Source organism: Anomaloglossus baeobatrachus, chromosome 2, assembly GCF_048569485.1.
Source record: "Anomaloglossus baeobatrachus isolate aAnoBae1 chromosome 2, aAnoBae1.hap1, whole genome shotgun sequence".
In the NCBI taxonomy this organism is placed as follows: domain Eukaryota; kingdom Metazoa; phylum Chordata; class Amphibia; order Anura; family Aromobatidae; genus Anomaloglossus; species Anomaloglossus baeobatrachus.
This window is the reverse complement of record NC_134354.1, coordinates 193,517,791-193,628,430: the sequence shown is the minus strand read 5'-3', so window position 1 is coordinate 193,628,430 and position 110,640 is coordinate 193,517,791. Positions and strand designations below refer to the sequence as shown.

Sequence of the window (110,640 nt, the reverse complement as noted above, 5' to 3'; positions counted from 1 at the left end):
CCCTTTTTGTATTGAATTACTGAAATAAATTAACTTTTTGATGATATTCTAATTTATTGAGATGCACTTGTAGAATATATAAAAGATAATTTTTGCCAAATGAGGCAGGGTATGGCTAATTTAACCTTTATCCCACCTGTATGCCCATATTAATTACTAAAAAAAAGGGTGATAGATTCCCTTTAAAGGGAACCTGTCAGCAGACATTTTGCTTTAAACCTAAAAGTTTCCCCCTCTGCAGCTCCTGGGCTGCATTCTATCAAGGTTCCTATAGTTTTTGTGCCCCCTTTTAGACCAAATTAAATACTTTATAAAGTTGTACCTTTTGGTATGCAAATCTTCTAAATTATCCATGGGGCCAGGCTGTCTGGTGTCCGTTACTGTCCCTACTGCCGATTTACGCCGTCCCGCAAGCGCCGTGCGACTGTACCGGGACTGTGCACTGTGTGCACAGTGTGACCGCTGGTGACGTGTTGCGCATGCACGAGATTATGGGTGGCGCTGTGATTATCATCAGCAAGTGCCCGCCCATAATCTCGTGCCCGCCCTTTCCGGTCTGCCTCCAGCGTTCTGCGCAAGCACTGGCCAGATGACCCGACGTCACCTCTTGTAACCGGTGGTGTCCTGCTCCGCTCCTCCCATCTATTTCCCGCTCCAGGGCAAGATGGGAAAGAGGTGACGTCGGGTCATATGGCCAGGGCTTGCGCAGAACGCTGGAGGCAGAGGGGAAAGCGCGGGCATGAGATTATGGGCGGGCACTTGCTGATGACAATCACAGCGCCACCAATAAACTCGTGCCTGCGCAACACGTCACCAGCGGTCACACTGTGCACGCAGTGCACAGTCCCGATACAGTCGCACGGCGCATGCGCGGGACCACGGGCGCACTGGGCGGCGTCCTGAAGTATGAAATGGAGCGTTGGGGGACGGCAAAAAATAGGCAGGAGGGACAGTAACGGACACCAGACAGCCTGCCCCCATGGATAATTTAGAAGATTTGCATACCAAAAGGTACAACTTTATAAAGTATTTAATTTGGTCTAAAAGGGGGCACAAAAACTATAGGAACCTTGCTAGCAAAATTTCTGCTGACAGGTTTCCTATAAGAGTCCACTAGCACAGGCATTGCAGCAAGCTGCAGAGCTACAGCCTTAGGCCATGTTCACATGATTAGTATTTGGACAGTATTTTACATCAGTATTTGGAAGCTAAAACAAGGAGTGAAACAATCAGAGGACAAGATGGCGGCTGTTACTGATGAGATGCTATGCAGATAGAAGAGGGAGGGGGCGGAGCTCTGTCTACAGCTCCTCCCCCCTCCCGTCATGATAGAATCTCCTCAGCACCAACTGCCATCTCCTATCTCAGTAATGGGAAAGTCTTCACTGAATACAGATTTTACCTCAAAATGAAGAATTTTGATAATGACTGATCCATTCTGGCAGAGAAAGTAGCAGATTTCTTTGATAAGATATTTTACAGAGTGGCTTATTTTCATGTGCACTATAGATTTATGAAATAAAAATGAAAATAAGGTTGCACTTTAAGGATAACCTTTCATATTTTAACAAGACCAAGGGCTATATTATTAACCCTTTCACGACCTTTTTATTTTTATATTTTTAGGCCAATAAACGACCAATGACGCATCAGAATGTCATGACTATCTCAGGTTCCTGAGTTGTACCACTGCTATCGCTGCCGGATCACAGACTGATCTTACAGCTGGGACCCGGCACTCACTGCCAGGAGCGGTGCCCGTGCTGTTTCCGGCAGATTAACCCCCTAAATGCTGCAATCAATCTGATCACAGCATTCAGGAGGCTGGAGAGGAATAGCTTATCAGGTCCCTGTAAAGCGATAACAGGGACCTAATTGCTGCCATGGCAACCTTGAGTCATCACCATGATGACCCCGGGTCACCCAGCTACAGCTCACCTCACAGACCATACTGTATGCATGGTGTGTGAGAGACGAAATGTGAGAGCTGCTGTAGCTCTGACACTTAGAACCCACTGTAGTGAAAAAGCACTGCAGTGCATTATATGAGTGATCAGATCACTGAAACTTAGTGTCCCATAAAGGACTAAGTAAGAAAAATACAAAATAAAGTAAAAAAAAAAATGCTAAAAGTATTAAAAAAAAAAATAGGGAAAATTAAAAAAAGTAAATATTCCAACAAATATGTATATTTATGTAAAAAAAAATTAAACAAAAACTAGATATATTTGTTACTGCAGCGTCTGTAACAACCCGAGCTATAAAACTGTCATGCTAGTTAACCCCTTCAGTGAACACGGTAAAAAAAATATATAAAAATCGTTGCAAAAACTCTTTTTCATCATATAGCTGACAAAAAGTGGAATAAAATGTGATCAAAAGATCATATAGAAATAGAAATGGTACTGCTGAAAATGTCATCTTGTTCCGCAAACGCAGGCCGTCATAGAGCTCCATCAGCAGAAAAATTAAAAAGTTATAGCTCTCAGAACACATCAATGCAAAAACAGTTTTTTTCCTATAAAATATTTTTTATGGTGTAAGAGTGGCAAAAAATAAATAAAAGATATAAATGTGGTATCTTTGTAATCATACTGACCTGAAGAATAAAACTGTCTTATCACTTTTATGGCATGGTGAATGGCGTAAAAAAAACCGGCCGTATGGCACATTTTATAAAAATATTTTAGTGTAGGACTGCCTCAAATGAGATTTGCCGTGACGTGGCGAGGCAGCTCAAGAAATTGCAATTTTTTGCCAAAAATCTCAAAATTTTTATAATAAATACAGTTTGGGATGTTTAGTGCTGAAGTGCACATTTAGTGCTGGCTTTTTGTTTTTTCTTCATTGAATTGGTCGGTGGTTGACCTCCACCTTGCTATGCACCCCAATTTGGGATGTATTCCATCTGTCTAGATTTTGGCGGTTGGTGACTGTTCACATTAAGTCATCAGGCCTTGTCCACAGGCTATTTACTTCATGCAGCATTTGCTTGGACCTGTCCCGTCCACAGCCATGACTCAGTCATGGGTACGGGATTGAAATAGACCAGGTGAGTGCTGCTAAGAGCAGTTTTACTATTCATATGTGAGGCCGTATGGCACATTTTATAAAAATATTTTAGTGTAGGACTGCCTCAAATGAGATTTGCCGTGACGTGGCGAGGCAGCTCAAGACATTGCAATTTTTTGCCAAAAATCTCAAAATTTTTATAATTAATACAGTTTGGGGTGTTTAGTGCTGAAGTGCACATTTAGTGCTGGCTTTTTGTTTTTTCTTCATTGAATTGGTCGGTGGTTGACCTCCACCTTGCTATGCACCCCAATTTGGGATGTATTCCATCTGTCTAGATTTTGGCGGTTGGTGACTGTTCACATTAAGTCATCAGGCCTTGTCCACAGGCTATTTACTTCATGCAGCATTTGCTTGGACCTGTCCCGTCCACAGCCATGACTCAGTCATGGGTACGGGATTGAAATAGACCAGGTGAGTGCTGCTAAGAGCAGTTCTACTATTCATATGTGAGGCCGTATGGCACATTTTATAAAAATATTTTAGTGTAGGACTGCCTCAAATGAGATTTGCCGTGACGTGGCGAGGCAGCTCAAGAAATTGCAATTTTTTGCCAAAAATCTCAAACTTTTTATAATAAATACAGTTTGGGATGTTTAGTGCTGAAGTGCACATTTAGTGCTGGCTTTTTGTTTTTTCTTTATATATTTGTTACTGCAGCGTCTGTAACAACCCGAGCTATAAAACTGTCATGCTAGTTAACCCCTTCAGTGAACATGGTAAAAAAAATATATAAAAATCGTTGCAAAAACTGTCTTTTTCATCATATAGCTGACAAAAAGTGGAATAAAATGTGATCAAAAGATCATATAGAAATAGAAATGGTACTGCTGAAAATGTCATCTTGTTCCGCAAACGCAGGCCGTCATAGAGCTCCATCAGCAGAAAAATTAAAATTTATAGCTCTCAGAACACATCAATGCAAAAACAGTTTTTTTCCTATAAAATATTTTTTATGGTGTAAGAGTGGCAAAAAATAAATAAAAGATATAAATGTGGTATCGTTGTAATCATACTGACCTGAAGAATAAAACTGTCATCACTTTTATGGCATGGTGAATGGCGTAAAAAAAAACAAAACAAAAAAATATTCCTGAGTTGCTGTTTCTTTTTGATTCTGCCTAACAAAAAGCAGAATAGAAATCAATGAAAAATTATTATGTGGCCAAAAATGATACCAATAACAACTCCAACTTATCCCTCAAAAAACAAGCCCTCACATGACAAAATTCGGTGATGCAAAACCCCTTTATTTTGTAAAAAGCTTTTTTTGTGTGATAGTCGCTAAATCTAAAAAATTACATAAATATGGTATCGCTGTGATCGTACTGACCCGAGGGATAAAGCCGCTGAAGCACCTGTATTGCATGGTGAACGGCTTAAAAAATAAATAAATAAAGCCAATTCTTTAAGCTTTATTGACTTGTTCATTCTGTCTCTAACAGATCGCGGTACTGCAGCTCCTATTTATCCTGCGCGCTAAGCCGAGCGCTTGCATCGGGATTATGTGTAAAGCCTGCTTTACATGTTGCAATTTCGCATACGATTTCGTATGCTATTTGCAACGCCCCCATCGTATGTGTGGCACGTTCAATTTGTTGAACGTGCCGCACATACAAGTAACCCCCCATCACACGTACTTACCCGTCCATACGACCTCGATGTGGACGGCGAACGTCCACTCCTGGAGTGGGAGGGACGTTCGGCGTCACATCGACGTCACACGGCAGCCGGCCAATAGAAGCTGAGGGGCGGAGCTGAACGGGATGTAAACATCCCGCCCACCTCCTTCCTTCCGCATTGTGGGCCAGGAGCCGCGGGAGGCAGGTAAGATCTGTTCATCGTTCCCGGGGTGTCACACACTGCAATGTGTGCTACCCCGGGTACGATGAACAATCTGAAGTGCAATTCTAGAGACAGGTACGATGTGTATGCAATGAACGTTTTAACGTTCAATCGCAATTGCACGTACCTGTCACACAATGCAATGTACCTTACAATGCCGGATGTGCGTCACTTACGACGTGACCCCGCCGACACATTGTAAGATACATTGCAGCGTGTAAAGCGGGCTTTAGGGTGCATGCCCACAATCAGGGATAGCAGAATCTTGGACGAAACGTGTTTTCGCTGCTTACAACATACTGCATTGTGCAGTACAAGCACAGTTTATGGATTTATAGAAATCTTCTGCCTCTGTGCTTCTTTTCTCCGTAGTGTAAACTGACATGCGGTACAGCTTCCCTAGATGCAGTATGACAACTTATGCTACAGAGACGCGAGTGTCCACATATGAGAAAATAGAAAGTCCACAACGCCTCAAACCCTGATAGTGGGCACATGCAGCTGCGGTATTCTGCGGAGAACACTTGCGTCTCTGCAGGAAAACACATACTGCTTTCAGGACACAGGGTGTGCGGATCATGGGAACGTACCCTAAATCTCTGATAAAGGTGATTCAGACAAAATTCCCAACAGGAGAAAGAAGGTGGTGAATGAGAATTTGAGAGACACACAATTTAGACTTATGCATAGGGCGATCTATGGTTTCAACTTTGTAAATGCAAGATGTCCGGAAAAATTAATGAACTGCCCAAAGTGTGACGCAGAAAAGTCGGATTTATATCACGGAATCTGGGAGTGTGAGAAGATCATAGGGTTCTGGGAGCAAATACAGGGCGTGGTGAGGAAGACATGGAGTAGGAATATAGAGTTGGATCCGATGATATGGATATTTCACTATTTGCAAGAGGGAAGAGGGAAGAGAGGAGGACAAATTACCATCTCTTTTCCATGAGATAGCAATGACTAGCAAAATAGTAATCCTCCAAAAATGGTTACAAAAGGAGGCACCTTCAAGGGAGGAGTTGATTAAACAATTAAAAAAATCGTTATTGTTGGAAAAAATGGTGTTTGAGAAGAGCAAAGAAAGGATGATGGCAAAATATTTTTTGATAAATGGAGAAAATTTATAAGTAAGATGCGTTCAAAGGAAGAAATCACACAAATAATGACCATTTTCAGGTCAACTGAATGGTATCTGAAGGAAGATATAGCAGAGTCCCTTGGCAGGTTGAAAATATAATGAGAAGGGTTTCAGGTTGTGTCGCATGTAGGGGGAGTTAGCGTTTATAGGAGCAGTTTGTTTAAAGTTAGAGGGAGTGTAGTAGAAGTGTGGCCAAGATAGAGCAATTAAATGGTCTGTCTAATTAAAGGGGGTTTACGATTTAACCGATTAGGAGAGCCAACTATTTAGTATTTAATGTGAAAGGGAAGTTACAGAATATTGAATGTTGTTGTCCCGTCCCTTCTTTTCTTCATTCTGTACCCCTTTATAATCATTATCAGAAAATCAATAAAAACTGGTTTAAAAAAAAAAAAATTCCCAACAGAAAATTCACTGTAATGAGGGAGTCTTTTTGACCTCACGTCTGGCCTGTGGTCCGCCGGTGTCCATCTTTTTATGCCTATTTTTAGGCGTGCACAAAAGCGCGGTCATCAACAGTTTTGTTCACCTTTGAAATAACTCACACCGCTGAACAGAGGCCAAACAAAGTCTGGAGTAAGGGGTACTTTACATACTGTGACATCGCTAACGATTTATCGTCGTGGTCACATAGTTTGTGACGCACATCCGGCGTCGTTAGCGACATCGCAGTGTGTGACACGTATGAGCGACTTTCAACGATCGCAAAAGTGGTCAAAATCGTTGGTGTTGGAGAGGTCGTCCAAACACCAAATATCGTTGTCTGGTGAGTAGCGATGTTGTTCGTCGTTCCTGCGGCATCACACATCGCTATGTGTGACACCGCAGGAGCGACGAACATCTCCTTACACCCGTCCACCGGCAATGAGGAAGGAAGGAGGTGGGCGGCATGTTCCGGCCGCTCATCTCCGCCCCTCCTCTGCTATTGGACGGCTGCCGTGTGACGTCGCTGTGACGCCGCACAAACCGCCCCCTTAGAAAGGAGGCGGTTCACATGCGCTAGGCAGGTAAGTACGTGTGACGGGTGTTAGCGATATTGTGCGACACGGGCAGCGACGCACAACTGACGGGGGCGGGTACGCTCGCTAGAGATATCGGTACCGGTATCGCAGCGTGTAAAGTACCCCTAACTCTGCTGCCTCATTAGTCAATGTATCTGTAGCGGGTTTTACCTCAATCACGTATTTCGGGGATGTAGATGGAAACCAGATGTAAGCGCTCAGAATACAGCACTAGATAAATGTGAACTGATCCAAAATATAATAATAATAATAAGTTTTATTTCTATAGCGCCAACATATTCCGCAGCGCTTTACAATTAAGAGGGGACATGTACAGACAATAATGTTCTGTACCAAAAAAAACAAATAGCATTCAACTCAACCCACAAAAACACAAGTCCCCACTTACGTCCGTCATCAGTTAACAGAAATATTACGGGCTTCCACATTACTGGTAGCTCAATGGCTATCAAAAAATGCTATGGCTCCCTCCTTCAAAAAAAAAGAAATCCAGCAAAATCTGCGCTCCCAAATCCAAATGCGCCCCGCTCTTCTGAGCCCCACAATGTGCTTAGACCACAGTTAGCATCCACATATCTGGCATTGTTGTAGTGAGAAGAGCTGGTTTAAATGTATGGGGTGCAGGTTTACAGACGCAAGAGCTGGGCACAATGTACGGTCACTAAAATGTACTGGGCACAACAAGGCTTTATTTGCAATTTTTAATTCGGCAACATTCATTGTGTTTGTGTGACGTCTGTTCGGGACCACAGACTCAGGATGGCTGTCACGGACAGACTAGAGGCGAACCGCCCACTCAGCAGGATTACGAGGGCCCTAAAATTCTTTAACCCCTGTACAGGGATTTGGAATTACTACAGGGCCCGGGAGGTCTCTGCCTATGCAAGGCTGCAATCCAGAAAAGAGTAGTTGCCAGGCAGGGTCAAAACCAGGAGATACAAAGAGACAAAATCCGCAGACAGGAGAGTGGTCAGGTAATCATGCTAAGGTCAAACCGGAGATGGCAGCAAAGTACAAAACACGGTAGGCAGGAGAGTTTTTAGGTAATCAGGCAGAGGTCAAATTGGGGATGTCAGCGAAGTACAAAAACGTCAGGCAGGAGAGTGGTCAGAGAATAGGCACAAGTTAAAACAGGGGAATCAATAGTACAAAAGCAAGATGTGAACCAGGCAGCAGCAGTTAACTACACGACTATATCTGGCAGCTACCATCAAACTGGAGAAGGAATAAGAAGGGTGTGGTACCTTCACAATGGCCATAGCTGAAAGGTGGTGACTTGAGCAGGAAGGCATACACCACCACAGTTAGTCAGTAGTACTGCAGGATCTAGTAAAACACAGCTTAGTGGATGGGTGGAGGCTGAACCCACCAGAGCCACTGACTCCTCACCCATCAACAGAACTGCTCATGGTGGGAATACGGCTGCATCTGGTGATTGAAGCAGAAGCCGCAAGAGTGGACTCTGGTGGAGATGTCACAGTTTAACACCATGGATGTTTTCCATAGACTAAATCATCACTACACCCATAGATGAATTCCTAGAGGGGTGTAATTTCCAAAATTTTGTCACTTAAGGGGGTTTATGCTGTTCTGGCACTTAAGGGCTCTACAAATGGAGTCTGCGAACTATTCTTGGAAAATCTGTGCTGCAAAAATCAAATGGTGCTCCTTCTCTCCTGAGCCCTGTGTTTCAGGCAAACAGTACTGTGCAGTCACATGTGGGGTATTGCCACATTCAGGAAAAATTGTGTAACAAATTATGTGGTCTTTTTTTTACCTCTTTCCGTTGTGGAAATTAGATATCTGGGGTTAAAACAACATTTTAGCGGTAAAAATGTAATTATTTTTTGATCATCGTCCAATAATATAAAATTTTGTGACACACCTGTAGTGTCAATATGCTCACTGCACCCTTGGATGAATTCATTGAGGGGTGCAGTTTGTAGAATGGGGGTCACTTGTGGGGGGTTTCTGCTTTTCTGGCACCTGAGGAGCACTGCCATTTTGACGTGGAACCTCCACACTATTCCAACTGAATCTGCACTCCAGTATGGTGTTCCTTTCATTCTTGACTTTGTACTGTGCCTCAAAAGTAGTTTTGACCACATATCGGGTAGTGGCGTACTTAGGAGAAATTGCACAACAAATTGTATGGTTCATTATCTCCCATTACCCTAGTGAATTTTAAAATTTGGCTTTAAGACAACATTCTTGAGGTTAAAAATGTATGTTTTCATTTTCACAGCCCAACGTTCTAAAATTCTCTGAAACCCCCAGAGGCTCCAGGTGCTCTCCAACCAGCTAGATAAATTCCTTGCGGGGTCTAGCTTCCAAAATGGGGTTACTTGTGTTGGAGTTTTACTGTTTAGGCATCTCAGGGGGTCTCCAATCGCAACATGGCGTCTACTAATGATTCCAGCTAATTTTGCTTTCAAAAATTCAAATGGCACTCCTTCCCTTCTGAGCCCTGCCCCCATCGCTATGTGGGACACCGCAGGAGCAAAGAACATCTCCTTACCTCCGTCCACTGGCAATGAGGAAGAAAGGAGGTGGGCGGCATGTTACGGCAGCTCCTCTGCTATTAGTCGGCTGCCGTGTGACGTCGCTGTGACGCCGCACGACCCGCCCCCTTAGAAAGGAAGCGGATCGGCGGCCAGAGCAATGTCGCTGACCAGGTATGTGCGTGTGACGCTGCCGTAGCGATAATGTTCGCTACGGCAGCGATCACACAATATCGCACATACGACGGGGTCGGGTGCTATCGCGCTCGACATCGCTAGCCGATGCTAGCGATGTGGCATCGTGTAAAGCCCGCTTTAGACGTTCATCAAAGAGATCTCGGCAATGATTTGGTCAAAATCCTCTTTTTTTTCAGGCTCTAGAAGTTGTATGTTGTATCTAAAGCCCCCGTCACATTTAACGACTTACCAGCAATCCCGAAAACGATGAGATCTGATAGGGATCGCTGGTAAGTCACAGGGAGGTCGCTGGTGAGATGTCACACAGTAAGGGGTAAAGCCATGTAAAGCCTAGAAGCACCGATACATGATCGCAAAAGCATCGAAAATCGGTGATCTGTCTAGAGTCGGTCATTTCCATAATTTCGCTGCAGCGACAGGTACGATGTTGTTCCTCCTGCGGCAGAACACATCGCTGTGTATGAAGCCGCAGGAGCGAGGAACATCTCTTTACCTGCATCCTGCCTGCAATGCGGAAGGAAGAAGGTGAGCAGGATGTTTACGTCTCACTCATCTCCGCCTACCGTGTAATGGTGCTGTGATGCCGCATGACCCGCTCCCTTAGGAAGGATGCGGGTCGCCGGCCAGAGCCACGTTGCAGGGCAGGTAAATGCGTGTAAAGCTGCCGTATTGATAATGTTCGCTACGACAGCTATCACAAGATATCGCATCTGCGACGGGGGCAGGGACTATCGCGCTCGGCATCGCTACAATCGGCTAGTGATGTCGCAGCGTGCAAAGTACCCCTTAGACCTTACCAACTTTTGCAGTAACGATGAGCGACCTGTATAACGATGAGCGACCTGTATATGATGTCATTGTTAGATGTCGAACACAGCGATGTGTCCTGCCCAGCAGGACATCACCTTTAAAGAAAATGGTCCAGACCATTCGGCAACGACTAGCGATCTCACAGCAGGGGCCTGATCACTGGTAGGTGTCACACATAACGAAATCGCTGACAAGATCATTACTGCGTCACAGAAACTGTGACTCAGCAACGATCTCGTTAGCGATGAGTGAGCTGGACTGCAGAGTGAAGGCAAAAGGGCCAACAAGTGCTAAGCATCTCTGGAAACTCCTTCAAGACTATTGGAAAACCATTTCCGGTTACTAAAACCATTTCCGGTTACTACCTCTTGAAGCTCATCAAGAGAATGCCAAGAGTGTGCAAATCAGTAATCAAAGCAAAAGGTGGCTACTTTGAAGAACCTAGAATATAAGACATATTTTCAGTTGTTTCACACTTTTTTGTTAAGTATTTCATTCCACATGTGTTGATTTATAGTTTTGATGCCTTCAATGTGAATCTACAATTTTCAGAGTCATGAAAATAAAGAAAACTCTTTGAATGAGAAGGTGTGTCCAAACTTTTGGTCTGTACTGTATGTAAACATAAAATATTATTAATTGCACTAATTAGATAAATGTCCACTAAAAGCTCAAATTTAAAAACAGTCTATTTGCAATGATGCAATGAGTGTTTTTACTGCAATGCAATTAATATGCTCAATGCTTGTATATATCTTAATGTACTCTGAGTGATGTTTTTTGTTTCCATGCTACTGGAATACAGTCTCAACAATTTGTACTCCTAGAAGTATTTCTTTTTGCAAGGATGTGCTGATACCAACATGTGCTCAACTTCATTATTTCTTGAGTATTTGCTTTAGTTTTTTTGTATTTTGTTCATACAGGGGTGTGGCTACCTCTTTTTGGGCTGTGCATCTTGTCTATATATCTTTCAAGTGGCAAGAGTGAACCAGTCAGGTCTGGGTCCCGGTCTATCTCTTGTCTATTTTGAGATCTCCTGTCACATAGTAAGGTGAACTACAAGGGTTAGGGTCCATCCTAATTGGGTACACCATGTCGCGGTGGAACGGCTTTTACGCTTTTTTGATTAAAGTAGTGTCAACTAAGTACCCTATGTTATTTAACCTCATAACGACGGCCGTACGACTTAAAGCGGCGGCAAAACAGGGTACTTATTCTGTTCCGCCGCTTTAAAGCGGCGGCCCGAAAAAACCCTTCAGCGCCCCCCAGCGACCGAAAATCTCGGGGGTTTCAGCTACCGGGGGTAGCTGAGATGCTCCAGATTATGAATCGGGGTGTTTTTTCTGGACCCCGATAATGCGATCGCCGGTATACACCGTATACCGCCGACAACATTAAAAAAAAATAAATGGCTGGTAAAATTAATTTATTTCTCATCTGACGTGATCAAACATATCAGATGAGAAATAAATATGAGCTCTTAGTGCCCCCAAGGCCCCCGGTACCGGAGAAATCCATCCAACCCCCCCCCCCGGAAAATCCAAGATGGCGCCGACGCGCGCTGAAAACTGCCGCCGCCGCCGTCTCTGCATTCATTTCCCTCCGATCTGAAATGATCAAACATTTCAGATCGGAGGGAAATGTCCTCCCCCTGAGCCCCCTCCGGGGGACCAGAGAGAGGGATCTGGAGAACCGGAGTTCTCACCACCATTCCCAGTCTCTCTCCCACCCGATCTGGGATCCCCCATTCCCCCAATCCCCTCCCCTGTACCTCAATAAAAAAAAATCACCGATCCCCCGGTCCCCCGCATCCCTCCGCGGCCCCCCTTCTTCTCTTCTCCGGGAAAATGGCGGGCGCATGCGCAGTGTGCTTGGCATAATCTGCCTCCTGCACCCGGCAATGAAAAAAAAAAAATCTGATTGGCTGTTTAGATTTGAATACTGTGATAGATCCTATCACAGTAGTCAAATTGCCAATATTTGATAAATATGGCAGCATTTAGGTCTGCCTTTCTCCTCTCTCCCTTGTAGTTGATCTGGGAGAGAAGAAAGAGAGACTACGTGCTGCCATATAGAGAGAAAAAGTTATCAATCTACTAAAATCATCATCAATTCCCAATTTTTCTGATCACCCCCCTGTGATCATCCCCCCCTCCATCATCCCGTCATCCCTCGCTGCGTCATTCCCCTAAATATTTTTTTTATAATCTTTATAAAAAAATTTAGGGTTTATATATATATAAAAAAAAAAAATACTAGTGTTAGGTTTAGGTTTATTTTTTGTTAGCCAGGGATAAAACCAAAAACCATGGCCCGCAGAATGTTTATGGCAGAGCAAGCGTACTCACTGCTTGCCTCCGGCAGTTCTGGGTTAGAGACCGAATCGGCCTCAGAAAGAGAGTTTTCGGATAGCGGTGACGATTCGGCTTCCTCCACGGGGTCCCACACCCCGCCAGTCGCCACTGCTGAAGCGTCAGGGGCAGGACCTAGTTCTGCGGTCCCCCATGCTCTCTGGTACCCCGACCCGTCCTTTACCCCACAAATTCCCCGTTTCATAGGAGACCCTGGCATCAAAATAAATGTCACCAATTTTGCCCCACTGGATTTTTTCCAAATTTTTGTTACCCAACAAGTACTTGAGCTCATCACCCACCACACCAACTTATACGCCCGCCAATATATTGCCCAAAAGCCAACATCTGTCCATTCCCGGTCCTGGATCCCCACAAGTGTCCCGGAAATCAAAAATTTTTTAGGCATTACCCTCAACATGGGAATAGTGAAAAACCCAGTATCCGCTCCTACTGGGCAACCAAATCTGTCCACACCACCCCTGTATTTGCAGCCATAATGTCCCGAACCCGATACGAGACCCTATTGAGATTCCTCCATTTTAGTGATAATTCCCAAGTCCCCCCAAGAACTGACCCCAATTATGACCGCCTTAATAAATTGAAACCCCTAATATCCCTCCTGAAAGAGTCCTTCCTAACTTCCTACAGCCCAGAGGAGAATGTTTCGGTTGACGAGTCCCTAATAAGTTACAAGGGCCGTCTCTCATTCCGTCAGTTTATTCCCTCCAAAAGAGCCAAGTATGGCATAAAATTATATAAAGTGTGCAAAAGCACCAGCGGGTACACATGTAACTTTATTATTTATGAGCGTAGGGACCGCCAAATAAGCCCACCCAACTGTCCCCAGACAATTGGCATCCCAGGAAAAATTGTCTGTGAGCTAATGTCTCCATTTCTTGGTAAAGGTTACCATGTGTACACCAACAATTACTACACCAGTATCCCCCTATACCAATCCCTCCATGCTGCAAATACAGGGGCCTGTGGGACAATAAGGAAAAACCGTGTTGGTTTGCCAGCACAGTTAGTGTCCAGACGTCTAGAGAGGGGGGCATCATTCGCACTGGCAAGTGACAAACTGCTTGCCGTAAAGTGGAATGACCGCAAGGACGTCTACATGCTCACCACCCTGCATGAGCACACCACTGTGTCGGTCAGAGAGAGGGGCGCCACCAGGGACAAACAAAAACCCTTCTGTGTGACACAATACAGTAGGTTTATGGGTGGCGTGGACCTGTCTGACCAGGTACTTCAACCATACCTGGTAAAGCGGAAAATGAGGGCCTGGTACAAAAAGGTAGCAATCTACCGGATACAGATTGCTACCTACAACAGTTTTGTACTGTATAAAAAAATCACAAGGGGCCCTCACATTTCTGCAATACCAGGAAAAAATTATTGAGTACATGTTTGACTCAGCGGCACCAGAGGCAGCCTTCGAGTCAGAGAATGCCCGGAGACTAACAGAACGGCATTTTATGCATCTTGTGCCTCCTACTCCCACCCAAAACCATCCTTAAAAAAGGTGCCGGGTATGTCGCAAGCAGGGTAAGAGAAGCGACTCTAGATATTACTGTCCCATGTGCGCTTCCCAGCCAGGACTTTGTGTTACCCCCTGCTTCGAGATCTACCACACATCTCATAATTATTAGACGTCATACACTATTCCCAAATTGTGTGGTAGGGATTTTTTTTCACAACGTTTATATTTTCTCTGTGTTGAGCCCCTGTGTTACTTGTCAAATAAAATTGACTATTTTCATCAGTAAAACACATTTTACCCCATTTCACAAATAATTCCAGGACTTGATCACTCACATACCGAAGTGTTATGCACACAAATTCTCGTCATATGCCCACGTCTGCGTACTCCAGAATGTGGACCCCGCAAATGTTCTTGAAGCATCTGATCATCTGACAAATAATTCCAAGATTTGATCACTCACAAAGTGTTAGCACCAGTCATCTTAGTCTGACTGCTATTACAACTATGTCTTGGTGATACGGGCATGATCATTTTATTGGAGGATCTGAAGCTGTTCTGTAATTTTACACCGTGGGCTTTACTGCATGGTTCTTGCTGAACCTCCTATACTGGACAATACTTTTATAACCCTGTAGGGGACTGGTTGTTTTGTGCATGTAGCGGTTCCGACCTTGGCAGGTAGGAGCCTGTTATGGTGTACCACGTCGGCTGGCACAATTGTCCCTCATATAGGGATTGATGGTCCTAAACAGACGTTGTACGACCAGTCTCTGAAAAATTAACGTGTCCTTCTAGCCCTCCTGGTGTTCCTTCATCTCTGGAACAAGCACAAGTCTGCCATATAGTTGGCGGTATTTTCCTCCACATTTTGCCCTTCACTCCAAGATAAAATGTACAAAAAAATCCATTTATGTGGGTTTTCAGTTGTTCTAAAAACACATAGGCTCTGCAAATCTAATAATCCAAAATTTGAAAAGTGCACCTTCCCTTCCAAGTCCTGCAGTTTGCCCAAACAGCCAAACAGAAGTTTTTGACTACATGTTGGGTATCGCTGCACTCGTACGAAAGTGGGTAACAAACTGAGGGGTCCACTTTTTGGTGTTACCTCTTGTAAAAGTGGAAAATCTTGTGCTAAAGCATCACTTTTGTGAAAAAGAAGAACATTTTCAATATGACAACCTATTGTTATAAAATTCTGTGAAGTACCTGTGGGTTCAAAATGCACACTATACCCCTAGATAAAATCCTTGAGGGGTATAGATTCCAGAATGGGGTCAGTTGTGGGGGGGCTCCACTGTTAAGCCACCTCAGGGGGTCTCCAAACGCAACATGGCGTTCGTTAATGATTCCTGCCAATTTTGCAGTCAAATGGCGCTAGTTTCATTCCGAGCCATGCCGTGCACCTAGACAGTTGATTTCCACCACATATGATGTATCGGCAAACTCAGGAGAAATTGCACAATACATTTTATGCTGATTTTTTCCTGTTACCCTTGTGAAAAAAAAGCTACCTGGTTGTTGAAATAACAATTTTGTGGTAAAATTTTATTTTTTTATTTTCATGGCTCAACGTTATAAAATTCTGTGAAGCACCTGGGGGTTCAGGGTACTCAACAAACATCTAAATAAATTCCTTGAGGGGTCTAGTTTCCAAAATGGGGTCAGTTGTGAGGGGTTTCTGCTGTTTACGTACCTTAGCGGACCTGTAAATGCAACGTGTGGCCCGCAATCTATTTCAGCCAAATTTGCTTTCCAAAATTCAAATATTGTTCCTTCTGTTCCAAGCCCTCCCATTTGTCCAAACAGAGGTTTCTTACCACATGTGGGGTACCACCGCGCTCATAACGAAGTGGGTAACAAACATTGGGGTCCAATTTTGGGAATTACCTCTTGAAAAAGTGAGAAAATTAATGCTAAAGCAACATTTTGGAGAAAAAAATGAAAATTTTCAATATGACAACATAATGTTATCAAAATCTGTGAAGTACCTGTGGGTCCAAAATGCTCACTATACCACTAGATAGAAGCCTTGAGGGGTCTAGTTTCCAGAATGGCATCACTTGTGAGGGGTTTCTGCTGTTTAGGTACCTTAGCGGACCTGTAAATGCAACATGTGGCCCGCAATCTATTCCAGCCAAATTTGCTTTCCAAAATTCAAATATTGCTCCTTCTGTTCCAAGCCCTCCCATTTGTCCAAACAGAGGTTTCTTACCACATGTGGGGTATCACCACGCTCATAAGAAAGTGGGTAACAAGTTTTGGGGTCCATTTTGTTGTGTTATTTCTTATAAAAGTGATTACATTTGGGGTAGAGCAACATTTTTAGGTAAAATTTTATTTTTTGCTTTTTTAATTCCATATTGCTTTAGTTCCTGTGAAGCACCTAAATGGTTAATAAACTTCTTCAATGTGGTTTTGAGTACCTTGAGGGGTGCAGTTTTTAGAATGGGGTCACTTTTGGGTATTTTCTGTCACCTCGGCCTCTCAAAATCACTTCAAATGTGATGTGGTCCCTAAAAAAAAGGTTTTGAAAATTTTGATGTAAAAATGAGAAATTGCTGATGAACTTTGAACTCTTCTAACTTCCTAACAAAACATTTAGTTTTTTCCAAAATTGTGCTGATGTAAACTAGACATGTGGGAAATGTTATTTATTAAGTATTTTGTGTCACAGAATTCTCTGGTTTAACGGTAAAAAAATTCAAAAGTTGAAAATTTCAAATTTTTCAAACATTTTGCCAAAATTCATTTTTTTTCACAAATAAACGCAAAAAATATTGTCCTAAATTTGGTACTAACATGAAGTCCAATATGTGACGAAAAAACAATCTCAGAATCACTGGGATCCGTTGAAGCGTTCCAGAGTTATAACCTCATGAAGGGACACTGGTCAAAATTGCAAAATTTGGTCTGGTCATTAAGGTGAAAATTAGCTCCGTCACTAAGGGGTTAAATGTACTATTAATATTTATTTACTACTTATTACTATTTATTATTATTTATTTACTTATTGCAGAGTGTTTTCTCATTTTGTTTTTATCCTAGGTTTAGATCAACTTTGTTTGTTGCAATGGAATGCTCACAATAAGGATATGTTTACATACAGCAGAGTTTTTGGAATATTTATGTAGCTGTCCTGTCTATTGAAAATTAGTATTTTAGAAATTTAAAAAAACAAATTCATACATGTGAATCAGATTTTCAATGGCAGCAATTTCTAGAATAAGTATGCTAAAGTTAGTTAAAGTAGCAACTGCCTACTGAACCCAGGCAGGCAAGCATTTTATTAGTAATAACTCTTTTTTTATCATTATCATGTCTTGAAATTGAGATACAGAATAGTTCACAGTCTATATTCATTCTCAAACTGGCTCACCTTTTTGTGTGAGTTTCAATTCTGAGGTTTTTTTCTCTGTTATCCATCTAAGCTTGGGAGGATGAATTTGTCTCAGCATGATCGTCTTCATGGGAGATGGTTCAGCAGCATTTGCGTGACATGGGTTCTAAGTATAAATGTGCGGCTGACTGTAGACGTGTGCCAGGACCGGAACTGTATGTGAGTGATCTGGTGTGGTTGTCTACTAAAATTATTAAGCTTAAGATACCTTCTTTGAGGTTAGGACCTCGGTTAATTGGTCCACGCAAAATTTCAGTGGTCAATAATCCTGTTGCTTTCTGTGTGGAAATACCTACATCTTTCAAGATCCATAAGATCTCTGATGAAAAAAATATGTGGGTTCAAGAACCGCTCTTCCCTTACTTCCACCTCTGGTTTAGTTAATTGGTCTTTACAATTCCAGGTGTCCAAGATTGTTGATTCTCGTTTTGTTCACCGTTTATTGCAGTATTTGGTTCATTGGCTAGGTTATGGTCTTGAGGAGAAGACTTGTGTACTAGCCTCAAATATCCATGGTGAGCGCCTGGGTATGACCTTTCATCATACTCATCCGGAGACACCGGATTCTGGGAGTCTGTCATGATGGCATCGGGTTATGTTCAGACCAAAAATTCTGACCCCTGCTTGATAACTCCTCTGGTGTCTGTGATCTAGACAGGCAGACTCAGACATCGACCTGCTGAGTGCAAATTCAGACTCAGGCTAGAAAGAAGTTAATCTTTTGTAGTTTGCTTGTTAGTTTCCTTTGATCACCTGCTGTGGGGGAGTCAATCACATCTGTTCCCCTCCAACATATGCTGTCTGGATCCTTCTATCTATGCGAGCTATAGTTTATATCTTAGTTGGTCTGTGGAGGTGTTCTTGTTTTTTTCTGGAGTCTCACTTTGTTTATTCCTATATTTGTGCTGTGTGTCAAAGTTTTGCTTTTCCTTGTCTGTTTTTACCATCTCACTCATGCCACATCCCTCCCTGGAGGGGGGTATTACAGTAGTATTTATCAGGGGTATAGAAAACCACAGGAATCCGGCATCTCCACCATTAGGAGTAATCTGGAGGAGAGGAATAGTCTAGGTTCACCTAATGTAAGTGACAGCATAGGAGCCCCCTTTCCCTTGCTATCCCAAAGTAACATTGTGACACTTTTGAGCAATTTGGAGATTGGCGCAATAACGTGGTCAGATCATGTGCCAATGACTCTCACCCTAGATCATACAACAACATGCATAAGGGTCTGCCATTGGAGACTTAATGAATCCCTCCTCAAGAGAGCACCGTACAGAGACGAACTGGAAGTGGGGCTGATAGAATATTTTGAGAATAATGAGGGGTCAGTATCTCATTTTTCCACTGTTTAGGAAGCCCATAAGGCTGTCTTTAGAGGACAATGTATAGCCTTAAGCTCCTGTATTAAAAAGGATAGACTACACCAGACGGAACAGCTCCTCCGGAAACTCAAAGGCTTGGAGAACAAGATGGCCCTTAGCCCATCAGTACGTATTCTCAGGGATATAGTAAAAATCCGTGCCCAATTGAAAGACTTAGCTGTCACCACAACAGAAAAAATACTACTCTATAGTAAACATAAATACTATGATAAAGGAAATAAGTCCCACTCACTTCTAGCACGCCAGCTTAGAGAAGATAGGGGGAACTCATCCGTCTATGCCTTGAGAGATGCAGGGGGACTGTTTTATATGATCCCACTAAAATTGCAAAGATTTTTCAGGACTACCTGTCAAAGTTGTATTCCTTGCCTAACACTCTTCCTGCAGATGCAGAGAGATAGAGGGAACTAATTCATTCTTTTCTTGAGCAATGTAGGCTGCCTACCCTTACTAAGAATGCTGCAAATACACTGAATAAAGAAATCACGTACGAAGAGATAGGAGAGGTACTTAAATTACTTTCCAATGGGAAATCGCCAGCTCCAGATGGTCTGATATATTTGTACTATAAGACGTATGCGGGCCGACTTACCCCCTACTTAGTTAAATTATTTAATGGATTTGTCATGGGTTCCCCTATACCTACAAGTATGTTACACTCATATATCACGCTTATCCCCAAACCAGGAAAGAATGCTATGGATTGTGTCAATTACAGATCCATAGCGTTACTGAATGCCAATTTAAATTTTTTTACTAAATTGTTAGCTCTACGCCTTTTGGCCCTGCTCCCTCACCTTATTCATAAGGATCAGGTGGGATTGTCCAGGGTAGACAGGGAGGGGACAATACTAGGAAGATAATTGACTTAGTGGAAGTTGTTAATAAGACTGAGAGAGAGGCACTTCTTCTCAGTTTAGATGCGGAGAAGGCCTTTGACTGACTGGGGTGGCCATTCATGTTTGAAACGTTAGATCACTTTGGAATTTCAGGTGCATTTATTGCTGCCCTGAAAAGTCTGTATTCGTGCCCCTCAGCTTCGGTCAAACTTCCTTATGCCACATCTCAACCCTTTCAGATACATAATGGCACACGTCAGGGGTGCCCTTTGTCTCCCCTTCTCTTTGTTATGTGCATCGAGCCGCTGGCAGCAGCTATTCGCTCCGACAATAATATACATGGGGTAATGGTGAGAGACAAAGAGTTTAAGTTATCACTATTTGGAGATGATGTCCTGCTGATACTGACACAGCCACATATCACCCTTCTGAACTTACATACCTTACTAATACATTTTGGAAGTCTCTCGGGATATAAGCTCAATCAGAGCAAAACGGAGGCTTTGTCCCTTAACATTCTGCAGTGACCACCTTACGAGAAAACTATAATTACAAGTGGAAAAATACATCCTTGACATACTTGGGAATACAATTAACATTTAATTATAAACTCCTATACCAGCATAACCTAGCTTATTTACTGAGCTTAAAAGACTCCTACTCACTTGGAATAAACTTCCATTGTCTCTATTTGGACGAATCTCCACTGTCAAAATGTCAGTTCTGCTGAAGCTACTTTACTTATTTGAGACCCTCCCGGTGTGTGTGCCATACAAAGAGTTACGTAACATACAGTCCCTTATACTACAATTCACCTGGGCCCATAAGAGGCATAGAATTAAGAAAACGACTTTGCTTGACAGCAGACTGAGGGGAGGACTAGGGGTCCCTGATATAACTAAATACTACTGGGCAACTCATTTGTGTCACATCCCTGCGTGTTCCAATCGTTGTGCCTTCTCTAGATGGATGGAAATAGAGAAGTTATGGTTGGCTCCATTACATCCCAACTCCTACCTCTGGGTCACCTCATCTAGCAAGCCTGACTCACATACTCTAGGCCCCATAGCTTTCACCAAGAGGATCTGGGACTGCTGCATTAAAACGTTTTCACTTAGCTCTGAACATTCCCCTCTGACTTCATTTCTTTTTAGCCCCAGGATGCCAGATGGTATGCAGGGTACCATGACCAAAGTGTGGTTTGGCAAGAAGCTTTTTTGCTATGCTGACATAGTGGACTCGCACTCCAAAGTTCTTCTCCCCTTTGCTACTATATCCACTAGATTTAATCTCCCTGCCAACTCCCAATATCGGTACCTACAAGTTAGACACCTGATGCACTCCCTTTTATCCTCCCTAGAAGTTTCTACCTCTACACTTTTTGAAAGATTATGCAGAGCTGGGGTTTCTACTAAGGGCCTTATCTCAGATTTATATCGTATTCTAGTTACCCCCTATCCAGATGAACGGCCTAATCATGCATATATGGGTAAATGGGAGGATTTCCTGGGTGAGACCATTCTCTTATGTGTGTGCAGACGGATTTGGGATGGTGCCTCAAAAACATCCACGTGCTATGTATACAAGGATAATCAGTATAAACTACTTATGTATTGGTACCACACCCAATCGTTATTACACAAACTAAAGGCCCAGTCACACACAACGACTTACCAGCGATCCCGAAAACTATGCGACCTGATAGGGATCGCAGGTAAGTCGCTGGGAAGTCGCAGGTGAGATGTCACACAGTCAGATCTTACCAGCGATGCAGGAACAATACAGGTCGCAGTAGCGACCTGTATAAAGATCTCAGCAGTCACTGTGACTCTGTCACACAGTGTCAAACACAGCGATGAGTCTTGCCCAGCAGGACATCGCCTTTGAAGAAAATGGTCTGGACCATTCTGCAATGACTAGAGATCTCACAGCAGGGGCCTGATCGCTGGTAGATGTCACACATAACAAGATCGCTAACAGGATCGCTACTGCGTCACGGAAACCGTGACTCAGCTGCGATCTCGCTAGCGATCTCGTTATGTGTGATGGTACCTTAAATCCGGCTATACCTGATAACTGTTGGAGGTGTGGAGTTGCAGGGGGGGACATCCCACACCTATTCCGGGTATGTCCAGTGATTTTGGAAGTCGGTACAATCCCTTATTTATAAAGTAACTGATCTCCAGATACCCCTTGGACCCTAAGTTTTACCTATTAAATATTCCACCTGTTCAGTTGGGCAGGAAAGTTAAACGGTTACTGCTACACATAACCACAGCAGCCAGGTGTTTAATTGCTCATAGCTGGAGGTCAACTCATCCACCCTCACTCAACGACTTCCATTCTTGGATCCAAGAAGTGAGGATAATAGAGTATCTATCAGCAATGTCAAATAACATGATAGATCACTTTGAGAGTATTTGGTCCCTTTGGGATACTTACTGGGCTAATAGAGAATAGTGGATCTGTATGGTCTCTATGGAAATCCTATATACTCACCTGCACTCTCTTTACCTCCTTTCCCCTTGTCTTGTCTAGTATCGTAATGTTTGCCTTGTTATAGTCCTTATCTTTCTTACAATAATAGATAATAAGATGTGTATCCTGATACATGGTCTTCTGCTAATTGCTCACATGCTAGTGGAGCATATCCATGTTATTTTTTTTCTGTATGCTTTGAAAAATGTAATAAAAATTCAGTTATTAAAACATTGTGATACTTTCTCTTAAACCAATTGAGAGGTTTTTGGCTGTGTGTTTGGGATCGTTGTCTTGCTGAAATGTCCACACACATTTCATCTTCATTATGCTGGTAGATGGCAGCAGATTTTTATAGAGAATTCTCTGTACATTTGGCCATTCATCCTTCCTTCAATTATATGAAGTTGCTGAAAAAATAGCCCTACAATATTTTGTTCCCACCTCCAAACTTCACTATTGGTACAGTGTTTATGGTATCTAAATAGTTTTTTGGTCTCATCTGACCAGACTATATTCTCGCAGTATTTTACCAGCTTGTCTAAATTGTGTTGAGAAAACTTTAAATGCGCTTGAATATGCTTTTTGTTGTGTATTGCATTGTGAGCATGCATACAGGCCATGAGTGTTACTTATTTTCCTTGATACATTGTACCTGCTGATTCCAGATCTTTCTGTAGGTCTTCACAGATGTTCCTTGGCTTTTGAACAACTATTCTGATAATTCTTTTCACTCCTGTTTCTGAAGTCTTGTGGAGAGCATTTAGTCATGACTGGTTTATGGTAATGTTCTTCCTACTTCTGAATTATGGACCCAACAGTGCTCACTTGAATCTTCAGTAGTTTATAAATTCTTCTGAAACTAAATATATCAGTATGTTTTGCAACAATAAGGCTGTAAAGGTCTAGAGACAGCTCATTGACTTTCCAAATCATAACTTTTTTTGTGTGGCACCTTGGTAGTGAGACAGCTTTTTATAGGCCATTAGTTGAACCGCTGATATAATTTTTCACTAAGTGGCATGATTGCTTTCTAATTACTGATAGATTTCAACTGGTATCATGAGTTTACATGGCTTTTTGCACCTCTCTTTTGTTAAATACTTTTTTCCCTGTGTCATTTCTCATTATTACCCATAACTTAATTTATGGACATCTGTGGTACTGGATGGGTTGTTTACTGACATCTGGTGAAAAATTCTTATCAATTGCACTTGTAGCAAAGTCAAATAGTACTGGGATAAATCCTAGTACTGCAGGGCTTGATTTCATACACCTGGCTAAGGCTGGGTTCACACATAGCGACAGCGACAACGACGTCGCTGTTACGTCACCATTTTCTGTGACGTAACAGCGACCTTGTAAGTCGCTGTTATGATCGCTGCTTAGCTGTCAAACACAGCGACGCAGCAGCGATCATAACGTCGCTACATGTGCAGAGAGCAGGGAGCTGCGCACACTGCTTAGCGCTGGCTCCTTGCTCTCCTAGCTACAGTACACATCGGGTTAATTAACCCGATGTGTACTGCAGCTACATGTGCAGAGAGCAGGGAGCCGCGCACACTGCTTAGCGCTGGCTCCTTGCTCTCCTAGCTACAGTACACATCGGATAAATTAACCCGATGTGTACTGCAGCTACATGTGCAGAGAGCAGGGAGCCATGCACACTGCTTAGCGCTGGCTCCTTGCTCTCCTAGCTACAGTACACATCGGGTTAATTAACCCGATGTGTACTGCAGCTACATGTGCAGAGAGCAGGGAGCCGGCACTGGCAGCGAGAGTGGCGGAGGCTGGTAACGAAGGTAAATATCGAGTAACCAGGGAAAGGGCTTCCCTTGGTTACCCAATGTTTATCTTGGTTACAGCTTACCGCAGCTGCCAGACGCCGGCTCCTGCTCCCTGCTCGCTTCATTTCGTCGCTCTCTCGCTGTCACACACAGCAATGTGTGCGTCACAGCGGGAGAGCACCTTTGAAGAAAATGAACCAGGGCTGTGTGTAACGAGCAGCGATCTCACAGCAGGGGCCAGATCGCTGCTCAGTGTCACACACAGCGAGATCACTAATGAGGTCACTGTTGCGTCACCAAAACCGTGACGTGGCAGCGATTTCGGTAGCGATCTCGCTATGTGTGAAGCACCCCTAACTTTGACCAAGGTCAAGGGTTTGTGTTCACCTGAGTTTGCTATGGATTGAGCAGAGTGCAGTGTATGCAAACTACAGAAAGACCAGACTGTGAGAGCTGTGCACAGAGTTGAACACATTTGTTGGTGCTGGAAGCTGCAATAACACTGGCTGAAGGAGAGACCGATATATTTGCTAATGTTATTATTATTACACCTACTACATATTGGGATAGGATCTAGGAGATGGGAATAACCCTTTAAATTTATTTAGAAAATTAACCAACACATTTTATTGTATAGCCTAAAATGCCAGTCGTTGTCATCTGCAGTGTGCAAAAGATTTTTCTTTAACGGACTACAAAATATCTTTAGGGCCACTATGGTAAAACCCTTAGAAATCGGTATTCATATAGTAGCTCAGAAAGCTTAGTCAGCAACCAATGAATGTTAATTTGCTGTTAGCTGATAAATTGTAAAACGGCGCACCTTCCCCTTTTAACAAAACAAACTTTACTTAATCTTTGTAACCTTTAAAAAATTACATTTTTGCAAAATGTTTGCTTTTCAGAATATTGTTATAATGATAGGTTAATTAGGTTTGAAAGGAAGAAGTATTTACACATAAAGGCTGAACGATGGTAATTTTCATTTTAAGTATTTTAAACATTGTGTAATAATAAAGCTTTACAAAGAATAACTATATACTGACACCTGTCATCTCTCCTTACATTTCCGTTTTAGTAAATACAGATATTTCCTTTTTGTACTTTGACATTTGTGGTTTTTTTGGTTTCGTTTTTTATTTTTTAAATCGATAACTAAATTGTCAACTGGGTTTTACCATTCACTTTGCCTTTATAAGGCGTATTGTTTTTAAACAGTAAACCCAATGACATGATCAATCCTAATTGGACAATGTCACGATGTATGGTGGCGAATACCAGAGGACTCTACTAATGTAAACTTCCAAGGCCAAATAATTTAGTAAAACAAATATGTGAAATAAGCTGACAGAGGGCCATAAAATAGTTCTTCAATGTGTGCATACATAGATAGCAGTTGTGTGCAGCATGTTTTATCACAAATGGCCACGATTTGGTAACACACTTTTTGGGAGCAAAGCAAGTACTGGTCGGGTACGTAGAAATAATTTGTGTCATTCTTACTTGCCATCCTGACAAAAAGCTTATGCCGAATGTGTGGCAAATTGAGGTAAACCATTTGAAGTTTCCTAGTCTAATTACGCGGACCTGTTTCCACCATAAGATCAGTTTATGAATGTAAAATGATTGATTACATTACTGCAGAAATTTGTACAGAAAATATTTTGGCTCTCTTGGTTTGGTGCAATAATTTGAGTCGATCCTGTCTTGTACGCAGTCAGTATACTCTGTGTTACATTTATCACATTTGCAGCTGAGAGCTACTGGGTAGGTATACAGAGGATTTACATGGACAGGGCAGCCAGGAACAGAGACAGTCTTGTGGATATAGTCGTGGTAGGTGCAGACATTCTGGTTTGATATGGTCTTTAGTTGTCTTCCTTTCACATTTGGGTTCTGTGAAAACAAAAAAAGATTGTTCTTTGGAAAGACACATTTAGCAAATATTTTCTAAGTTATGCTGAATCCCCATAAATCAACTATGGCTTACAGCTGGTTACTGAAGGGGTCAAAACTAGAGGTGAGCGGACCTGGGGATGTTCAGGTTCTGCTGGTCTAGGTGAATTTTTTTAAAGTTTAGTTTTGGACTCGGACTTGACCTAAACTTCATTTGAAATCACTAAATGGGCAGTTTGGGTCTCCACTCACATGCAGCCAGCCATAAACAGTTTACTTCCTGGGTGGACTGGATTTTTTCCTTTTTATTTTGGGTGCACACAACATCTGATCACGCTGTTGTTACCCCCAGTGCAAGCCAATGAATTCACTGCAAGCAGCTTGCACTGGCCGAGCACCAAGTGGTTTGTACACGTAAAGCACCCAAACCCTGAACCCACACTTTTTTTCTTGGAAGAGTCTGAGTTCATACCGAACACCAAACACAACTTCAGGTTCGCTCATCTCTAGTCACAACATGATTTCCTCTTTACGTTCCAAATATTATTGATAAAATATGCACTATACATTTGCTATCAGTTTAAAAAGTACATAAGCTTTCTCTAATAGGTGACATATTTTCAGCCTTTTTGTTTTATGTGAGATTATGTTTGAAGCTTCCCTTTAGAATTTTTCCAAGCCATGTAGTCAGGTATAACAGTGTCCTGTGCAAACCTCCATACATTGGCCAGAAAAGTAAGTTTAATTTTTTTATCCCCATACATCTCTGACCTAATTTCTCACTACCTCCTCACACATTATCCTACCCTGTTCTCACAAGACCACTTTCTTCTTGCCTGATTATCATTTTTTTCACAACCATCTCCCAAGAATTCTCCCATGCTTTCCCCATACTTTTGGAACTTTTGATCCCAACTAGTCAGACATTATCCCAACTTTGAAACCTTCAAACGCATTTTAAAAAAACCCCATATCTTCAGGGAAGCCTACAGCTACCAATAACTATCTTTAAAATCCTGACAGAGAGTGCATTAAAAGTGTTGTCCATTACTAGTACAACCCTTCTGATTCCATTTGTTTCCCCCAGTTACAATAAAAGACCCTGTTCTCATCTCCTATTCTGGTGCTGTTCCAGCGCTGTCAGTAATTGCAGTTCAGGGCTCACGTGACATTGTGATGTCACGGGAGCCCCAAGTCTAATCACTGCCAACTTTCACCCCGCCTTTGCACCAAATGCGCAATCAATGGGAAGTGAGCGGTAGCCGCAGAGTCACTTCCTGTTCATTAACTCATTTAGTCTGAAGGCGGGGAGACTGAAGCCGGCGGTGATTGGATGTGGGGCTCGCGTGACATTACAATAACATTTAAGCCCTGAACCACAATTACTGAGAGCGCTGGAATGGCGCCAGAATGGGAAATGAGTACAAGGTCTTTTATTTTAACTGAGGAAAGCTAGTGGAGTCAGAAGGCGTTGTCCTAGTAGTGAACAACCGCTTTAAATAAAGCATGCCTTTTTTGCTAAGTATAGAAATTTTAACATTTTTAAACCCCTTCACCCAGAAACCTGTTTTCCCCTTCCTGATCAGGACAATTTTTTATATTCTGACCAGTGTCACTTTATATGGTAATAACTCTGGAGCGCTTCAACATTACCAAGTGATTTTGACAACATTTTTTCAAGATACATTATACTTTATGGTAATAGTGAATCTAGGTTGATATGATTTGCAAATATTTATGAAAATATCTAAAATTTAACAAAAAATGCTCAATCTTTGAACTTTTAATTTTTATACCCTTAAAACAAAGTCATAAATCACTAAATAATTAATAAATAACATTCACCACATGCTTTATGTCAGCATCATTTCTGAAACATATTTTTTAAAGAAGTTAGAAGGGTTACAATTGTAAAAGTAATTTTTTCTGTAAAAATTTACAAATCCTATTTTTTTTATGGACCACTTCACTTCTGAAGTGACTATAAGGGACCTATAAGACAAAACAATCACTGATCTCGGGGAGACCAGCCAGAGAAAACACTGCCGGCAGCCAGCGAGGGTGCTCAAGACAGTGAAATCCTAGGTACATTGCCCCCTGGGAAATATGCAAATCAAAAAAGTCCGTGGAGCCTCTGTTAGGAGTCTCAAAACAGAAACCAACCAGATATCCCTCCGGGAGGAACCCAGCCAAGGGGTGGCTCTTTTTAGGAGACCACCATAACCACCATATTAAGTGGCCCTTTTAGTCAATATCCAACTTTTTGACAAGTTTAAAGATATGACAAGGGAAATACCAAGACCAGGTATCCATCCACAGACAGCTGTTTTGGGGTATTGCCCCTCATCAGTGTGGAGTAGGATTCTGGTCAGATGGGAGCAATGCCTAGTAGACCAACAAATCAAAACAATCACTGATCTCGGGGAGACCAGCCAGAGAAAACACTGCCGGCAGCCAGCGAGGGCGCTCAAGACAGTGAAATCCTAGGTACCTTGCCCCCTGGGAAATATGCAAATCAAAAAAGTCCGTGGAGCCTCTGTTAGGAATCTCAACACAGAAACCAGCCAGATATCCCTCCGGGAAGGACCCAGTCGAGGGGTGGCTCTTTTTAGGAGACCACCATAACCACCATATTAAGTGGCCCTTTTAGTCAATATCCAACTTTTTGACAAGTTTAAAGATATGACAATTTAAAGATATGACAAGGGAAATACCAAGGCCAGGTATCCATCCACAGACAGCTGTTGACAGACAGACAGCTTCTATTGGCCGGCGGCTGTTTGACGTCACTGTGACGCCGAACGTCCCTCCCCCTTCAGGAAGAGGATGTTCGCCGCCCACAGCGAGGTCACTCAGCAGGTAAGTCCGTGTGACGGGGGTTTCACGACTTTATGCGACACGGGCAGCGATTTGCAGCAATGTTGCAATGTACCTAGGATTTCACTGTCTTGAGCGCCCTTGCTGGCTGCCGGCAGTGTTTTCTCTGGCTGGTCTCCCCGAGATCAGTGATTGTTTTGTCTTGTTGGTCTACTAGGCATTGCTCCCACCTGGCCAGAATCCTACTCCACACTGATGAGGGGCAATACCCCGAAACAGCTGTCTGTGGATGGATACCTGGCCTTGGTATTTCCCTTGTCATATCTTTAAACTTGTCAAAAAGTTGGATATTGACTAAAAGGGCCACCTAATATGGTGGTTATGGTGGTCTCCTAAAAAGAGCCACCCCTTGGCTGGGTCCTTCCCAGAGGGATATCTGACTGGTTTCTGTGTTGAGACTCCTAACAGAGGCTCCACGGACTTTTTTGATTTATAAGGGTCCTATGTCTCAGAAAACCCCCACACAAAGCCCATTGTAAAATGGCACGCTATTCAAAAGTGCATTTAGGAAGCACGTTAAGCTTTTCAAGAAGCAAAATGGAAGGAAATAATGAAAAATTATCTTTTTTCACTAAACTTGTTGTTTTAGCCACCAATTTTACATATTCACAAGGATAACAGGAAAAAATGTACCATACAATTTGTTGTGCAATTTCTCCTGAGTACACCAATGTGGGGGAGAACTACTGTTTGGGCACATGGAAATGCTTGGAAGGGAAGAAGTGCTATTTAACTATATGAGCGCAGATTTAGTCAGAATAGACTTTGGATGCAATGTTGAATTTGAAGAGCCCCAAAGGTGGCAAAACAACAGAAACCCCCACAAGTGACCTCATTTTGGAAACTGCATAACTCAAGGAATTTATCTATGTGTGTGTTTCGCATTTTGAACCCACAGGCGCTTCACAAAATTTTAAAATATTATTTTGTGAAAATGAATAATTGTTTTTCTCCTAAAAATGTTGCTTGAGCTCCACATTTTTAATTTTCACCGAGACACCAGTGAAAATTGGACTACCCAATTTTTTGTGCAATTTTTACTGAGTATGCCAACATCACATATGTGATGTAAAACAACTGCTGTTCAAGCACACAGTAGAGCCCCAAAAGAGAGGAGTTCTATTTTAGAAAGCAGCCTTAGTATGGTTCCACGCACTATGCCACATTGGTAGAGCCCTTTTACTGCTAAAAGAGCAGTGACCCTTCACAAATTACCTTATATTCGAAACTCCACTTCTCAAGGAATTCATCTAGGGGTGTGTTTAGCATGTTGAACCCACAGGTACTTCACGTAATTGTATAACATTGGGACGTGAAAATAAAAAGTTACATTTTGTCCATGAAAATGTTGCTGTTTTATCACAAATTTATAATTTTCACAAGGAATAATAGGAGGAAATGGATTCCATCATTTATAAAGCAATTTCTCCAGAATGCAACAATACCCAATATGTAGTTGAAATTACTATTTGTGTACACAGCAGGGTTCAGAATGGAATAATTGCTTTTTGGCTACTGGAGTACAAATTTGGCAGTAATACAGTAGTTTGTCATACCTCCCAACTTGCTCCCCTTCTTCCGAGAGCAGTAACTTTTTTATTTTTTCTGGCAATCTTGAAGTAAAAGGGCTGATTTTTTGCAAGACAATTGCACTTTTAAATAAAGCCATGAGTTTTACTATATAGTTTACTGGAAAACGATAAAAAAATTCCAACAATTGCAAAAAAGTGCGATTGCACAATTGTTTTTGGGATATTTTAGTCACAGTGTTCCCTCTATGATAAAACTGATGTGTTGCTGTGATGTCTCAGGTCGGTACGAGTTTGTAGACATCAAACATGTATAGGTTTACTTTTATCTAAAGGGTTAAAAAAAGTTCACAATCTTGCCCCAAAAAAGTGGCTCACTTTTTGCACCATTTTCCAAAACCCGTGGCGCTCTCATTTTTCAGGATCTGGGGTTCAGTGACAGCTTGTTTTTTGTGTTTCGAGCTGATGTTTTTAATGGTACCATTTTTTTGTGCAGATGCTACATTTTGATCGCTTGTTATTGCATTTTGCACAAAATATGCGGTGACTAATAACCATAATTTTGGCTTTTGAAATTTTTTGCTGCTACACCGTTTACCGATCAGATTAATTGATTTTATATTTTGATACTTCTGGAATTTTTGAATGCAGCAATACCAAATATGTGTATATTTTTTAATTTTTTTTAACCCTTTAATTTTCAATGGGGCGAATGGTGGGTGATTTGAACTTTAGGTTTTTTATTTTTTTTAAAAAATTTTAAAACTTTTTTTAACTTTTTTTTATTTTACTTATCCTCCTAGGGAGCTATAAGGATCAGCAGACTGACCTATTGTTCATTTCTGAAGATCACAGTAGCAGAGCTCTGATCTGCTGAAATGCTGCTCTCCTATTACAGAAGGCACTCTGCTGGCAGTAAGAGAAAGCGAGTCATGATAGCTACAGGAGTCATCACATGACCCTGTGCTACCATGGCAATCATCGGCTCCACGTGATCACGTCACGTGACATCCAATGGTGGCGGGTGAGTGCGCGTTTACTGCGGCAGGCATTTACATCATGCTGTGACATTTTGACAGCATGATCTAAGGGGTTAACAAATGCCAGTGGATCGCGGATCCACCCATGCCTGCGAGGCACACATGTCAGCTGTTGAAACCAGCAGCCAGCGGTGATTCCCCAGACATAAACCATAACGTACCCAGTATGTCATGTGTCATGAAGAGGTTAATAGAGAAAAATGATCAATTGCACCATTTTTTTTCGCCATTTACTGATCCCCATAGATAATCTGATCACTGTGTTGTTTGTGTCTTTATGATTACAGGGACACCAAATATTTCCATGTTAATTGCTGATTTGTGATGTTTATTATGTTATAAAACAAAAAAGTGCAATAAATATTGCATTGTTTTATTTTATTTTTTTTTTTAGGAATTTTATTACAAGGGAAAAAAAATCTCTTTTCCTCTCCCTCTAGATTACAGGACACAAAGATGATGCACCGTACAATGGATCTCTATGTCATGTGTAATCTACTGTTTAGGAAGAGGCTGCAATGCAGTTTCATCTATACAAAATCTTTCCTCTACTATCATCAGTGCTTATGGCTCGACAGCCAGGACTGCTGAACAAATGTTTTAAAGTTGCTAGTTTGATTCCAGTGGTGGCTGAAAATAAAGACTTTTTTCTATATATTTGTTTTCCTCATTTCTTTATAGTAGTTTTATAGGAACAAAAGAATCTGACTTCTTCCTTCAGCTACATAGAGATACAGTATATATATCTATTTATATCTCTATGTAGCTGAATAATCTGCTTTCTCAGCCCGCAATACAGGTTAACATTACCAAATCCTTTGCCTCTCAGTACAGGTAGTGGCTCAATGCTGCCTATGGACAAAGAGCTCACAAACTCCCGAGTTCTAATCCTGTACTGGAAACCAGAGCAGATGAGCATTTAATTTATGCACTGAACTGAGTTAATTTATTCACTGCACTGAGAGGAGGAGCCAGGACAAGAGCAATGAACAGCAAGACTGCAGGAGGGAGCCTTCAAAAAAAATCTATCTGCTTTTAGCACTTACTATTTATTGGCTATTTTTTTCTCTTGAATGTAACTAAGGGAGATATTTAGTTATCATTTGCACAACTGACTAAAAATATGAATTCCTTTTTCTTTCTAAACTGGAATATTGCTATTAAGATATTTAGACTAATTTTCCAGAATCAGAAACAGGAATTGTCTTAATTTTTTTCACACCATTTTATACTGTTAACTAGTGAGAAGGAGAACCCACACAAGCAAAATTAGAAAATATATTAAATATTTATTACAATAAAGTCCCCTGACGAAGCATACCAACGCGCAACATGTGTTGGGACGCCGGTCCCCACGTGCTTACCCCGTTGTATACGGTGATCTGGCTTGGTGAGTAGCGCTGCCTGTATTGTGCTACACATGGAAGTCCTCTTACTCCATGCGAGTTTTTGATTTTCTTCTGATGCAGCTCCTCTTGTTGGCCTGGGCAAATGCCTATTGTCTTTTATGGATCACTTTGGAGTGAAAAATTCTTTTTCTCCATTCTCTGTGACATGTGGGGTTCTTTCCCCTTCAGCACTTTCCCCTCCGGTTCTACTTTACCTTATATGTATTCATAGTTGTACCCTACAGCACTTTATTGTAATAAATATTTAATATATTGTCTAATTTTCCTTGTGTGGGTTCTCCTTTCATGAAGCAAATCTAAAGACTTTATCCGCTCTTGTTTATATGATCTACGAGTTGTTGCTTGTGTAGTTACGCGATCTACCTATGGTCCTTGTGTGTTTCAACTAGTGAGAAGGCAACTTTATTCTTTGCAAGATTATTCTTGCTCACTGTCAATGCGGGTGCCCAGAGAAAAAATTGTACTGCAGATATAACTCTGGCACTCCAAAAAAAGAGGGAAAAATATACTGTGCGTTTCAGAAATAATTTTTATTCAATGACTCAAAGAAAATTAGACATCCAACTTTTCAGCTTTCAGCCTTTTTCAAGATAAGTCTAGCGGGCCGGCTGAATCATGGGATGTGAGCACAAAATTCAGAAGCTTGGTGAGTCAATATACTTGAGTGGTAAAGAAAATGTGGAAATAAGTGCGCACCCCATGAACGCTACAATGCCTTTCAGGACGTGACGGAGGAAAGACAGGCCGTGCTGCGCCGCTGTGTATGTCATTGAATAAAAATTTTTTCTGGAACGCACAGTATATTTTTCCCTCTTTTTTTGGAGTGCCAGAGTTACAGTCATATGAAAAAGTTTGGGCACCCCTATTAATGTTAACCTTTTTTCTTTATAACAAGTTGAGATTTTTCAACAGCTATTTCAGTTTCATATATCTAATAACTGATGGACTGAGTAATATTTCTGGATTGAAATGAGGTTTATTGTACTAACAGAAAATGTGCAATCCGCATTTAAACAAAATTTGACTGGTGCAAAAGTATGGGCACCTCAACATAAAAGTGACATTAATATTTTGTAGATCCTCCTTTTGCAAAAATAACAGCCTCTAGTCGCTTCCTGTAGCTTTTAATGAGTTCCTGGATCCTGGATGAAGGTATATTTGACCATTCCTGTTTACAAAACAATTCCAGTTCAGTTAAGTTTGATGGTCGCCGAGCATGGACAGCACGCTTCAAATCATCCCACAGATGTTCAATGATATTCAGGTCTGGGGACTGGGATGGCCATTCCAGAACATTGTAATTGTTCTTCTGCATGAATGCCTGAGTAGATTTGGAGCAGTGTTTTGGATCATTGTCTTGCTGAAATATCCATCCCCTGCGTAACTTCAACTTCGTCACTGATTCTTGTACATTATTGTCAAGAATCTGCTGATACTGAGTTCAATCCATGCGACCCTCAACTTTAACAAGATTCCCGGTGCCGGCATTGGCCACACAGCCCCAAAGCATGATGGAACCTCCATCAAATTTTACTGTGGGTAGCAAGTGCTTTTCTTGGAATGCCGTGTTTTTTTGCCTCCATGCATAACGCCTTTTTGTATGACCAAGCAACTCAATTTTTGTTTAATTAGTCCACAGGACCTTCTTCCAAAATTTAACTGGCTTGTCCAAATGTGCTTTTGCATACCTCAGGCGACTCTGTTTGTGGCATGCTTGCAGAAACGGCTTCTTTCACATCACTCTCCCATACAGCTTCTCCTTGGGCAACGTGCGCTGTATTGTTGACCGATGCACATTGACACCATCTGCAGCAAGATGAAGCTGCAGGTCTTTGGAGGTGGTCTGTGGATTGTCCTTGACTGTTCTCACCATTCTTCTTCTCTGCCTTTCTGATATTTTTCTTGGCCTGCCACTTCTGGGCTTAACAAGAACTGTACCTGTGTTCTTCCATTTCCTTACTATGTTCCTCACAGTGGAAACTGACAGTTTAAATCTCTGAGACAACTTTTTGTAGCCTTCCCCTGAACAACTATGTTAAATAATCTTTGTTTTTAGATTATTTGAGAGTTGTTTTGAGGTGTCCATGATGCCACTCTTCATAGGAGATTCAAATAGGAGAACAACTTGCAAGTGGCCACCTTAAATACCTTTTCTCATGATTGGATACACCTGCCTATGAAGTTCAAAGCTCAATGAGATTACAAAACCAATTTAGTGCTTTAGTAAGTCAGTAAAAAGTAGTTAGGAGTGTTCAAATCAAGAAATTGATAAGGGTGCCCATACTTTTGCACCGGTCAAATTTTGTTTAAATGTGGATTGCACATTTTCTGTTAGTACAATAAACCTCATTTCAATCCAGAAATATTACTCAGTCCATGAGTTATTAGATATATGAAACTGAAATAGCTGTTGCAAAAACCCAAATTGTTATAAAGAAAAAAGCTTAACATTAATAGACGTGACCAAACTTTTTCATATGACTGTATACTATATCTGAAACTTTATTGTTTGCATCAGCACAGTGACACCAGTATTTTAAAGTATTTTCATAATTTGTAATGGAATCCAGCTCACCCACGTCTGACCTCACCGCACCTCAGACACGGATCCGGCCCTGCCCCGGCCGCAGCAATGAGAAATGAAGGAAAGCGATCCAGCTGAGATCGCTTTCCTTCATTTCTCATTTTCATAATTTGCCAGCTAAAACTCTGATTTACAGAAAAAGTATTTATTGTATTGCCATAATCTGAGAGCTATTACTCTGATAAACGAGTTCTGTAGTTGGCTCGTTTTCTGTGGGATGAGTTCAAGTTTTTATTTGTATCACTTTGGACTACATAAGGTTTTTTGTGCAATTTTTGTTTTTTTGAGCAATTTTTGTTTTTTTCAATTTTTGAGTGGCAGTGAACAAAACCCAGAAATTCATAAATAGTTTTTTCCTTTTTTTCCCATGCCATTTACAGTTATTCTTCAGGTAAGTACGTTCTCAGTGATACCACATTTGTATAGATTTTTTTTAAATGTTTTGCTTTTGTTGCACACAGAAAATAGAATTTTTGTATTTACAATAAAATCTTGTAGCCTTCATCGCAGGACACAGGAGACTGTCACGAGGAGGCTGACACTAAGAATTACAACTAAGAAAAAGAATCCGCTTCTCGGCAGCCGGCTACACCGGACTACTGACAACCAAGCTATTCAGAGAAAAGCAGTAGGAGAAGCAGAAAACACAATTCTTTATGAATACACTCTCATCCAATGGGGCAAAATGAACAAAGGGGTGGGTGCTGTGTCCCCCAATGAAGGCTATGAGAAAGAGATTTTATGGTAAGTACAAAAATACTCTTTTCTCGCTTCATTTGGGGATACAGAAGACCATCCCAAAGCAGTCCTAGGGTGGGAAATAAGTATAAATTTGTATGAATTTGTAAGAAGTTAAAAATATGTAAGGCATTCCTTCAGGAAGAAACCCGAGTGACTGCAGCACCTTACAGCCTAGACTCTCATCTTCCAAGACAATAGTATGAACCCTGTAAAACTTTAAAAGGATGTGAACAGAAGACCATGTGGCCGCTTTACAAATTTTAAAGGCCTAAGCTTGATGGTGAAGGGCCCAGGTAGCCCCCACTGCCCAAGTGGAGTGAAGTTTCACCCCCGGAAGGGGCACACTGTTCTTGGCTTCATAAGCTTCCAGGATGGCAGAATGAATGCAGCGGTCAATTCGCCTTGGAAACCGAAAGGAAATTGTCACCTTCAGGTAGTTATGCATTGCTCTGACCAGATCCAAAGAGTCTTTCAGTGATGGGTTGCATCACATTGGTTTGCCTCCCACCCTAAAATGCATAGTTTCCGCCTCCCGCGGCGTGTGTTCCACTCTTGGCTTTGTCCTGCCAGACTGCGCCTCTACTGGTCCCATGCAGGAGTGCATAGCTTTACACCACAGCGGCATGTATTTCAGCCTCGGACTACAATTCATTATTAATACATGTGGCTTATCATCCTATCAATATTACCTTTTTCAACACATAATTGTGTTCCAGTTTGGAACACATTGACTATTTCCTTTTTCAAGCCAATCCTCTCAAAATTGAACTTCGTATCACTTGATTGTGTTACAGTTTGAAACACATACATAATTTCCTTCGTCCAGACAATCCTTTCTCCCTAAGCACTGCTGCATCGCATCTTATTTATATAGTTGTTGCCTATTGGATGAGAAACCCTTCATAATGTTACTCTTTACCCCAATCGCTTCTTGAAAAAGCTTTTGAGCAAAACATGCGTCGGAGTCCTGAGGTCTTGACCTATGTGTTGTTTTTCTCTGCATGGAATGTTCTCCACTTGACATATGTAGTGTATATTTTTATTGATATAATCATTTGGTTAATTTTTTCATATTACTGTTTGAATATATGTTATACTTACCCGTTATATCTCCTTTATTATATATTTCTTATGCAGTTAATACAAAATCAATATAGGTACTTATACTCCTTTCTGACATGTTTTTTTGGAGCTTTCATCTGTGTACTTTTCCCCACCTATTTTAATATTTATATTTAATATATATTTTTGATGGTATATCAATAAAACTATATTTAATTGTGAGCCCCGATGGGAACAGTGTTTCTGATGTACGTAAAGCACGGTGGAATTAATGGCGCTATCTATATCAGTCAATTATTATTATATTAAAATATTATTTAACTGTGGTTATTCACATTTTTATGTTATAGATCAGATCCAAACAGCGTAAGGATTTATCTGCAGCATTGGAAAGGAGAAGGATTGAACAAAGAAACCACCTTGGGAAGAACTTAAGGCACCAGATGTAACACCACCTTGTCCATGTGAAGGACAATAAAAGGATAGTGGCAGGACAGGGCTGCTAGCTCAGATACTCACCTGATTGAAGTGACATCAATGAGCTATTCCACTTTCTTGGAGAGCTACAGTGGGTAAATGCTATGGATTAGTTGAAAATCAGAATGTTGCAAAGTGCTGAGAACGACATTAAAATCCCAGGGATCCAAAGGAGGCCGGTAAAGAGGAATAGAGGGGACCACCCCCTGAAAAAAAGTCTTAACGTCCATTCTGGAACCCAGTTGTTCTGAAAGAGAATTTATAGGCCCGATACTTGGCCCTTGAGAGAGCTGAGGGACAAATTGGACTCAAGGCCCAAATGCAAGAAATGAAGAAGAAAGGGAAAAGCAAAAACCATCAGCGGGAGATCATTGGATTCAGTGGAAGAAGGCCTTCTAGGTATGATGGTAGATGCATGAGCCTTGATCATGGTCTGTACAACATCGTCAAAGAAACCTGAAGCTCTTAGGGCAGCAGCTTTAACAGCCATACCATTAAATTGAGTAACCGAGAATTTGGATTGAAGAGGGGATCTTGAGATAGAAGGTCTGTGTTGTCCAGGAGTCTCCACAGAATGTCTAGTAGAAGGTTGACTATTTCTAAGTACCATGATCTTCCCCTCTCTCTCCAGCAGATCAGGACATCAGACAGTGAAGGAGGCAGCAGGAAGACACCGGAGTCGGGAAAGGTCAGCAATTTTGTCTGAAGTCTTAAGTCCAGGCGAGGATGATGGTGGTTGTAGTCTATGGGTGCAGAGGCATAGGAATAATTCAGACGACACAGGGGCTGCGTTTAACTTGTGCTTTACTCACTGGTTTTGAGTTGTTGCCACCCAGTTTGTGCTGGTCTTTACCAATCCGGCAATCCCTTTATTCCAGTGCCGGTGTAGTGAACTGGTGAGTTTTACTTCCATGCACCCTGTAGTAGTCGGTGGGTCCCTGTGGCTTGGAGCGTTTTTGGGGTCCCCTTTTGTAGTCTCCATCTTGGCCCCTATGGCAGGCAGCTTGAACCTCTCTTGGGTCTGACCTCTGTCACCGTTCCCAAGTTCCCTCTCTGCTGCTGTGCCCCAGACACTAACGTCGGTGAGGTCCTTGATGGTCCCCTCACCGTGCAGATTGTTATCAGGCGAGCCTAAAGCGTCCTCCTGAACTAGGGTTCTGTATCCCGAAAGTGCTCGGTCCAGTAAGTACTTCACCGTACTGTCCCTGGCAACCGTACTCCTTTTTACTCAGTAGGTCACTGCACACTTTCCTGTCAGCACGTCAACTTCTGGCTGACTTGGTGTCTGGTTACTTTCTTAACTAACAAGATGTTCGTCGTCCGTTCACTTCACTGAAAAGCCCCTCCTCTTCCCAGGTTTCTGACTAGTGGATTGGATGCGTCCCAACCTATAGGTGACCACCTGTCAAGTCCATCTCTAGCCTATCACCCAGTCTGAGGGCAAAGGGTGTGGTTTGTGTGTGTGTTGTGGTGTTTTACCAGCACTGGTCTTCCAGGAATCCGGGGTTAGATGTAATACCCTGTGGCACCTGATGGTCAGGGGTGCTACACTACCTGTCCTCATAACACAGAAGGTAGTTGGACTAAGAGGAAGAGGAAAGGTAGGAGTACAGTGTCTGAAAAGCCTGAAAGATGAGGCAGCAGCTTCTAGTGTAATCCTATATTGACCACTGACCTCTGCCCTGTGTTTGCTGTGCTGGGATAGGGCAAGTGGTGATGGCTCCTGATGCAGAAGAAGTAAGCATATGTAATAATGAAATTTATAATGTAATAGTGTCATGTATAGTATATACAGTGCCTACAAGTAGTCTTCAACCCCCTGCAGATTTAGCAGGTTTGATAAGATGCAAATAAGTTAGAGCCTGCAAACTTCAAACAAGAGCAGGATTTATTAACAGATGCATAAATCTTACAAACCAACAAGTTATGTTGCTCAGTTAAATTTTAATAAATTTTCAACATAAAAGTGTGGGTCAATTATTATTCAACCCCTAGGTTTAATATTTTGTGGAATAACCCTTGTTTGCAATTACAGCTAATAATCGTCTTTTATAAGACCGGCCGGCACAGGTCTCTGGAGTTATCTTGGCCCACTCCTCCATGCAGATCTTCTCCAAGTTATCTAGGTTCTTTGGGTGTCTCATGTGGACTTTAATCTTGAGCTCCTTCCACAAGTTTTCAATTGGGTTAAGGTCAGGAGACTGACTAGACCACTGCAACACCTTGATTTTTTCCCTCTTGAACCAGGCCTTGGTTTTCTTGGCTGTGTGCTTTGGGTCGTTGTCTTGTTGGAAGATGAAATGACGACCCATCTTAAGATCCTTGATGGAGGAGCGGAGGTTCTTGGCCAAAATCTCCAGGTAGGCCGTGCTATCCATCTTCCCATGGATGCGGACCAGATGGCCAGGCCCCTTGGCTGAGAAACAGCCCCACAGCATGATGCTGCCACCACCATGCTTGACTGTAGGGATGGTATTCTTGGGGTCGTATGCAGTGCCATCCAGTCTCCAAACTTCACGTGTGTGGTTGGCACCAAAGATCTCGATCTTGGTCTCATCAGACCAGAGAACCTTGAACCAGTCTGTCTCAGAGTTCTCCAAGTGATCATGAGCAAACTGTAGACGAGCCTTGACATGACGCTTTGAAAGTAAAGGTACCTTACGGGCTCGTCTGGAACGGAGACCATTGCGGTGGAGTACGTTACTTATGGTATTGACTGAAACCAATGTCCCCACTGCCATGAGATCTTCCCGGAGCTCCTTCCTTGTTGTCCTTGGGTTAGCCTTGACTCTTCGGACAAGCCTGGCCTCGGCACGGATGGAAACTTTCAAAGGCTGTCCAGGCCGTGGAAGGCTAACAGTAGTTCCATAAGCCTTCCACTTCCGGATGATGCTCCCAACAGTGGAGACAGGTAGGCCCAACTCCTTGGAAAGGGTTTTGTACCCCTTGCCAGCCTTGTGACCCTTCACGATCTTGTCTCTGATGGCCTTGGAATGCTCCTTTGTCTTTCCCATGTTGACCAAGTATGAGTGCTGTTCACAAGTTTGGGGAGGGTCTTAATTAGTCAGAAAAGGCTGGAAAAAGAGATAATTAATCCAAACATGTGAAGCTCATTGTTCTTTGTGCCTGAAATACTTCTTAATACTTTAGGGGAACCAAACAGAATTCTTGTGGTTTGAGGGGTTGAATAATAAATGACCCTCTGAATAAACTTTTCACAATTTAAAAAAAAAATAAAAAAAGAAATAACATTATTTTTTGCTGCAGTGCATTTCACACTTCCAGGCTGATCTACAGTCCAAATGTCACAATGCCAAGTTAATTCCGAATGTGTAAACCAGCTAAATCTGCAGGGGGTTGAATACTACTTGTAGGCACTGTATAATAGAGTGTATAGTGTATGTTCTCCTGTATGTCAATGAGCAAATGTGATCTTTGTTTATGTAAGGCACGCTGCAGTGTTTTCTGCACACCAACTGCAACCAAAACTGCACCTTGTCACAGAAAACCTGGAAATGTAAAAAAAACACTTGTAATGATTTTACTTTTTTTTTTTTTGCCGCAATTTTACCACGATTTTGACGAGATTTTGTTAATGCGTTTTTTAAAGGAGAAATAAAATATTATAGGATAGGATAATTGATAGCCAGAATAGATAGATAGAAAGAAAGAAAGAAAGAACAAACATATTGAATAGATAATAAGGAAGAACAGATAGAAAGAAATAACAGAATAGCTTGATAGAAGGATAACTAGCTTGGCCAGCTGTTTTTTAATTTTTTGGGTGGTAAAAAAACGACGTAGGGGCTCCACTATTTTTCATATCCAGCACAGGAACAGCAGCAGCTGCAGCCTGCAACTCTCAGCTGTCTACTGTACCTTGGCTGGTTATGAAATATATAGGGGATCCCACGCTTTTGTTAAAAAAATGTATTTATTTTTTTAAAAAAATGATGTGGGTTCCCCCCCATTTTTCTAAAAGCAGCCAAGATACAACAGACAACTAGGGGCTCATATTATTAGGGTGGGAAGGGCCATCGTTATTTGGCCCTTTCCAGCTTAACAATAGCAACCCACAACCGCCCCAGAAGTGGCGTACCCATAAGATGCGCCAATTGTGACGCTGGACCCAGCTCCTCCTGTTGCCCTGGTGTGGTGGCAGTCGGGATAATAGGAGTTAATGGCAGCCCACAGCTGCCACTGAGTCCTAGATTAGTGATGGCAGTCGTCTATGATATCCCGCCCCATCAGTAAAAGTAAATAAACACAAACCCTCCAACAACTATTTACAATACAATACAAAAAGCACCCTCTTTCACCACTTTATTAACCCCCAAACCCCCCTGCAGGTCCAAAGTAATCCACACGAGGTCCCACAGCGTTTCAGCTCTGCTACATCCCTGTCCTGTCACAGCGACCGTCATAGAGCATGACTGTCAGCTGTGAGTGCAGACAGAGTTGCGTGATCAGAATGAACTCGGGTGAACCCCTGACGTCACAGCTGCTGGCCCCGCAGTACAGCGTGTGTCATGGCAGTGATTTCATGGGTTCACCGATTCAGGCTGCAACTGAAGTTAGCCACGCGATCAGTGGTGACGTCACTGAGGTGAATCCTCCACCTGCTGCTAACTTCAGTCGCAGACTGATTTGCGGTCACAAGTGGAGGACTCCAGCTGTGACCACAAATCAACAGAGTGATGTCTCATCTGATCGCACGGCTCACTTCAGTCATGTGGGTGATTTTCTGTCATGGGTGGAGGACTCTGCTGTGAACGTGGCTAACCTGAATGACGTCACCACTGACTGCACGGCTCACTTCAGTTGCTGTGTGGAGCTCACAGCGAGCAGTCATTTTCTATGGTACTCGCTGTGAGAGTCAGATGTAACAGTGCTGGAAACGTTGTGGACCCTCATTTGAATTACGTCGGACGTGCAGGGGTGTTATTGGGGTTAATAATGTAGTGAAAGAGGGTGCTTTTTTGTCTTTTATTTCAGATAAAGGATTTTTGGGGTGTTTGTATTTATTTACTTTCACTTACAGATTAGTAATCAGGGGTGTCTCATAGACGCTTGCCATGACTAATCTAGGAGTTAGTGGCAGCTGTGTCCTTATTACCCTGATTGCCACCGCACCAGGGCAACTGGGAAGAGCTGGGTAAAGTGCCAGGACTATCCCACCTAATGGATACAGCAATTCCGGGCAGCTGCTGGTTGATATTTTTAGGCTGGGGAGAGCCTAATAACCATAGGCCTCCCCAGTCTGAGAATACCAGCCTCCAGCTATGGGGCTTTATCTTGGCTGGGTATCAAGATTGGTGGAACCGCACGTTGGTTTTTTAAAATTATTTATTTATTTTACTGTACGATATAGACCCACCCACCAGTGTGGGGCGGGTCTGACTACAACCAATCACAGATGCTGGTGGTCTGAAGAAGCAGTGAATATGTATGAGCCTAATGAGGGGCTCCGGAAGAAGAATGAGAGGCAGCGGGGGCAGTGTGACAGCCGCTCCGGTGATCGGTGAGTATGAAGCACTTGGAGAGAGACAGAGACAGAGAGAGACAGAGACTGAAGTTATCCTGGAACAATGTGGGTGGCCTGCGTTTTTTTGTGACAAAAATGCAAGTAAAACACATGCAAAATGCACAAATTTTGTAGCATGCATTTATCCTTGTGTTTTTCATCCCTTCATTAATTTCAATGGGTGACAAAATGTGACAAAAATGCAAATGAACATGCTGCTTCGTTTTATGTTATGGTGCTGGATTCTACCATTTTTACCTATTGTAGTATACAGTGTATATATAGCGTACAGTGTGTGTTACCACCTTTATAAATTAGTGTATATGGCTATCATGCCTATCATTATTGTACATGCAGATCTGTACTCACAATTGTCCCTGCCTGGCAGATTCCCATATAGATCGCTCCTGATAATCCCCTACATATATCCGGCATAATGTAATATGTAAGCCCCCTGAGTACCCGGGGTCCTGTCCAGGAATGAGCTGTGGTCCTGCAATGTTTCGGGGTGCAGGTATACGTGATGTTATCAGTGCAGAGTGAACTTAGACCGGCCATGTCTGCAGATGGGCGCTAATATCGATCCAACAAATCCGCAATATATTTACTATGTGGGCACATAGCCTTTAATATTTTTTTTTGAGACAAATGATGCTGTAAGTATAGTGTTTTTTATGGTTTTTTTTTATATATAAATAAATAAATAATGAAGGTATCTAGTTCACAGATAACTTTTTTCTGCATTTTCCTGAGGTTTTTTGGTCAACAAATGCATTATTTTACATCAATAGCAACATAAAAGATTTCCAAAATCATGTTTTATTTACACAATATTTTTTTTCTTGTTATTTTTTAGCTAATTTGCGTTCTTTTTAAAACTGCAGTAAATCAATTCTTTCAGCATTTTTGCTGCGTTTTTTTGCCCATTGAAATGAATGAAAAAAAAAACGTGTAAACATTTACTGATGGCATGGGCGTGATTAAGTAGCTTTTCATTTACATACTGTATTTATTTTGATGGTCATTATATAATGGACCTAATATTCTGTGCAGTGGTGTCCATGGTTATTTCACCATATATAGGTTGACATATTTAATGTTCCGGTGAGCACTCCCTTATAGTGGCGCTGCAGTAATGGGTTGGCATACCCTTCCACAAATCTTTAGAAAATACTGCCACTCACAATATTCTGCTTCATTTCAGTAATTTATTTTCAATTTTTCATTTTAGTTCCATATGTCAGATATGACGCGTTTCGGTTTGTAACTGTTAGCCTTTCTCAAATGAGAAGTCAATCACCCCCAAAATGCTCATTAAACTATTTATACAGGGGACTTATCACCCATAATAATCATAGTAGCATAATACACTATAGTGGGGCAGAGAAAAAGAAAATTACTTTTAAAATATAAATCAGGGGGTTTTGGTGCACATTTGGCTTGGCCAAGAGATCACTACCCTTACTCACATTCCAAAGAGCAGGAGAGAGCGGAGAATAAATTTTACATGTGCAGCTCCTGACTTCATTTGATGGCCAAACCCAATAGACATGTATAAGGGTTCACCAAAATCTCTTCATTTGCATTTGAATTAAAATAATTTTCTCAGTAAAATGTATTGTGCTAGTATGGTTTCTACAAGAGATAAATCCCTTTACTTTAAGTTCCTAACACTGTATAGCTAGCTTAATATGCACCTTCGGGGGTGACAGGTTTCCTTTTTAAGTAGTGGTGTCACCGTTCTTTGGAAAATAGAAATTTTGGCATGGGGGGTAATATGGTATGTGCCTGGTGGGGTCTGTGTGCCAGTGCTGAGATTTAGTCCCAGTTCGGCCCTGAAATGAAGACTTTGTGGCTTTTACACCAACCCTGCAACATCAAATTCAGTAAGACTGCTCCCAAACGAAGTAGGATGGCATCCGTTGTCACGATGTGTCAGTAAATAGGGAGGATGAGCAATTGAGAAAAATGAGGGGCAACTCCCGCCACCATAACAGAGACTGTCTGACCAAGGGGGAAAAGACAAACCAGAAAATTGAGGGAGAGGACTGAATTGTAGCAGCGGGGAAGTAATATCAACTGCAATGGTTTGATGTGGAACTGGGCAAACAGTATTGCTTCAATGGCCACCACCATCTTGCCTAGGAAGCTCATGCAGAATTGGAGAGGAAGAGGAGAAGCACAGGGCCTGGATGCTGGTCTGTGGGGCTGACATCTTGTCTGCTGCAAGAAGAATCTTCGCTTAGACTAGGTTTCTAAGGAAGATGAAAAATTCTCATAGTAGGAGGGAGCTTTCACCAGAATGTGATCCAGTTCAGGGATAATCACTGCCCCCTTGACCCATAGTAGAGCTATGACTGCAACCATAACCTTTATGAAAACCCTGAGAGCCATGACCAATGCGAAGGGGTGGGCCACAAATTGAAAGCATGAATGATTTAGAGCAAAACAAAAAAAACTTTTGATGCGCAGTACAAGTAGGAATATGGAGATACGCATCCTGAATGTCCACTGAGGAAAGAAGTACTTAAGGTTCCATGAAGGCAACAATTGAGCAAAGAAAACTCCATCTTTTTTTTTTTTGGGGGGGGGCACAAAAAGGTATGAATAAAAAACTTTGAACCATTCTTGGGAAGGAACTGGAATAATGATGCCTGACTTGAGAAGAGAGGGAGTGGCCTGGTAAAAAAACGGCTGCCAAGAAGGGTTTCCTCAGGGGACAAGATATTTTTTTCTCCACCTTGAGACCATTTTTTTTCTATCTACATACCAGAGGAGATAAATTCTCTGACCCAGGTATCATTTATCATAGCGAGCCACACATGCTGGAAAAGGAGAAAGCGGCCACCAAACCAAAGAGGAATCCCGGGTGGTGGTGGCCTGTAATGCAGAGGAGAAACTGTTGCTTCTGGTGTACGATGAGTTGAAGGACTGAGTGTGTGGACACCAGGAAGGAGTATATTGAGGGACAGCTAACCTTTCTTGGCAAGTAATCTGTAACTGGTGAAGTTGTAGAAAGGAAGGAAACTGATGAGGCTCTCGATTGGATGAATCATGAGGGGTTATCTTCTCTGGAAGCAAGATCATTTTCTCACCTGTCACATCCGAAAAGAGAAACAAAATCTCCATATGTCTATGAGTGTGAAAACATTTTTCAGGTTGGGCACACTCCTTGTCCAATAGTTCACTGATGTTAAATTGCTTAGAAAACAATTAGTGGAAAGTCTAAGCCTCCTGAAAGTCTGCAGGGGGTTAGGGTCCACTTCTGTAACATTGCGGGTTTGGTTGACAGTGCAAATCAGATTGTCGATCATATTTCTCATCCAAGAAGCCTGGGTGGAATCCAGGTCTAAAACTGAATCAGAATGGTGATCCGATACCTGAGATGACCGAGCCTCTAGAGAGGGAGAGCACAATGGTGAGTGCAGCCTCAGGCTTGTTGAGGAAGACAGAAACCAGGATGAAGAGCTCACTCTGGGATATGCGGACTGTTGATGAGCTCTGCCATGCTGGTGTAGAATAGTAGTTGCGTCTGACTCACTCTGGATTGTAGTCAGGGTACCCAGAGTTTAGATGGCAGTTGATAGCTGCTTTATGATAGTGACCAGGGTCGAGGATACCTTACCCAAATCTGTAAAAAACCGAGAGAGGTTAATGGCCCAGACTTGGGTACATACTCTCATCACAGGCAGCGCAGGTCGCCAAGAGTTGGCCCAATCGGAATAATTCGCATACAGAATACCCAAGCAAAGTACATAACCAGGGAGGACTGGCATGTATGTCTTTCTATGGGTGAAGTCAAGCTTAAAAGGAGAGAAAAAAAGGAAAAGCATAATGAAAAGCAGGAAGGGGTTAATGGTTACCAGGAGAGAGGAGAAAGTAACCTTATGTTGGGTCCCATAGTAGGCAGTCTGCCAAAGCTGGAGACCTGTGCTGTAGGGCAAAGGAACTGTGGAGGAGGAATCGTAGTTACAGGAGGTGAGAAAATTACATTAAAAGCTGCAGGAGCTGCTGAGGTGTTTACATAACTGTGCAAGGGGAAATAGATCTGCCTGGGAAGGCAAAGAACACTGCAGGGGGAGAAAATTACCCTCATAAACATCTAATTGGCTGAGGAATGGTGGTGTAGTCTCCTGGCTCCACTAGACCACAACTGAAGCTGGGCACTAAAATTGAGACCCGACCTCAGAAGCCGCGAAAAAGGCCAAGGACAGCAGAGGAGGATGGAGGAGGCCTCAGAAAGGAGAAGAGAGGCAGAGAAAGATGGAAGAAAAGATTGAAAATAATAAGACAGGAGAAAAACGTCGTTGATAGGGACGGGGGAATTCACTTGCCTGTCATGAAGGATGAAAGCTGGATACTTTGCAGGTATGATGTTCGGCTTGGAAATCTTGAGATGATCCAAGTCTTTGGTTTGATCATTGGCTCAGTCTTTGTACCATGCTTGCACCTGCTGTGGGGGGCAAGGTGGGCAGGAGAAGAGAGGCATAGAACCATCCGCACCATCCACATCACTACATAATTCTGATTGTGTTAGTAGTAAAAAAGTCCTGCCATCCCGGATGAGAGAGGATACAGACTGACCCATTTGCAGACTGTGTTCTCTGTCCTCTGGTCAGGAAATCAGAGTCTCCCAACCCGCTCTGTTACTCTTTCTGTGGAAATAAGAGAAGAAGATTAATGAAAATAAAAAAACACCAAAGAATAAAAATAAATACTTTATTTGTATGAAACTAGCACGGAGCTAAAGACCTGTGTCCTGCCTCCTAGTGACACTAAGCTAAACTGAATAGCTTGATTGTCAGTAATCGGGTGTGACCTGCTGGGGAGGAGCTCCCTTTTTTTTGGTTGTAATTCTAAGTGTCAGCCTCCTGCTGGGGGCAACAACATACACCAGTAGTCTCCTGTGTCCCCAGTGATGTGATTGAGAAATCAATTTTTTACAAACAATATAAAATATAATTTTTGGGATTTTTTTTTGTCTTGCTGGTCTACTAGGCATTGCTCGTACCTGGCCAGAATCCTACTCCACACTGATGAGGGGCAATACCCCGAAACAGCTGTTTGTGGATGGATACCTGGCCTTGGTATTTCCCTTGTCATATCTTTAAACTCATCAAGAGCTGGATATTGACTAAAAGGGCCACTTAATATGGTGGTAATGGTGGTCTCCTAAAAAGAGCCACTACTTGGCTAGGTCCTTCCTGGAGGGATATCTGGCTATTTTCCATGCGGAGACTCCTAACAGAGGCTTCATAGACCCTTTTGATTTGCATACTTCCCAGGGGGCAATGTCCCTAGGATTTCACTATGTTGAGCGCCTTTGCTAGCTGCCGGCAGGGTTTTTCTCTGGCTGGTCTCCCTGAGATCAGTGATTGTTTTGTCTTGCGGGATATGTGCTTAGGAGCTATCTCAGTGAAGAAGGAGAGAGTGCCAGAACATCATGGGACTTTTAGTACCATGGCTACTATAGAGAGTGCTTCACAGAACTTCTATATCTATGACCGGCAAGACTGGAAGGTGGCGAGAGACAGAGGCGACTAGTGTAGATGGTGAGACAAAGGACACATGGCAGCTGGGGGGGAGCTTAACCGCTTCCACAATGCCAACGCAGTCGAGGTGCAGAACCCTCAGTTGGGGACACCTTTATGGACTCTAACAAATCTGCAGGGGTTGGTGATTTCATGTCCCATCGCCCACTACCCACTTTCCTAGAGCACAGTGACATATAGGATCTGGGGTCGGGTTTACAGCCTGGCCACATGGCAAGGACCTGTGTCACCTGCATAAAGGACGGGACATTTAACATGGATAGCGGAGTCCACAAGTTGCTTCAGGCCATGGGGAGCCGCGAGTCAACGCAAGGAGGAAGGTCTCACACATTTCCACAGACATCGGTGATTGCCTCGGATTCACCCGGGACCGGCTGGAGTTCATCCATGGCGGCGGAAAACGGCACCTCCGGGGACCTTTAAGAGCTGTGAGTAAAAAGAACTTTGAACCGCAACCCTGGTGTCGTCCTTGTTATTGCCGGCGCCGCTACCCCGCGCTTTGGCGCAGTCAGCCGTCCCCATTGTCCTCATCCTCCGTGGGAAACAGGACTATCTGGGCTGTGTCAACATCAGCCCCGAAGGAAAGCAACATCTCGCAGCGGTGGCCGATTCCTGGCCGCGCACCACAGGTGGTCCCCATTCCCATCCAACACCGCTCCTGGGAGAGGAAAAGTTGCAGGAAGGGTCTGCGGCGGAGGAGGCCGGAACCCCCGTCGCCACTGCAACCGGTGACACGTTTCCCAGGGACCCTTCACCCTCCTTCCATCCCCCTTTACACCGGACACTCATTCGTTTCTCCTTTACATGTAGCCAACAGGGCCACGGAGCCGGGTCAGGCCAGTCACAGCAAGCCCACAAAACCACTGGCCCAATTACGAGTAACCCCTGAGGCCCCGTGGGGCTCTCTCTCTATATATATATATATATATATATATATATATATATATTAATGAACAATATAGCCGCCCTTCTTTTCAAAAACAGACATAAGCTTTCCATCCGTGGAGTCTATCAGTTTCTTGATCTGCTGTTAATCAACTAAGCACACCCTCCCAATGTTTAGAAACGTGGACCGTTTTCCTTAGCCGTAAATCTACAATTTAAGAAGAGCCTCCAATATCTCAGTTGAGGTTAGGTCAGATGAGGAAGGGGCAATGTAATCATTCTTTCATCTTTCAACTTTTTTCCTATTTGTCATCTGTATGGAGTCTATGTGCAATCTGATTTTTTAGAGCAGCTTTAAAACAATTTACAACTCCATTTACAGTTTCCTATGTAACAAAATTGCAATGTATCTCTAAATATCGGATGCATATTATGGCATCTTTTTTTTGCACTCATAGAATTATGTCTTATCTGATTTTTGTAGGAAATCGAGCATAGTGTGATTTTTTCACACACGGTTTATGTCAGTGAAAAAAATGTGTCCTTTGCACTGCCCCATTAAATAACATTGGTACAAGTGCTGTTGTTTTTATTTTTTTTTGGTGGATAACACTCAGACAAAAATATAGTCGTGTGATCCTGACCTTATATAGAGGTTTAAAGCAACATTTGCTCCATCCAGACAATGTCTGTTTCAGGGAAGACCTTGTATATTTCAGCAAGACAATACTAAATCACATACAGCATCCATCACAACAGCATAACTTTGCAGAAGAAAAGTTTGGGTGATGAACTGGCTGCCTGTAGTCCAGACCTTTCGCCAATAAACACTTTTGGTGCTTTATGAAACAAAAAAAATCCAGCAATGCACACCCAGGACTTGTTGACCAACTAGAATTCTATATCAGACATCTTTTTTTTCAGAAGTCACAACTTTTTTTTAAATTATGCTTGCATAATATATCAAACATCATATGATTATAAGGAACTTTTGTAGATTGTTTTCAATGTCAATCTCAGCTTTACATATAATGTGACAATGAAAGCACATACCATTGTCTTGCAGTATCCAGAGCATATGGTGGTGTTGATGGCAATGCAATAGGCACATTCTTCCTTCTCCACATACATGATATATTCAGTCAGCATACACAGAGAGAAAGCATGCCCAAAGGCAATGCAAAAGAAAAGAGATGCCATGAAAATGGCCGCCATCCTATAAAAAGACATCAACACATTTTAAATTTAGGAATAAATCAGTTTCTCTATAAACTATAGAATCTAAAGTACCATTGTTTTTAAAGCATCATTTTGTCTTTCTTTTCCCTGTCCCTCCTCTTTCCCCTCCACAGTCCATTGAGTTTAATGAACAGAAACTGTCATGGTATGAGTGATAATATGTTTTTTATTAGGGACTAGCTGTACTACCCGGCTTTGCCCGGGTTAATAACTGTTGTTAACAAAATAGAATGTATTAACAAAAATTTATTCTGCACACAAAAACTACAAAACAAGTAGATAGAAATGTAATTATTAAAAGGCAAAAACTAAGCTAATAGAAGTATTTCGCAACATATATTTCAACACCACAGATATTCCACACAGATTTAACTAAATTGGCCAAGTAATGTGCTCTCTCTGTCTCTTTCCAGGTCTGTCTCTTTCCAGGTCTGTCTCTTTCCAGGTCTGTCTCTTTCCCTGTCTGCCTCTTTCCCCGTCTGTCTCTTTCCCTCTCTGTCTCTTTCTCCATCTGCCTGTCTCTGTCTGTCTCTTTTTTTGTCTGTCTCTATCTCTCTGTTTCTTTCCCCATCTGTCTCTTTCTACGTCTGTCTCTTTCCCAGGTCTGTCTTTTTCCCCGTCTGTCTCCCCGTCTCTTTGTCTGTGTCTTTTCCTGTCTGTCTCTTTCCCTGTTTGCCTGTCTCTGTCTGTCTCTTTCCTTGTCTGTCTCTATTTCTCTGTCTCTTTCCCCGTCTGTCTCTATCAAGGTCTGTGTCTTTCCCCATCTATCTTTGTCTGTCTCTCTGGTTGTCTCCTCCTTTCCTGTCTGCCTGTCTCTGTCCCTGTCTGCATGTCTGTCTGTCTCTTTCCCCATCTGTCTCTTTCCCCATCTGTCCCTTTCCAGATCTGTCTCTTTCCAGGTCTGTCTCTTTCCAGGTCTGTCTCTATCCAGGTCTGTCTCTTTCCAGGTCTGTCTCTGTCTGTCTCTTTCCCCATCTGTCCCTTTCCAGATCTGTCTCTTTCCAGGTCTGTCTCTTTCCAGGTCTGTCTCTTTCCAGGTCTGTCTCTGTCTGTCTCTTTCCCCGTCTGTCTCTGTCTGTCTGTTTCACCGTCTGTCTCTGTCTGTCTCTTTCACCGTTTGTCTCTGTCTGTCTCTTTCCCTGTCTGTCTCTATCGCTCTGTCTCTTTCCCTGTCTGTCTCTCTGTCTGTCTCTGTCTGTCTGTCTCTCTGTCTGTCTCTGTCTGTCTCTCTCTATCCGTCTCCTCACTGACATCTTATTACCTTACATATAAGCTTTTTATACCATGAATGTCTTTTGTTCCTATAGCAACCAATCACAGCTCCTACTAATAACCTGTAGTTCCAGGCTCCATTTACTTTAATGGAGCCATGTTTTTTGGAGAGTAACTGTAAAGCGCGGGGTTACATTTTCCTGTCAAAACATAGTCTACAACGTTCCCTGGGTCACATGAGGTGTCTGTGCAAAATGTCGTGATTGTAAATGCGACGGTGCGGATACACTTTTCGTTTCACTTTTTCCCCATTATGTAGATAGGGCCAAAATTGATTGGTAAATTGGAACGCGCGGGGTTAAAATTTCGCCTCACAATATAGCCTATGACGCTCTCGGGGTCCAGACGTGTGAGTATGCAAAATTTTGTGGCTGTAGCTGCGATGGTGCAGATGCCAATCCCGGACATACACACATACATACAGTGCCTACAAGTAGTATTCAACCCCCTGCAGATTTAGCAGGTTTACACATTCGGAATTAACTTAGCATTGTGACATTTGGACTGTAGATCAGCCTGGAAGTGTGAAATGCACTGCAGCAAAAAAGAATGTTATTTCTTTTTTTTATTTTTTTTTTAAATTGTGAAACGTTTATTCAGAGGGTCATTTATTATTCAACCCCTCAAACCACAAGAATTCTGTTTGGTTCCTCTAAAGTATTAAGAAGTATTTCAGGCACAAAGAACAATGAGCTTCACATGTTTGGATTAATTATCTCTTTTTCCAGCCTTTTCTGACTAATTAAGACCCTCCCCAAACTTGTGAACAGCACTCATACTTGGTCAACATGGGAAAGACAAAGGAGCATTCCAAGGCCATCAGAGACAAGATAGTGGAGGGTCACAAGGCTGGCAAGGGGTAAAAACCCTTTCCAAGGAGTTGGGCCTACCTGTCTCCACTGTTGGGAGCATCATCCGGAAGTGAAAGGCTTATGGAACTACTGTTAGCCTTCCACGGCCTGGACAGCCTTTGAAAGTTTCCACCCGTGCCGAGGCCAGGCTTGTCCGAAGAGTCAAGGCTCACCCAAGGACAACAAGGAAGGAGCTCCGGGAAGATCTCATGGCAGTGGGGACATTGGTTTCAGTTAATACCATAAGTAACGTACTCCACCGCAATGGTCTCCGTTCCAGACGAGCCCGTAAGGTACCTTTACTTTCAAAGCGTCATGTCAAGGCTTGTCTACAGTTTGCTCATGATCACTTGGAGGACTCTGAGACAGACTGGTTCAAGGTTCTCTGGTCTGATGAGACCAAGATTGAGATCTTTGGTGCCAACCACACGCGTGACGTTTGGAGACTGGATGGCACTGCATACGACCCCAAGAATACCATCCCTACAGTCAAGCATGGTGATGGCAGCATCATGCTGTGGGGCTGTTTCTCAGCCAAGGGGCCTGGCCATCTGGCCCGCATCCATGGGAAGATGGATAGCACGGCCTACCTGGAGATTTTGGCCAAGAATCTCCACTCCTCCATCAAGGATCTTAAGATGGGTCGTCATTTCATCTTCCAACAAGACAACGACCCAAAGCACACAGCCAAGAAAACCAAGGCCTTGTTCAAGAGGGAAAAAATCAAGGTGTTGCAGTGGCCTAGTCAGTCTCCTGACCTTAACCCAATTGAAAACTTGTGGAAGGAGTTCAAGATTAAAGTCCACATGAGATACCCAAAGAACCTAGATAACTTGGAGAAGATCTGCATGGAGGAGTGGGCCAAGATAACTCCAGAGACCTGTGCCGGCCTGATCAGGTCTTATAAAAGACGATTATTAGCTGTAATTGCAAACAAGGGTTATTCCACAAAATATTAAACCTAGGGGTTGAATAATAATTGACCCACACTTTTATGTTGAAAATTTATTAAAATATAACTGAGCAACATAACTTGTTGGTTTGTAAGATTTATGCATCTGTTAATAAATCCTGCACTTGTTTGAAGTTTGCAGGCTCTAACTTATTTGCATCTTATCAAACCTGCTAAATCTGCAGGGGGTTGAATACTACTTGTAGGCACTGTACATACATACACACATTCAGCTTTATATATTAGACTACCGGTAGCCGTAGTACCCGGGCGTTGCCCGGGATAATAACTGTCTCTCTGTCTCTCTCCTAGTCTCTGTCTGTGTGTCGCTGTCTGTCTGTCTGTCTCGCTGTCTGTCTCTTTCCTTGTCTGTCTGTTTCTATCTCTCTGTCTGTATTTGCATCAGTCTATCTGTCTCAATCTCTGTATCTGTCTGTCTCTTTGCCCATCTGTCTCTTTGTCCGTCTGTCTCTTTGCCCATCTGTCTCTTTCCCGCTCTGTCTCTTTCCTGCTCTGCCTCTTTCCCGCTCTGTCTCTTTCCCGCTCTGTCTCTTTGCCCATCTCTGTCCCTTTGCCCGTCTCTGTCTGTCTCTTTGCCCGTCTCTTTCTGTCTCTTTGCCCGTCTCTTTCAGTCTCTTTGCCCGTCTCTTCCTGTCTCTTTGCCCGTCTCTTTCTGTCTCGCTCTATCTGTCTCCCCACCGACATCTTTTTACCTCACACATAAGCTTCGTATGCTAACAGTTTATTTTGTTCCTATAGCAACCACTGACAGTTGCTATTTATAGTCTGCAGCTCCCAGCTCCATTCAGTTTAATGGCCGCAGGATTTTTGTAGAGTAACTGGAAAGCCCGGGGTTAAATTTTCCCGCCCAAACATAGTCTATGACGTTCCCTGAGTCACATGGAGTGTCTGTGCAAAATTTCGTGATTGTACATGCAACGGTACGAATTCCTTTAGCGGACATATACACACACACACACACACACACACTGAGCTTTATATATTAGATTTCATTGATTCTACCAGTGGATTGACAGTGAATAATCAGTCTTGAAAGCGAAAGACTTTTTTTGTAATAAAATATATTATAATTTTTTTTAAAATCTTTTCTTGTACTACTGACTCTATAAATCTTGCAAATAAGGAGAACAAAAAAGATAAGGCACAATAAATAATATTCAAAATTTTATTAGTATAGAAAAATACACAATATAAAACAGTCAATCAATCAAGAGGATTAGATGGTAAGGTTACAGATGGTGTGGACACACTGGAGAAATAAAATTAGAGACACAGTAGAGATATGAAATACACCCCCGCCACAACACATTTTCATTTTTTATATATGTAGCATGGATCAATATAAAGTAATCTTGTGTAAGTACAAAAGATCCATGCAAAAAAAGTAGTATGCTCGCCCCGAGATATAGAAGATGGATTAAATCAAGGGCAACTGGCTCAAAACAATTGTATAAAATAATATGATATTTCCCCATGGTGGGCAATGAGGGTAATTATAACTATAAATACACCTATTGGGCACACAGGATCAAAATGTAATATATAGCACAGATGTGTGAATATCTGTAAACAGGGAATACCCAAAGGGAAATGTCAGTTGTAAGGCGATTGCCGTAATAAAACAATATGTACGTCTTGCACGTAACAATAAAGGGTTGATTGAATATTTTATATTGTGTATTTTTCTATACTAATAAAATTTGTACTATTTTGAATATTATTTATTGTGCCTTATCTTCTTTGTTCTCCTTGTTTGCAACATGTTCCCATGAAGTTGGCACTATCCTGGGGGACACTATGTAGTTAATCCTTCGGTGTATTTATGATTTAGCCATGTATTTCTTGTTTATAATATGACTCTATAAATTTGTCATGTCTGATTGCAAAATATGTTACAGTTATCCAAGTTTGTAATCAAAATGCTGAAGTTTTGAAAAATTCTATATTTTTTTTATAATAATCATGGCCGATAAACACAAAAACACTTTTTGCATAAATACACTCAGTTTGGTTTGACTTCTCTTCAGAGAGTGTGGTCATACTACAGTTTTTTTTGCATTAAAATACATTAATACATTGATGCTTTGCAGAAAAAAACCCAATAAGGTGGAACTTGATCTTAACTTTGTTCTTACGGGGAGGTATACTGGGTGTTCCAAGTGCTGGATGTTAACACTAGTCATCATGGGGGATGTAGTCATCAGAAAATGGATACATCCACTCATGAAGTGTAGGGTCACAACAAACTATCATGCCTTGGGGACACACAATAAAAGCAGATAAATGACAGAAAATGTCAGACTGATGAAATAACATATTTAAGAACATTTAAGGATTGAAATAAAGATTTTTTTTGAGCAACAGAAAGGTATTGGTAAAATGCTTTAAAATACCAGGAAATCTGTCAAGGCATAACTGGAAAATATGAGGGTTCTTTAAATTGAAATTCTGTATCTGAGACCAAATTAACACTTGCCTATTGAATCAGTTATTTGTATAGTAAACTAAAAATATTAGTGGAAGGTTATTGAAGGTTGCTTCTGTACAAATGCATTATCAGACAATAAAATGACAGAAGGAAATTGCATGTGTTTTATTCTTTTAAAGAAAGTTTATAAAATATATTAGTTTTCTTTCTTTTTATTTACATCACTTTTTTTCAGCTATTGTTTTCAAAGATTTTTTTAGATATGTTGACTAGAGTTGAGCGAGTACCTAACTATTCGTACTTGCTGTACTCATAATTAGTATTATTATTATTATTTATTATTATAGCGCCATTTATTCCATGGCGCTTTACAAGTGAAAGAGGGTATACGTACAACAATCATTAACAGTACAAAACAGACTGGTATAGGAGGAGAGAGGACCCTGCCCACGAGGGCTCACAGTCTACAAGGAATGGGTGATGGTACAATAGGTGAGGACAGAGCTGGTTGCGCAGTGGTGTACTGGACTGAGGGTTATTGTAGGTTGTAGGCTTGTTGGAAGAGATGGGTCTTGAGGTTCCTCTTGAAGCTTTCCACGGTAGGGGAGAGTCTGATATGCTGAGGTACAGCGTTCCAGAGTATGGGGGAGGCACGGGAGAAATCTTGTACGCGATTGTGGGAAGAGGAGATATTACTTGCGTATTCGTTCCGAATAATATGTGCAATGCAAGTCAATGAGGAATACTTGCAATCTAACAAGTAAACTGAATTCCACACTATTCGCTACTCACTCGAAATTCGAGGGGTTGCTGATAAGTCTTTGGCTTTAACCAGAAAGAAACAAGATTGGATGATGAAACTTTACATTTAGTCCACATACTCTCCACTGATGTCAATGTACCGCCCCTATGCCAGCGGCCGAGCCGCTCGGATCCGGAGCCACGGTAGTTCGAGGGGTCTCCGGACCTGGGGGTTCGCGCGGACACTCGAATTCAAAAGAGGGGGGGATAGGTATGTACAGGGGATGTGTAAGTTCGTGACACTACCCACGGTGCGTGGTAATGTAAGTGACCACCGCTGCTGTTGGGGAGCCCGGTGGCGATGGTGTAGCAGCAGAATGTTTAACTGCTCCATGGTGATGTGGCTGGGTCTGGTCTGGCCGGTGTCTGGGTGACCGCTGCCGTGACTGGAATGAGGGTTGTGGTCTGGATCTCTGCAGCTGGAGCTTCTTGTAGGTGCGCTGAAGGTTCCGCTGCCTGAGTTAGTGTGGGTAGCTTGATGTAAAAAGTCAGCTCGGGCACTCAAATAAGTGAAAAAACGAGAGTGTTGATGCTTATCAATGCCAATTTTTATTCATGCAAAGGTTTGTGCTATGACGTTTCGGCCATACAATTTTGGCCTTTATCAAATAAATGTACACAAGAAACGTATATGAGGTTAGACTGGTGAAACTAAGTTCACATATGTTGCTCAGTGGTACCTTAGTGATCAACCTTTGCTATTATCTATGTGATATGTCTCTTGGAGACCCAAATGTTCACTAGCAAGCTGTGGTATATGGTCCGCTATAACGCTTAATCACCGTCTTTTAACCTCTCAAGGTGCTCATATTGGTGTTGTTGCTGCACTATGGGACCAAGTTCCACTGTGTGTGTTGAAATTTAGTCCTTGGTATACTTTTAGGGATCCTTTAGGGAATATCTCCTTGTGTATCTGGATAGGTCAGATGCAGTGGTGGTTCAGTGGAATTACACTGTCAGTAATCCTGTAGGTCCTGTATCTACAGCCCCCCTGTGAGGATCTGAGTACGCAATTGCAGTGGTGATTCCGTGGGGAAGAAAGCTGCGTGATACAGATACACAAGGAGATATTCCCTAAAGGATCCCTAAAAGTATACCAAGGACTAAATTTCAACACACACAGTGGAACTTGGTCCCATAGTGCAGCAACAACACCAATATGAGCACCTTGAGAGGTTAAAAGACGGTGATTAAGCGTTATAGCGGACCATATACCACAGCTTGCTAGTGAACATTTGGGTCTCCAAGAGACATATCACATAGATAATAGCAAAGGTTGATCACTAAGGTACCACTGAGCAACATATGTGAACTTAGTTTCACCAGTCTAACCTCATATACGTTTCTTGTGTACATTTATTTGATAAAGGCCAAAATTGTATGGCCGAAACGTCATAGCACAAACCTTTGCATGAATAAAAATTGGCATTGATAAGCATCAACACTCTCGTTTTTTCACTTATTTGAGTGCCCGAGCTGACTTTTTACATCATTGACTTTTTCTCGGCGGCACCTAACTTATTTATTGTGAGCCAGATTCTATGCTATATATTAGTGTGGGTAGCTTGACATCCGCCGAGGATGGGGTAGTTGATGGTGGAGCTCTCACCGTGAGCGGGGACGGTCCGGATCCCTCAGCCGCTGTGGCCGGATTTGAGCAATCAATAGGGACTGGGTAACCGCTTACCCTCTCTTCACGTGGGATTTCAATCTCACGGGCTCGCACCGCCACCGCCAGGCTCCTCATCTCTTCCCTCCAGTGATTCAGAATGAACAGGAACTGCGTCCACATTCTCCTGCACAGATGTCATGGTCCCAGGGACAGCACGTTCTGGGGACCAGTCTCGCTCCTCCATCTTGCCACTGCGTCTTCTAGGAAGGTTGTCGCAGAGTCCTGGTGCCCCTGCTCCACTTCTGCTAGTAACACATTCTGGCCCGCCCTCTCGGTCTTTTCGCAGCACTCTCTCGCCAACCGTGGCCCTCTGGGAACTTCCGGTTCCGGCCTCACAAGGAAGACGAAGGGCGGGGCTTAGGCTTCGGGCACTTTCTCGATGAAGACAGCGTTTTGGCGCGAAAAGATGGCGGACAATGGTGGAATTGGCAGGAAAAGGACTCTGAACCTGCAGTCTTTGGCTTTGAAGGCACATGTCACCCAGGTAAGTGGGTCCTGCTCATATCCTGTTCATGACACCAGGATTTTCGAGGTGTACTGCCCCCGTGCCAGTGGCTGAGACGCTCGGATCCGGAGCCGCGGTGGCTCGAGGGGTCTCCGGACCCAGGGGTTCGTGCGGACACTCAAATTCAAAAGAGGGGGGATAGGTATGTACAGGGGATATGTACGTTTGTGACGCCACTCATGGTGCGTGGTATTGTAGGAGACCACCGCTGCTGTTGGGGAGCCCAGAGGCTATGGTGTAGCAGTAGTATGTTTAACCTCTCCGTGGGTAGGGGGTTTGTGCCCCGGGGCCCGTTGGGTGATGACTGGGGTGCCATTGGGTAGAGGAAAAGGGGCTTTTCAGTGTACTCACTCAGTCCAAGAATAACAACTCCGACAGCTTGTAAACCAGAATTCTGAGCACCGCTGCAGCATGGAGGGAGCGTGTGTGGATCCGTGCCCTTGGTGTTGCTGTTAGCCTGAGGCCTTTTCCGTGGCACCTTCTCACTAGTTGGACTCTCAAGCTTGAAACTTTTTGGGTCCCACTCACCCATATGGATAATGAAGTGAGCTTGCTCTCATGGTTCACGCGTAGAATTTGTTTGGACTGTAATTTGGGAAGTCATATCCCATCAGTGCGCTAGTACCCCGATTTTGGAGCGGGTTGGGGATGAATCTTGAAGTCTTCACCCCCGTCGTGTAAATTACAGGGACGCTTGAAGCTACTTCCTGACCTAGGGTCCACGTACCCTGTCGTGCCCTGGCCCCTACCCGGTGATGGCTCAATGTCGCCGCTGCCCTCCTCGGCAGTCCGTGCCCCTTGATGCAATCCCCTGCAACCGGGGTTCCAGCTCCTACCAGGCCCAGACCAACGTCTGCCACCTAGTAAACTTCAGGAGCCTTGCTCCAGACCGGTGACCTCTCCCTCTGGGAGAGTCACCTTCCACTTCCTAGTCCTTTCACTCCTGTTTCTTCTTTTTTCTTGTCATTTTCTCACTTTTCCCTACCAACCCCCATGTGGGCGGCCCTATTCCCTTCAGGCCCCCCAATGGTGTGTCTGGTGGGTTCGGTGCAAAGTGTTCCTAGGATTTTGACTGGCTAAGCTGTTAGCAACACCAATGGACCAGGATCCGTAACCAAGGAGGAGTGGATACTGTGCAGAAGGGCACAATACCCTGTGATGACCTGATAGGCCAGCGCATCACATCAACCCACTTCTTACATCGGCATTCCCAGTTCTGTAAGCCTAGCAAAAAGAAGGATTTCGGTTGTGCCTCAAACCAGGCATCCGTAGCAGCCATGGCATCAGAAATGGTGTGAAATGTGGTACCCTTGAGGTGTTTCTTCAGGTTTGGAAACAGATGATAGTTGGAAGGAGCTAGATCTGGTGAATAAGATGGGTGGTCAACCAGTTGGAAGCCCAGCTCTGCCAGTTTTGCCATGGTTGCTTGTGCAGTGTGAGCGGAGGCTTCGTCTTGCAGGAACAAGATTCCTTTGGACAGCTTGCTGTGCCTTTTGGCCTTCAGAGCTGCATTCAATTGGTCCAAAAGTTCAATATAATAACTTGCATTGATGGTGGAACCTTTTTGAAGGTAGTCCACTAGCAGCACGCCCTCCTTATCCTAGAACACAGATGCCATCACCTTAATGGCTGATTTTCACAACCTGAACTTTTTTGGAAGAGGAGAACCACTGTGTCTCCACTCTTTTGATTGCTCTTTGTTTTTAGAGTCATACAAATAAATCCAGGTCTCATCCATAGTGACCAGTCGATCCACGAAGTTCTTATCAGTCGAGAAACGCTGACAAATCGATCGGGAAATTTTCACTCGCATGCTTCTCTGATCTGTTGTCAAACATTTGGGGACCCACTTTGCAGATAGCTTCCTCATGTCCAAATGTTCATAGATAATGACACAAACACGTTCACGGGAAATCCCCATGATGTTTGCTATTGCTTTAGCTAAAATTCATTGATTCTCCAGTATGAGGTTGTGCACAGCATCGACAATCTCCGAAACAACAACCACTCTCGGTTGTCCAGGATGTTCCTCATCATTCATGTTAAAATGGCCCGTTTTCAATTTGGCAACCCAGTTCTTAACTGTGGAATATGAAGGGCACTGATCCCCCAATGTCTGCGACACATCACCATGAATATCCTTTGCGGACTTTCCTTGCAGAAACAAGAATTTTTTCACTCCTCTGCTCTCGGTTGCTGTGAATATCGCATTAGACTGCACCAGTTTTTTTTCTGCATGCGTAGAACACTGTTGCCATAAGCAACAAACACAAAATTTAGAAAAGATATATTAGACACATTAGGCTTTCATGTGATGTAACATTCTTTACCATGGAATCAAAATGAGATCACAAAGCTAAAGACGTATAAGCAGGCCCTGGTATAATTTAATTTTGAAGATACTGTCTTCCATGGGGGAACAAAAGTCTGACATAGTGTAGAAATTGGGGAAAAAGTGTAGAATGTGCTCTGGGAGTGATCAGCTATAGGTGACTGTGTATTATTTACTGCAGAGTGTAGTCATAACAGAAGTGATTTCGGTCAGCACCAGATGAAAAGCAAGGATGAAATGAAGAATTTCATCTAGAGACGTCTCTGGTATTGAACATACACACGCACACGCGCACACACACACACACACACACACACACTATACAAAGCTCCTGTGTATAATGTCACTATTTATTCATGATCTTTATTGAAGTGTTCGGTTAAATGTGATCTGGTCATGGGGTGTTGGTATTTGACTCTTGTATGTTGTTGCATTTCGTCACCGTGTGGTGGTAATATGTGATCCTGTCACGGCATGATAGTATTTCTTTCTTGTATGTGGTATTATTTGGTCACTGTTGTCTGCTCACAGTGTGGCGGTATTTTTCCCTTGTATGTTGTTGTATTTGGTCACTGTGGTGGTATTACGTTGTCTGGTCACGGTATGGTGGTATTTCTTTCTCATATGTGGTATTATTTGGTCACTGTTGTCTGGTCACGGTGGGGTAGTATTTCTCCCTTGTATGTTGTTGTATTTTGTCACTGTGGTGGTAATACCTGGTCTGGTCACGGTGTGGTGGTATTTCTCCCTTATATGTGGTATTATTTGTTCACCATGTTATATGGTCATAGTGTTGCAGTATTTCTCCCTTGTATGTGGTATTATCCAGTCACTATGTGGTCTGGTCACAGTGTGGTGGTATTTCTCCCTTGTATGTGGTATTATTGGTCTCGGCATAGTGGATTGTGTTGTGTATGGAGGTAACTTTTTCTTTCTGATATCAATATGGGGAAGATTCTTTATTTCCAATAGAGATTAAATGCTTGAATGTTTAACCCCTCCATGTCCTGTGATTATTACACTGCAGCAAATATGCACTTACAGAGGTTCTCTGCTGAAAACAAGTAATCACCTTTTCTAAAGCTATGTGTGCATGTTGCATATTTGGTCAGTATTTAACATTTGTAGCCAAAAACAGGAGTGGCAAAATCAGAGGAAAAGTATAATAGAAACACGGGCACCACTTCTGCATTTTTTACCCGCTCCTGGTTTAGCCTTACAAATACTGACAAGTAACAAACAGTAACAGTAACAACTGTCAGTAACAAACTGACCAAATACTGAAAGTGTGAACATGACCTAAGGATAAGTGATAACGTATTCATCAGTGAGAGTCCGATTGCTGAGACCTGTAGTGATTGGCAAAATGTACAACTTTTATCCCCATTACACCGGGCTGATGTACGACTTGACCCCTGATCCATTCATTCCCTCAGTGGCTGCAAGCGCTGTTCTTGGCTTTTTCTGACCACCCCCTAAGGATGAATGGAGCTGCGGTCACACATACCACCTGTTACATTGGGGATAAAAGTGTCCTGTCAGGGATAAAAGTTCCTCATTCTTCCGATCAGTGCGGTTTCCATAAGTTATCACCTACCTAACTGTGGATCGGTGATAATTTTTTTTCATCAAAGAACCCCTTTACTACAAACTACTGTAATTGTACATCCCAGTTATGGTGCGCACAGTAGATGTGCCGGAGCCGCCTATGTTTTACAGTCGATGTGCCACTATAATGGGGATAATGGCTAATAATTATTTGCATATAGCTGTAGGGTGGGCCCCTGGAGTCAATTCCCCTGGTGGGCCCCAAACACCCCAGTCTGACCCTGTTTGCACTCAAAATCTCATGATACATGGCTCCATTCATGTACACAGATCAGTCATCCTGGTCCCTTTGCAGAGAAGCAGCCCCAAAGCATCATATTGCCACTCCCATGCTTCACAGTAGGTATGGTGTTCTTTGGATGCAACTCAGCATTCTGTGTTTCTACGATATAGTTCTACTTTTGTTTCATCAGACCATATGACATTCTCCCAATAGTCTTCTGGATAATCCAAATGCTCTCTAGAAAACTTCACATGGGCCCGGACATGCACTAGCTTACGCAGGGGAACATGTCTGACACAGCAGGGTCTGAGTCCCTGGCGGTGTAGTGTGTTACTGATGGTAGCCTTTGTTACAGTGGTCAAAGCTCTATGCAGGTCATTCACTATGTCCCCCGTGTGGTTCTGGGATTTTTGCTCACGTTTTTGTGATCATTTTGACCACACGGGGTTAGATCTTGCGTGGAGCCCCAGATCGAGGGAGATCATCAGTGGTCTTGTATGTCTTCCATTTTTTTTTATTATTGCTCCCACAGTCGATTTCATCACACCAAGCTGCTTGTCTATTGCAGATTCAGTCTTCCCAGCCTGGTGCAGGGCTACAATTTTGTTTCTGGTGATCTTCAACAGCTCTTTGGTCTTCATCATAGTGGAGTTTGAAGTGTGACTGTTTCAGGTTGTGGACAGGTGTCTTTTATACTGATAAGAAGTTCAAACAGGTGCCATTACTACATGTAATGAGTGGAAGATAGAGGAGCCTTAAAAGAAGAAGTTACAGGTATGTGAGAGCAGGAAATCTTGCATGTTTTTAGATGACTAAATACTTATTTTCCACCATAATTTGCAAAAAAAATCTTGCGAAATCAGACAAGGTGATTTTCTCTATTTGTTTTCTCATTTTGTTTTTCATAGTTGTGGTCTACCTATGATATCAATTACAGGCCTCTCTCATCTTTTTAAGTGGGAAAACTTGCACAATTGGTGGCTGATTAAATACTTTTTTCCCCTCTGAATGTTTAGGTCCCTTAACACTAGAACTACTGGACTTGTGACACCTATATAGAAATACATGGTGCAAAGTAGTCAAAATGACTACCTCAGTAGTTCTAGTGTTAAACCTATATGCGGGTTGGCATTCATGGTCAAGTTCAGGGCTAAAGAGAACAAGCATCAGGATTTTCATATATAACCTAAAACCAGTGCCATACTGGCACTATCAGGCTGATTCTCTACATACCTTTAGTGGTCAGCTCAGATGTTTAAGTTTTGAAATCCAAAAAAGTAAAGTTTATAAAATCAGCAGCTTCTTGAGTCACAGCAGGTGAGGATCAGATAATATCTGGGGGAATTCATAATTATCCCCTCCCCCTGTTAGAATTAGCATAAGTATTATACAATTGATTTACTTTGACTTGCAGGACTTGTGGTGAGGTCATACCCATGTGACTAGAAAAGGCAGGGCCTCAACCAACAAAACTGATACCAGGAAGCAGCATTTTTCTTTTGGCTGAGGCCCCACCCCTTCTGGTCACATGGTTATGACTTCACCACAGGTCCTGCAAGTCAAAGTGAATTGTTTGTATAATACTTATGCTAATTCTAACAGGGGGAGGGGATATCTATGAATTCTCTCCCAGATATTATCTAATCCTCAGCTGCTGTCACTCAAGAAGGTGATGATTTTATAAACTTTGCTTTCTTGGATTTCAAAATCTATATATCCAAGCTGACAGCTAAAGGTATGTAGAGAATCAGCCTGATAGTGCCAGAATAGTACTGGCTTTAGGTTATGTACGAAAATCCTGGTGATCGGTTCCCTTTAAGTTCGGCTGCCGAACCTGATTTTTTTTTTCAGTTCATCTTGGTTCAGCAATCCCGAACATCCACGAGTTCATTCATCACTAGTCACGATTTTGCCTCTGGAAAATATCTATGGAGTCAAATGCAGTGAATGTTGGAGATTTAAAAATTGCAAATAATGCCCATTGCATTGATTGTTCTATACATTGTGTCCAGCTCGAGTTGGCGACACAAACCCCATAAATTAAGCAGGCTTTCCTAACTACAACAATGCCAAACATGTGGACGCTAACTGTGGTGTAGACACATTATGGTGCTCAGAAGGGAGGGGGACATTTGGATTTGGGAGTGCAGATTTCACTGGATTTTTTGTGGGGGGGAGCCATAGAGCTTTTTCAGAGACTTTGTGCTACCAGTAATGTGAAACCCTGCTATATTTAAGTTAACAAATGATGGAGCTAAGTTGGGACCTGTTTTTTGTTGGTTGAGTTGAATGCTATTTTGTGGCAAGTTTGGGTACAAAACATTTTGGATCAATTCACATTTATCCTGTGCTCTATACTGAGCACGTACATTAGGATTTCCATTTACATCTCTGAAATACGTGATTCAGGTGAAATCACCAACGGATTCATTCACCATAATAACTCAGACTCCTTTGCACCTTTGTTCAGTGATGTCCTTCTTTTTAAAGGTGCACAAAACTGTTGCTGACCGCAATTTTGTGTACGTCTAACACAACGTGTAAAAAGTGGACACAGCCAGACCTCAGTCCAAACTGGAATTCAAATTGACTCCATCATAAAACTAAGGCAAATCTGCAGATAAAAAACGCAGCAAAACATACCAAAAAGCCTTGTGTGAACATACACTTATATTGTTTTTTCATGTGTTGCCACGTTTACACAATAAAAATTATTTTATAGAAAAAATTGTTGTTTTTACATTTCATGTGTTCTTGCAGCTATAGCTTTATAATATTTTTGCTGACGGAGCTGTGTTGTATCTTTTTTTTGTTAGACAAGATGATGTTTTCAGCTATGCCATTTTTATTTACATATGACTTTTTGATCATGTTTTATTCCACATTTTTTTCAGCTCTATCATCAAAAGACATAATTTTTGCTACACTTTTACTTATTATTTTTACTGAATAGGTAACTAGTAGTGATGAGCGAGTACTAAAAAGCTCGGGTGCTCGAGGCTCGGGACGAGCATCCCAAGATACTCGTGTACTCGGCCCGAGCACCGAGCCCAATGTTATCCTATGGGAGACCCGAGTATTTTTGTGAAATGACCCCCGGCAGCATGTAGAAACCCTAAAAATGTCACAAAAGTCTCAGAAGAGTGCTCAAATGACATGGCAACAGCATGGGGAAGACCCCTTGAAGCATTTTTCACTCAAAAGTCACAGCTGTGAACAATTTTGTCCGCGTTTTACGCCATTATTACGGACTCACCAGAAAACCTTCAAAAATGACACCAAAATGAATTTTCATGGCGGAAATGTTAAGGGCACATACCCAATAGTGAGATAGAGCTAATGTATGTTACTTTTTGAGATTAATACATGAAAGATTTTACGTAAAACATTGTGTGGCACTCCGATGTCCCTGAGAAGAGACGTACATAAAGGCCTCTGAGTCTAATGTGCCCATTTTGAGGAAGTGAGTCTTTGTAGTATTTTCCTTTGCCAGGGCAGTCCAAAATTGTGAGGTTCACCAATGCCCCTGCATACAGACGTGCATGAGGGCCTGTAAACCTGAAGTGCCCATTGTAAGGAAGTGGGTCTATTGTAGTATAGCCCTTAGGCAGGGCAGCCAAAAATTGGGAGGCTCCACGTTGTCCCTGGATAAAGACGTGCATGATGGCCTGTAAACCTGAAGTGCCCATTGTAAGGAAGTGGGTCTATTGTAGTACAGCCCTTTGGCAGGGCAGCCAAAAATTGGGAGGCTCCACATTGTCCCTGGATAGAGATGTGCATGAGGGCCTGTAAACCTGAAGTGCCCATTGTAAGGAAGTGGGTCTATTGTAGTATAGCCCTTTGGCAGGGCAGCCAAAAATTGGGAGGCTCCACATTGTCCCTGGATAGAGACGTGCATGAGGGCCTGTAAACCTGAAGTGCCTATTGTAAGGAAGTGGGTCTATTGTAGTATAGCCCTTTGGCAGGGCAGCCAAAAATTGGGAGGCTCCACGTTGTCCCTGGATAGAGACCTGTTAGGTTCTTAGTGCCTCCATGCTTGCATTTAAAAACCGCACGTGTGTGCCTGTTGGTTGCAGCTTTCCGCTGCACTTGTGTGCGTTTTGCAAAAACTTGGATATAACGCACAAGTCTAGTGAATACACATCAGCACAGCATTGCAAAATGCGCAAGGGCGTTGTCAACGAACAAGGAAGTGGACGTGATGGTGGTGCAGGCAGAGACCGAGGTCATGTGCAAGCTCTAATTTCGCCACAACAAAGGGCCACATCTACTCGCTCGCACGTCCTGTCCCAAATTCTTGGGGACCGCAGCAGTACACCGCTCTTGAACCAAGACCAGTGTCAACAGGTTGTTAGTTGGATAGCGGATAATGCTTCCAGTCAGATTGGCACCACCACAAACACTCTGTCTTCCACACGGTCAAGTGTCAGTAGCCGTGATACTGCACCGCACATTTCAGAACCTGATCCTCCTTCCTACCACCAGGCCGAGTACACGTCCACGGACATTACTGATCCCACACTTGGACACTCGGAAGAGCTGTTCGTTCACGTTTCCATTCACACATTCTGGCCTCTCGCCAGCTCCTGTTGAAGTGGGCCATGACGAGATTGTATGTACAGATGCCCAAATATTTGAGCAGCCACGTTCTCACGAAGTTGGCAACGTGTCTCAACAAGGGGTGGACGATGATGAGACACAATTGTCAGGAAGTCAGGAGGAGCAGGGTGCGGAAGAGGAAGACGATGTGGTGGATGATCCAGTAACTGACCCAACCTGGCAGGAGGATATGCAGAGCGAGGACAGCAGTGCACAGGGGGAGGGAGGCGTAGCATCCCAACAGGCAGTAAGAAGCAGGGTGGTGGCCCCAGGCAGACGTCAGGCAACTGTTCCCCGGAACAACACGACACAAGGTGCCTGTACAAATGTTAGGTCTTCCCGAGTCTGGCAGTTTTTTAAGTTGGCTCCAGATGATTCTAAAAAGGCCATTTGCAACACCTGCCGTGCCAGCATCAGCAGAGGTACCAAAACTAGCAGCCTGACCACCACCAGCATGATCAGGCACATGTCAGCCAAGCACCCGACTTTGTGGGATGTACAACAGAGTCGAGAAGCAGTGCTTGCTGATGTCACTGCTACGTCTTCGCTTGTTGTGCATGCGAGCCAATCCCCTGTCCATGCTGCCCGCGAACAAGCCTCCTCCGGCCCTGCACCTGCAGTTGCCCACGCAGAAATAACCCCATCATCAAGCACGTCCTTGTCCCAGCGCAGCGTTCAGTTATCCATTCAGCAAACCTTTGAACGCAGGCGCAAGTACACTGCCAACGCCCCACATGCCACAGTTCTAAATGCTAACATTTCGCGACTGCTTGCGCTGGAAATGTTGCCTTTTAGGCTGGTTGAGACAGAAGCATTCCGCGACCTGATGGTGGCAGCTGTCCCACGTTACTCAGTCCCCAGCCACCACTATTTCTCCCGGTGTGCCGTCCCCGCATTGCATAACCACGTGTCACAAAACATCACACGTGCCCTGAACAACGCTGTTTCAGCCAAAGTCCACCTAACCACAGACACTTGGACAAGTGCATGTGGGCAAGGCCGCTACCTCTCGTTGACGTCACACTGGGTTAATATTGTGGAAGCTGGGACCCAGTCTGAGCGAGGGACGGAACACGTCCTTCACACACCAAGTTTTGCAGGCCCTACCTCAGTCAGGGTTTCACCCACACTCTACAGCTCCGGAATGTCATGCTCCTCAGCCTCCTCCTCCTGCGCATCCTCATCCACTTTACCCTCCACACCAGTCCCAAGCTGGAAGTGTCGCGGGCGGAGGAGGGGACGCTGCGCTCTCCCACTGCTCGGGTCCGGCTGCCGCTGCTCTACGGCTGCTGCTGCTCGGTGGCTCGAGCGATGGCCGGATCCCGGGGACTCGAGCGGCGCTCATCGCCCGTGAGTGAAAAGGGGTCGTTTGGGTTTTGGGGATATTGTCCGTGACGCCACCCACGGTTGTGGTGATTGTGTGGACACCACCGCTGCTCTGGACGGGGATCCCGGGAGCCTGTGACAGGGAGCAGCTTTGTTGTTATTTCTCCCCTCCGTGGGTAGGGGGGTTGGTTGTCCCGGGGCCCGGTGATGGGGTAGAGATGGATGACAGGCGGGTTGCGGGGCCTGATGAGGTGCAGGGTCGCAGGGGCAGCGCTGTGCCGCACGGCACGGAGGTACTCACTCAGCCCAATGATGATGACACAGTTCACGGTAAAACAAGTGGCTGGATGGACGGGTCACTCGGACGGCTGCGGTTGTTCCTCCCTGCAGGTTAGTGATGACTGTCTCTCCCTGCACCTAAGTTCAGTGTTGGTAGTGATGGTTTCCCACCGGTAACCCGCTCCCCGACCTGGATATGGGCCGGAGGAGCCCCTTTTGCCCACAGGCGCTGGCCCTGGGAGACGGTTGCCCTTGGCGGTGGCGGTGTCTCCCCTTCACGGTTGGATGGTTGCCTTCTATCGGGACTTGGCTGTTTGGAAACCCTGAGGTCCCCTTCACTAACGGATTTGGCAAATTCACGGCGACACCAAGCCTTGCCGGGATCCGAAAGGCCCCTGCCAATGGTGCTGGCTTCTCTTTGTATACCGGTCCGGTACGGCCGGGTCACCACCCGTCCACGGTCCTTACGGCAGACTCCAATCGGCCTCCACTGCAGACGGTCACCACATCCTGCCAACCTTGCTGTCCTGTCCGGGCCACACACCCGGACCAACTTCAGGCTCTTTGCTGTCACTTTTCTCCTCTCTACTACTTTCCTCCTTCCACTTCCTTAGCTTAACTCTCACGGCCTGTGTTTTCCCTCCTCCTTGGTGGGTGGAGACCAACCGCCTGGCTCCACCCCCTGGTGTGGACAACAGCCCCTGGGGAAGGCAACAAGGATTTTGTGTTTTGACTATGATATGCCTGCAGGGAGTGTGGGGTGTGTAAGTGTTGTGCTCTGTGGCCCCTGGCTTGTCCAGGGCGACACAGAAGCACTGCAGCACTGCCTCGGCGAAGCGGCAACAGGCTGTGCTGAAGCTAATCTGCATAGGTGACAAACCCCACAATGCAGAAGAGGTGTGGACAGCTCTGAAACAGCAGGCAGATCACTGGCTCACACCTCTGAACCTAAAGCCAGGAAAGGTTGTGTGTGACAATGGCCGGAACCTGGTGGCGGCTTTGAGGCGAGGCCAGCTGACACATGTTCCATGCGTGGCCCATGTGCTCAACCTCGTGGTTCAGCGGTTTCTAAAGTCATAGCCAGAGCTGTCTGATCTGCTGGTAAACGTTCGCCGCCTGTCTGCACATTTTCGAAAGTCACCTACTGCTTCAGCCGGCCTTGCCGGCTTTCAGCGCCATTTGCATCTTCCGGCTCACAGACTGGTGTGTGATGTCCCCACGCGTTGGAATTCAACTCTGCACATGTTGGTCAGGATATGTGAGCAGAAGAGGGCAGTTGTTGAGTACCTGCATCACCTAAGCCGTCGGGAAATGGGTCAAACTTCACACATAACACCTGAGGAGTGGAGATGGATGTCCGACCTATGTACCATCCGCCAAAACTTTGAGGACTCCACCAAGATGGTGAGCGGCGATGACGACATTATTAGCGTCACCATACCGCTTCTCTGCCTTCTAAAATGGTCTCTGCTCAAAAAACAACCATGATGCATTGCAGGCGGAGCGCGATGAGTTTGAGCAAGAAACAGTAGTGGGTGTGGGTGATAACACACAGCCCAGCCCCGTCTCATCACAACGTGCAGTGGAGGACTATGACGAGGAGGAGGATGAAGACATGGAGCAACTCTCTGGCCAAATTGAGGATATGACATGCAGTCATATCCTCGGTTCAGCGTGGCTGGCCAGAGGACAGGGTAGATGATGAGGAGGAGGAGGAGGAGGAGGAGGACAGCATGTTCAGTCATCGTGTTGGTCAGGATACTGAAGTGATGGCTGTTAAGAGTCTGGCACACATGGCTGACTTTATGGTAAGCTCCCTGTCTCGTGACCCTCGCGTTAAGAACATCTTGGCCGACAATCATTACTGGTTGGTAACACTGTTAGACCCACGCTAAAAGGAGAACTTTATGTCTCTTATTCCCGAGGCGGAGAGGTCAGGCAAAATGCAGCAGTTCCAGAAGGCCATAGTCACGGAAGTAGGCAAAGCATTCCCCTCACAAAACGCAAGCGGCATAGGTCAGGAATCAGTGGACAACCAAGGCGTACAGCCGAGAGGGGCACAAGTCCAATCCGCCAGAGGTAGGGGAACAGTCTTTAAGATGTGGGACAGTTTTCTCAGCCCCTCACATACCACAGCCCCTGAGGTGCGGGGTAGTGCCACAAGAAATCCTAAGTTTGCCCAGATGCTCAAGGAGTACCTTGCAGATCAAACAACTGTACTCTGACATTCCTCTGTGCCTTACAATTAATGGGTATCCAAGCTGGACACGTGGCATGAATTGGCTCTCTACGCCTTGGAAGTCCTGGCATGCCCTGCCGCTAGCGTTTTGTCAGAGCGTGTTTTTAGTGCCGCAGGTGGAATCATTACAGATAAACGCACCCGCCTGTCAACTGTAAATGCTGACAGGCTGACTCTGATCAAGATGAACAAGGGTTGGATTGGGCCAGACTTCACCACACCACCAGCAAATGACAGCGGAATTTAAAGTTTGTAACGGGAATTTGCCATGTACCTCCACTCACCCATGGTAACACACTTCTGGACTTTAGCTAATCGCTGGACTGCTCCTCCTCCTCATGCGCCATCATGATGACCGTTACAATAGTTAGGCCGTTGTTTCAGGTATACCCCCAGTGGTAAATTTTTTCGCCCATTCTTTCAGAATGGGCATTACAACGACAGGAGACCCGCTCCTTTGCAATGGGAACAATGTTTTGAGGCCCTCATGCACATCTCTATCCAGGGACAATATGGAGCCTGACGCTGCCACCGACAGGCACAAACGTGCGTTTTTTAAATGCAAGCACGGACGCAATAAGAACCTAACAGGTTTTTAGGAGCGACAATTACTGAGAAGTCTGACACTAGCAGACACTGCTGACTGACGTGTATTATACACTACACTTGTGCGTTATATAATAGTTTGTGAAAAACGCACATAAGTGCACCTGTACGCTGCCACCGACAGGCACACACGTGCGGTTTTTAAATGCAAGCACGGACGCAATAAGAACCTAACAGGTTTTTAGGAGCGACAATTACTGAGAAGTCTGACACTAGCAGACACTGCTGACTGACGTGTATTATACACTACACTTGTGCGTTATATAATAGTTTGTGAAAAACGCACACAAGTGCACCTGTACGCTGCCACCGACTGCCACACACGTGCGGTTTTTAAATGCAAGCACGGACGCAATAAGAACCTAACAGGTTTTTAGGAGCGACAATTACTGAGAAGTCTGACACTATCAGACACTGCTGACTGACGTGTATTATTCACTAGACTTGTGCGTTATATAATAGTTTGTGCAAAACGTGCACCTGTACGCTGCCACCGACAGGCACACACGTGCGGTTTGTAAATACAAGCACGGACGCAATAAGAACCTAACAGGTTTTTAGGAGCGACAATTACTGAGAAGTCTGACACTATCAGACACTGCTGACTGACGTGTATTATTCACTAGACTTGTGCGTTATATAATAGTTTGTGCAAAACGTGCACCTGTACGCTGCCACCGACAGGCACAATTACTGAGAAGTCTGACACTATCTGGACTGTTTTAGACTGTGTACACCAGCCCCAGATATGATGAAGGCTGGTATACGGTCACCACTAGGAATGGTGTTATACCCTGCCTGCCTGCCTGCCTGCCTGCCTGTATACTGCTACAATAGTCCTGACAAGGACTCTTCTGGTCACTAGCCTGTATTCCGACCTGGCTATACCCTGCCTGTATATAGCAACAATAGTCCTGAGAAGGACTCTGCTACTGTACTCCGACCTGGCTATACCCTGCCTGCCTGTATACAACTAGAATAGTCCTGAGAAGGACTCTGCTACTGTACTCCGACCTGGCTATTCCCTGCCTGCCTGTATACAACTTATTGTATGTCCTGAGAAGGACTTCTGGTCACACTGTTTGCAGCCCTGCTCCGGAACTAACTATAAAGGGCCGCAAACCTTTCCCTGAAGCAGCAACACTCTCCCTGCACTGACTGTCTGGATGGCTGTGAGCAGAGCACAGCGCGCCCGCCGGTATAAAGGCTCGGTCACGCTGTGCGGGCCGGCCAATCACTGCAATTCCACAACTAACAGGGCTGTGGCATTGCAGTGGTCTGCCAGCCAATCCCTGCATGAGGGCTGGCTCTCAAAAGAGCGCCAACATGCAGGGATGAAGACCACGAGTACAGCACGAGTATCGCGAGATTACTCGGTCCCCGCCGAGTAGCCCGAGTACAGTGATACTCGTGCGAGTACCGAGTAGTAACAAGCATGCTCGCTCATCACTAGTAACTAGTGTGACAGTTCTACAGATCAGGTTATTCTGCACATGGCGGTGCCACATATGTGATCTTTTTTATTTATTTTCTTTATATATAATAAACCTATTTACTGGTATACATTTTCCATTTTTGTTTCTTTATTTACTGATTTTTTTTATAGAATTTAAATAAATCCATTAACCATTTATTTAGTCCCTATATGGGACATAAACGTTTGCTCTAATTCCTGGTATAATATATTGCAATGCTATAACCTGGAGATTTTCACAATCTTCGACGACTGACATGGTGGCATCAGGTTTTGTTCAGATTACAGATGCTGACACTCCACCTGAGAAATTCTCTGGTGTCTGGGATCAGACTCAGGCGTCAACTTGCTGTGTGCTGATTCATAGTCAGGCTTGTAAAAGGTAATCTCTGCTAATCTGCTTGTTAGTCTTCTTTGATCACATGGGGAAGCCAATAAAATCTGCTCTCCTATTTATGCTGGCTGAATCCTTTCACCAATGCCAGCTTTAGTTTATTTTAGTGGGTCTGGTGAGGTATGGTGTTCCAGACTATCTGGTGGAATGGAAGAAGTGCTTATTGTTTTGTGCAGTTGTGGAGTTTACCCTTGTTGTCTTTTGTGGATATCTTCCTGCTCTTATTTTCCTCCTGAATCTCGTATTTTCCAATACTATGTGTATGTGTGCAGTGTGTCAGAGTTTTAGTGTTCCCTCTGTATTTACAGGTGCATCTGAATAGAGTAGAATATCATCAAAAAGTTAATTTATTTTAATAATTCAATACAAAAAGAGAAACACATATATTATATAGAGTCATAACAAACAGAGTGATCTATTTTAAATGTTTATTTCTGTTAATGTTGATGATTATGGCTTACAGACAATGAAAACCCAAAAGTCATTATTCCAGAAAATCAGAATATTATATAAGACCAACTGAAAAAATGACTTTAAACTCAGAAATGTTGGCGCCTACTGAAACGTATGTACAGTAAATGCACTCAATACTTGGTTGGGGCTACTTTTGCATGAACTACAGCATCAATGCAGCGTAGCATGGAGGCAGTCAGCCTGTGGCACTGCTGAGGTGTTATGGAAACCCAGGTTGCTTTGATAGCAGCCTTCAGCTCAAGTGCATTATTAGGTCTGATGTCTCTCATTTTTCTCTTGACAATATGCCACAGATTCTCTATGGGGTTTAGGTCAGGTGAGTTTGTTGGCCAATCAAGCACAGTGATACTGTGGTGATTAAATCAGTGTGGACAGGTGCCAAGTCCTGCTGGAAAATTAAATTTCCATCTCCAAAAAGCTTGCCGGCAGAGGTGTGCATGAAGTTCTCTGAAATTTCCTGGTAGACAGCTACGCTGACTTTGGTCTTAATAAAACACAGTGGACCTACAACAGCAGATGACATTGCTCCCCAAGCCATCTTTGAATGTGGAAAATTCACACTAGATCTCAAGCAGCTTGGATTGTGGCCTTCCCGTTCTTCCTCCAAACTCTGGGACCTTGATTTCCAAATGAAATGCAAAATTTACACCTTGGACCACTGAGCAATAGTCCAGTTCTTTTTCACCTTGGCCCAGGTAAGATGCTTCTGGCGTTGAATAATAGTAGGACACAAGGAATGTGACAGTTGTAGCCCATGTTCTAGATATATCTGTGTGTGATGTTGTCACGCTCTCCGGCTCCCCTGCCATGCTCCCCGGCTCCTCTGCCATGCTCCCCGGCTCCCCTGCCTTGCTTACCGGCTCCCCTGCCACGCTTCCCCGCTCTCAGGTCACGCTCCGCCGCTCCCGTGCCAGGCTTCCCGGTCCCCCGCTCCACAGCCTTCGTGCCCCATCGCCTGCGGTCCCCAGGCAGCCCGGTCCCCGCTCCCGGCGCCCATCGGCAGCGCTGAGCCAGTCCAGCACTCCTGCCTCCTGTGCACCGCTCCCTGCTCTGGCTTCTGGCACCCGGGCCTCGCGCATGCGCATTAGGGCGCGCGCGCGGTCATTGACCCTCTCTTAAAGGGCCAGTGTCCTCCAACAGGATATTGAAGAATCAGGTACAGGGTATATAGGGGGATCCTTTCCAAGTGGGCGGGGCCTGTTCTTCGTGTTTGCTAAGCTAGGAGTCAGGTCTCCTTGTGTCTTGTGCCATACTTACCTATCTCTCTTGTAGAGTCGCTCCTGTCACGCCAACCAGTCCTGACGATTCCCGAACCCCGAACGGCGACTGTCTGCAATCCCGTCAGTCCCTACCATCTCCGATCCCCGGATCCGTGTGGTGACCCTCCTCCTCGCTCCGCTGGTTCTGGACTCTGCCTAACATCATCTCGGCCTCCGAACCTGAGCTCCGTCACCCGGAATACCTTCAGAGACTCCGTAGTCCCAGGGACTTCTTCACTCCACTCCTCTGAACGGACTGTCCTTCTACCAGTAGTGCTCCGGCTACCGGGCACCTTGCCCTCGGTGAGGTGTTCAGCCCAGTGGATCCACCTCCTGGGCCTACCCGTCCACCTGGTCCTAACAGTAAGAACAGGCTATGGATCCCGCCGAAGCACTAGCGGCCCAGCTGGGCAACTTGCAGCAGGAACTCGGACGACAGCGCGAGACCCAGTCCCGCATGCTGGCCTTCATGTCCTCGGTGGATACCCGCCTGAATACGCTGCAAGCAACCGCCACGTCCCTGGCATCCCAGGCTTCTACAACACGGCCTACGGCCACAGTATCCGTGGCGGCTACCTCGGAAGCATCTAAACTCCGCCTGGCCTCTCCACCCCGCTATGCCGGAGATCCTAAGACCTGCAGAGGATTCCTGAATCAGTGCTCCCTCCACTTTAAGCTGCTTCCGCACCTGTTTGCCTCCGACCAAGCCAAGGTGGCGTTTGTGATGTCCCATCTGGAGGGTGAGGCACTGGCCTGGATGAACCCCTTTTGGGAGAGGGAGGACCCTGTAACTGCTGACATCCAGGACTTCCTGCAGGCGTTTAGAACCACCTTTGACGAACCTGGACGTGCCGCCGCGTCTGCCTCATCACTCCTCAGGCTACGTCAGGGGACCATGATGGTGGGGCAGTATGCCATCCGCTTTCGCACCTTGGCCTCAGAATTGGGGTGGAACAATGAAGCCCTCACCGCCGCCTTCTGGGAAGAACTCTCCAGTCGTATTAAGGACGAGCTGGCAGGCCGCGATGTTCCTTCCACTCTGGATGCCCTAATTGCACTAGCCACCCGCGTGGACCTCAGATTCCAGGAACGATCCAAAGAGGTGTCCCCCGAGAGACGTCCGATACGGCATTCCTCGCCTCCGCAGAAGCCCGTCGTACCTCAGTCGGCATCGTCTGGCGTCTCTGTCCACGAACCCATGCAGATTGACCGTCTGAGGCAGTCCGAACAACGCCGAGCAGAACGGCTCGCTAAGGGTCTCTGCTTCTACTGCGGAGAGGGCACACACCTGCTACGTTCCTGTCCAGAGAGGCCGGGAAACTCCAAAGCCTAGGGTTGGTAGGAGAGGCTACCCTAGGTGCTGGGAGTCTCTCAGACCCGGTTACGTGGAATGTTCAAGTGACAACGGGAGAGACGCGGTTCACGGCCGAGGCATACCTCGATTCCGGGGCAGCAGGCAATTTCATCCAGCAGGCCACGGTGGACAAGTACCAGGTGCCGGTTACTACACTCGACAAACCCCTTGTGATTGCCTCTGGTAGATGGGAGACCCCTCTCTGACACCATCTCGTGGATCACCAAGCCAGTAGAACTACGTATCGGTGCCCTGCACACCGAGAACATCACTCTCTACGTCCTCCCACACATGTCTCATCAAATCCTGCTGGGACTCCCCTGGTTACGGACACACGAACCGTCGGTCAGCTGGCGTACTGGTGAAATTACCCGATGGGGCTCCTCTTGCCACGAGAACTGCCTGAAGTCTATACAGCCCATCCGACGACCTCCGGTTCCGGAGTCCCTACCAGGACTGCCTTCGGCCTATTGGTCCTTCGCGGACGTCTTTGATAAGAAGGAGTCAGAGGTACTGCCGCCACATCGTCCTTACGACTGTGCCATCGACCTACTCCCGGGAACTACACCACCTCGAGGACGGATATATCCTTTGTCCCCTGCTGAAACAAGGGCCATGTCTGCCTACATCACTGAGAACCTGGCAAGGGGATTCATCCGGAGATCCTCCTCTCCTGCTGGAGCAGGCTTCTTCTTTGTTAAGAAGAAAGAGGGCGACTTGCGCCCATGCATTGACTACCGGGGATTGAACCAAATCACCGTAAAAAATAAATAACCCCTGCCGCTCATCCCCGAATTGTTTGATCGGCTTAGAGGAGCTCGTGTGTTTACCAAGTTGGATCTTCGGGGTGCCTACAACCTGGTCCGCATCCGCTCTGGGGACGAATGGAAGACCGCATTCAATACTCGCGATGGGCACTACGAGTATTGTGTGATGCCCTTCGGCCTGTGTAACGCACCAGCAGTCTTTCAAGAATTGTTGAACGACGTGTTCCGGGACCTTCTCTACGTTTGTGTGGTGGTATATCTGGATGACATCCTGGTCTTCTCTCCGGACCTCCAGACCCACAGAGAGAACGTGCAGCTGATACTACAAAGACTGAGAGAGAATCGTCTGTACGCCAAGTACGAGAAGTGTGTCTTCGAGCAGTCTTCTCTTCCCTTCCTGGGTTACGTGATCTCCGATACCGGTCTGCAGATGGACCCAGAGAAGGTCTCTTCCATTCTCAAATGGCCCCCTCCTTCCGGACTGAAGGCAATCCAACGGTTCCTTGGATTTGCGAACTATTACCGCCAGTTCATCCCTCACTTCTCTGCCCTGACTACGCCTCTCTCCGCCTTGACCAAGAAGGGGGCTAATCCAAAGGACTGGTCACCTGCGGCCGACGCCGCGTTTGGATTCCTGAAACAGGCCTTTGCTTCCTCTCCTGTGCTCCACCGTCCTGAGTTAAACTGACAGTTCACCTTGGAGGTGGATGCCTCCTCCTCGGGAGCCGGAGCAGTGCTCATGCAGAAATCCTCCTCCGGGAAGATGGTTACTTGCGGTTTCTACTCCAAGAGCTTCTCAGCGCCTGAACGCAACTACACCATCGGTGACCGAGAGCTATTAGCAGTCAAACTGGCTCTGGAGGAATGGTGCTACCTTCTGGAGGGAGCAGTGTACCCCGTGATCATTTACACGGACCACAAGAACCTGGAATACCTGCAGTCTGCTCAGCGACTGAACCCACGACAAGCCAGGTGGTCCTTGTTCTTTGCCAGGTTCGATTTTCAGCTCCATTTTTGGCCCGCAGATAAGAATGTGCGAGCAGATGCCTTGTCCAGGTCATTCGTACCCATGGAACAGAAGGAGGAGACATCCCAGCCCATCATCTGCCCAAGTAAAATCATTCCGGTGGCCCCTGTCACTCTGGCCCAGATACCGCCCGGGAAGATCTATGTCTCTGAGACTGACAGACAAAAAGTGTTGCATTGGGGCCATGCCTCGAAAATAGCCGGCCATGCTGGTCAGAAGAGAACATGGAGTACAATAGTACGTCACTACTGGTGGCCATCCCTTCGCACGGACGTCGCGTCTTTTGTCTCAGCCTGCTCCTCTTGTGCCCGGAACAAGACGCCCAAACACCTGCCATATGGTCGCCTTCTGCCACTGCCAATCCCCTCCGTTCCGTGGCAACACATTGCGATGGACTTTATTACAGACTTGCCCTTGTCCACCGGACACACAGTCATATGGGTCGTGGTGGATCGGTTCTCCAAAATGGCTCATTTCGTCCCTATGGCTGGACTGCCCTCTGCCCAGGAACTCGCTGACGCCAACATACAGCACATCTTCCGGTTGCATGGCTTTCCATCACACATTGTGTCCGACAGAGGAACTCAGTTTACCTCCCGCTTCTGGAGGGCCCTCTGCAAACATCTGGGAGTGGCTCTGGACTTTTCTTCAGCCTACCATCCTCAGTCGAATGGCCAAGTGGAACGAGTCGATCAGATCCTGACCTCCTTCTTGCGTCACTACGTTAATACCCATCACGACGACTGGTCCACGCTTCTTCCTTAGACTGAATTCTCCCATAACCACCACGTCAGTGAGTCCTCCTCCAGCTCTCCCTTCCATGTCGTTTACGGACTTCAGCCTTCCGTTCCATTACCTGTACCTTCTTCCTCGGATGTCCCTGCTGCTGATGCTGTAGCCCGTGACTTTACTACAATTTGGGACTCTGTCAAGACGTCCCTTGAACGAGCTTCCCTGCGGATGAAGAGACACGCAGACAAGAGGCGTCTGGACCCTCCGTGTTTCTCTCCTGGAGATCTGGTCTGGCTTGCTTCCAAGTACGTCCGATTGAAGCTGCCATCATAGAAGCTGGGTCCTCGCTACATCGGGCCGTTTAAAGTCATCGGCAAAATAAATGAGGTCTCCTACAAGCTGCAGCTTCCGGCCACGATGAGAATACCCAACTCCTTCCACGTCTCCCTGCTCAAGCCGGTTGTCCTTGGTCCCTTCTCCGCTGATGCCAGTTCTGTTCCTCCTATTGCTGATGATGACATCTATGCGGTAAGGGATATCATGGCCATGAAGACCGTACGGGGCCGACAGTTCTTCCTGGTGGACTGGGCGGGGTATGGTCCTGAGGATAGGTCCTTGGAACCCCGGGAGAATGTGGGTACTCCTCTGATACGTGCCTTCCTGTCCCGGTTGCGGGGAGGGGGGCGTGGGGGAGGGGGTACTGTCACGCTCTCCGGCTCCCCTGCCATGCTCCCGGGCTCCCCTGCCATGCTCCCCGGCTCCTCTGCCATGCTCCCCGGCTCCCCTGCCTTGCTTACCGGCTCCCCTGCCACGCTTCCCCACTCTCAGGTCGCGCTCCGCCGCTCCCGTGCCAGGCTTCCCGGTCCCCCGCTCCACAGCCTTCGTGCCCCATCGCCTGCGGTCCCCAGGCAGCCCGGTCCCCGCTCCCGGCGCCCATCGGCAGCGCTGAGCCAGTCCAGCACTCCTGCCTCCTGTGCACCGCTCCCTGCTCTGGCTTCTGGCACCCGGGCCTCGCGCATGCGCATTAGGGCGCGCGCGCGGTCATTGACCCTCTCTTAAAAGGGCCAGTGTCCTCCAACAGGATATTGAAGAATCAGGTACAGGGTATATAGGGGGATCCTTTCCAAGTGGGCGGGGCCTGTTCTTCGTGTTTGCTAAGCTAGGAGTCAGGTCTCCTTGTGTCTTGTGCCATACTTACCTATCTCTCTTGTAGAGTCACTCCTGTCACGCCAACCGGTCCTGACGATTCCCGAACCCCGAACGGCGACTGTCTGCAATCCCGTCAGTCGCTACCATCTCCGATCCCCGGATCCGTGTGGTGACCCTCTTCCTCGCTCCGCTGGTTCTGGACTCTGCCTAACATCATCTCGGCCTCCGAACCTGAGCTCCGTCACCCAGACTACCTTCAGAGACTCCGTAGTCCCAGGGACTTCTTCACTCCACTCCTCTGAACGGACTGTCCTTCTACCAGTAGTGCTCCGGCTACCGGGCACCTTGCCCTCGGTGAGGTGTTCAGCCCAGTGGATCCACCTCCTGGGCCTACCCGTCCACCTGGTCCTAACAGATGTCTCTTGAAGTACTGACTCCAGCAGCAGTTCACTCCTTCTGAATCTCCCCCAAATTTTTGAATGGCCTTTTCTTAACAATCCTAACAAGGCTGCGGTTATCCCGGTTGCTTGTGCACCTTTTTCTACCTCACTTTTTCCTTCCACTCGAATTACTATTAATATGCTTAGATACAGCACTCTGTGAGCAACCAGCTTCTTTAGTAATGACCTTTTGTGGCTTACCCTTCTTGTAACGTGTGTTAATGATTGTCATTTGGACATCTGTCAAATCAGCAGTCTTCCCCATGATTGTGTAGCCTACTGAACTAGACTAAGGGACCATTTTAAACGCTTAGGAAACCTTTGCATGTGTTTTGTGGTAATTATTCTAATTTTCTGAGATAACTACTTTTGGGTTTTCATTGGCTGTAAGCCATAATCATGAATATTAACAGATATAAACACTTGAAATAGATCACTCTGTTTGTAATGACTCCATACAGTGTGTCCACCCATATCATGTCTACCCCCATTAACTTGAGAATGGCGGCAGCTATAGGCATAGAAGTGGTGTCTAGGTATAGTAAAGTAGCCATGCGCTACGCAATGAAACCACCTATTGCGCCATCTGGTGGAAAACAATGGAGTTAGCATTTTTATCTTGAAAACGGAACGAGGTAGAGAAAAAAAGTGAATTGTAGGGCATCATCATTTCAATACGAATCGACATCTTGCATACAGAAATGCTATGATATGAAACCCATGACCTCCCCCAAAACATTGAATGCTGGTCACGCATATGGCGCTCATTTAATTTTGATGCTCAAAGTGGCCACCGTCAGCTGCAATGCACATCTGGACTATGGACAGCATACTGTATCTTGCTGCATGTTGTGCAATATGTCATAAATAGAACAGATAAAGGGGGGAGGGTACCATATTGTAGTTTCATCCTAGTAGGCTATATTACAGTCCCCATATAAACAGATATCATAGAATATACTCCCAATTCAGCCTAAACATCCGTGAAAAACACGTGTAGGAGACTCATTCATTTATAAAATATCAAATTTTTATTATATTTCAAAAAGATAAAATTCATTTTCAATATAATATACAGATGAGGTAAGGTGGATTCTTTACACACCCACCCACCAAGGAACCGCCCAAATTTAACCCATCATGATCCCTAGCAAAAAGGTATAAATAGCCAGTGCAATATATAAGGGAAACACCATGTGGTCAAACACTCAAGTCACCAAACAGCAGTTTGCAGACTTACCCATGGTGAGGACCAATCGATGGTGGTTCAGAGGTGGGTAGGTGAGTATCCTTCAACCCGGACGCGCGTGTCGCCAAAGCTTCATCAGCGGGGTGCAGGCGAATGGCGTTGTGCAATATGGTAGGTGACACGTTTGCACAAGCATCTGTGAAACGTCGTCGTAGGTCCTGCAATGTTGGTGGAGGGGTCACATACACCTGCTGTTTGATGTGACCTCACAGAAAGAAGTCCAATAGGGTCAGGTCAGTTGAGCGTGGAGGCCACTCCACGCAGCCACCATACCCAATGACTTGTAGGAAGGTCTCCATGAAATATTGCTTCACGTCCGCAGCCTTGTGAGTTTTACTCATTCTTATCATAGCATTTCTGTATGCAAGGTGTCGATTCGTATTGAATTGATGATGCCCTACAACTTTGTAATTCACTTTTTTTCTCTATCTCGTTCCGTTTTCGAGATAAAAAAGCAAACTCCGTTGTTTTCCACCAGGTGGCGTTGTAGGTGGTTTCTTCTTCTTTACTGCTATGCATATAGCTGCCGCCGTTCTCAAGTTAATGGGGGTGGACAGGATATGGGTGGACACACTGTATAATATATAGATTTCCCTTTTTGTATTGAATTACTGAAATAAATTAACTTTTTGATGATATTATAATTTATTGAGATGCACCTGTATTTGTGGTTAACCTCACTTTACTGCTCCGTCCTCCCTAGGTGAGAAGGGGGAGTATCAGACTAGCAATTTATAGAAAAAATTGATTCAGTCCAAGAATCTATATAATATAATCAATAATGCAAACAAGTGTTTGAAAAAATACAAAAGTATTTATTAATCATTGTGACACATAAAGGACATACACAGAAGGATAGTGAGTTAAAATCAAGACAGCAAAACAAGGGGCAGTGTTACAAAAGGTGGGGCCTTATTTGAAGATATATATCCCATACAAATTGGGCTGTAGTAGAAAGAAAGCTCAACCTTGTGAGAGAGTAAAAATCATAATAGCAGAGATCATGGATATAAAGAACCATATATATTAATCCTTGAAAGGAATTGAGATGTCAAATAAATGGCAGTAGTTTAGTGGCATAGTAATAAATAGGAATCTTAATATGGTCAAATGCATATATTACAAAAAATTATGATGAACAATACATCAAAATTGATAGATATTACCAAGATATGTTTATAGTGAATTATAGCCAAATACATTGATGGATACTGACAATATCTATATATATATAATTGCCTTATTCTGTCTGTCTGTCTTGCTCCAAAATTGTGTCCTTACGGTGACAACCAGCGGATTGACCGCTGGCCTCGGCATGGCCCCCCCAGCACGGATTGGCCGCTCGGCTCGCCCTGGCCCCGCCCCCCCATGGATTGGCCGCTTGCCCCGGCACCCTGCACGCATTGGACGCTTGACCAGGCCCCACCCCCTCATGCACTGGATTCTCGCCCTGGCCCCGTCCCCCCGCACGCATTTCCCGAACCCACACGGAGACGCCCGACACCCAGGTGACTGCTGCAGCACCCGAAGCCCACAACGCAAGACAAAGTGGAGAAAAGCCACTAGCACACGTGTGCTGGAGCCGGCGTAGGCTGGTATCCATAGTACACATCGGGTAACTATAGAAACCGCTTTCCTTAGTTACCGATGTGTAAGATGGTTACTAGCTTACCCCGGCTCCCGGCACACGTCAGCACTGTCGCTTACCTTTTCTCCACTTTGTCGCATCCGGCGCGCTCCCGTGCACTGTGTACACTACAGTTGCCGCGCGACAACCTCCGATCACGTGTTTTCATGTGACCAGGAAGTTGCGGCGCAGCCACTGTCCTGTACAGTGTACGGTTACACACACACACACACACACATAGCAGACACACATGGATACACCGACGCATACACACATAGCACACATGCATGTATACACACACACTGAGCACATATACACACATAGCAGACACACATGGATACACTGGGCGCATACACACAGCGCACATGCATGTATATACACACACACACTGAGCACATATACACACATAGCAGACACACATGGATACACTGGGCGCATACACACAGTGCACATGCATGTATACACACACACACTGAGCACATATACACACATAGCAGACACACATAGATACACCAAGTGCATAAACACATAGCGCACATGCATGTATACACACACACAGCAGACACACATGGATACACCGAGCGCATACACACAGCGCACATGCATGTATATACACACACACACACACTGAGTACATATACACACATAGCAGACACACATAGATACACCAAGCGCATACACATAGCGCACATGCATGTATACACACACACAGCAGACACACATGGATACACCGTGCGCATACACACATAGCGCACATGCATGTACACACACACACACACACATACTCTGCTGTACACTCACCCAGCGATGCGGTTCCCGGCACTGAAGTCCCCAACGTTGTTCCTGCTTCCAGCTCCTCAGGGCACTGAATATTCAGTGAGTATAATGAGCGGCGATAAGGAGCGGGAGGCAGAAGAGCCGGAGACAACATCGCTGGAGAGAAGTAAATATAGAGAATATTTTTATTAAATAGACCCATATTTTCTCTGGGGCCCGCAGCATCCGTCAAAGTCAAGAAAAGCCGGATGTGTGAAACCACTAGCTTACCCCGGCTCCCGGCACACGCTGGTAACCATGGTACACATCGGGTAACTATAGAAACCGCTTTGCTTAGTTACCCAATGTGTAACATGGTTACTAGCTTACCCCGACTCTCGGCACACGTGTGCCGGAGCCGGCGTACGCTGTTAACCAGTGTACACATTGGGTAACTATGGAAACCACTTTGCATAGTTACCCGATGTGTACCATGGTTACTAGCTTACCCCGGCTCTCTGCCCATTCAGATCATTGGTCTCCCACTGTCAAACACGCCGATGCGTGCTGCACAGCAGGAGACCAACAAGCAAAAAATAAACCAGCACTGTCGCTTTGCATAGTTACCCAATGTGAACCATGATTATCAGCTTACCGACGTACGCTGGTAACAAATGGTACACAATCCTGTAACTATGGAAAGCGCTTTCGTTAGTTACCCAATGTGTACCATGGTTACCACCTTACCCCCGGCTCCCGGCACATGTGTGCTTGAGCCGGCGTACGCTGGTAACCATGGTACACATCGGGTAACTAAGCAAAGCGCTTTGCATAGTTACCCAATTGTGTAATATGGTTACCAGTGTACGCCGGCTCCCTGCCCATTCAGATCGTTGGTCTCTCACTGTCAAATACGCCGATGCGTGCTGCACAGCGGGAGACCAACGAGCAAGAAATGAACCATCATTATTCAAGACTTGCTGATTATATTATTATTCAATCTGCTACCCTACATACACATTCTAGACTACCCGATACGTTAGAATTGGGCAACCTTCTAGTGTGTATATAATGGGTTATAATCAAATGTAAATGGGAGCAACCACTTGTATAACAGAGATAAATACCTATAGTTAAAAATTCATGCTTGTTGGTTGATAAATAGTACATGCAGAAGGACTAAATAGTCCACCAGCCACAAAAACAATGCCATTAAATATATAACAAATTTAAGTAGACATTAATGACCAAAGGTCCGCTGACCGCTGCAGAAAAAGCAGGGAGCTTAGTAAAGGGATAATACCCACCAAAGTGTAGAGGCCCCACCGGAGTACTCCTCCTCCTCTTCACTTTGGTGGGTATTATCCCTTTACTAAGCTCCCTGCTTTTTCTGCAGCGGTCAGCGGACCTTTGGTCATTAATGTCTACTTAAATTTGTTATATATTTAATGGCATTGTTTTTGTGGCTGGTGGACTATTTAGTCCTTCTGCATGTACTATTTATCAACCAACAAGCATGAATTTTTAACTATAGGTATTTATCTCTGTTATACAAGTGGTTGCTCCCATTTACATTTGATTATAACCCATTATATACACATATTGTCAGTATCCATCAATGTATTTGCCTATAATTCACTATATACATATCTTGGTAATATCTATCAATTTTGATCTATTGTTCATCATAATGTTTTGTGATATATGCATTTGACCATATTTAGATTCCTATTTATTACTATGCCACTAAACTACTGCCATTTATTTGACATCTCAATTCCTTTCAAGGATTAATTTATATGGTTCTTTATATCCATGATCTCTGCTATTATGATTTTTACTCTCTCACAAGGTTGAACTTTCTTTCTACTACAGCCCAATTTGTATGGGATATATATCTTCAAATAAGGCCCCACCTTTTGTAACACTGTAAGGGGTGGGCAGACCCCTTACAAAGAAGCCCGGAATGTTGATGTTGTTTAATAAAAATGTTTTTATTGTATGTATATTGTGTTAGGGTTTCCCCAGTGACCGGGTGGGACGGCTGTCTCATAGAAACAAGTGGTAGGAGGAGCCGGCAAGTTGAAGGGGAGGGAGAGAAAAAGGTGTGGAGAAAAAGTGGGAGTTAGAAGGCAGTTGGTTGCGGGACGGGAGAGAAGAAACAGAGCAGGGGCAGAGTGTGGGAGCTGGATGAATAGGGAAACCGGAGAGAAACGGAGCGGGACGGAACCTCGGAGTGTGAAGCAGTACCGGTGTGGGTCCGGTCTGTGGGTAGCCGTAGTGGGAGCCAGGTGAAGAGGATTAGCCGGGCACATCCCCACTGGAGGAGACGTCAGGACAGGCTTTCCCCCCCAGCTAAAGAAGTGTAAAGTCATCTATTTCTGCCGGTTGTGTGAAGAAGTTGTGAGCAATAAAACGCTTTCTGATTTCACTGAAACACGTCTGAAGAGTGTTTATACGTCGGACGACCTCTGCACCACCACACTCTGCCCCACCATGTCATCTCCCGACCCCAAAGTGACGGCGGGACCAGGGGTAAGCCTGGTATCAAGGGCCACGACTACAGCCCCGGAGGCACCCCTGGCCCCCCGTTACATGTGGCGTAGTCGTCAGGATCCGGATTGTATGCAAAGGGTCCCGACCCAAGAAGACGGAGACCAAGTGGTGCCTAGGGCACAGGATCCGGATTATTGGAGAAGAGTCCCGATCCCATGGTGGGAAGAAGAAGCAGTGCCTGAAGCGTTGGACCGGGCACAAGATGGCGGCAAGATGGCCGTCGTCTTCAAGGACACAGAAAGTGCGCGAAGAATTGGCGCCAAAAGAAGAGCCTGGGGCTGGCCGGTGCCAAAAAAGAAGTTCGGAGTACTCCGCCCAAAGAGGGGAGGTGCCGGTCCCAGGGCACGAATGAAGATATGTGAAGTGGGCGGTGTTCCAGAGAAAAAGAAGAACCGCCGCGGAGGGGTCGACCCGATGTGTGAGACTGGGGGTGGAGTATACCCAAGGGTGGGAAAAGTAGGCCCGCCTCCACTTCCTCCAGCATCTCCACCGACCCTGACACCCTTACTAGAGACACGTTCTGCAGGCAAGATGGAGAACTCCGAGGAACAACAAGCTGCGTTGGTCGCGCCTGGTCTGGACAGAAGACACCAGAAGCAGATTGCGGCTGCTTCTGCGGAGGGATTTCCCTCTCACTTACCGCCTGTGCCCGGAGGACCGGGACGGGCCACGAAAGTGACCTGGGTTACGACGTGGGACGCTGTGACCGGAGAGACCACGACTGAGGTCCGAGCAACGTACACCGCTCAGCTGCCGTCAGGGAATCGGCCCCTGGGAACCCCATATCCATACCTGGAGACACCCCCGCCAGTCGCGGTGGGAGCTTCGACACACGTTCCAGTTCCGGCTCCGGAAGAATCACATGCCCGGAAGCTAGAAAGGGACGAGTGGGGTTTCTTTTGGGACCCAGTACAGCCATCACCCCTGCCTCAACGAAAGTCCCCATCCCCAGAACCGGACCTGGTACAGGAGAGGCTGCTGGCCGAAACCGTGGTCCGGGAAATGATGGCTGGTCCCCGGAGTGCGGAGTTCGAACAACAGTGTACTGTAGGAACTGTGGTAAAGTTTAACCAGAAGGAGGGGTATGGCTTTATCGAGGATGAGGAAACCGGTGACCACTACTTTTATAACCGGGTGAACCTGGACGTTGAAGGCCTGCCGCAACGCCTGCACACTTTATATCCGGGAGAAAAGGTGCGGTTTATGAGAGAGGTGGGATGCCGAGGCCTCTTTGCGGTCGGAGTGACCCGGATGCCTACTACCCAAGAGGCTGCTCAATGGCAGCAAGAACTGGAGTGGGAGGAATGCCAGTACCGGAGGCGGGCGCAGCAAAGACCGGTACTAGCTGAGCTCTCCCACCTGAGACGCACACTGGCCGTAGCCCCGGAAGTCCTGCCCGGACCGAGCGCTGACCCGGAGAAGGGAACCCCGGCGGTGCTGGCTATTCACCAAAACCTGACTACTCATCCGGTCATGGGCAGCCCCCAGCAGTCCCGTGCAGCGACCCCCTCACCCCCGTCGGGGGTAGAAGAGACAAAGCCGGAGACTGAGACAGCGGAGCAACCCGTCAATTACGAGCCCTTCCGGAGGCTGCGCCGGTTGCCCGGGCAGTCCTTGTCGGATTATGTGAAGGCACAACGAGCCGAATGGCAGCGTGCCTATCATCCGGAGTGAATTTTCAAGACCGGAAGATGGCGGGCCTGTTTTTGTTAAACACCGGCGTTGTTTTGAGCCGGAAGAAGTTTTGCTGTTTGTAACCGTTCAAGTGCTGAGCCCGGAGAGAGAGCCTGATGCTGGACTGAGCCAGGGGCTCCCTCCGCGTCGTTAAGAAGATTTTGCCGAGTTGTGTTCCTGCCGTTTAACGTCTAAGACCGGGAGTGCTGCAAAGCCTCCGGGCAGAAACTCCACTAAGACCGGGAGTGCCTGCCGACGGCCTCTGGGCACGACTAAGACCGGGAGCTTCCAGGAGGAACTCCGGGCGCCGGACTGGTGCGCCCCTTGCGGTTGCCCAAAGGTGAACATGTTCATAGTTTTAATTGCAATGACTTTTCCATATAAATGTGTTTTTAGGTTTGTGCCTTGCCGGGAGGCTTAGGCTTAAAGAGGGGAGGTGTGTAAGGGGTGGGCAGACCCCTTACAAAGAAGCCCGGAATGTTGATGTTGTTTAATAAAAATGTTTTTATTGTATGTATATTGTGTTAGGTTTTCCCCAGTGACCGGGTGGGACGGCTGTCTCATAGAAACAAGTGGTAGGAGGAGCCGGCAAGTTGAAGGGGAGGGAGAGAAAAAGGTGTGGAGAAAAAGTGGGAGTTAGAAGGCAGTTGGTTGCGGGACGGGAGAGAAGAAACAGAGCAGGGGCAGAGTGTGGGAGCTGGATGAATAGGGAAGCCGGAGAGAAACGGAGCGGGACGGAACCTCGGAGTGTGAAGCAGTACCGGTGTGGGTCCGGTCTGTGGGTAGCCGTAGTTGGAGCCAGGTGAAGAGGATTAGCCGGGCACATCCCCACTGGAGGAGACGTCAGGACAGGCTTTCCCCCCCAGCTAAAGAAGTGTAAAGTCATCTATTTCTGCCGGTTGTGTGAAGAAGTTGTGAGCAATAAAACGCTTTCTGATTTCACTGAAACACGTCTGAAGAGTGTTTATACGTCGGACGACCTCTGCACCACCACACTCTGCCCCACCATGTCATCTCCCGACCCCAAAGTGACGGCGGGACCAGGGGTAAGCCTGGTATCAAGGGCCACGACTACAGCCCCGGAGGCACCCCTGGCCCCCCGTTACAACACTGCCCCTTGTTTTGCTGTCTTGATTTTAACTCACTATTCTTCTGTGTATGTCCTTTATGTGTCACAATGATTAATAAATACTTTTGTATTTTTTCAAACACTTGTTTGCATTATTGATTATATTATATAGATTCTTGGACTGAATCAATTTTTTCTATAAATTGCTAATATGGTGATTTCGGTCAACTTATGACACATTTATGATGCATTTCTGTATTTCATAATATTAAATTTATTTGGAGTATCAGATTAGGTCTGAGAAGCAGGGCCAGGAATGGGACCCAGGCATCTCAACCATTAGAGGTATCCCTGAAGTTAGGGATTTAGGGATAGTATAGAGCCCCCTAGCATGAGGGACAGCCTAGGGGCCCCTATCTCTTATTGTCCAAAAGTTACATAGTGACAAATGTATAAGCACTGCGAAAAATTATACCTGTCAGTGTGACACTGGCAGAAGCCTCTCAGACCATGCTTTTGGCATGGTCTAAGTGGATTGCCGTAGCTGGCTGACCCAGAGGTTGTCATCACAATCTCAAGTTACTATGGACACCATGATCACATTGTGGGGATCCCGATCAGGTGGGAGAGTGAACGCACTTCCTCTCCCAACCTCCTTAATGCTCTGATTGCTATTGATCACGAAATGTAAGGGGTAAAACAGCCTGGGGACTGTCCCTGGCTGTGAGAGCCAGATCTTGGCTATAATTTAGGTATGAGAATGGGGTGGCGATTGTGCAGGCACAGCTCCTGTACTCACATGATCGCCATGACGTACATTTACATGTTTTGCAGAAAACGCTTCCCGACCATGACGTAGGTGTTAAGTCTCCTCTTAGTGGCATACCAGACCTGGCATATTACTCTCCACACTTTCTTCCTTAGATACTATGATTTTATAAAATTATTGTTTCCTATTTGCTTGTCTTATCTAGAAAAATCCAGTTAGCTTTATGCCTTTATTGATTGCGGGTCCCAGCAAATTTTGTTGATGAGAAGAAATCTAAGCTTACTTTTCTACAATTATTTTTTCCTATGAAAACACCTCTCACTCAGGGTGTTGTAACTATATCACTAAGGTGTTCTTTCTTGTTGATGTTTTACATTTGCAATCTACATTGTTTTTTTATCCGTGATAACCTGTCAGCTGCTATGGTTTTAAGTATGCTTTAGTTACATAAACATAGCCTGGTTATTGACCTACACCAGGGTGATATTGTACGCTGGAGCCCTAAATGTAAGAATTTATGCATGTCCTTATACAGTATGTTAATGTGGCTAAAGTTGAGATGACGGATCTTTTGAGTTTAAATTTGCTAACTTTGCAGAATTTCTCCTTAAAATTTGATTCATAGCGAGTATGTTTGCATGTATCATGTAATTAGACAACCTTTAGTTGCCTAGATATTATTTGTAAAACAGAGTGTAACCCTTCAAGTCAAATGAGCACATTTAGAGTATTGATGGTCGGACCCAAACTGGAAAAGTCTAGACCTGCGCGGTTTCAAAGGTATCTGCTGTAACTGCTCCTGCGGCACTCATTTAATTCCGACGTCGCTCATTACCTTCGTTGCATATGCACTGTTTTCCCTGCCCACCGGTGCCTGTGATTGGTTGTAGTCAGATGTGCCCCCACGCTGAGTGACAGCGTGTCTGACGATTCCAATCACAGACACTGTGTCTGCGTCTATGGTACAGTAAAAATAAATAAATAAAAAAATTGGTGTAGGCTCCCCCATGTTATGATTCCCAGCACACATGAAGCATATGGCTACAGGCTGCAAATCCCTGCCTTGCGCTTATCTTGGCTGTGTATCAAAATAAGAGGAACCGCATGAGGCTTTTTTATTTTATTTATTATTTAAATAAATAACTTTAAAAAATGACGTGCAGTCCCCCCCAATTTTGATACCAAGCCAGGATAAAGCCTGACAGCTGGGGGCTGCAGTTACAAAAATAAGACACTGACAGAGCTGAACTGGGTGTGCAGCTAGGACCCAGCAACTTTGCTCTGCCAGGCAGGAGGCCATGTGATCAGTTAGCTAGTAGAAGCATCGGTCAATGCTTCTATCTCTGCAAATTGCTGGCTGAGTGTTGTGCGCCTGCATGAAAGGAAACAAGTGGTGATTACACCACTGTGTCTTCTCAATATCCTGATTTCCCATGTGCCTGCAGCAGTGAAAAGCAAATACATGGAGAGTCAGAGAAAACAGCTAGAAAGAAGCGTACAGGCTCTGATGCTGGGGGTGTTAGCTCTGGGAGGATTCAAATATTAGCAGCACTCAGTGCTTGATGTAGCGTACTCGGCTCTGTACTGCAGCTGCTCACATTGAGGAACTGTAAGAATAATAGGAGGGAGAAAGAGTGAGTGTCATGTAAAACTCTTGAAGGGTCCTCACCCCCCTCTTCTCTGCCATCAGCCACAGATCATCATGACGATTATCTGATCGGCCTGAAAGTTTAGGTATTTATGACTTTGGGTGATGGTACAGCTACAGCCAAGGGATGCAGTGAAAGACAATCCTTTGTTCTATTGGAGGGAAAACTTCCAAAACAGTTTTTAAGCGCTACATTAATGCTAAAAAATTTAAAAACATATTGACAAAATCCCTGTGGAGTGCTGAACCCAGCGCACCGTTTCGCTTGACAGGGAGATCGCCGGTATCACGACAAATTAGTATTGGCCAGTAAAATCGTGCTAGATGCGTTGTGTTTGGTATCTATGTAAATGTAAAATCGAGATATAAAATATGACGATAATATCTTTCACCTGAGTGGCGCAGGGGCAAAGATATGTGAAAAGCTAGAATTAAGGAACCTTTGGGACAATCTCAGCACAGCCCACAAGAGACTGTAAAATGAGGTCACAGAGAGGGGGGTTACCTGAGGGCATAAGAGCGATTAGCTCCTTTCTGGAGGGGTCAGTCAGTACTGGAGGGCATCAGTAAGGGTGATGCTGGCCGATTATACCATCTTCTTCTCTTGAAGTCCCTCCACTCCCTAAGTTTGGACGTCACTTCTATGGCACAAGTTTACTAAGTTTCACGTTTATATCTTTTATTTTTATGTAACTGTCTATACTGTAACTGTATTGTTCCCTTTTGCAAATTCTTGTATATTTTTTAAACACTGCCTATTTTCGGAATAATATATAAAATTTAATAGTTTCTTTCCTCATGCTTTATATACGAATCCAAAAACCTGAAAGGCCTTATGCTATCTGTAACGGGTACCCGGACTGCCTGTGAAACGGCCGGTAGTGGCAGCGTAATTATTATTGCATAGAATTATTGGAGTGCTATCATTAAGGGTACCGAGGTATATATATATATTCCATTAGCGGGAATCAGTGATACAGTCATATGAAAAAGTTTGGGCACCCCTATTAATGTTAACCTTTTTTCTTTATAACAATTTGGGTTTTTGCAACAGCTATTTCAGTTTCATATATCTAATAATTGATGGACTGAGTAGTATTTCTGGATTGAAATGAGGTTTATTGTACTAACAGAAAATGTGCAATCCGCATTTAAACAAAATTTGACCGGTGCAAAATTATGGGCACCCTTATCAATTTCTTGATTTGAACACTCCTAACTACTTTTTACTGACTTACTAAACCACTAAATTGGTTTTGTAACCTCATTGAGCTTTGAACTTGATAGGCAGGTGTATCCAATCATGAGAAAAGATATTTAAGGTGGCCACTTGCAAGTTGTTCTCCTATTTGAATCTCCTATGAAGAGTGGCATCATGGGCTCCTCAAAACAACTCTCAAATGATCTGAAAACAAAGATTATTCAACATAGTTGTTCAGGGGAAGGATACAAAAAGTTGTCTCAGAGATTTAAACTGTCAGTTTCCACAGTGAGGAACATAGTAAGGAAATGGAAGAACACAGGTACAGTTCTTGTTAAGCCCAGAAGTGGCAGGCCAAGAAAAATATCAGAAAGGCAGAGAAGAAGAATGGTGAGAACAGTCAAGGACAATCCACAGACCCCCTCCAAAGACCTGCAGCATCATCTTGCTGCAGATTGTGTCAATGTGCATCGGTCAACAATACAGCGCACGTTGCACAAGGAGAAGCTGTATGGGAGAGTGATGTGAAAGAAGCCGTTTCTGCAAGAATGCCACAAACAGTCGCCTGAGGTATGCAAAAGCACATTTGGACAAGCCAGTTACATTTTGGAAGAAGGTCCTGTGGACTGATGAAACAAAGATTGAGTTGTTTGGTCATACAAAAAGGCGTTATGCATGGAGGCAAAAAAACACGGCATTCCAAGAAAAGCACTTGCTACCCACAGTAAAATTTGGTGGAGGTTCCATCATGCTTTGGGGCTGTGTGGCCAATGCCGGCACCGGGAATCTTGTTAAAGTTGAGGGTCGCATGGATTCAACTCAGTATCAGCAGATTCTTGACAATAATGTGCAAGAATCAGTGATGAAGTTGAAGTTACGCAGGGGATGGATGTTTCAGCAAGACAACGATCCAAAACACCGCTCCAAATCTACTCAGGCATTCATGCAGAGGAACAATTACAATGTTCTGGAATGGCCATCCCAGTCCCCAGACCTGAATATCATTGAAAATCTGTGAGATGATTTGAAGCGTGCTGTCCATGCTCGGCGACCATCAAACTTAACTGAACTGGAATTGTTTTGTAAACAGGAATGGTCAAATCTACCTTCATCCAGGATCCAGGAACTCATTAAAAGCTACAGGAAGCGACTAGAGGCTGTGATTTTTGCAAAAGGAGGATCTACAAAATATTAATGTCACTTTTATGTTGAGGTGCCCATACTTTTGCAACGGTCAAATTTTGTTTAAATGCGGATTGCACATTTTCTGTTAGTACAATAAACCTCATTTCAATCCAGAAATATTACTCAGTCCATCAGTTATTAGATATATGAAACTGAAATAGCTGTTGCAAAAACACAAATTGTTATGAAGAAAAAGGTTAACATTAATAGGGGTGCCCAAACTTTTTCATATGACTGTATATACATTTACCCTTGCTGTGAGACCTCCAATATTTGGCATTATCAGCTCAGCAGCCTCATCTTATGCATTGTCCTGCAGTACCAAAAGTGGTCTGCAGACAAGGGGGGGCGCTAGAGAGTAGTCGTGTTTTTGACAAATCAACAAACAGCTGCGGGATATCTGAGTGAATCCCCCGGCTGTTCATGACAGTGAGGTGGAGGGGTAGAGCCTGAAAGATGGAGCAGGACACATAGCTCACGGATGGGACAGCATGGCACAGTCTCAAAATCAAGACAGTACCGCTGTATCTGGGACGGTTGGAAGCTATGGTGTTAATGAAGAGGTGTAAATTGCTGTTCTTTCTCCATCCCCTTCTGCTGGTGAGTATTTTTTCCAGGATAAATATTAGTGGGATTAGATTGCTGATTCCACATGGGTCCCTACAGACCAATTTTTCTTGCCTCTTTGAAGAACTTCAGTAGTTTAAATGGTGACATGCAATTTCCTTAGCTGGCAATGTTGGGCCACAAAGTAACTCATACTCCAGTATGATTGCAGCACGATGCTGCAACATATACAGTGTTGAATGCCACTGGTTTGCAATGCCTGAAACCAGGTGGTGCTCTGGAAGCCAGTTTATTTATTTTTTTGTAAAGAAAGGCCTTGCTATATAAAACCAATTCAAATGAGCTAACACTTTTCAGGCAACAGCCACCACCTTTCTCAAGTTTGTTTCCAAAAGAACTATTAAATTCAGGGTGCTAGCAATGCATGTGTCATGCTTGCTGGGTATGACAAGCATGGCAGGGGTGTTTAGACCTACGTGCGTCTGATGCACAACGAAACACAATAAACAATGGGGGACACCGGGGGCACAATAACAGCTGAGGACCCTGAAACTAGTGAGAGGTAATGGTTCCTCTGTAGCTGTCCCTACTCTCCTAGCCAGTCCCTATAAGTCTCAGTAACTGTCGCCGAGCAGGAACCTGAGACTCTGAGAAGACCCTATAGATGCTCTGGCCATTGAAGGGAAGGTGAGATTCACTAGACTAGCACTAACAAGACACAAGGTAAGGTAAGACAAAGAGGGGAAAAGCAACAAAAAAGATAAAGCCTGAGAGCAGAAAACCCTCACAGCAGAACCTTCCTCCAATGTGGCCAGAGAAAAAATGAGTTTGTATATTCAGCAAGGATTGCTGGGAAGACACCTCTATTTAAGCCTGAAGGGGTGCAAAGCAGTTGCAGCTGAAACAGTCAGCTAGGAACTGCTGGACAACAAAACTGATATTAATGCCTGATGTACTGAAAGAAATTAAATTGCATTTAAATGAAAAGTCCCAGGCAGAAATGAGGGATCTCAACCCTGAATTCGTCACTGGTCTCAAAAAATAGAGAGATGACCGTGACAGCATGGAGTGTTGTAAATACATTTTCCAGTTTGTGACTCCCTCTTGTGGTCAGTGCTGGCAGTGCAGTTAATTTGTGGAATGAAAGCCACACACCTGTGGAGGACTGGCAATCAGGTCTCTCAGATTAGGCTATATAGCTGAGTAGTTTTCTCCTGTTACTTGTCGGTGCTCAATGGATATCCTGTGTGTTAAGGACATTCTGAGACAAGCACTGCTCTCTACCAGAACTCCTCTCAGATAAGTTGGTCTTGTACCTCTGGTTATTGTTTCCACTTTCTTGTTGTTTTTTCTGCTTTGATACTAATGCTTGATTCCTATTTTGCCTGTGTGGAGTTCCTGGTGGAATTGGATCATTCCCTGCTGGGAGTGCCTGTATACTTAGCTCCATGATTCTGCAATGTATTGTGTTTTGTCATGCTTGGTATTAATTCAGTCCCTCATCTATATTAGTGTTTTTGGATCCCCGTAACATCAGAGTGCTGATATAGTGGGGGAGAGTCCGTTTGGTCTCAGGGTTTTTCCATCTCAGACGTGATGGTATTTATTAGGGTTTTTATGGCTACAGACAGTGCTCCTTCCTATCCTTTCCTATAAAGATAGTTTGGGCCTCATCTTTGCTGAATCTGTTCTCTAGCTATGTATTGTGTTTTCCTATATCACTGTAGTCTTTACATGTGGGGGGCTATCTATATCTTTGGGGATTGCTCCGAGGCAGATTAGCTTTTCTTATATTTCCATCTGTAAGAATATTTAGTTCTCCGGCTGTGTCGAGACGACTAGGTCATCGTAGGCTCGTCCCACGGCTACTTCTAGTTGTGTGTCAGGATTAGGTCTGCAGTCCGTTAAGGTTCCAGCCACTCTGGTTACTTTTTGGGTTTCCGCATTTTTTGATCCTCCTCGGTCCCTGAATCATAACAGTAGCACCGGCCTTACCTAAGATTCTAGGGTACTCAAAAGAAGGAAAAAAATAAAAAGAAAAGGTGTCTCAGAATTTGTGTGTGTGTTTTTCCTCTTTATTTCTGGGTGCCGTGGAGGATCTTGTACTGTTATGGATGTTACACAATTAGCTGAGCAAGTTGATCAGCTTACATCTCAGGTTAAGGATATATCCGATTATCTTTCCCAGACAAGTTTTTGATTGACTATTTGGATGACATTTTGATTTTTTCTGACGACTGGGATTCTCATGTTGAACAGGTTCGGACAGTGTTTCAGGTTCTCAGGCACAATGCATTATATGTCAAGGGATCGAAATGTCTGTTTGGCGTACAAAAGATCTCTTTTTTGGGGTTTATTTTGTCCCCATCTTCTATTGAGATGGATCTGGTCAAGGTCCAGGCCATTCATGATTGGGTTCAGCCTACTTCTTTGAAAGGCCTTCAGAAGTTTTTGGGTTTTGCTAATTTCTATTGTAAATTCATAGGCAATTTTTCCAATATTGTCAAGCCATTGGGATTTGACCAAGAAGGGAGCTGATGGTGTGAATTATTCTTCAGAGGCAGTTTTGGCTTTTCAGGAGCTTTAAAGGAGGTTTACTTCTGCTCCAGTCTTGCAGCAGCCTGATTTGTCTATTCCTTTTTAGGTGGAGATCGATGCCTCGGAGATCGGAGCTGGGGCTGTCTTGTCTCAAAGGGACCCTGTGACTTCTAAACTTAGACTCTGTGCTTTTTTTTCTGGAAATTTTCACCACCTGAGTGAAATTATGATGTGGGGAATCGGGAATTATTGGCTATGAAGTGGGCCTTTGAAGAATGGCGACATTGGTTGGAGGGGGCGAGGCATCAAATTGTTGTACTTACTGATCATAAGAATTTGATCTATCTTGAATCTGCCAGGAGGTTGAATCCTAGGCAGGCTAAATGTGCCTTGTTTTTCACGCGCTTTAATTTTGTAGTCTCTTATATTCCGGGTACTAAGAATATTAAGGCGGAAGCCCTTTCTAGGAGTTTCTTTGCGGATTCTCTGGATGTGACCACACCTGCTACTATCCTGCATGAGGGAGTGATGCTTTCTGCTATTTCACCCGATTTGAGACTTGCTCTTGAGGAATTTCAGGAGAACAAACCTGAAAGATGTCCTGGGGGGAAATTGTATGTTCCTGACCAATGGAGGAGTAGAGTGATGTCTGAAGTTCATTGTTCTGTGTTGGCTGGTCATCCTGGGATTTTTGGCACCAGGGATTTGGTGAGTAAGTCCTTTTGGTGGCCTTCTCTGTCTCATGATGTGAGGAGTGTGGTGCAGTCCTGTGGGATCTGTTCTAGATCCAAGTCTTCTTGTTCTCATTCTAGTGGATTATTATTGCCATTGCCGGTGCCTAAGAGACCATGAACTCACATCTCAATGGATTTTATTTCTGATCTCCCTGTTTCTCAGGGGATGACGGTTATTTGGATAATCTGTGATAGATTTTCCAAAATGATTCATTTGGTGCCACTGCCTAAGTTGCCATCAGCTTCGGAGTTGGTACCTTTGTTTCTTCGTCAGGTTGTTTGTTTGCATGGTATTCCTGAGAATCTTGTGTCCTATAGGGGAGTCCAGTTTGTGTCTAGATTTTGGAAAGCTTTTTGTTCTACGCTGGGAATCGAGTTATCCTTCTACTCTGCGTTTCATCCTCAGACCAATGGACAGACTGAGAGGACAAACCAGACTTTGGAAACCTATTTGAGATGTTTTGTGTCGGCTGATCAGGATGACTGGGTTTCTTTTTTGTCTTTGGCTGTCTTTGCTCTTAATAATAGAGCTAGTTCGGCCACTTTGATGTCTCCTTTTTTTTGTAATTTCGGGTTTCAACCTCAGTTTTCATCGGGGCAGATGGAGGCTTCCGCCTGCCCGGGTGTTGATTCTGCAGTAGAGAAAATGCAGCATATTTGGGATCAAGTGGTGGATAAATTATCCCACTCCCAGGAAAATGCCCAACGGTTTGTCAACCGACGTAGGACTGTGGGTCCCTGGTTTATCGTAGGGGACTTGGTCTGGTTGTCTTCCAGATATGTTCCTATGATAGGTTCTTCTCCGAAATTTAAGCCATTTTTTATTGGACCTTATAAAATTTCGAAGATAATTAATCATGTTTCTTTCCGTTTGGCTCTTCCAGAGACTTTCAAGATTCACAATGTCTTTCATAAGTCTTTGTTGAAAAAATATATTGAACTGGTAGTGCCCATGGCTGCACCTCCTAATCCTGTGTTAGTCGAAGGGGATCTGTGATATGTAGTGGAAAAAAATTTGGATTCCTGTATTGCTAGACAGAAGCTCCAGTATCTGGTCAAGTGGAAAGATTATGGTCAGGAGGATAATTCTTGGGTAGTTGCTTCCGACATACATGCTGAACGCTTGATCCGTGCTTTTCATCGAGCCCATCCTGACAAACCCGGGGGTTCCGGTGAGGGTTCGGTGACCCCTCCTTAAGAAGGGGGTACTGTTGGGAATAACTTTTCCAGTTTGGATCTCCCTCTTGTGGTCAGTGCTGGCGGTGCAGTTGATTTGTGGAATGAAAGCCATTGTAGCCATGCTGCACTCCCGGTCGAACCTCAGGCTCCCCGAACCCGAACAGTACACATCCGGATCACCATCAGCGGATCTCTGCTTGGCCTGGTCACCGGCGACTCCTCTATCGGTCATCGGGTCTTCTTCCAGGGCTGCTCCCTGCAGTCTGGCCTGGTCCGGTCTGGTTGTGGACGGAGGCATTGTGGCCTGGTCTGGTCTGGCTATGGACGGAAGCGTTGCGGCCTGGTCTGGTCTGGCCGTGGACAGAGGCGTTGCGGCCTGGTCTGGTCTGCCTGGTGCCGCTCCTCGTGCAGAGCCCGTGCATCCAGGGCTCGCACAGCCACCACCATCCCCATTATCTCCGAGTGTGTGTCATGTGCGGTATATAATATGACCAGTGTCTCAAGACTGTGTGCAGTATACGCCCATTGTGTGAGTACAATGTGCAGTTTACAGCCAGTGTTTCAGGGCTGTGTGCTGTATATTGCCAGTGTGTCAGAGTTGTGTACGGTATATGATCAGTGTGTCATGGCTGTGTGCAGTATATTATTAGTGTGTTTCAGAGATGTGTGCAGTATATGGCCAGTGTGTCATGGCTGTGTGCGGTATACGATAAGTGTGTCAGAGATGTGTGCAGTATATGGTCAGTGTGTAATGGCTGTGTGCGGTATACGGTCAGTGTATCAAGGCTGTGTGCGTTATATGGTCAGAGTGTCATGGGTGTGTTTGGTATACAGTCAGTGTGTCATGACTGTGTGCGGTATACGGTCAGTGTATCATGGCTGTGTGCGGTATACGATCAGTGTGTCAGAGATGTGTGTGTTATATGGTCAGTGTATCACGGCTGTGTGCGGTATATGGTCAGTGTGTCATCACTGTGTGCGGTATATGGCCAGTGTGTCTGATCGGCCGGAGTCCGGCACCTGGCACCCTCGCCATTGGCTGTTTTGAAGGGAACCTGTAAGGTGCAATATGCAGCCAAGACCATGAGCAGTTCTGGCTACATATTGCTAATCCATGCCTAACCATCCATGTATACACTAGCATAGATAAAGAGATCTTTAGAAAAAGTATTTTTAAAGATGTTTTATCGTATGCTATGAGCGAGAGGACTAGTCCCAAGGGCATTGCCTCCCTTTCTAATCGGCCCCATTAGCATGTTAGTACGCCCCTGTGGGTGTGCTAACATGCTAATGAATATGCAGCATGAAAGGATGATCTCACTCACCTCTCCACTGGTATCACTGTCCGATGCTGGATTTCGGCTCAGTGCACATGATCCCAGAGTGGTCATGCGCACTACTTCAGTTTGAAGCCGGGAAGCGTACAGTTCGCATGACTGAAACTCCGGGATTATGTGCACTGATCCGAAATCCAGTGTTGGGTGGCGATGGCAGCATCGCATACGATAAAACATCTTTAGAAATACTTTTCCTAAATATCTCTTTATCTATGTTAGTGTATACAGGGACGGTTAGTGAAGGATTAGCAATTTGCTCCCAGAACTGCTCGTGGTCCTGGGTGTGAACTGCACCCGACATGCTCCCTTTAAATGTCCACGACAGCAGCAGATGGCCAGAGTGCTCACTTCCAGATCTGCCCTGTCTTCTGATAGTAACCGCAGCTGGGTACTGCACATCTGCTCCCATGCTAATCCATGAGGTGGATGTGCAGTACTTGGCATACTTGTGCTCACATGACCGTCCACTCTTGCCACTAGCATGGGAGAATCCTAAAAGTGTGCAGAGCATGCTTTGTGAGAATTCAGAAACCTGCAGTTACCTAGAGTGACTGCAGACTTTCATCATAAAAAATTAACATTAAGCAGTGTAGCCCAATGCTAACAGCGTATAATATACTCACTGTCAATATTCAGCTCCGCTCACTGTTACCAGCAGTCATCACATGGCCACTCTACTCATATGCAAGTCTCATATTTATTTATGTGACAATTCACTTCTCTATCTACTTTTGTTTTTGAGTGAAGATTGAGAGAGTTAGGAAGAGCAGCTCGTCTACACATGACTAAATGTGTAAATCATACATAAATGAATGGACACTTGATGACTACTCAAACCGCGGGGTGGGGGGGGGGGAGGCGCCAATCAGGATTCTTGCCCTGGGTGCCAGAAAGCCTAGATACACCTCTGCTTTCTACCACCATTTTAGAGCACAATATTCAGGTCCCTATCGATGTATATGGGGGATCAGCGTCCAAACAGATGTTTGGGTTCAAACCGTTTTCTTTTTTAAATCAACTTGGACTCACCTAACCCGAATATATGCGTGTTCGCCCATCTTTATTATCAGATATTGGAGTGGGATCACAGAACCAACAAAAATTTTGTTGCAAATAGTCGGCAGGGTTTTAAAAAAATAAATAAATAAATAATTGACTAAAAATGTGAGAAAAATCGACCAGGAACTCATTATTCTCCAGTGCTGTTATATTCCAGACTTGTAACCATCCTGGAAGGCCCAAAAGCACAAGATGTTCATTGCTCAGAGACATGGCCAAGGTAAGAAAGGCTGAAACTCATCCATTAGAAGAGATGACTTTTACTGATTATGACACACTGTACATTGAAGTCGAATGTGCAGAATATTGTGCCCAGTGATAATATCTTCTTTTCTGTGGCATTTGCAGATGTAGTAGTATTGGCTCATTCAGACTTCTGTACATTATGGATGTCTTAATGAAGCTCTACTATTATGCCGCCCCCGTTCCAGTAGCCGGGCAGCTCGGATCCGGATCCGCGGTGGCTCGAGCGGTGTCCGGACCTGGGGGTTGTGTAGCCACTCAAATGAAGGGGATATTTACAGGGTATTGTGTTTAGAGTTTGTGACGCCACCTGTGGTGTGTGTTAAGGTGGAGTACCACCACTGCAATTGGGAGAACCTAGGGGCAATGGAGTGGGGCAACCAAGTGTTAGGACCCTCCACGGGTAGGGGGGATGCCCCGCAACTCGGTGATGGTGTTTGGAGAGTGCCGTTGGGTGCGAAGGGGGTCACTTTCATACTCACTCAGTCCATTAAGCTGACACTGACAACTGGCTAAACCAATGGTGCTGCCTGGTGATCCGTGACCTGCCTCCTGGCAATAAGTTTACTTCTCTGTTGGTCCGGGTAGTATGGAACTAGTCGGGTCCCGCTCCCCTCTATGGCTAATTGTGGGAGTTTGCTCTCAGGGTTCACGCTTGGGATTTTCTGGACCGTTTGAGTGGAAAGTCCTATCCCCCTCGTTGCGCTAGTACCCCGATTTTGGAGCAGGTGGAGAGTGGATCTTGAAGGCCCCGTTCTCGTCGGGTAAATTGTCAGGTTGCCTGAAGCTACTCCCTGACCTAGGATCCACGTACTCCGTCGTGCCCTGGTCCCAGCCCGGTGATGGTGCAAGGCCGCCGGCTGTCCTCCTGGACAGTTCTGTGCCCCTTGCCAAGATCACCTGTGACTGGGGGTCCAGCTTCTCTAGGCCCAGACCACCGTCTGCCACCTCCTCCTCTCTCCTTCACTTCAAAACTACTTCCTTCAACTGACTGACACTCCTGACCTCCCCTAACCAACCCCCCAAGTGTGTGACCCTATTCCTCTTAGGCCGTCCACTGGTGTGTCTGGTGGGTGTGGTGCAGAGTGTACCCAGGATTTTGATTAGCTGATGTAGGCAACACCATGTAGTTGGGGACCCATAACCAAGAAGGATGTGGATATTGCACTGGAGGGCAGATTGTACAATACCCTGTGATGACCTGATAGTCCAGGGGCGTCACACTATTACTGAACAAAGCCAATGTTCAGAGCAGAAGAGTGGGATGAGAATATTGTGCCAGTGAAAATACATCAGAAAGCCTACTAACGGAAGGTTACCAACCTGTTTTCACTGCTTGAAGAAGTAATCACCGCAGAAGAACTCTCAGCGGTCGGAGCAGGTCTGCAGAAGTAACTTCTTTAAGAGGTGAGAACAGATCAGAAGCCTGGTATTTGTAGTATAATTCCAAGCTATCGGTGCGTTCTCATCACCACTGCCTTGGGGCCCAAACGTCCTATCACAACTGCTGCCCATATACCCTGTCAACATTGTAAGTAGAGGTAACAGAGGAAATATGTAGCTCATCGCACAGCGCTGGGCTAGAATAAGATGGTGCCTGGCTCCACCTAGAGTCATGAAATGGACAGTCAAGGGGGCATGAACAGTTCACAGCTAAGGCATGGATTGGAATAGGAGATAGGGTTGGATATTGACCAGATTCTCTTAGGTTCCAGAGCTGCAATGTTCAAATGTCTTGCTGTAACACACACCAGCAAAAAAAATTAGCAGCCCCAAATGTGTGAAGCTATATTTCGCAGTTGTTTCTGGGTCAAAGCCAAGAGAGAAGTAGAATACACTACTACCACCACACAGCAGAAAAACCAAACTCTCATTAAGGCAGGTCACCCCCATCATTGTGATGCTTTAAGGAATATTCCGGACTGTTCTGCAGAGCTTCAGTAAAAGGTAAAAGCTCTCTATCCTGTCTTTGGCGGCATTAGTCTCTGCTGCGCCATCCCTACCTCAACACATCCCCTAGGACCAAGCCCTAGTTGGGGGGGGGGGGCGAGGGGACAACCCTCTGGCACACCACCTAACTCCTGGGGACCTCCAGCAGTGCTCGGCCATACCAAAGCCGAACATCCCAACTGGCATCACAAACTCTTTGGTTATTTATTTTATTTTTCTCTCCCCTTTTTAATATTATTTTTTAACCTCCATCACAAAAGCCTGTCGCTCACGCCCGGTATGGCCACATCACCATTTGGACCCACCATTGTGACATTAGAGGCCTACTGGAGGCAGCACACTGCTATCTCCTATCTCAGTAATGGGGAAGTCTTCACTGAATACAAATTTTACCTCAAAATTGAGAATTTTGATAATGACTGATCAGTTCTAGCAGAGAAAGAAGCAGATTTGTCTAATAAGATTTATTACAAAGTTGCTTATTTTCAAGTGTACTATTCATTTATGAAATAAAAATTTAAATGACGCTTGCACTTTAAGGAGACACATAGTAATTCCATTATGTGTTTAGCGCCTTATTGATTTGTTAATGGATTTTTGGAGTGTGTATGTCGTGTATTTCTATTTATTCTCTCTTTGAATCAAGTGCGGTATACCAATTTGTAGACATCAAGTAAAAGCTCAGTTTACATTCTTCCATTCAAAGGTATTATCACTTCTTGTTACTGAACACATGAGTTCAACGTGAGCCATACAAGTCAATGATCTGATAGCGCAAACACAGCTGAGATGGTCCGATCACGTGGACATATGTAAAAGTAAACAGCATAAAGACATGAAATGCACACCAGAGTAAATTACGCTTTCTTAACTGCACGTGTCACACGCTATAGTGGGGTTAGTTACATCTTCTTGCATAGATGATTTTGCCAATTGCGAGATATTGAGGGCTGCTCACCAGAAATGGCTTTTAATTTAATGATGTAATGTACATGCAGCATATACTCTTATGTATCTTATATCTCTATATGTAGCTTTGTGTTTGTATATTGTCTCTTTATGTATATTATTCTGCTCCAAAAGCATCATACAAACACAACCATGATATAAAGATGAATCCTTCCATTAACCTGAATAGACTTTTAAAGGGGAAATCAATTAAAGCCAGTTTTAAATTGGCGTACTTAAACATATATACTACTGATTACGCATTGTGGACATATTATGGATCATATTGGATTAGTATGTCGTTAGTATATCTCGCAGATCTGCAATAGTAATGGCCTAAATTAGTGGTGTCCAACCTTTTAGCATCTCTGGGCTACTTTGGAAAAAAAAGATCAGTCTTGGGCTCCACATTAAGTACACAAACACTAACGAAAGTTGATGAGCAAATAAAAGGTCTGTGCATAATTTTTGTAAAATCTGCCCCCCCCCAAATAAGCAAATAATACCCCCCGTCATATAATAACCCTAATTATGCAGCTGCCTATTCACAGAGTATTTCAAAATTGTTAAGTAGATCCCAGTTTTCATTAATATAGAAAATGTACATATCTAAGTAATAAAATATCATTGATGATTTTAGAATAAAAATAAAATACAAGAGGAAAACATAAAACTTCTGATTAGTTCAACTGCTTTCTTTTACTTTTAAACTAGAAAATGTATAGGAAACTCCTGTAAATGAGTTCTTTCAAAGTTAGAAGTTTTCCGTGTCCATGGCATAAGCGATAACTTCCCGATTTCTGGGGTCTGACCACTGAGGCCCCATTTATCCTGAGTGTGAATGGAATGGATGTGCACATAATCGATTACTGATACAGTCAAATTCCCAAGGTTCTTAGTGTATGTCCAAGTGGTCAAACTCTCAGCAATTGTGAAGTTATCCCCTATTTATGATAACTTCCAAGCTTGAGATAATATCTTTAAACCGATTGTTCACAATTAAAATTTGTTTGACTATAGACTTACAGATATAAAAATAATAAACACACCAATACTGAGGCATTGATAGGATACCCTGAAAGTGCCATATATACATCACATAGAAGAAATGGACTAATCTATATATATCAGATGAGAGACATTAGACTGCCATACATACATTACATGGGAGATTTGAAACTGCTGTTTATACATCACATAAGAGACATGAGACTGCTGTATATACATCACAAAAGATATTAGATTGCTGTATATACATCACATAGAAGACATGAGACTGCCATATATACATCACTTTGGCGACATGAGACTGCTCATATACATCACATAAGATATATGAGACTGCCATATACACATCACATAGGAAACATAAGACTGCTGTATATATTATAGCAAACACTGAGACTGCGGTATAAAAAGTCACCCAGGCCGTGAGCATGAAAAGCTTGAGAGCTACAAAGCTGCGATGGTAGGAGCGTGACAGAATGACGGAGTGAGATAACTCCACTCACAAAGTGTCCTGATGCTGCCGATATTTGGACTTAACCCAAACTTCTGTGCAGAGCAGCATTCATTACAGAATACATCCACAGCTCTCGTCTTAAAAATTAAAGGGCTAGCTGTGTTAATAACTAGGTCAGCGGACCACTATGCCTTGAAATCTGTCTTGTGTGGCTACATTAACAGCCATCCTTGGTTGCGCGCTGGACACCCTTGGACTATATTCAAGAGGAGAAATTGAATTACTTGAGACAACACTTTATAAAATGGATGGCCTACTGATGTAATATGAATCACATCAGGTTAAATTCTATTTTATTATTCTTCATAAACTTTAAGGAGGGTTTTACAAGTGCAAGCTTGAGGACAGTTGAGCATGCTGAGTTTTTAAAAGACGTGAACATGTAATTGGCCTTGATCACTATGTTATAAAGAAAAAAGTAATGTAATACTAATGAAAAATGTTCACATGAAACAAGGTACATATTGTATAAAGTTTCTAAACCTCCCCAAATTGTCATAAGGGAACTATTGTCATCCTTCAAATTCTACACACTTTTTGGGAAGAGCTCTATCTGCTTGAAATAAATCACTAACAGCTTTCCGTTTTCATTCATATACCAAGTCTATCTGTTGTTTGGTTCTCACATATCTAGTACTTCCTTATTTCATTTTGCATCAACATATTAGTTTTGTCTAATTCAAATATAGTGTTTATAAAAAAGAATATCCAATAGCCGCGGTAAAATAGAGAGGAAAGAAGAGAAGCCTCGTACATACCTGGTCTTTAGTTTTCACGCTGCTAGAGAAATGCTGTAAACTTGAAACTAGTGCTGCTGATATTTATACCTTCTAGTTACATATGCTTTATCTTTGTTATGCTGCATTAGAAATATTACTTTCCTATCTGAAACCTAGCTGCTGAAAATTCATGATAGTGAGAGAAAATTGGATTGGGACAATGATGTAGGAAGACTCATCTAATCAAACTCAGTAAGTAATTGCTTTTGTCTAAGTAACATTTACACAATCTTTTAAAATACATAAATGCAAACATGAGCAGATGCTTATTTCTCTGCAGAACATCAGTTATCTAGATGTGTGCCTCTACCAGCAGAGGTTTGTCTGAAAAATATAAGCCGAGGCGTCTATTACAGGTGGACTTTTGTTTAGGTGAGCTCACTATTTAGTTTAAAAGAACAATAATTTAAGTGAAAACTGTTATTGTAGATTCCGACTCCTTTTTATAATAAAAGGCTAACACAGATGGAAAAAAATAACTTTTAAAAAACTCTCTTCCCCTGTAATACAGTAATATGGTATTTGCTGTTTAGTGTTAACACCATATTCAGCATATTCAGTAGCAGCTACTTATACACTAAAATTCTTGGCTACTCATTACTGGAGTCGCGCAATTTCTAATGCTCGGGTGCTTGTCTCGAGTAAAGAGCATAATGGAAGTCAATGGGAAACTCCAGTATTTTTCCTGCAGACCCCCAAGGAAGTCTGAGGGGCACCTGAAAATCACTGAAATGGATGGAAACACTGCTGAAATTGAATGGGAACAGAATGGGGAAGATGCCTGGACACAACAATGACTCCCAGGTTGCTGCTAAAGGAGAGTAATAATGGAGAAGGGGTTTTATGCCGCGCTATTCACCAGGCACAAGGACGAGAAGATATTCAATGTTCCTTTATTGTAGCTTGAGTCTACGCGTTTCAGGAGCTCTGCTCCCTTCATCAGCACATAAGGTACAAAATTAACATATCTATGTTATATGTTAATTTTGTGCCTTATGTCCTGATGAAGGGAGCAGAGCTCCTGAAACGCGTAGACTCAAGCTACAATAAAGGAACATTGAATATCTTCTCATCCTTGTGCCTGGTGAATAGCGCGGCATAAAACCCCTTCTCCATTATTACTCTCTGTTATCTACCATGGGGCTGCAGCAGAATTCACCTTAATACCACATACAGTGCCTACAAGCAGTATTCAACCCCCTGCAGATTTAGCAGGTTTACACATTCGGAATTAACTTGGCATTGTGACATTTGGACTGTAGATCAGCCTGGAAGTGTGAAATGCACTGCAGCAAAAAAAAAGGTTATTTCTTTTTTTATTTTTTTTTTTTAAATTGTGAAAAGTTTATTCAGAGGGTCATTTATTATTCAACCCCTCAAACCACAAGATTTCTGTTTGGTTCCCCTAAAGTATTAAGAAGTATTTCAGGCACAAAGAACAATGAGCTTCACATGTTTGGATTAATTATCTCTTTTTCCAGCCTTTTCTGACTAATTAAGACCCTCCCCAAACTTGTGAACAGCACTCATACTTGGTCAACATGGGAAAGACAAAGGAGCATTCCAAGGCCATCAGAGACAAGATCGTGGAGGGTCACAAGGCTGGCAAGGGGTACAAAACCCTTTCCAAGGAGTTGGGCCTACCTGTCTCCACTGTTGGGAGCATCATCCGGAAGTGGAAGGCTTATGGAACTACTGTTAGCCTTCAACGGCCTGGACAGCCTTTGAAAGTTTCCACCCGTGCCGAGGCCAGGCTTGTCCGAAGAGTCAAGGCTAACCCAAGGACAACAAGGAAGGAGCTCCAGGAAGATCTCATGGCAGTGGGGACATTGGTTTCAGTCAATACCATAAGTAACGTACTCCCCCGCAATTGTCTCCGTTCCAGACGAGCCCGTAAGGTACCTTTACTTTCAAAGCGTCATGTCAAGGCTCGTCTACAGTTTGCTCATGACCACTTGGAGGACTCTGAGACAGACTGGTTCAAGGTTCTCTGGTCTGATGAGACCAAGATCGAGATCTGTGGTGCCAACCACACACGTGACGTTTGGAGACTGGATGGCACTGCATATGACCCCAAGAATACCATCCCTACAGTCAAGCATGGTGGTGGCAGCATCATGCTGTGGGGCTGTT

The 110,640-nt window shown here is 44.4% G+C and overlaps 1 protein-coding gene across 1 annotated transcript; it reads right to left on the bottom strand.

The window, feature by feature from the left end:
- Positions 1-25,372: 25,372 nt before the first annotated feature.
- Positions 25,373-108,574, bottom strand: TSHB (thyroid stimulating hormone subunit beta). Its single transcript, XM_075333589.1, has 3 exons — positions 108,487-108,574; positions 50,948-51,110; positions 25,373-26,214 (listed from the first exon to the last, which is right to left on the bottom strand). The coding sequence occupies exons 2-3, from the start codon at positions 51,107-51,109 to the stop codon at positions 25,954-25,956; spliced, it is 423 nt and encodes a 140-aa protein (XP_075189704.1). The 5' UTR covers position 51,110; positions 108,487-108,574; the 3' UTR covers positions 25,373-25,953.
- Between the last annotated feature and the right edge of the window lie 2,066 nt (positions 108,575-110,640).

What these genes read in the sequence shown, in the direction of transcription:
- TSHB (XM_075333589.1), bottom strand. Translation starts at nt 51,109, where the DNA reads ATGGCGGCCATTTTCATGGCATCTCTTTTCTTTTGCATTGCCTTTGGG. An exon ending in CTGGATACTGCAAGACAATG is followed by an intron (nt 26,215 to 50,947) that starts GTATGTGCTTTC and finishes TTGTTTTCACAG; the next exon opens with AACCCAAATGTGAAAGGAAG.